The sequence below is a fragment of the Eriocheir sinensis genome, chromosome 16 (assembly GCF_024679095.1).
Source record: "Eriocheir sinensis breed Jianghai 21 chromosome 16, ASM2467909v1, whole genome shotgun sequence".
Lineage (NCBI taxonomy): Eukaryota > Metazoa > Arthropoda > Malacostraca > Decapoda > Varunidae > Eriocheir > Eriocheir sinensis.
The window spans coordinates 8,609,988-8,723,412 of NC_066524.1; the positions used below are offsets into that span (position 1 = coordinate 8,609,988).

Sequence of the window (113,425 nt, forward strand, 5' to 3'; positions counted from 1 at the left end):
TATCTACTGAAGGGCGCGGCGGTGTTGTGGTGATGGGGTCACACACGTGGTATCTACTGAAGGGCGCGGCGATGTTGTGGTGATGGGGTCACACACGTGGTATCTTCTGAAGGGCGCGGCGATGTTGTGGTGATGGGGTCACACACGTGGTATCTTCTGAAGGGCGCGGCGATGTTGTGGTGATGGGGTCACACACGTGGTATCTTCTGAAGGGCGCGGCGATGTTGTGGTGATGGGGTCGCACACGTGTTATCTCCAGAAGGGCGCGGCGATATTGCGGTAATGGGGTCACACATGTTATCTCCTGAAGGGCGCGGCGATGTTGTGGTGATGGGGTCACACACGTGTTAACTCCTGAAGGGCGCGGCGATGTTGTGGTGATGGGGTCGCACACGTGTTATCTCCAGAAGGGCGCGGCGATATTGCGGTAATGGGGTCACACACATGTTATCTCCTGAAGGGCGCGGCGATGTTGTGGTGATGGGGTCACACACGTGTTATCTCCTGAAGGGCGCGGCGATGTTGTGGTGATGGGGTCACACACGTGTTATCTCCTGAAGGGCGCGGCGATGTTGTGGTGATGGGGTCACACACGTGTTATCTTCTGAAGGGCGCGGCGATGTTGCGGTGATGGGGTCACACACGTGTTATCTCCTGAAGGGCGCGGCGATGTTGTGGTGATGGGGTCACACACGTGTTATCTCCTGAAGGGCGCGGCGATGTTGTGGTGATGGGGTCACACACGTGTTATCTCCTGAAGGGCGCGGTGATGTTGCGGTGATGGGATCACACACGTGTTTTCTCCTGAAGGGCGCGGCGTTGTTGTGGTTATGGGTTAACACGTAGTTATCTCCTGAAGGGCGCGGCGATGCTGTGGTGATGGGGTCACACACGTGGTATCTTCTGAAGGGCGCGGCGATGCTGTGGTGATGGGGTCACACGTAGTTATCTTCTGAAGGGCGCGGCGATGCTGTGGTGATGGGGTCACACACGTGGTATCTCCTGAAGGGCGCGGCGATGCTGTGGTGATGGGGTCACACACGTGGTATCTTCTGAAGGGCGCGGCGATGTTGTGGTGATGGGGTCACACACGTGGTATCTCCTGAAGGGCGCGGCGATGCTGTGGTGATGGGGTCACACACGTGGTATCTTCTGAAGGGCGCGGCGATGCTGTGGTGATGGGGTCACACACGTGGTATCTTCTGAAGGGCGCGGCGATGCTGTGGTGATGGGGTCACACACGTGGTATCTTCTGAAGGGCGCGGTGATGCTGTGGTGATGGGGTCACACACGTGTTATCTTCTGAAGGGCGCGGCGATGCTGTGGTGATGGGGTCACACACGTAGTTATCTTCTGAAGGGCGCGGCGATGCTGTGGTGATGGGGTCACACACGTGGTATCTTCTGAAGGGCGCGGCGATGCTGTGGTGATGGGGTCACACACGTAGTTATCTTCTGAAGGGCGCGGCGATGCTGTGGTGATGGGGTCACACACGTGTTATCTCCTGAAGGGCGCGGCGATGTTGCGGTGATGGAGTCACACACGTGGTATCTTCTGAAGGGCGCGGCGATGTTGTGGTGATGGGGTCACACACGTGGTATCTTCTGAAGGGCGCGGCGATGCTGTGGTGATGGGGTCACACACGTAGTTATCTTCTGAAGGGCGCGGCGATGCTGTGGTGATGGGGTCACACACGTGGTATCTTCTGAAGGGCGCGGCGATGCTGTGGTGATGGGGTCACACCTAGTTATCTTCTGAAGGGCGCGGCGATGCTGTGGTGATGGGGTCACACACGTAGTTATCTTCTGAAGGGCGCGGCGATGCTGTGGTGATGGGGTCACACACGTGGTATCTTCTGAAGGGCGCGGCGATGTTGTGGTGATGGGGTCACACACGTAGTTATCTTCTGAAGGGCGCGGCGATGTTGTGGTGATGGGGTCACACACGTGGTATCTTCTGAAGGGCGCGGCGATGTTGTGGTGATGGGGTCACACACGTGGTATCTTCTGAAGGGCGCGGCGATGCTGTGGTGATGGGGTCACACACGTGGTATCTTCTGAAGGGCGCGGCGATGTTGTGGTGATGGGGTCACACACGTGGTATCTTCTGAAGGGCGCGGCGATGTTGTGGTGATGGGGTCACACACGTGGTATCTTCTGAAGGGCGCGGCGATGTTGTGGGTGACGTTGATTTATTGTTTTAGATGAATCTTTTGATTCAGTGCCGTGATATGGGTGGAAAGTTGATGGCTTTATAGGCAGAAACCGATATATGCAATACACTGCAGCAGATCGGGTATAATTAACTAGCTTAATCAATGTTGATTTTTTTCCCAGTTGCATATTATATATTAATAATTAAGTTTTAGATGACTTTTTTGCTTAAATACCGTTATGGGGGGTGACAGCATTTTAGGCAGAAACCGATATATAAGTGCAATATGCCCCGAGTACGACAATCAGGGTTGCCAGATTATCGTATTCACCATATTGTATTCATCCTTTTTAAGCCTCAAACCCTCGTACCTACACGAATGACGATCAAAAATTGAAGTTAGCGTTAAAAATCTTAATTAGTGATGTTTCTTTGTGTTTTTTTGCTATAGTTATCGGTCAGAAACTACGAAAATACAATACGATGAGTACGATAATTTGGCAACACTGCTTCCCACTCGTATGTAATATATTGATAATTAAGATTTAGATGACACTTTTGATTGAATATCGTCATATGTGGGTGTACGTGATAGCTGTTTAGGCAGAAAGCGATTAATGCAATGCCCTGACCCCTGCATGAGTACGACAATCTGGTGGTGGTGGCGCTGGCAACGCTGAAGGGCGGCCTCTTGTTTACATCGCTCCCAGGCCGCAGCCATGAAGTGAGTCCCCGCCTGCTCTATCGTCGTTTATCCGCACCATCCGTCCTCCCGTAGCGGTGGATCATAGTGCAGCATGGCCCCCAACACCCCAACGCCTCTCACGACCTATAATTTTTCCCTTGCAGGCTCCAGCTGTGTAACTTCAGCGGCTACAAAATCCAGCCCGGCCATGGGAAGACTATGGTCAGGACGGACGGGAAGGTACGTGTCCCTGCCTGTCCAATGTTTGCCTGGTGGGCCTCAGACAGCAATCAGTCCTGCTCTCAGTGCCCCGTTGCTTGAATCAATTTTCCTTAAAACAACCTTTTTGGCACGATTTCCATTAATGATTCCGTTGGTGTGAGGTCCACCGTTACCTTGATACTTGATATAAACACACGAATATATTTTCATTTCAAAGCGTGTGTGTGTGTGTGTGTGTGTGTGTGTGTGTGTTTAAAGCTAAAGATGGCCCCTTTGGAGAATATATGGAAAGGAGCATAGCCTCTTTTGAGGCATCTTTTCTGAAGCCATTAGTCCTCGTGCAGTCTCCCTATGTTCTTATGTTTTTTAGCTTACCCCAACAGTGTCGAAAAATACTTCATATATTTTTTTTGGTTGCGGTATTATTCCAGAAGTACGCCTGTCTCACTGCTTCTTTACTAATGTTCATGGCACTGGGTTCAATAAATCGCAGGGTTCAGGGTTGGTGCAAAACATATATATATATATATATATATATATATATATATATATATATATATATATATATATATATATATACCGGTATATGAGTTGACTGATTGTGAGGAGGGGCCAAGTGTGCATGGAGGGCCACGCTTGGCAAGAACTTTTCTGTTGCATGCAGTATTTGGGGATTATTCACAAGAGGGTAGCCTACTAATTTCGAGATGCTGACTGTGGTTAAGATTCGTTTTAGGACCGTGCGAGTATCTCATTACCTACTATATGAAACATCAGTAGCTCTTCATATATCTTTTCTACAAACCTTCAACAGTCATGGAAACACTTTGAAAATCCAATGCAAGGACTTTTTTTTTTAATCTTGAAAATAGGGGATAATATTTACGGAAGCGCGTTGCCTCCTCTGGCGACGGTGCAGTCGTAAAGTTCGGTTGAAGTAGGTAAAATATGCTCCCCGACCCAAAACCCTCTGCGAGCTATTTTCCGGCTGCGGCGGCTGCAGTGTCGCCGCGGCCGCCGCCAGAGGAGGCGACGCGCTTTCGTAAACATTATTCCCTATTTTCAAGGGTAAGAAAAAAGTCCTTGAATTGGATTTTCAAAGCGTTTCCATGACTTGAAGGTTTGTAGAAAAGATATATGAAGAGATAGTGATGTTTCATAAGGTAGATAATGAGATACTGGCACGGTCCTAAAACGAATCTTTACCTTGACTGCTTATTTCTGGACAAAATATGATGCTGTTTATTATGGGGATAGTAATTTTCTCTGGAAACCACTAAATGATTGACTTTTCAATGCCTTTTTTGCACACTGCAGCCGCAAAATAGCTTGCAGAGAGGTTCAACTTGGGAGACACGTGGGAAATCGTGGGTTTTGGGTGGGGGAGCATATTTAAACTACTCCAACCAAACTTTACATAACCTAACCACTAACAGGGGGCTTGGCCCCCCCTCGACCCCCCTCCACATGTATGATGCTCTGGTAAAATTAGAGAAGTACAACAGTATATGAGACTTTGGAATGGTTATTATTCTCATGTGGGCAATATTGGAGGCACGTAGTGAATATGTGACATATTTCTGTGAGGAGGTATTTTTCGCAACACCGGCTGGACCACCGCCAGAGGAGGCTTCCCTTTCTTGAATATTATCCCAGTATTTTAGGCACACGCATCACTGCTGTATTGCCTTGATATCACAAATCACTTTTGAGAAATTGTCCTTAAAATATGGCCTGTGGGTGACATATCAAGGGAATTATTTATGTTTATGTGCCTGAGGTGCAGCGGTTGGTGTGCCTAGTTATATATCTGTGGGCGGGGGCTTGAATTTCAATCTGGGGAGTCAGCATGCAGCTAACCCAGCTGTCCATCCTCCCATTTGGGTATAATACAGTCCAGATATCAAACGAATATTGGACTTGTCAACACCTTGTGTAATATTCACGAAAGGGTAGCCTCCTCTGGCGGCGGTCCAGCCGGTAGTGCAAGAAATAAATCCTTGCAGAAATAAGTCGCATATTCACTACGCGCCTCCAATATTGCCCCCACGAGAATGATAACCTTTCCAAGGTCTCACATACTGTTGTTGTTCTCTAGTTTTACCGGTGCATCATACATATGGGGGGGGGTCAAGGGGGACGAAACCGCTGCGTCCATGTGTGCTCCGTACCATATTCGAAGACGCGTATACTGCGTCCATGCGTGCTCTGTACCATATTCGAAGACGCGTATAATGCGTCCTGGCTCGCTTTAGCCAGCATAAGAGTTGTTTCTTCCCGGATATTGTATGATTGTCTTTAGGATGTAGGTCGGATATGATACGGTGTCTTATTTGACTCAATATTATTATTGTGTAATAACGTAAGCGTGTCTTGCGCTCATTTGTACTTGACAGTAGCAATCAATTCTAACAAAATAACAAAAATAATGAGAAAGAAATTATATATGTGTATGTGTGGAGTTCTCTTCCCTTGAGTTGCCAAGTGGCTGGCTATTAAGTGCATTGTCTCCACCACCCCCTCGGCTCTGGGACGCGGCTAACGCGGGAGCTCTGGTCTCCCCCTCCCTGCCTCTCCCTCACATCCATCCTGCTATCCTATCCTGGACTATTGCCAACTGCAATATTTACAACTATTTGGTCAAAGAATCAGTGAAGCTATGCAAAAATGCCGCTATATTGGGCAAGAACATCCACCAGTTACTCATCCGTAGATTTGCCGTGCTGGGCTGATATGATTTTCCACCAAATTTAGTGATGAACCCACTCAATTGGCAATCCTGTGTTGTAACACTTTCATACACGGGAGATTTGAGTGCGTGTGGAGCTCGCAGCGAGCGTTTAGCAATGAAAGGGTTGAATATGCTCCCCCACCCAAAACCACCGATTTCCCACGGGTCCCCTAAGATGAACCTCTCTGCGAGCTATTTTGCAGCTGCAGTGGCGGGTGCACAAAAGGCATTGAAAAGTCAATCATTTATTGATTTCCGGAGAAAAATACTACGTCCATAATAAACAGCATCATATTTTGTCCAGAAATAGGCAGTCAGCATCTCAAAATTAGTAGGTTACCCTTTCGTGAGTTATCCCCAACACCTAGACTAAATTTAAATCTGCGTCCTGTTTCTCGTCCCTGCTGCTTGACGCTGTAGCTGTCTGATGTGATTTTTTTACTTGAATTTTATTGAGCCACTTGATAAAATTTGGACTTTTGATATTTTCAGATCGTCCATATTTGGATTATTTAATTTACTGTAAAATGGAAATTTGTATTAGAAAAATTAGAAAAGAAATTTAAATATATAGCTATAAGGAATTAGGAAATTCCACCTTATAAATTTAACAGGGAGGCTTCGTACTTTATTTCCTATATTTTGCTTGACTCTTACTGCCTTGTGGTGAATGTTAATTGGTAGTCATCTCCATACAGTACAACTTTCAATAGTGTATCAAGTAGACTTGAGTATGGCACCACACAGTCATTGTCAATGAATCACTCTGTTACAGGTGTATGTGTTCATGAGTGCGAAATGTGAACGTGCTCATATGATGAAGAGGAACCCACGTGAGGTGCGCTGGACCATCCTGTACAGGTAAGCAGTGACAATGTGTGCAGGCACCCCAAGGACACACTCCCACCATTGTATTGCTTATTAGACATCAGCTTCAGTTAGCCTGCCTCCTGCTCATCCTAGAAACTGACCTTTCCAAAGTACAAGTGGTAGTTCTGGTAATGGTGTAACTCATTTCTTTTGTGTATTAGCTTAGAGGTGACTGGCTACTGGCAGGAAGATAACCAATGTTTCTGTCTTATTGGAACTGCGGAAATATACCCAACCTGCTTGTCAGGTTGACTTGAAGATTTGAAGTCGCTTGAAGCTCATATTGAACATGACCAAGTTACATAATGATTTTAAAATGCTCATATATACAGATAAATTAACTAGATAATGCAAGTTATTATAAGTAAAATAGAACTATAAATGTTAATACAGTTTATTTTTTTATTTTTTTATATCATGCAGATTTTCTTACCTTTTATGCATGTTTGTGTTTGCAGGCGCAAGCACAAGAAGGGTATGGAGGAGGAGACGACCAAGAAGAGGACTCGCCGCACCCAGAAGTACCAGCGCGCCATTGTGGGGGCCTCCCTTATAGACATCATGACCAAGAGGTGTGTGTGTGTGTGTTGTATTTATCTTTGGATATGATTTGTGATGTATTTCAATGAATTTCATTTGTATACATACCCATGAAATTTTTATATCCTGTTTATCTGTCAGTGCTGATTCCTTTCTCTAATAAGATTCCTTCCTTCTCTTACAGGAACATGAAGCCTGAGGTGCGCAAGGCTCAGAGGGAGCAGGCAATCAGGTGAGCTTGATGACCAGCCTGACATACTATTGTACTCTAAAATGTAGCAAGCATTTCCCTTAGCTGTGTGGTGGGTTAGTGGTCAACACTGCCCACAGCTGCTGTGTATACACTTACAGCCTGTTTAACCCATACAGCGTCAGATACATACAATGTACATATTATTTTTTAATACCATTGAGTCAGATATGTACGTCGTACGTATTTAATGTATTATTTTTTCCCGTCACTGGAGTGTGTCGAGCGTGATTTCTGTGGTGGTGTCCTAGTAGACTGATCCTTTGGGAATACTGACCACCCAATATATTTCATTTATTGCTATAACTGGGAAGCCTGGCAGCCATTATTCTGGGTACACTTTTTTATTTATTTATTTGTGTGGATGCTGGAGGTGGTTTTTGAGATCGTGATGTGGAAATTGAAGTGGTTTGACAGTGCTGTGGGTGAGGTATAGTGGGTATACTGACATCCAGAACCGGCAATTTTGGTAAGGAGGGGGCCATGTATAAACTGTAATTGCGTGAGCGAACACTCTTGTGGGCGACTGTACATTGAGTTGAACTATCAAAAAGCTCAAAATGAGCTACTCTCTAACAATATATATAAGTCTGTGCCAAATATGTCGAGAGAAAACGATTTACTTGGATACGCACCCTCAAATCCAAGAAAGTCTACGAAAATCAACACAACCATTTCGATTCCCGACTCGATAAAAAATGGCAAAAAACACCGACTTCTAGGCAACGATAAGCTAATAGACATTACATTTCTCCATTTTTCATGGTTTTAAGCTATTTTATGCAAAAAAAAAAAAAAAATTCCTCCGACGCAGGGGTGGGGAGAAAATTACATAATACCAAAACGCTGTACGGGTTAAAGCACAGTACAGTTAAATGAAATACAACCTTAAGTTTTAGGTGGAGGTTAGATAGATGTATAGATGGGGAATTCAGAGAATGAATAATCATTTCTCAGAAGCTGCCAGTACAGGCCAACTAGTCTCTTGTATTCTCTTTATATCTTTGTTTATCTGTGTGCACTTGTACTAAATTTAGGTCATCAGTAACACCCGCAGTTGTCATCTGAAACAGGCTAACTTCATGGTTGCATTCTGGGGAAACTACTTAACCCATCCGCTGTGATTGGCATGGATTTGTCTTTCACTGGTAGCCTGGTAACATACTCCCCAGTCTTTATCTGCCTCTATGGTGGATAGTGGAGTGTTTCCCATGTGGTATTGGTATGCTGGATATCCCCTCCCAAGGTGCATGACTACATTTTTCTTCATTGAATTGTAGCAGCCAATTTTTGTTCTATTCCTGTAGCTTGGTGATGTCTTCCTGTAGGAAATCCACAGTCAAGGGTTTAATTAATTCATTGTGAATATATTAGCATATGAAAGACATTATAGGCCAAGTTCAGTGGATACGGGCAACTGTACAATGAATGGATCACTAACTGAATGTTGAAGAGTTACATTAACAAAGGTTACTACTGTCAAACCTGTGAAAAGCCATTGATTGATGCTTGTTCTTATTTTCTTTCTGCAGAGCTGCCAAGGAGAAGAACAAGGCAGCCAAGGCCAGCAAGAAGGCAAATGCCCCCCAGTCCTCCAAGGTAAAGTACTGCTCACTCGGCCTCTGCTTTACTTCATGAGTTTTGGTGCCATGAAAGAAATATTTAACCCGGTAGCAGTAGGGATCATATTTCTTAATGGTCCCTCTAAGCGAGAAAAATGAGAAAAATCATCACTCACACAAACCATTTCATAATATATATCAACGCATTTGTGATCAGTTTATGTATCATCTATTTTTTGGGGGGTTAAATCATAGCACAAATTTGGCCCGTCGCTGCTACACGGTAAAGCCCCAAATTTGGCCCATCGCTGCTACCGTGTTAATCAAGCAGTCAGTCATTTCAGTTCTTAGATCACCATTTGTCTCTTTTTTATGCTCAGTCTATCATGTGAGTCTGCAGTGCAAGAATTTAGTGGCTACATAAGCTCACTATTTTAATCTGTGTTAGTTAATCCCTGCAACCTGTGTGCCCCGCTTTTTGGTCTTCTCTCGCATCACTCAACTTTTCGTCTTAGTTTATTGGTGTTGGTCTGCAGCTCATGGTAATTGACGCCTGCCTACCCTACTGGAAAAAAAATTGTTGGATATTTTGTAGCTCGTGTCAGGTCACTTCCTTTGATCTTCCACTACTCGGTATCCTGCTGTAGTCCTTGTTAGGGAGGTGAAATATCTGCACATTGTCCTGTTATGGATATGATTTTATGGAAGGAAGGAGTGCATGTCATCTTTATGGGACAAGTTTAGTATGGCAGACAGAGAAGCAAGGATGGAAGGAATGCGTGTAATCTTTATTAGACGACAAGAGTTTAGTGTGGCAGACAGAGAAGGAAGGAAGGAAGGAATGCATGAGTGATCTGTATTAGAAGACAAGAGTTTAGTGTGGCAGACAGAGAAGGAAGGAAGGAAGGAATGCATGAGTGATCTGTATTAGAAGACAAGAGTTTAGTGTGGCAGACAGAGAAGGAAGGAATGCATGAGTGATTGTATTAGAGGACAGAGTTTAGTGTGGCAGACAGAGAAGGAAGGAATGCATGAGTGATTGTATTAGAAGACAAGAGTTTAGTGTGGCAGACAGAGAAGGAAGGAAGGAAGGGATGCATAAGTGATTTGTATTAGAGGACAAGAGTTTAGTGTGGCAGACAGAGAAGGAAGGAAGGAAGGAATGCATGAGTGATTGTATTAGAAGACAAGAGTTTAGTATGGTAGACAGAGAAGGAAGGAAGGAAGGGATGCATAAGTGATTTGTATTAGAGGACAAGAGTTTAGTGTGGAAGACAGTGAAGGAATGCATCAATCAGAGGACAGAGTTTTGTGTGGTAGACAGAGAAGGAAGGAATGCATAAGTGATTTGTATTAGAGGACAAGAGTTTAGTGTGGAAGACAGTGAAGGAATGCATCAATCAGAGGACAGAGTTTTGTGTGGTAGACAGAGAAGGAAGGAAGGAATGCACGAGTTCTCCATATTAGAGGACAGAGTTTAAATGGCAGACAGATAAGTAAGTAAAGAAGTGAGAAATGCATGATGATATTTATGGGACAAGTTTAGTATGGCCGACAGAAGGAAGGAATGACTTATGGCTCAACAAGTTTAGTATGGCAAACAGAGAGAAATGGATGCATGACTGATCATTTTGGCAAGAGTTTAGTATGACTGCATGACTGACCTTTCTCTGTGTTTGTGTTATTCCCACAGTCCAAGAAGGCCACCCAAAAGGCTCCCAAGATGCCCCGCGCAGGAAGGCCCGGGCACGGAGGTCATGGAGGTCGCCGTTAAAGAAAAAAATAAAGATGTACTGTAGGGTCATGAGCCTTTTTTTTCTGACCTGTTTGTGTGTTGTAGCACATACTTTTGTTTAGTACACTCATTCTTCTTGTCCTATATATTCTTTTTTGTATTTTCTTTGTCTTTCTTCCATTTTATTTCCTCTTATATTTATTTTTGAGAGAGAGAGAGAGAGAGAGCAATTCTCCTTTGGGTTATAAGGTTCCTTGTTCAACAGTAAAGGTAAGCAAACCTCACCTTTCCCTTGTCTTGACAACAAACTTGTGTGATAGTCTTGACAGTGTAACATTGTATAAACTTTATCACATTCTCTTTGATGTTGTTTATAGCTGCTGAGTTTGATGCAGAGCCAATGGAGTGGACGACAGAGAAATGGGCTGCAGCACATATGGTGAGTATATGGACTGCTCTGGACCTATATATAGTATATGTTTATAAGATCCAAAGTTACTGCATATATTGTCACTAGCTTGTCCTAAGTGACTTACTTCATTACTTCTATATCTCTGCAATATTAAGGTTATTTTCAAAATTTCTGGCAGCAATTTGTAGCAAAACTCAACACCGAAAGAGGTCACTTTGTTAGATGAAGAGTTTCATAACTGAGGAAGCATATGCGAATTTAATGAGTTAGCAAATTTGATGAGTTATAGTTAGGTTAGGTTAAGGACATCTTAATCACATGGCAGCAGCAACTTAAAATAGGAATCAGCAAAGAGCTCACTTTGTTAGAAAGAAATTCTCATTACTGAGGAAGCATTTATGAATTTCCTTAATTACACAAATACAACTTTTTGTCCACAATCTTTTCCTTGTCTGATATTGGTGGTTATTTTCATGCTGAACCAGTAAGGGCTTGTTCCTCCACAGCACAAGTATCCTGACTTTAGTTCCACTTGAAACTTTCAAATATACTGTATTTGTTTTTAGCTTTCTTGCATACTTTGTTTTGTTTGTTGTTGGTGCCTTGAGCTGAACATGATGAACTTTTCAATAGTCTGTCAATCCCCTGAATCCTGATTGAAGCCTACAACCTGAGGTGAAAAGAAGTGTTGGTATATATATTCCTTGTGTGTGTGACATGATTGACAGATTGTCTCCTCCCATTTTTAGGTTGTGTGCATGGCTGCCTGGATGTGGCTGCCACTGCACAGAAAAAAAATATTCATACAGGTACACTAAAACTTTATCTCTCACATGTGAATAATGAAGATAAAAAGTTAAATAGCATGAAAATACTGTATTGGTATGCCTATGGTTCTAATAGTTGGTGTTGTTGGACTGCCAGCAACATGGATTGCAACATGGATATTTGCAGGACACAGCAGAACTTGGAGACTCTGGCCTACAAGCCTTGAAGACTAGTAAAGTGAAGAAGAAGGAATATGGTTATTGCTCTACATACATTCAGTATATCAGTGTCACTATACTTAAGTGTGAATTTTACATTAAATATTGCCTTAATGCATGTTAAGAGGAGCATTTGGGAAAACATCTATGTGCAGCATCGCCATTAATTATAGTTGGATCACTTAAAGTATTGTCATGAGGTAGTGGCAATATATACATCAACATTGTACCCAAGTCCCCTTATAACTGCCACCCCTGCCCCCATCCCCCCTTTCAAAATTTTGAAATTCATTAGTTTTGGTGCCTACATTTTTCAAGCTGTTCAGCTGTGAGGGACCTTGGCCTTTTTTGAGTTCCTCTCCAATCTTTTGCTAAGTATGATAATTTGGTAACTGACCCCAGCCCACCCACGCTTCCCCCTCAGTTACCTGTGGAGCTCATGATGTAAGCACTGCTCATGCCATAGTTGCTGCTCACCCAGTACATCGTCCTACAGTCTGCTAAACAAGTGTACAAATATGAATTTATGCATGAAGTACTGTCATAAAGGCTTAAATAGCCAATCATCTGGAGGTCAGGAATGGATTAATCCTTTTCACATTAATTTTTATGGATTATTATTGAACAAGTTTTCCGAACAGTCTTTAGGAATTAATTGAGTTCGAGAATGGAGGTTCCAGTGTATGCATACCTGTTGATCCAGAGGAAATATGTGTGGGGGATGTACCTATATCTATGTAATTATGAGAAGTTTTGTGCTAAAACACGGTTATTTAACAGATGAAGGCAGCACCATTACACATGAATTACCTTGAATATTTCAGATATCAGATTTATTAAATATTTTTATGTGGATGCTGCTCTTAAACATCTCTACACACTGCAGGCTGTTTAAAATATAGTGTTAGGTACTGACTTGGTTTTGCCAAGCTAGCAAGTTTGGGTCTTGGTTCTACAATTTGATTACTCCTTTTTGCTATTTTTTAATTTTTTTTATGCTGTGGTAATGTGTTGTATTTGACTTGTAAGGTGAGATAGTGGGGACACCTTTCGAGAATACAGAAGGGTGATTTAATGAAGAGGGTTTATGAGATTCAAATAGAAGGGGAAGGGTGGGGGCTGATAGGGTGACCAGTGGTAAGATGGATTGATAGAACTAAAGAATCTTGCAAAAAAGGGAGTGGTTGAAGAGGTAGGGAGCAGGGTGTCGGAGATTAATGGATAGGTACCTGATTGTATAAGCAGTGAACATGATGAACTTTTAATAATCTGTCAATCCCCTGAATCCTGATTGAAGTTTACATCCTGAGGTAAGCAGTAGTGTTAGTGCACCTTGTGTGTATGTGACATATTTGACAGCAAGCCCTCTACCTTTTTTTCAGGTGGTGTGTGGTTGCCTGGCTGTCATTATATAGCTGGTGGCTGAGTGGTTACTGTGCAGATGTGGTGATCCTGGAGTCTATAGTTCAAGTCCTGCCACTGCTTGCTGATTATTTTCATCAGTTGGTGAGTGGCCAAAGGCTACCCACATTCTGTGTGTGTCCCTAAATCAGCACTAACCTCAGCGACTTCCATCAAGGGCAGCACCGAGGGCAGCATCAGACAAGTTCGAGGTTATCTTACATCACTGTAATGAAGTTCATAATGAACTGGGATCAACCACAAGGGCCCTTCAGGAGAGCCTACACGTGCCATAGGCCAAGGCACGAGGGAAAAGATGATAAAACTTCCGGTAAGCTTAATTTCACCTCTGACATATGTATGCACATGAAGGCACAGTGATGAGTGGAATTACCGATTGATAAAGCTTGAAAATAATTTATGGCTGTATTTTCTGACTATGTGTGTAATAGTTAGTGTTGAGTCACTGCCTACAACTTGGATTAACAAAGTAATCTTTTGCAGGAAACAGTCGGAAGAGAAACTCAAGTACCCAGGCCTGTGTAGAGAATGGTAAGTGAAGAAGACAATGTTGGTTATTGAGCACTTTCATTCAGTATATTATAGCAAATTATAATTCAGATTGCCTCTATAACATCTCTACACACTGCAGGCATGGTTATTATCAGCACAGCTTTAGGTAGTGGTGGTTTTGGCAAGCTAGCAGCTGTGGGTTTTGGTCTCATAGCTAGGCAGTGACATAACTTTATACACATTATATGCTCTAGTGATGTGTAAGATTAACATGGTTCTCTATAAGGCCTCTTAAATACACATGATTTATTGAGATTGTTTAGACATGTTGATAGTGTAAAATTGAGATATTGCAAAGCAGGTTTGTGTGTTGAGTAGGAAGGCAAGAGGGTGGTAGGTAAAGCATCAGTGAGGTGGATTAATGGCATGGATGACTGCATGAGGGAGGGAGTTGAAATGTGTGTAAATGTTGCAAAAAGAGATTGTATGAACAGGGAAGACTAGACTTTTGATTGATGGGGCTGAGGAATTCCTAAAGGAGAGAGGTTGGAGGGGTGAATGAATGCTGCAAAAAGGGGGAGCACTGGAGCCTTGTAATAATTGAGGGAGAGAGGTGAGAGTTGTGTGTTTGTTGCCAAAAGGTAATATGTGAACAGGGAGCACAGGTGGAATTGGGAGGGAGGGTGTGAATATTGCAAAAAGTGAACGTGTAAGCAGGGAGAACTTGAGCCTCTCCTGCCATGACCTCCCCCTCAATGATGTGAATGGAAGGAACAAATTGTCACATATAAACAAATACCTGATTCTATGAACCCTGAACATGATGAACCTTTAATAATCTGTCAATCCCCTGAATCCTGATTGAAGCTTAAAACCTGAGGTAAGCAGTAGTGACAGTGCACCTCATGGATGGTTGACATTTTTGACAGGACGCATCTTCTTTCACTTGCAGGTTGTGAGTGTATGTGCGTGAGTGGCTGCCTGACTTGCTGCCGCTGCCCCTCTGCCGGTAAGTCTGAATTTAGCTGTATTCTTTGGAAAGAAATAAACTGCAAGGGGATTTAATTACTATATTTTGTGGTGTATAACACGCACCCTTTACTTTAAGACAACAATTTTGGAAAAAAATATTCAGTGCTTAAAATGCTCGGAAATATGTACGGTTCAGCAAGACTGATGATGTAGAATTTCCCAAAATTTCTGTTAACCCCTAAAGGCCGAGGGTGTACCACGTGAAATCGATTCTCCCCATATGGCAATGTTTTGACATTCTCCTGAAAATTGGCCCCTTTCCACTATCAATTTCACAGCTTTACCTAAGCCAGTAGCTTTGAATTTATGAGCATTCGCTTAATCCATCCTTCCTCTTCAGTCTGCCTCAAACCCAAAGTCTCTACATCATGTGGTGTTTCCGTGGTGATGTGATGAAGCGCAGTAACTTTTAGGTCGGAGCAAGCCTGTGTTCGAAGCGCTGTGTGGGTAGTGGTTAGCAGCCGCCCTCCCCCTCCACGTACTCGACCCCGTTACAAACCCCCTTCATTACCCTCATGTTCTTAACTTGATAACCCTGAAGGGTGATGGGATGCATCCTCAGGGGAAGTATCATTTCCACCATCACCATAATGAGATTGATCTACAGGATGGCCACCAAAGCCAGGTTGCACAATAACAGGGCTCAGCCTTCCTGATACGATGAGGGGTTGGAGTTGAATGCTGTTGATGTCACTGTCTTCACCACTAACACCACTTTTGAAGTTTGAAAAAGTCAGTTTCAGCTCTCTTCCAATTGCGCTAACACTGAGAGCTCTTTTGGGAGTAAGAGGAGGCTTATAAGGAGTCAAGGCCACTGGCTATGGACACTCGGGTGCAGAATCAGATGCAGAAGATGCAAAAAACTCTCCTGCCACCGTTACAGTCACGGAAACACTGAGAATGGCACGGAGATCTTGTGTGGCAGCCTAGGAGTCATGCTGCCCCATAAAACCCCACGCAAACTTCAAAATTACGGCGGAAAAAGGCAGACCTAAAAGAAAAAAATCAAAATTTGTTCCTTCGGCGTATATTGCGCTGGGGTAACTTTCTGGCATTTTTAAATGATAAAGGTGCGCGTTATATGCCACAAAATATGGTAAGTCTTCAATAGGATGAGGGGATTAATAAGGGCGATTTAGATAACGTAGTAATATTAAAAACTGATGTAAGAACACAGCAACATGTATTATTTGGGTAAATTCAAACTCTGGTAGGAAATAAGCAAGAACTGGTTTACAAACAGGCTTGCGGATTAGTGGAACAAACTGTAGATACGCAGGTGAGGTAAACACAATGGAAAATTTTATATGTAAGTTAGATGTATGTTTGTTTGGGAAGGGAATTAGGAGAATAACCCATCTTCAGGAGCTGCCATGTGTAGGCCATCTGGTCTTTTATCTCCTTGTAAACTTGTGTAACCTATCAGTGCTACCAACCTTCCTGTGGCACACAACAAACCACACTGAAAGAGTAATCCTTTGTTATTGGGGAGATCCTTTTGTCTCTAGATACCTGATTCTGCAAAGCCTTAAACATGATGAACTTTTATATAATCTGTCAATCCACTGAAACCTGACTGAACCTTATATCCTGAGGTGAGAAATGGTGTTGGTGAGTCTTGTGTGTGTGACATGATTAACAGTGGGTGTGTCTCCTCCCACATGCAGGTTGTGTTTGTAGCTGCCTGGTTGTTGCTCCTGCTGTTGCAAAGGTAACTTTAAACTTACCTGGGTGTCACCTATATGTGTACATAATGATGAGTGGAATTAAATGTAATTTAGACATGAGAATAGTTTATGGCTGTTTTCTAACTGTGTAATAGCTAGTTTGACTCAATCTATCTAATAAGGAAACCATCTTTTACAGGACATTGTCAGCAGAGCAACTTTGTGTCCTGACCTGTGTGCAGACTGTGGTAAGTGACAGAGTTAGAATTTTGTGATAGGCAAAATGATTGTGTTTGTAATTCCTCTTTGAAATTAGACTTTCTTAATACAAGGTCTGGTGTTACCTCAGTGTATCTCCAGTCAAAACAATGATGAGTGGAATTACCGGTTGATTAGCATGAAAATAATTTCTGGCTGTAATTTCTGACTTTCTGCTGAACACATGTCTGTTGAGCGACTGCCATCTTGTATTATTGAGGCCATCTTTTGCAGGACACTGTCAGGAGAGCAACTGGGTGTCCTGGCCTGGGTGCAGACAGTGGTAAGTGATGTGGTGAAAGTTTTGTGTGTTCTCCATGGTCCTACACTCTAGTTTGACCTCACTTTATTTCCTGTCAAAACACAGTGATGAGTGGAATTACCGGTTGACAAGCATGAAAATAATTTCTGGCTGTAATATCTGACTTTCTGCTGAACAGATGTCTGTTGAGTGACTGCCAACTTGTATTAATGAAGCCATCTCTATTGCAGGATGCAGTCAAGAGGGAAACTTCAGTGTCCTGGCCTGTGTGCAGCCTGGCAAGTGATGCAGTTAAGATTTTGTGGTAGGCAGGAAGATACTGTTTATTATTTCTCTATGGCATTACTCTTATAACAAGGTCTGGGGCAACATCATTTTATCTCTTGTCCATACACCGTGATGAGTGGAATTACCGGTTGATAAACCATGAAAATAGTTTCTGGCTGTAATTTCTGACTTTCTGTTGAGCAGGTGTCTGTTAAGGAACTGCCAACTTGTATTAATGAAGCTGCCTTTTGCAGGACACTGTCGGGAGAGCAACTGGGTGCCCTGGCCTGGGAGAAGACTGGGGTAAGTCACAAGGTTAAATTTTTGTGATGGACAAAATGATAGTCAAATTCCTCCATGGCATTATACTCAATACATTTCCATCTTCTGTAATTATTTGAGTATGTGTATGTGTTCAGCCGGCCCACCACTGAACTGAACCCCACACTTGCCAAACTTTGGTAAATCTCTAGACTAGTTAGACTAGACAAGACTCAAAAAGTTCATGAAAGCCAAAAATCATTATATTGAGGTCTGTAAAAGCAAGGGTTTACCAGAGGTGGGCAAGTGCGGTACTTAGTGTGGTAGTACCCCATCACAAAAAAAGTACCACACTACTGCAAACTTTCTGAAAATACCGCACTACCGCGGACCGCACTAAAAATTCCTGGCGGAACTTAGGAAACCTTTGAAGACATTTGCAGCACGGCATGCTCACAGAAATGTCTTTTTTTTTTTTTTTTTTTTTTTTTTTTTGTGTGAATCGGACTCAATCAGTCAATCAGTATCAGTCATTAGAATCAGTGAGTCAATCATTCTGCCTTCAGTTATTGTTCAAAATTAAATAATAAATGAATACCTCAGAGTAAAGCTGTTCGTCACTCAACCCAAGGCGGCGCGCCATGACTGCCTGTGACGATGTCACGATGATTGTCAGTGGCAGTGTACAACAGTACAAGCAAGTACTAACATGATCGCCGCTCAGTCTCATGTCCCATACAAATTTTTCTTTGTTGCATAAAAATAAAAAAATAAAAAAAAACAGCCAAAGATATATAGTATTGCCTATGGATATTCACTATTTATTGACCAATTGCAGTGGTTCTGGTTTTAATTTGATCCTCATTGCTTACTCTTCAAAATGAAAGTAACAAATTTTGTCATAGTTCTACCTGGTATGTGCATACCTATGCCTAATCTTTAGGAAACGTTTTCTCAAAAATGATTTAAAAAAAAAAACTATTTTGAATGATAAGTTTTTACTGAAAATTTTATTTTGGGCACATAACATCCTTAACTAAATAATGCTTGGAGGACTTTATGCTATCTTTATTGTATGCTTGCAAAATATTTCCTGAAAATCAAGTTTCCATTTCAGAAAGCTAAAAAATATTCAGAGAATATGTGCTGTCAAAAAATCAGCTAATCAATTTAGAATTAATTTATCCAAGCATATTGTAGGGACAAGACCACAGAACATGTCCTAGAAAGATGAAATCAAATTACATGATAGGTACTGAGAAGATAGGCTTCAAAATATTGCAATTTTTAACATTTTTAGTATAATACTTTTAACAGTCATCATTTTTCAATGTAGGAAGCTGAATTTTGGTCAGAAGTACTGTATTAATTATTATGCCATAAAGTGGACACAATTCAAGATGATTGGATGATTTTCATTGCACCACCAAGAGTAAATCCTGGCTTGCGTCCTTAACCCTTTCATTGCTAAACGCTCGCTGCGAGTTCCACCCGCACTCAAATCTCCTGCGTATAAAAGTGTTCAAACACTAATTCTCACAACACAGGATTACCAATTGAGTGGGTTCTTCACTAAATTTGGTGGAAAATCATATCAGCCCAGCACGGCAAATCTACGGACGAGTAACTGGTGGATGTTCTTGCCCAATATAGTGGCTTTTTTGCATAGCTTCACCTATCAGCTGACTGATTCTTTGACCAAATAGTTGTAAATATTGCAGTTGGCAATACTCCCTTGCCAGAATCTGAAGGAGAGATGTCTGCAGTTCTCTCAATATGGCTGATCATCCAGCAAGCACCAACATTAATGTTAACATTCAACACTCCCTGAACGTGCATGTACGTTCGCAAGAGAGGCATACATAACCGACTCCTATAGATCTGGACCTCCTCTTTCCAATGGTGTTTTGGTTTTTAGTTGTGATGAACATTTTTTGAGATACCGAGGTTCAAAGAGACCCTCCATTGGGCTGTCTGACTGCGCCTGAGGGGATAGTCGCGTCCCTCCCCTCGCGCAAGGAAAGGGTTAAGGGTGATTATTGAAAATCGGTCGAAAATGAAAAACGGAAAAAAATTCCTCAGCTGCGTATGCCCTTTGAGAAACTAATGATTGAACATGAAGACATATCTTTTTATATATTACAAATAAATGAAAGGATAAATGCCATAATATCACTTCACTATGTTTGAATGTTACGCATTCAAAACTTTACCTGGCCGTATCTCAAAATGTAAGTTATGTACATTTGCATTTCAATTTCTCTACCATTTTTCAACCGATTTCGATGAAAGCAACACTTAAACCATGCCTAGACGTGTATGAATCAAACTATAGCGAGTTTTGTCTCGTATATGAAGTGACTGAATTATGGTGTATTTATGTCTGAATTTTTGGGGGGAAATTATGACCATGAAAGTATGAACATTTATTTTCTGCAAACTAATGATTATTGATACAATATCTCACTTTACTTTCATTGGCCTAAACTTGGTTCTTTTACTATAGTAATTGTTCCCATGTAGAGCAATTATTATAGTAGAAATAGCCTTTTCAAAAAAACTTCAAATTTTCCCAAAATTGTCATTGGTAAAAAATGGAAAGGTGATAGATTTTTTTTCTTTTTTTTTACTAAATCTTATGCGTAGGGCATCCCTTACGTCTGGTATATAAATCATGACAATACCTCATTGCATAAAGAAAAAAGGGTAAAAAATGGCCAGCCCCTTAATTATAGTTGGATCACTTAAAATATTGTCATGAGGTAGTGGCAATATATACATCAACATTGTACCCAAGTCCCCTTATAACTGCCACCCCTGCCCCCATCCCCCCTTTCAAAATTTTGAAATTCATTAGTTTTGGTGCCTACATTTTTCATGCTGTTCAGCTGTGAGGGACCTTGGCCTTTTTTGAGTTCCTCTCCAATCTTTTGCTAAGTATGATAATTTGGTAACTGACCCCAGCCCACCCACGCTTCCCCCTCAGTTACCTGTGGAGCTCATGATGTAAGCACTGCTCATGCCATAGTTGCTGCTCACCCAGTACATTGTCCTACAGTCTGCTAAACAAGTGTACAAATATGAATTTATGCATGAAGTACTGTCATAAAGGCTTAAATAGCCAATCATCTGGAGGTCAGGAATGGATTAATCCTTTTCACATTAATTTTTATGGATTATTATTGAACAAGTTTTCCGAACAGTCTTTAGGAATTAATTGAGTTCGAGAATGGAGGTTCCAGTGTATGCATACCTGTTGATCCAGAGGAAATATGTGTGGGGGATGTACCTATATCTATGTAATTATGAGAAGTTTTGTGCTAAAACACGGTTATTTAACAGATGAAGGCAGCACCATTACACATGAATTACCTTGAATATTTCAGATATCAGATTTATTAAATATTTTTATGTGGATGCTGCTCTTAAAAATCTCTGCACACTGCAGGCTGTTTAAAATATAGTGTTAGGTACTGACTTGGTTTTGCCAAGCTAGCAAGTTTGGGTCTTGGTTCTACAATTTGATTACTCCTTTTTGCTATTTTTTTATTTTTTTTATGCTGTGGTAATGTGTTGTATTTGACTTGTAAGGTGAGATAGTGGGGACACCTTTCGAGAATACAGAAGGGTTTATGAGATTCAAATAGAAGGGGAAGGGTGGGGGTTGTTAGGGTGACCAGTGGTAAGATGGATTGATAGAACTAAAGAATCTTGCAAAAAGGAGTGGGTGAAGAGGTAGGGAGCAGGGTGTCGGAGATTAATGGATAGGTACCTGATTGTATAAGCAGTGAACATGATGAACTTTTAATAATCTGTCAATCCCCTGAATCCTGATTGAAGTTTACATCCTGAGGTAAGTAGTAGTGTTAGTGCACCTTGTGTGTATGTGACATATTTGACAGCAAGCCCTCTACCTTTTTTTCAGGTGGTGTGTGGTTGCCTGGCTGTCATTATATAGCTGGTGGCTGAGTGGTTACTGTGCAGATGTGGTGATCCTGGAGTCTATAGTTCAAGTCCTGCCACTGCTTGCTGATTATTTTCATCAGTTGGTGAGTGGCCAAAGGCTACCCACATTCTGTGTGTGTCCCTAAATCAGCACTAACCTCAGCGACTTCCATCAAGGGCAGCACCGAGGGCAACATCAGACAAGTTCGAGGTTATCTTACATCACTGTAATGAAGTTCATAATGAACTGGGATCAACCACAAGGGCCCTTCAGGAGAGCGTACACGTGCCATAGGCCAAGGCACGAGGGAAAAGATGATCAAACTTCCGGTAAGCTTAATTTCACCTCTGACATATGTATGCACATGAAGGCACAGTGATGAGTGGAATTACCGATTGATAAAGCTTGAAAATAATTTATGGCTGTATTTTCTGACTATGTGTGTAATAGTTAGTGTTGAGTCACTGCCTACAACTTGGATTAACAAAGTAATCTTTTGCAGGAAACAGTCGGAAGAGAAACTCAAGTACCCTGGCCTGTGTAGAGACTGGTAAGTGAAGAAGACAATGTTGGTTATTGAGCACTTTCATTCAGTATATTATAGCAAATTATAATTCAGATTGCCTCTATAACATCTCTACACACTGCAGGCATGGTTATTATCAGCACAGCTTTAGGTAGTGGTGGTTTTGGCAAGCTAGCAGCTGTGGGTTTTGGTCTCATAGCTAGGCAGTGACATAACTTTATACACATTATATGCTCTGGTGATGTGTAAGATTAACGTGGTTCTCTATAAGGCCACTTAAATACACATGATTTATTGAGATTGTTTAGACATGTTGATAGTGTAAAATTGAGATATTGCAAAGCAGGTTTGTGTGTTGAGTAGGAAGGCAAGAGGGTGGTAGGTAAAGCATCAGTGAGGTGGATTAATGGCATGGAGGACTGCATGAGGGAGGGAGTTGAAATGTGTGTAAATGTTGCAAAAAGAGATTGTATGAACAGGGAAGACTAGACTTTTGATTGATGGGGCTGAGGAATTCCTAAAGGAGAGAGGTTGGAGGGGTGAATGAATGCTGCAAAAAGGAGGAGCACTGGAGCCTTGTAATAATTGAGGGAGAGAGGTTGGAGGGGTGAATGAATGCTGCAAAAAGGGGGAGCACTGGAGCCTTGTAATAATTGAGGGAGAGAGGTGAGAGTTGTGTGTTTGTTGCCAAAAGGTAATATGTGACCAGGGAGCACAGGTGGAATTGGGAGGGAGGGTGTGAATATTGCAAAAAGTGAACGTGTAAGCAGGGAGAACTTGAGCCTCTCCTGCCATGACCTCCCCCTCCATGATGTGAATGGAAGGAACAAATTGTCACATATAAACAAATACCTGATTCTATGAACCCTGAACATGATGAACCTTTAATAATCTGTCAATCCCCTGAATCCTGATTGAAGCTTAAAACCTGAGGTAAGCAGTAGTGACAGTGCACCTCATGGATGGTTGACATTTTTGACAGGACGCATCTTCTTTCACTTGCAGGTTGTGAGTGTATGTGCGTGAGTGGCTGCCTGACTTGCTGCCGCTGCCCCTCTGCCGGTAAGTCTGAATTTAGCTGTATTCTTTGGAAAGAAATAAACTGCAAGGGGATTTAATTGCTATATTTTGTGGTGTATAACACGCACCCTTTACTTTAAGACAACAATTTTGGAAAAAAATATTCAGTGCTTAAAATGCTCGGAAATATGTACGGTTCAGCAAGACTGATGATGTAGAATTTCCCAAAATTTCTGTTAACCCCTAAAAGCCGAGGGTGTACCGCGTGAAATCGATCATTATGTACCTATCTGTGTACATAATGATGAGTGGAATTAAATGTAATTTAGACATGAGAATAGTTTATGGCTATTTTCTAACTGTGTAATAGTTAGTTTGACTCAATCTATCTAATAAGGAAACCATCTTTTACAGGACATTGTCAGCAGAGCAACTTTGTGTCCTGGCCTGTGTGCAGACTGTGGTAAGTGGCAGAGTTAGAATTTTGTGATAGGCAAAATGATTGTGTTTGTAATTCCTCTTTGAAATTAGAGTTTCTTAATACAAGGTCTGGTCTTACCTCAGTGTATCTCCAGTCAAAATAATGATGAGTGGAATTACCGGTTGATTAGCATGAAAATAATTTCTGGCTGTAATTTCTGACTTTCTGCTGAACACATGTCTGTTGAGTGACTGCCATCTTGTATTATTGAGGCCATCTTTTGCAGGACACTGTCAGGAGAGCAACTGGGTGTCCTGGCCTGGGTGCAGACAGTGGTAAGTGATGTGGTGAAAGTTTTGTGTGTTCTCCATGGTCCTACACTCTAGTTTGACCTCACTTTATTTCCTGTCAAAACACAGTGATGAGTGGAATTACCGGTTGACAAGCATGAAAATAATTTCTGGCTGTAATATCTGACTTTCTGCTGAACAGATGTCTGTTGAGTGACTGCCAACTTGTATTAATGAAGCCATCTCTATTGCAGGATGCAGTCAAGAGGGAAACTTCAGTGTCCTGGCCTGTGTGCAGCCTGGCAAGTGATGCAGTTAAGATTTTGTGGTAGGCAGGAAGATACTGTTTGTTATTTCTCTATGGCATTACTCTTATAACAAGGTCTGGGGCAACATCATTTTATCTCTTGTCCATACACCGTGATGAGTGGAATTACCGGTTGATAAACCATGAAAATAGTTTCTGGCTGTAATTTCTGACTTTCTGTTGAGCAGGTGTCTGTTAAGGAACTGCCAACTTGTATTAATGAAGCTGCCTTTTGCAGGACACTGTCGGGAGAGCAACTGGGTGCCCTGGCCTGGGAGAAGACTGGGGTAAGTCACAAGGTTAAATTTTTGTGATGGACAAAATGATAGCCAAATTCCTCCATGGCATTACACTCAATACATTTCCATCTTCAGTAATTTCAAGTACACTGAAGAACAAAGACCTTTCCCAACATTCTCCACCTATGTGATGTTAGTGTACTCCACTGTTCTCTGACAAATACGATAAACCCTTGCTTTATTGAACCAATTTGGGGGAAGTGGGTCACGTTATATTTGAGGTATCCAAACTTTTCGTATATAATGAACCTTGTTTGTCGTATACACTTAAAGTTCGCTATTTCCAACTATTTCCGTATATAATGAAGTTCGCTATAGTAGATAAAAGGTGAGGCATGGAAGGATGAGAGCGGAGGTGATTACAGTCAGGCAGACAAAGCTAGACTGACTAGATAATCATCACCCGGTTGCCTTTGTGTCCACTGCCAACTGACATGCATGTACACACACTCAAAAAAGTATCGTTACTGTGGGGTCCGACGAGTTTCACACTGAGCAATCCGGTAGTCTCGGCAGGGTTAGTAAGGCTCCACCTGTGTTTCATGAAGCGTTAACTGTGCCAGCTCAAATTCTACTGCTTCATTTACGAGTGCCACTCACATGAGTCAGGCAAGTGAAGCAACACCAAACACACGCAGGGATGCCAACATGAGTTGCCTGTTAGCAATGGATTCGTCCTTGGTGTCAGTTTGTATTGTACTGAATGTGTAATGATACTTATTTGAGTATGTGTATGTGTTCAGCCGGCCCACCACTGAACTGAACCCCACACTTGCCAAACTTTGGTAAATCTCTAGACTAGTTAGACTAGACAAGACTCAAAAAGTTCATGAAAGCCAAAAATCATTATATTGAGGTCTGTAAAAGCAAGGGTTTACTGTACTTTTAATCTTATCCCCTCCTGGTCTTCTGTCTTTCCTGATTTCTACAACTTCTAGATTGCTACTCTGATACTTTGATTTTCCATGAGTTATCAACCCTATGCTTTAGATGACCTGCCCAAGACTATTTCTTATGTCCAAATTCTTAAATGTATTGGGCTCCCATTACGGCTATTTCCCAAGGCCACAGAGAAGATTAACCGGGTTTTCACGGGTTTTTTCTTGTTCATGGTGCAGAAGTCATATAAAACTATCACAAGGTTTACAAAGCACTCCATGAAAGTCCAATCAAATTCTATGAGAGGCTTTTCAAAGGCGAACTGAGGTGCCGATACATTTAACCCTTTCAGTGCTAATCGCTCATAGCGAGACTGTCCCCCCAGGCGCACTCGGGCCGCCAAGCGGGGGGAAGGGGGTCTCTTTTAGCCGCTGTATCTCAGAAACTATTCATCACAGCTAAAAAACAAAAAAAACATTGGAAATAGGAGGCCAAGATCTATAAGATTTGGATATGTAGGCCTCTCCTGTGGACGTACAGGCACGTTCAGGGGGTGTTGCCTGTGAACACTTATGTCAGTGCGTGTGTGACGGTCAGCCATATTGAGGGAACTGCAGAGATCTCTTCATGGGGTGCTGGCAAGGTAGTATTACCAACTGCAAAATTTACAACTATTTGGTCAAAGAATCAGTCAGGTGATAGGTGAAGCCATGCAAAATTGCTGCTATATTGGACAACAACATCCACCAGTTACTTGTCCGCAGATTTTCCGCGCAAGGCTGATATGGTTTTCCACCAAATTTAGTGTAAAACCCACTGAATTTCCAATCCTGTGGGGTGAGAAATATTTTTGAACACTCATACGCGGGAGATTTGAGTGCGGCTGGAGCTCGCAGCGAGCATTTAGCACCACCAACAAATGCGCTACCACTCGCTGCGAGCGTTTAGCAGTTTATGGGTTAAAGATACGGGCTTTAGTCTTAATTGTAATGTAAATATCTTCAGCCTTTGTCTGTTCCCACTATTGTGAAGCTAGTTTCCTGTCTCCATGTCGTACCAGTATTTTTCCGTCCGTTCATCTTTGTGTGCTTCTCAGCTTTTTCTCGAGACCTCTTGTGAGGGGCCAAGTTTCTAAGCTGTATGCATGTTAGGGGTGACAGGATGCACTAATAGTACACCTTTTCTAGGGAAAATGACAGTGCTATTCATGATATTACTGTATTTACCAAAAGTGCTTCATCCCATTTCTATTTTTTTTTTTTTTTCATGGTTTGTTTGCATTAACTGATTGTCCTAGATATGTGTATTTCTTTACTCACATTTTTTCCTGATCCTTATTTTCTGTCCTGCCACTTATTCATTAGACATAACCTTTGTTTACTCTGTTCATCTTACGATTTGCCTTTAGTTTTGTGAAGTTCCTCGATATGCTTTATAAATTTTCCTTGGAATCACTTCGTAAAAATGTCCTTCTTGGCATTACACTTGCATAATACAAGGTCTGGATTTACCTTGTTATGTCCAGTCAAAACACAGTGATGAGTGGAATTACCGGTTGAGAAGCATGAAAATAATTTCTGGCTGTAATATCTGACTTTCTGCTGAACAGGTGTCTGTTGAACAACTGCCAACTTGTATTAATGAAGCCATCTTTTGCATCTTCTGCAGGACTTTGTCAGCAGAGCAACTTTGTGTCCTGGCCTGTGTGCAGACTGTGGTAAGTGACAGAGTTAGAATTTTGTGATAGGCAAAATGATTGTGTTTGTAATTCCTCTTTGAAATTAGACTTTCTTAATACAAGGTCTGGTGTTACCTCAGTGTATCTCCAGTCAAAACAATGATGAGTGGAATTACCGGTTGATTAGCATGAAAATAATTTCTGGCTGTAATTTCTGACTTTCTGCTGAACACATGTCTGTTGAGTGACTGCCATCTTGTATTATTGAGGCCATCTTTTGCAGGACACTGTCAGGAGAGCAACTGGGTGTCCTGGCCTGGGTGCAGACAGTGGTAAGTGATGTGGTGAAAGTTTTGTGTCAGGCAGAACATGATTGTGTTCTCCATGGCACTACACTCTAGTTTGACCTCACTTTATTTCCTGTCAAAACACAGTGATGAGTGGAATTACCGGTTGACAAGCATGAAAATAATTTCTGGCTGTAATATCTGACTTTCTGCTGAACAGATGTCTGTTGAGTGACTGCCAACTTGTATTAATGAAGCCATCTCTATTGCAGGATGCAGTCAAGAGGGAAACTTCAGTGTCCTGGCCTGTGTGCAGCCTGGCAAGTGATGCAGTTAAGATTTTGTGGTAGGCAGGAAGATACTGTTTGTTATTTCTCTATGGCATTACTCTTATAACAAGGTCTGGGGCAACATCATTTTATCTCTTGTCCATACACCGTGATGAGTGGAATTACCGGTTGATAAACCATGAAAATAATTTCTGGCTGTACTTTTCTGATTGTCTGTGTAATAGTTTGTATGCAATTCATTCCAATGTGGATTAATAGAGCCTATGTTTGCAGGACACAGTCAAGAGACCAGCTTGGGTATCCTGGCATGTGTTGAGGCTTTGGTAAGTGAAGAATTGAGAGAGTTCTTTTAAGGGTTGAGTAGGTTGAGAAGTATTGTCAGAGCAGGCACAACAGACAGAGGGGTGAAGAATGGTTGGAATGGCCTTTGTCCTGCTATGATCTAGTAATTGAGATTATGTATTTTTTGTTATTCTGGACAAATGTAGAAGTTAAAATTATGTAGTAGGTAGCACTGTAGAAGAACCTTGTAAAAGTAGATGTATATTCATACAGGAAGATCTTAGAATTATGTAGCAGGTAGTTCTGTATTCACATAGGAAGAAGTATTGTGGCAGATGTAACTAATGTATGTGATTCCTCCATGATAAGTGATAAAGTCATAAGTTTGAGGCTGGTAGCATTAATTAGTGTGCTCCTGTGATAAGTGAAAAAAGTCATAATTTTGAGGCTGGTAGAATGAATTGGTGTGATCCTTCTGTGATAAGTGAAAAAGTCATAATTTTGAGGCAGGCAGTGCATGCATACAGTTCCTTGGGTGAACAAAATAGTTAACTTTGTGCTAGATAGAGAAATAAGGAAAGAGTTTGGCTTCAAAACAAACAAGTGTTAAAAGAAAGGACCTACTTGAGGCATATATATATATATATATATATATATATATATATATATATATATATATATATATATATATATATATATATATATATATATATATATATATATATATATATATTGTGACACATAAAGTGATTATCATTAAACTACTGATAGCTATGCTCTTGACTTTCCCTGACCATGGTTGTGTTAGCAGGGAGAAGTCCTGCAGGCCTGTGAAGATGGTGGTAAGTGAGGGAATGTGTGATTATGTATGCCATCCCCACTGACCCACGTGCCTGCAGACAGTGATGGCCATCATTGATTCAATCAAAGCTGCCACAGTCTGCTCAGCCAGGCATTGTTGATTTAATCAGACTTGTGAGCCACTAATTTTGAATGTTCTGCATCAGTTTTGTAAGTTCCGTGACGTGGCATGCAGCGTATGACCCTCATGGATGTGGGATAATGTCGTTGGTCCTAAGTTAGTTGCTATGAAAGCCACACCAAGCACTTGTTGAGAAAATACAGGAAAACAGTGACAAGGTGGGAAGAAATAATGGGACCAATAGTACAATGACAGCAGTAGTGATTGATGTCAACATCTATACTGCACTCGTTTAGCACCACACTCTTCCTCATCTCCCCACAATCATCTTGATTGTGTTCCAATATTTTGTCTCCACGTCCCGATTTATCTCCCACTCAAACATTGTCCCCTCATCACCATTACCTGGGCCTTTGTCACAATCCCTCTAAAAATTTTCACCATTCCCTTCCAGTTCTGAGGAGGGCTAAAAGTGAGTAAAGTATATATATGTTATCTAAATGATTTCACTGGAAAAAACAATTCATGGAGACATTCAATCATTAGAAGGAAAGAGAAGTGAAGTTATTCGGTACTTGCCCTCCACCCCCTCCCCCCTTCGCCAGCCTTTGTTGACTGCAGCGCATCCCTGGCTGAGTTCCCCTCTACATTGCCCGTAGTAATATTTCGTGCCGGCAGCTCACACCCTAGCTATAGTAACATAATTTGGATTTCACCACAGTTCAGTGAGTTAAGACGTTTCATAAAATATGAATAAGCAAACCAAAAATAGCATTTTTTATGCATGTTGTTTCAAAAACATTCTGAAAACAACACCTGTCGTTTGTGTTGAAAGGATATGTGACCATTCTAATAAGTATTCCAGACAAAATGGTTCTTACATTGTTCATAGTGGACAGGAAGAGATAAACATAAAAGAGAGAGAGAGCGCATCACTGGTTTGGGAGACATGGCAGTGCTGGACCTGGGTGTTGCTCCGTCTTGACCGCACCCCAGCCCTCATTCAAGAGTGATGCTGCCATACTGTAAGAACAGTCGTTCACAGCCACGATGACGTGGATGAATGGACTATTTTGTGTGTTGCAAATATTAGTTCCAGACTATCAAAAGCTTGCTACATGTCTAAGGCAACAGTAAAAGTTTCACTGAAATGGCTAAAAGAAATGATGACCAGGAGTCAGAAAAGCAAGAAAATCACCAGTAGACCACCCCTTGTGAAACCACTACTGGTATTCAGAGTAGGTGAAAAAGTGGTGGCCGAGTGGTTAGCGTGCGGGCCCTGCATTCGCCATGTTCTGGACGACACGGGTTCAAATCCATCGCTACCAGATGCTGTCCTGAAGACCACCTATCAACCCAGACTAAAAGAACCGTCCAGGTCATTTAATAATGAGCTCTGAGGGGGAGCATAAGCCAAGAATACATGGTGCCACTATAAACACTTGCATGCACCATGATGGGCTTGGGCCGACCACCAGGCCCCTGAAGAAAGCCTACCGACACTATAGGCTAGCTGCTAGCACGTAAAAAAGAAAAGAAAAAAAGTCGAGTTCATAATAGATGTTTTAAGAACTTTCCTGTTGAGGATTGAGTAAAGGGCGGTAGTTTAAGGGATTGGAACGTCACCCTTCTCGGGCGCTGGTGGCGAGTAGGCTAATTTCCAGCAGGCTTGCAGTGTCCTTCGCCTTTGGGAGTGGCTTACGCCCGTTTCGGTAGGTCTTTCTCCCTCACCAAGATTTTGACTTCAAGGTTTCATGTCACGATCAAGATAATTTCTGTGTTGCAGATCGATTTTGGCACTCCATTTAGCCAGTCGTTCAAAGTGCCACCAGTTGTGGGGGGATAATGGTTGTTAATGATCTACGTTAAATGGTATAGAGAGGGAGGTGAGGGAGCTGTGTGAGTGGTGGGGTTGGTATTTGTGGATGACTATAGTTGGGTATGTTATCCAACTCTTCTTTCTCTGCTTCCCCCATCAACTGCGTATAGTTGTTACCTATTCATAAAGAAGGGGAAAAGCGGCGACCCAGGAATCTGCAGACTATCGCCGGAGCAGAGACGTGGAGCTAATGCATAAAAAAAAAACGCTTGTCTTGTGCGTTTAACCCTGGAAAAAAACTTTATTTTCATGAAACAAACACAAACCTTTGGTGTCTCAGACACATTTTTAAGAAAATCAAAACAGACAAAACCTTGCAATTTATTCAAATTTATAAAATACAGTGAAACAACAACTCTTCCTCTATTTATCACCACTTCTTACTTAGCTAGATGAACACTTAATACTAATAAATTGAATTTAGTAAATAAACAGAAAATTGAATTTTTAAACACATGATCACGAACTTGTGAAAACCTTGTGAACCTGTGAAAATATTAGGTTTGTATACCTGTAAAGAAAAAACAAAACACCATTATTACACAACGACAAACGTTGGGCGTATTAGACCCGTGAAAAAAAAAGTTTACGTGGGCACAAACGTCAGGCGTGCTGGACCCAAAATAGGCCTAGTCACCAGATAAATAACGAGAGCGGACGCACACTACCTCTTGAGACGACCAACACTGTTGTGACGTGATCAAGTTTCTCGCGGGTGTGATGGACCCAACGTTTGTTTTCTAGGGTTAATTATACTCTTGCACACGTGAAAGCTGATAACGCGAAAGGCTACGGGTGCCTGTGATCAAGCGTGCCTTAATGGACCGTATTGGCTTTCCGTGCAGTGCCGCACTCGGAGACTTGAGGAAACAACGAAAGTACAATTTTGACTTAACTCGGTTCCTCTTTTCTATTTTGGAAAAAAATAATACTGGTTGTCCTTTGGAGCCAAATGTAAAAACGTGGTATCTGCTGGTAAGAAAAAAAATGTACTTACCCTTTGCTGGTAAAGTTTTAAGGTTTGTGTCTGTGTGTGGTGTGTATGACCACTGAGGGGCGAATGTGCCGCGGGCCGCAGCCTCTTCCTGAGCCGCCCAAAACAGGGAAAACACAGTGGGAAGTTTTGCATTTTCCTTATTTTGCTCTTCAGCAGCTTAAGAATGATTTAATTTCCTGTTAAATAATTGTTAGTTTAAGTACCTGTAGCTATTTTCACTTCTGGTCTCAAGATAAGTGATTTAGAGATGCCTTCTCGTTGGAGGCAGCACTGAATACCGAAACCATTGTAAACAAAGTCTCCCCGGCCGGGCGCTGCTCCTCTCTCTCGACCCTCTAGAGTTGCCCTCGGCGCCTTCAGGTCATCTCCCACCCTGGCCCTGCAGACAGAGGCAGGCCTTCCTTCACTAGACCACAGGCGCAACACCAAGACGGTCACCACCTATCACAGTGACAACCTCTCCTCGCTCCTTGCCAGTCCATCCCAAGACGGACGTGACCCGCTCCCTGACACCCCAAACATAGCGCCACTGTCCGTGGTGCCCCACACAACCTGACACACAAACAAATAAGGGAAGCCTGACACCAGAACACTTCATGCTGCACTGTCCGAGATTTCACTCTCTTTACTCCCTGGCCTTCACTCCCTTCCCACCCTTCCCACAAACAAAGTGACTGTGAAAGCAGTCCTCAGTACATATGGTAGCAATATAAATACAATAAAGCTTGTGGTTACACATTGAAGCCCTTACTGTGTCTCACCACTTTTAAACATGTATTGGCTAATCTTGAAGTAACGGCTGCCATCTCGCTTAAGGTTAACACTGACTTTGTGTTGTATTTAATTTCTCTTTGAGTGCACTGGTTTTATTAATGCGTCTGTACTGCAGCGACTTGCCTGATGGGTGAGCCTCCCATACATCACTCGGTGAGTGGGGGTACTTCTTTAAGATGGGCGACTGGTTAAGGAGTGGCTCTCCCACCTTGCTGGTTGCGGTTCGATCCCTGGCGCCGGCAAAACCTTTCCTTGTCTGGATTAATTTCTCGTGTGTTTCGTTACACGCAGAAGTCATGTTGGAGTGTAGTAAAGAGTAAATTCTGGCATTTCAGGTCAATATCTCGTCCCCTACTCAACCGTCATATCTGTATCCTAGTAACCTTCAGACCTCCCAGAAATCAATGGAAAAGATTTTAGAAATTAAAACAAATGTGAAAGACCGGAATATGCTTGGGAACTCGCATTGCCACGGGTGGTGCAAACCCGTGGCTCACCACTGTAGCTTACTCTGCTGCTGGTGAAATTGATGTACTGCATATTTATCATTGAAAATAAACTTGCCAGGTCTAAACTAACCTAACCTGACCTAACGTACCTATGGGCTTTGTCGCCCACGGCCACATGGATTCCCGCTCACATTTTGTGGCTGTTTTCACAGCTGTTTTGATCTCTTCACTCTTTCCCAGTGATTTCTGGGAGGTTTGAAGATACATGTACAATTCATATATATGACAATAAAAATAGTAGTTTATCAAGTAGAAGATGAGATATCAGCACATCAGGTTAGGTTAGGTTAGATCTAGTTGGGTTAGGTTAGTTTAGATTTATTTCGTTAACTTTAATTGATTACCATAGATATGTGCGATTTACTTCACACTGTGCCTTTGTTATCAATGAGGGGAATATGGAGTGCATATATATTTTTCATAAACGAACTTAACAAATCTCTACTAATCTAATTTTACGTTCCCAACTCAATATAACCCTCGAGGTTGGAATATGTTACATAGGTATAAATTATGAGTAGCTCATATTTTAAGTAGTCATTACCCTTATTTGTTTAAATTATATGACTGATTGAGGTTGCATACTTTTTGGAACTAGTACACATTGATTATGTTGCTAGTGGACCACATAAGCTTTATGTAAATGGATATTACGCTCTTTTCCAGTTATTTTACTGCTGCTGGATATGTCATAATAAACTGAAAAATATTGTGTATATTTTATTTAGAACATAGTCTTGATTTATGAAATATTTACACGTATATGACAAATGGCAGCACCAAATTGATGAGCCTTTTTTTTAATATCCATTTAAAAAAAAGGAGGCTGGTGTGGAGATGGGTAAGTATAACTATACCACAAAAACTGCATAAAAGTTTATTTCAAGTCTAACAATAATATAAAATAATAATGTAATGATACTATGTTATGATCAATAATAATAATCCTAATCCTTATAATAGTAACAGTAATAATAATAATAATGTGCATAGCCTATGGTCCATTTCATGTTAATCAGTATAGCGGGAATTTTTATAATTGTTCAACCTGTGCATTTTAGTTTGTGAATACGTGAAGGTCAAATGTTGTGATAGACATTTCAGCTAATTTTTTAATAATATATTGGGGAGGCAGTGGCTGAGTGGTTAGCGTGCCGGCGCTGTGTCTTGAGAGATCCAGGAAGGACGCGGGTTAGAATCCTGGCCGTCGCACAGCTGGGATTTTTCAGTCACCGCCGAGTGGGCCAAGACTACCCACATGCTGCCCTGAAGACCGCCGATCAACCCGGACTCTAGATTACCTCTCCAAAGAGAGCCTTAAAGATGAGCTCTGGGGGGCCGTATGAGCCAGAACAAGATGGTGCCACTTTAAAACACTCGCCTGTGCTACAATGGGCTGGGCCGACCATCAGGCCCCACCAGTGAAAAAGCCTAAAGGCGCAATAGGCCACAACAAAAAAAAATCCTTCAAAATCCCTAACAAACCGCTTGGCATTGATGATAATATACCATAACAAGAACACAAAAGACAAGCTTGTATCAAACAGAGTAGTCAGATCATACCCGAAGGATCTATGGCTCCTCAAATGCCTATAATTCATATCAGTTCAGGTACATTAAACGATCTGGCTGTGTAAGTGCAAATGAAGGGTATTTTAATAATTTCCTGCATGTAAATAACAATTAGTACTCAAAGTAACATGAAATAGTCAATACTGTCTGTTGATTGTGATCATACCTAGGCTGCTTTGAATACGACCCATGTTATAAATAAATCCACTAAACTTGCATACAAACACTGACAGAGCCAGACATTTTATGTACCTACAATGAGATAAATTATAGTTATTTGAAAGGTTGTAAATCGTTCGAGTATGATCCGACTACAGTTTGATACAAGCTTGTCTTTCGTGTGCTTGTATGTATAGTAGCACCATGAAACTAAAAAGATACCATGGTAGGAAGGAATGCACAACAAGGGAGGAGGGCGGTACCTCCCCCGAGACAATAAGAAAATAAAATGTGGGGACGGAGAAGGACTTTGCCCAAGCACTATCTGGATCTGGATACATGATGTGCAGGGCACCTGTACAGGTACATAACACGCATATTTGGACGGGAATAATAATAAAAAAAAAATAAATAAATAAAATAAAAAAAAATAAAGTATTTGGATCATTTTCAGGCCGATATAGAAAACATAGAGCCTATGCCCCCCCCCCCCCCAAAAAAAAACGAACCCTGCATACATTGATCCGTGCCTTGTTGCTCATTAGCTAGTGAATCAGTACCCCAAGCCCAAGGGGTACTGAGTGTAAATAGACAGGGACCCAGCCGCAATCGAGGATCCATGAATGTGGAGTGAATGTGTAGCTCAAAACTCAGACTAGGGGGGTACTTGTGGTCGCGGTGTCCAGCATGTATACAAATCATGATGAATGACACACATACACACACACACGAATAGAGGGGCGGGGCCCAACGTGTTAAGTCACGCCACAGGGCAGGGCGTGGGGGAGCAATGATCCTCCTCCTTCCCACCCACCGCCTCAATTGCACCGTCGCCGGCCACCCCCGCTCACACGCATTCGCACACACAGGTAAGGAGTCCTGTACACCGGCCCTTTTCCCAAACACTTGCATTGATTAATATATAACTTTCTAAAGGCACGTATCCATTAGTTTGAGAATTAAAGCTGATCATCCTTTATCACCCATTTTTGGAACACGATTCAGCTTCCTGATTGTTACATAATGGTTTTGTTGCCTACCGGTACCATTATTTACACGAAAATGTGCCCTCCTCTCAACTAAGAAGTGTGAAGATTTGTATGCAAAGCAATGGAACTTTTCTTTCTTTATGATCAACATCAATGAAATTTTATAATTCTTTTAGTTATGTCCATGTCAAGGAGTGCGGCGCGGGGTACTGTATAGCTTTAGCGGGCGGTCACCGTGCATCTCCTGAGAATGTGAGCCACCTTGATTCTGTTTTGTCACATGGTATAGAAGAATATAGATTCGGCTGAAAAAAAAAAAAAAAAAAAAAAAAAAAAAAAAAAAAAAAATAAAGTCAGCATCAAATCAATGTGTCCTAATGAAATGACCTGTTGAATGCTCCTGTGCAGTGATTTTTTTTTTTCAATGGGTGTGTTAGTGTGATCTTTTTGTTAGCATTCGCACAAAGAAAACCCTTCCTGTTGGATAGCGAGGAAACTGTGGGTAGAAAACTTACTCTAAAAAGATTACCAAAAAAAAGGGTGACACGTGCTGTACGATGTATTAAAATAGTTTGTGTTGAATAAACTAAAACTTGCTCGTCTCAACGGCTTCATAAGCATATAACAAACACTACAGAACAGCTCTCCTCTTCTGATTCAGGAATAACTATAAATGAACGAAGAGATCTGCGTGTGCATCACCTTGGGCGAATAACTTTTTTTTTTTTCGTTGGGGATATACCCCAAGGGTACTATTCAACATCTTTACCGGTAACTCTTATGTAACCCTCTCAGCTGATCAGCACCACGCTACTCCAAGCTAAGAGCAGCCAGGGGATAGTGAAAAAGTGAAGGGCACAGGGTATGTCTTGAAGAGAGATGTTGTTGATTTGTCCTCCCAGAGGAGGGCACGGGCTGGTGAGCCCGTCAGAGGATGTCATCAGTTTTCAGTTTATCAAGGAGGTGGGAATTTTGCCACCACCTCTGCCAGGGTGGAGTCTTGGGTGAGGCTCACTTGCTCTGCTGCTGCCTGGGGAGCCGTGGCGTCGTCCGGGTGGAGCTGTGGGCCAGGTGGGTGCAGTGGGGTGGTGAGGGGGCACTCCAGGATGTAGTGCAGCAGAGGTTTCCGGGTGGCTTGCCAGCAGTGGGGGCAGGGTGGGCTATCCTTGTTTGCCACCTCCTCATAGCAGGCAAACCCGAGTCTGAGGCGGCGGATGGAGGCGAGGATGGTGTTGAGTGTGGTGTGGGGGAGCTGTATAACAGGCTTGTGGTGAGTGGCAGTGCTGTACCACGAGGCAGAGGCAGAGCCCTGAACCAGAACGGCCTTGTGTTCTAGTCGGGTGAGTGAGAGGGCCGCCTGGGATGCCTTGTTCTTAATGTAGGACAGGCTGGGGGCAAGGGGAAAAGTGATCTGTGGAAGGGACCGAGCCATGGCAGCAGCACGGTCAGCCTTCTCGTTTCCTCTCAGACCAATGTGGCTTGGCACCCGGTCCTGGGTGATGTTCTTGCCCAGTGAGACAAGGTTGTTGGCTTCATGGAGGATGGTGGTTATGAGCCGAGTGTTGTCTCTGACGCTCTTCGCCTACAGGACCTTGAGGGCTGACAGAGAGTCGGAGTGGATGATAATGGTGGTGTTCATGTAGGCAGTGGCGTGACGCAGGGCACAGAGGATGGCTGCCAATTCTGCCTGCAGGATGGAGACTTGCGGTGGTAGGCGCCACAGTCCTGTCTGGGTTCCGCACACAAAGGCAGCCCCCACAGACCCATCGGCGCCTAGCGAGCCATCGGTGTAGTAGTGGCTGGCAGTCCCGTCGGCCATGGAAGCCACGCACTGCAAAGCCTCTTGGTGGAGGGTGATGGGGTGAGAGGCCCTAGGAGCTGAGGTGGTAGGGAGGCTCATCTGGAGTGGACCAGGAACCCAGGGTGGAGGGGAGTGGTAGCCAGGGTGTGGCAAGTCTGAGCCACTGCAGACAAGCCTCTCCACTTCCAAGTGACGGACTGTGTTGGCGGCATCATGTATCCAGTCCCCGTCTGGAGTGGCTTGTGGTGGTCTCTGGAAGGCATGAAGCAGCTGTGTGGAGATTGTGCCGTGTGGTTGCTGCTTCATGAACTTCCCAACTACAGTGGATGTTCGGGCCAGGATGCAGTGGTGGAGTGATGGGAAGCCACTTTCCAGGCGAAGGTTTGTCAGGCGAGTCCATGGCGGGGCTCTTAGGATGACCTGGAGAGCGTCATTTTGTGCCACCTCTAGCTTCTTTGTGAGTGCAGGGGAGAGCGAACACAGGCAAGGAGCGCAGTAGTCTATGATGGACTGTATGGCGTATGTGGAAAAGGCGCGTAAGACACGATAGGTTGCCCCCATGTTTTGTTTGGACAGAGCTTGCAGGATGTTGGTGCGAGTTGCGATGCGCTCTCTTAGATAGCGTACGTGAGTGCTGAACCGAAGGTGACTATCCAGCCAGACACCCATGTACTGGTGGGTGGTAGTGTAGGTGAGGTCCTGGGTTGCTATTTGGAGGGGCCTTTCAGGGGGACCTTGGACTTCTCAAAGTTGATCTTGAGCCCTAGTTCTGTGCACTTCCTGTTGAGCTGGTTGAGGGCGTGTGGAACTTGATGGAGACAGGTTCGGTGGTTCAGGACTAGGGTAAGGTCGTCAGCATAGCAGAGGAGTTTAGCCCCCTCTCCATAGTCAACGCTCATCAGCTCCTCCATGAGAACGTTTTACAGGAAGGGGCTGAGGATACTGCCTTGAGGTGTACCATTGACATGGTCGAAGCACCTCGAAACACGCCCCTGGAAGCGGACTTGCCCTCCGTGGCCATGGAGAAACTCTCTCAGCCATGCAAGGAGTTTTCCCCCGATCCCCTTGCAAACAAGGGCAGAGAGGATTGCCAGAGGAGAGGCTAGCTTGAATGCTTTCTCCAAGTCCAGGAAGACAGCAATACCCCGGCCTCTTCGCATGTGGGTGAGGAGGGTGACTACGCAGTCAGTGGCACCTCTTTGTGGAAGGTATGCAAAGAGGGATGGGTGGAGGTCAGCTGTTCGCCACTGTAGGCGATGGAGTGCCATACGTTCTGCTGTCTTCCCTAAACAGCTGAGCAGTGAGATTGGGCGCAAGGAGCCGGGATCTTTGGGTTTTGGGATGGGATGAATCACTGCTGTCTTCCAGGCTTGGGGGATGCGGCTTTCTGACCAGGAGAGGTTGATAAGGTGTCGTATGGTGCTCTTGCCCTCTGAGCCAGCATGTCTCGGCATGGAATAGGAGATTCCATCTGCTCCCGGAGCTGTGTCGCCACCACGTTTGAGGCAGCCCTTCAGTTCCTGCATGGTGAAGGGAACGTCAGCTGCATCAGGAGTTGTGCAGGCTTCCTCCACAAAAGCTGCCCTTCCTGGTGCCAGAAGTTCCTGCATCTCCCTGGTGGTATGTGGGAGTTGGTGGGGCAAAGTGCGGTCTGCAAAGCTGGCTCCTAGTCGCTCGGCTTCTTCTTATGGGTTAGGGTGAGTTGGTGGACAAGGGGGGCGAGGGCGAGGGCGAGAGACAGAGCGTAGTTTGGTCCACATCTCCCCCAGGGTGGAGTGTGCATCCAGACCCAGGCACCACTGGAGCCAGGCCTATTCTCGCAATCGCCGCATGGTGATGCAAGCGTGTTTGGCGACAGCCTGCAAGTAACGCCTATTGGGGGAGGTGGGGCGTTTGCGGTAGGTTTTCCTAGCTGTATTGAGGCGGAGGTTGAGCTCCCGCACTCGTTCACCATAGATCCAGTGATCTCTGTGGAAGGTGCCTGAGAGCCTCATTAGTGGTATGGCCTTGCTGGCAGCCTGTTGGAAGGCGTGCGTTACGTGGCTCTCTAGCACCTCCAGGTCGGTAGTGGCAGGTGGAGTTGCAAGTGCCCTTTCCTAGGCAGAGGTGAAGGCGTTCCAGTCAGCTCGCTTGATGTTGAAGCGTGGAGGAGGCAGCTGGGGTTGGGGCAAGTTGTCTAAGGCTAGGTGAGTGGTGACGCCAAAGTGATCGCTGGTGATGGTGGGGGTGGACAGACCAGGAGGCCACAGGTCGTAAGGGTGTGGAGATGAAGGAGAGGTCGAGTCGCCTGCCCCTGATGTGAGTTGGCTGAGAGGTGTCGTTCAGTAGAGCTACTCCTCGTGCTTCTTCCAGCAGCTCTGCGATGTGTCGGCCTGCTGTGTTGGGTGGAGAGGGAGACTCTAGGTGAGGGTGGTGGCCGTTGAAGTCTCCCCCTATGAAGGTTGGTTCTTCGCTGGCTGCTGTGAAGAGTTCTCCCAATTCAGGTGTAGACTGAGGTGGCGCATAGATGTTGAAGAGGGTTAGTGGAGTCGAGTGCAGCTGAATGACCACCCCTTGGACTTCCACCCGGTCGCCGCAGTGAGGTGGTGTTGCTAGCTCCTGGCATGCTATGTGGTGTCGTACAAGAATGGCACACCCACGAGAGGCCCCATTTATTCTGGGCAGTAGAAAGGATTTGTAGCCTGGAATTTTGAAGGAGGTTTTGGGCAAGAGCAGTGTTTCCTGGAGCATGAAGACATCGATGTTTTCCAGTTTCCATCAGTGTTGGTAGCTTGGAGTAGGCTCCAAGGCAGTTCCATTGAAGGATGGTGATGCCTTGGGTTTTGTTTCTTGGGTTGGGGTCTGGGGTCCTGGTGCAGGCTGGCTGAGTGGGCGGTGAGGTGTCTTGTAGGTGCGTGGAAGGGAGGATGACTCTATGCGGACTCTCATCACCCGGAAGGTGATGGCTTCTGGAGCTGTCGAGAGCGCTTGGAGATTAGCGTCTTCATTGCGTTCGTCACCGTCTTCTCCATGGCCTTTTCCAGGGTGTCCTGATCCACATCTTTCCCTAAGAGTTGGGCAATGCTGGTGGCTACTCCCAGGGCCAGTTGCTTCCCAAACTCTTTGAGGTCTGCTGTTGTGAACAGAGGCTCCTGAGGTGGAAGAGGCAGGGGTGCTGTGGCAGACGGTGTTGCTGGAGTGTATGTCAATGGTGTGGGTTGTGTTGGAGGAGGCAGAGGTGGCGTAGGCATCAGAGTCGTTGCAGTCGGTAGTTGGGGGATGTCGGCCTGGGTTGGAGGTGGTGGTGATGGGCAATGTGAGGACTGCTGTTGTCCCCACACAAAAGTGCCTGGAGGTGCTGGGTAAACTGTAGCTGTCTGCTGCTCCTTTACCCAGTTGACCTGGAGTTCCATGCCGTGGTGGATGTGTGACAGCCTTACTGGACAGGAAGGATTCCAGGCATGGTGGGGGCCTCCACAGTTTGGGCAGTGGTGCGTCACGTCCTCCTTGGCCTTGTAGCGGGTGAGACATCTCTGGGTGTCGTGCTGCCCACTGCATATACCGCATATTGGGTTCCTGCTGCAAGTCGTCTGGTAGTGTCCAAACTTCTGGCAGCGGTGGCATCGTAGGGGTTCTGGCACATAGGGGCGGAGGTAGAACGTTCCCCAGTTGCCTAGGGTGAGAGACGGGATTAGCAGGCCTCTCGGTTACCAGCGCTTGCCTTGTGTCCTCCTTGTGGCGTGAAGTCTGGCAGCGCACCGCTTCCTCTACCTGGGGATGGCGCTGGAGGATGGAGAGAGGGAGACGGAGCGGATATCCCATGACGATACCTTTGGTCACCTGGGTTTGTGGAGTGAGTTTTATCACCCTGATGGAGGCCCCGGGATCATTAGCTGTCTCCTCCAGGTGGCGAAAGCTGGTTTCGTCGAGCAGAATGAGGACTGAGCTTCCGTCTCGACCCATGCGGTTGTGTGTCTTGAGAGAGGGTTCCTTGTCCTCCAGGGCTGCCACGGCGTCGTAGCTGCAGGGGAAGTCGGCCTGTGCTGGTACCCTGAAAGCAGGATAGTTGGAGGTTGTTGGGGCTGAGGGGGCCACTGTCACTGTTGGAAGGGAAGGGGGAGTGGAGCGAGATGCAGGGTGGAAGGCATTTCCCTTCCGCTTGTTTTTGCGTGAGACTAGGGTGAAACCATCATCATCTTCCTTATTTAGGTCATGCTGGGTCTTGGTAGGGTTAGAGGGAAGGGCAGGGGTTGTCATAGGGGCCGAGGCTGTGGTGGCAGGGGTGGATACAGAGGCAGCCTCACAAGCGGTGGAGGTGGATGTGGATGCACGGCTGGCATCACAAGCAGTGGAAGTGGGTGCTAGGGCAGAACCACAAATGGTGGAGGTAGAAGCAGGGTTGGCATCACAAGCGGTGGGAGGGAGTGCAGGTGAGGGATCACTAGCGGTGGAGGTGGACCCGGAGGCAAGGGCGCCGTTACATGCGGCAGGCTTAACAGAGGCAACCTTCTCACCTGTGGTGTCCGTGTTTTCGTGAGTATGTGCAGCCTTGGGTCATCCTGGGGCAGGGGGGGCATCAGGAAGTCCTTTGGAGGGGCTGGAGTGGAAGTAGTAGTTGCTGGAAGCGGCAGACAAGGTGGAGGAACGGCGGAGAGAGAGAGAGAGAGAGAGAGAGAGAAAAAATTTTCACCTGTGAAACAGCAGCAAAAAAAAAAAAAAAAAAAAAAAAATACATGCATGGGGAATACAGAAACAAAACAATAGGCAGAGGTAGCACAAGCAAAATGCGAGGAGGAGCCAGACAGTCGCCTGAAGAGTGCGTTACAGTTCTCAGTGGCATCATATTGCACACCCGAGTTCTGAGCACCAGTGTGTAATGCTCCAAAACCAGCCCCTTCCCCGCCCCCCCCCCCCTCTCTCTCTCTCTCTCTCTCACACACACACACCACTCTGATAGATCAGTGGTAGAGCTCTGTGCTGCCAGGCTTCACGGTCTGGCAGGCGGAAGTTCGAGTCTTGTTCAGCTGCAGACCCTGGATTTTTTCACTGAGGAGCGGTTACTGTTCCTTGTTAAGCAAAGGGGATGGGGTGTGTGAAGGTTCCAGCAGTACCCAGAGATCAACTATGAACTTGCTCTGGTCTAGAAGAAACAGTCCAAGTGAATCAAGAATGAGTTCCCGTGGGCAGCATGAGCCAAGAATAAATGGCGCCACTATAAAAATTGCCTGCTCCATGATGGACTTGGGCCGACCACCATGCCCCTGAAGAAAACATACTGGCGCTATAGGCGAACACAAAAAAAAAAAAAAAAAAAAAAAAAAATATATATATATATATATATATATATATATATATATATATATATATATATATATATATATATATACACATTTTTTACGTCGCTGCCTGTTGCGCCGGTAGGCATATTCCTGGTGGGGCCTGATGGTCGGCCCAAGGCTTCTTTCAGGTGGGGCCTGATGGTCAGCCCAGCCCGTTCTGGCGCAGGCGAGTGTTTATAGTGGCGCCATCTTGCATTGGCTCATGCTGCCCCCCGGAACTCGTTCTTGATTCGCTTGGACGGCTTCCTCTAGAGTCTGGGTTGATGGGTGGTCTTCAGGACAGCATGTGGGTAGTTTTAAGCCACTCGGCGGTGACTGAAAAACCCGAGCGGTAGCGTGAGATTCAACCAGCGTCGTCCATCACGCTGGTGAATGTGGGCCCAGTACGCTACCACTTCCTCCACCGCCGAAATATATATATATATATATATATATAAATATAGATATATATATATATATATATATATATATATATATATATCTAATATCTATATATACAGTACCCTCTCGAGTTTCACGCTATCCAAGTTTCGCGATCCTCGAATTTAGCGCTTAGTCCTAAATTCTTACCATCATGACTTTCGCGCATTACCGCCACGAGTTTCACATTGCTTTGAAAGGCGGTGTAACCATTGGGGCTATGGACAACCGTGGTTGCCCGTATGCCCAACCAGGAGCGAGTTGTTGGTTGTCCTTATGAATGGAAAACGGTTGTGAGTACGAGCGTGGGTACCTGGGTACCAAATGGCTGCATGTAAACAAACAGACGATGACAGTGGCTGAGGAGTGAGGAGCAGTGGAAGATGGCCCATCAAGAGACTTGTAAAATGGACTGGCTGAGCTGCTTTGCTTACTACTTGATTAACAAGATAAGAGAACACCCCGTGCTGTGGAACCACAGTCCAATCTCAAGTCTATGAAAATTGTAGATCTCCCAGTGTTGTTTTCCTTTTCTTCTTCTTTTGACCTGTAATGCATGGCAGTGACGGTGAAAAGTAATAGTGAAAAATTGCAAAAGGGCATAGAAAAGCAAAATCAGGGAAAGAAAAGGATAGAAAAACAACTAAGTTTAAGGTGAAGTGTATAAGTGCGCATTGTTAAGTAACTAAGGGCCGCTTTCACAGTCACTTTGTTTGTTTTGATCGTTACCAATGGCGGTGATCGCCACCTAGTATTTCACGTGAAACTGGTTGATGAGGTCGTGGCGGCTGCAGACGAAGCGAGAGGTGTTGAGAGTAAGTGGTAAGTGCGGGGCTAGGCTAACCCCGCAGCTGCCACTACCCGATCGGCCAGTTTCACGTGGAAATATCATAGCGGCGATCGCTGCCATTGGTAACGATCAAAACAAACAAAATGACTGTGAAAGCGGCCCTAAGTGCATGTTGTGAAGTATAAAAGTGTGGAGAAGGAGGACCTAAGAAGCAATACACAGCGTTACAGGTCAAAAGAAGAAGAAGGTCCACTACACTGGCCGGTGTTGCGAGAAATATCTCCCCGATGAAATTAGTCATTCTGCTGTCCACCATGCATGCGCACTGTGGGAATACACAGCATTAAAAGTACTAATTTGCCTGGTTTTGTTCTAGTCTGTCCGCTTGTGATCTTTGTGAGCACTGAGAGAAATATGGAAACAGTAAACACATTGAACCTCTCTGCGAGCTATTTTGCATTGGCAGCAGCGGTTTACGTTCAATAGGCATTGAAAAGTCGTTATGATATTAGTGATTTCATGACTTTTAACAGAAAGAGTTAGCAGATTATTTCATAACACACAGAAAACTACCAGAAAAATATAGGGTTGTCCAACTGTCGCACAGGTGACTGCAAGCGACCGCCCTTACTTTAGCAGACGACACCACGTGGATCACAATTGTGTATTCATAACTGCCAGCCAATTGTAAGGCAGCCGCCTTCAACTGCAGCTTAAAAACAATCTGTTCTTACTTCCCATTTTCTGCCTATTAACGAGGTACGTATTTTGAGATAACAAGGGAGCAAAGTAAAAAAAATTGTGATAACAAGAGAGTAAAGTCGGAAAAAGTCATTATTTTCCACGGGTCGGAACCAATAAGCGCTTTAACATGGTTTTCAATACCTTGAGTTTCGCGATCCTCGAGTTTAGCGCCATACCTTCGGAATGAAGCAAGCGCAAAACTCGAGAGGGTGCTGTATATATATATATACAGGGGGGTCGCCTGATATGCGAACTTGGGATATGCGAACCACCTCATATGCGACCTCCTTCCTCCCTCCCTCCCCCCCTTGGGGGGTGGAGCACGTGGGAGCGGTGACTTGACTCGGTAGTAAGAGAAAAGTTTTTTTTCATTCATGTTCCCGACTTCGCTAACATCCATTTCCTACCAAATAATGAACTTGCTGTTACTCACTTCCCGAAGGAAGGGAAATAAACAATGGCGCAATCTGGCAACTCTACTCTGTGAGACGGCTCCACGTGTTCTCTTCATCAGTACGTCTAAAGCAGCCATTGCTCTCACAAGCTGTGTCTGTGCTGTGTGCAAGCTAGCCTGTGGGCTATTGTTGTTGCTGTTGTTGTTATTATGGCGCCTCCAAAGAACTCGAAAAAGCAGTTTATTACATTGGAAACTAAGTTAAAAAAATGTGGCTGACCGCCCATATACCATTATTTACATGCTTTTTAAGGTTCCTAATATGCGAATTTGCGATATATATAGGCTTTGAACCGCCCATATTCTCGGATTTTAGACGTCCCCCCTGTATATATATATATATATATATATATATATAGATATATATATATATATATATATATATATATATATATATATATATATATATATATATATATATAATTTGCTGGTGATAACGAGCTCAGCTCGTGATCAAGCCACGAGTGAATTACACACACACTGGGCATTTGATATGGGTGGGAAATTTTCCCCTTAAATACTCGCCCTCCATATAAAATTATATTATCAAATATTTTTTGTATGGTTTACAAGTATAGAATTATATGTATTTCATTTTCTTTTTGTTCATGGTGGCCTGTGCAACCATTATGCAGATGGATGTATCCTCCAGATTTTGTCAACTATATGTAGGTGTGTAGATTTGGCACCCAAAGTATAGTGTAACAGTTTAAAATCTCTCTCTCTCTCTCGACTCGAGATTGGAAAGTGCTCTCTTCTTTAGTCTTATCAGTGGAGGACTAAGGCTGGGGTGGCGTAACACCTTTCTGGTACACATTAAGCAACCAGCTGAGTATTAAGTACTGCCCGCCACATAACGATGGTAACAATTTTTTGAGCATTCATTTATAATCAGATGGCCTATAATTAATTATCTCTCTCTCTCTCTGACGTCCTCCCTCCCTTGCAGCATGTCCGACAAACAGCCCGCCGCCCCACTCAAGGCCGAGGCTCCTGCCTGCCCCGAGACCAACACGGCCCTGCAGCACTGGTGAGACACACACACACACACACACACACACACACACACACACACACACACACACTTTTAGAGTTAATTTATTAGTCTCACTATACAATAAAAAAAACTTTGCTTATTACACACACACACACACACACACACGTTACGAGCAGTGCGATCCAGCCACACAACCAGTCCCACCACCACCACCGCACCCATCTGAGTGACACCCTTTCGTCACCGAACACATGAATCATCAACCTGTGGCCTGGCCAAGGCTTAATTGCCGCCTTCCATTACAGAATCTCCTGACCTGTTTTCTTATTTTGTGCCTCAGTAATGCAACACCGTTATGTGAGAAAATATGTGTTCTTTGCAACTCACATGACGGGGAAAATGCATTAGTAGTAGCAGCAGCAGCAGCAGTAGTAGTAGTAGTAGTAGTAGTAGTAGTAGTAGTAGTAGAAGTAGAAGTAGAAGTAGTAGTAGTAGTAGTAGTAGTAGTAGTAGTATAAAAAAAATTATAGTAGTAGTAGTAGTAGTAACAGTATTAGTAGTAATAATAGTAGTAGTAGTAGTAGTAGTAACAGTATTAGTATGTAGCAAATCTATGGTAGTAGTAACTTAAAACCATGAATGACGGGGTTTCAGTGTTAAGGGGAGAGGGAAGGAGGGCACCCCTCATTACAAGGTGTTTATGGTATGTTGCGTGCCCTTGGTAGCTGTACGCCCAGGGCCGCCGGATGCTACGATCCCTGATTTTCCATCCCTCTTTGGTTAAAACATTTTCAATCACCTGATTTCAATTAGTTTATTTTTGTTCAAAGAACAATATGTCATAAGGAGCTCATCCTAACTAATCCTTTAACAAAAAATTCAGATTCATTAACTTTCTCCTTTCAAACACTCAAGAATTATTTTATTAGAAAATTTCCCCTTGGTATACAGGGAGAAGAGGAGCAAAATTACTACTGATTTGTGTATTCATGAACATGTACTCAGATGTATTTATATTTTAAGCGATACTTTGCCAGAGAATTAGCCCAATAGTTGAGCACAAACAGATTTTCATTTCTGGTCAAATATATTCCGGAAGGACGATTGAGTGGGTAGTCTACATCAATGATGCAAATGACTCTTCTGCAAGAATCAAATACCTGAAAGTAAAAAATATATAAATTAAACTCAAACAAAAGATAACTTGAAATAATTGAATTATTAAGCCAGTATGCAAATCTGTAAAATAAACTAGCATAATTGTGTCCTAAGATTTTACTATGCCAGGCATTATACACCACTAATTACTGGTCTCTGAAGGGACACTGAATAGCTTGTATACTCATACATACACATTTTTCAGGATTAATTTACACCAACAAAACTGAAAACTTCATTAATATTAAGAACTCTGGCAAATTTCAGTGTTTTTAGCTAACCTGGATTCTGTGATTGCGACTGTCAGCAAGATAAATGTTGCCATCAGGGTCACAAGTGATTCCCGAGGGATCTACCATACACCCGGGAGATGTTCCTGTGCTGCCAAATGTATTCAGCAAACATCCGGTGGTGTAGTTCACTTCATACACACAGTTCAACCCTGGAAGTCCAATTACTGATAAAACTATTCCTTTACTGATGCATTATTCGTAAACCTGGAAGGTGCCTAATCAACTCCCCTTTTTATGAGAGGTAAGATATGAAAGTGACCTGTAATCTGTTCAAATATGTGTTTCTTTGGCACTTTGGCAGCATTTGTTAGGACTTTCCTGATTAGCTGGATCCCTCTCTTGCTGTCATGAATGTAGCTGTCAGTTACTCATGCTCCTGTGATACTTGTTTCTATACATATTTATGTAATCTCACCTCATGCAAGATTGACAATTTTGGTTTTCATTAATAGTCTCAGCGGTGATTGTAAAACAGCAACTGTCATTGCCATTACCATTTGCCAGAGCTATTGAATCAGGTAAAATAAACCATTTTACCTTAGAAAGAAAATTCCCAAGCATAAAATGGTGTAACCAAATTATGGATAAATTGCAATATAAGTAAAAATTGATTATCTTTAAGAGCATTGTTCCCTTTAACATTCTTGGCCTTTTCTGGACTTAAAATCTCTCACCTCATGCTAAATCTGATTCCTCAAGGTTAGGCATTATGCATTGTCTTTTCCTTCACATATTCTACCAAAATGCCCTTGTATGAAGGATGCATCTCATGTGTGTGTGTGGAGGGACCATTGGTGTCTCGATAATACAAGGCCTGACAGCTTGCTGGATTCTTTGCCGATGAGTCATCCAAGTAAGGTGGAGTGTGTCCCGCGCTGTCCAACTAAAATGTTATTTTTTGTGTGTTTTAATGCATATTTTTGTGTTAAATATATTTTTTCTGTGATAAATAAAGGTTTTCAAACATCAATATCTTCTAAACATCATCAAATTCCTCCACCCCTATATTATTATAGACAACTCAAGTCACCTGCTATCTGGCAACTACAAGTTACATGGAGGTACTATAGAGCAGTGCTGTCCAAACTTGTTCGCCTGTTGTACCCTTTATTACCTTCTTCTACTGTTACGTACTCCCCATGGCTGATTAAACTCAATAATATTATATTATATTATATTTAGGTACACGTACATTATGCGTCCTTCCTAGGTACCCGTCAGGGGCCGTCCATCCCTCCCTTTCTCTTTTCATTCACAGAACATGGGAAGTTTCTGCTGTGTATGTGTGTGTATATGTGCATGTGTCTGTTCTTCGTCTTTTCACGTCCTTTGATCTATGCTGCATATATCCCCAGGGGTATGTGGAACCCAGTTTGGACAACACTGCAGAGTGGTGAATCTCAGTCTCACATTTTGAAGACATATATAATAAACGTAAACTATTTCATTGCTATTATACGATTATATCTTCTTAAAAAATATAACAACAAAATGTACCATGTTAACACTGAGTTCCATGTGGCCATTATATGAGTAAATAATTTGTCCCAGGGACGAGATGGTAGAAAGAGGACTGTAGCAGCCCCCTCACTTGTAGTTGCCAGATAGCAGGGGACTGAGTTGCCTAGTATCAGGATGGAGGATCGGCTTGTTGAATATAGTAGTAATTGTAACCAGGGGTGTGGAGTCGGATTTTCAAAACTCCGACTCCGACTCCAGTAAATTTAAATGTTGCGACTCCGACTCCGACTCTGACTCCAGTAAATTTAAATGTTGCGACTCCGACTCCGACTCTGACTCCAGTAAATTTGAAGGTTGCGACTCCGACTCCGACTCCGACTCCAGGAAATTTGAAGGTTGCGACTCCGACTCCGACTCCGACTCCAGTAAATTTGAAGGTTGCGACTCCGACTCCAGGAAATTTGAAGGTTGCGACTCCGACTCCGACTCCGACTCCAGTAAATTTGAAGGTTGCGACTCCGACTCCGACTCCGACTCCAGGAAATTTGAAGGTTGCGACTCCGACTCCGACTCCGACTCCAGTAAATTTAAATGTTGCGACTCCGACTCCGACTCCGACTCCAGTAAATTTAAATGTTGCGACTCCGACTCCGACTCCGACTCCAGTAAATTTTAAGGTTGCGACTCCGACTCCGACTCCGACTCCAGTAAATTTAAATGTTGCGACTCCGACTCCGACTCTGACTCCAGTAAATTTAAATGTTGCGACCGACTCGACTCGACTCCAGTAAATTTAAATGTTGCGACTCCGACTCCGACTCCGACTCCAGTAAATTTAAATGTTGCGACTCCGACTCCGACTCCAGTAAATTTAAATGTTGCGACTCCGACTCCGACTCCAGTAAATTTAAATGTTGCGACTCCGACTCCGACTCCAGTAAATTTAAATGTTGCGACTCCGACTCTGACTCCAGTAAATTTAAATGTTGCGACTCCGACTCCGACTCCGACTCCGACTCCAGTAAATTTAAATGTTGCGACTCGACTCAACTCCAGTAAATTTAAATGTTGCGACTCGACTCCGACTCCAGTAAATTTAAATGTTGCGACTCCGACTCGACTCGACTCCAGTAAATTTAAATGTTGCGACTCGACCGACTCTGACTCCAGTAAATTTAAATGTTGCGACGACTCTGACTCCAGTAAATTTAAATGTTGCAACTCCGACTCCGACTCCAGTAAATTTAAATGTTGCGACTCGACTCGACTCGACTCCAGGAAATTTAAATGTTGCGACTCCGACTCTGACTCCAGGAAATTTAAATGTTGTGACTCGACTCCGACTCCAGTAAATTTAAATGTTGCGACTCGACTCGACTCCAGTAAATTTAAATGTTGCGACTCGACTCCGACTCCAGTAAATTTAAATGTTGCGACGACTCCGACTCCAGTAAATTTAAATGTTGCGACTCGACTCCGACTCCAGTAAATTTGAAGGTTGCGACTCGACTCGACTCCAGGAAATTTAAATGTTGCTCGACTCCGACTCCAGGAAATTTGAAGGTTCGACTCCGACTCGACTCCGTTTTTTTTTTTTTACAGTATGATATATATATATATATATATATATATATATATATATATATATATATATATATATATATATATATATTATATATATATATATACACTCAACCCTCGATTTGCCGTACCTCCATGTGGGGGAGTTCGTATTTGCCGGACAAGAGTCCGGGGGGGAAAAAAAAAACAATTAAAAAGTCCGGGACAAGTCGATTTCAAACTACCGCGCCAGACAAAGTTCGCAAATCGGGCACTAGATGGCAGCGCGGGCGGACATACACGTCTAGTACTGGACTGTACACAAGTCTGCCGCGTCACACGAGTGTTGTGCTTACAGTACAGTACCTGTATATAGTATATGTATGTTGTATATGTGCATGTTGTAGAAGGTAATATATTATATTACAGGACAGTATAGGACAGCTATGCGAGGTGTAGTCCGGGGGTAGGTTGTGTTTCACGGACAGAGAGAGGGTAAAGTCCGCAAGGGTAGACCCCGGACATTTTCCATTGCCGGACATTTGCCATTCCGGACAAGCCTTCCCCTTTTAGTCCGGAAAATCGAGGGTTGAGTTTATATACATATATATATATATATATATATATATATATATATATATATATATATATATATATATATATATATATATTTTTACCATCCTTGGATATCACTTAGCAATTATCCTCCATGATAGAATTAAATATACACATTAGCTCATGCAAAACACCATAAAATATGGCAAAAGGGATACCTGTACTATCTGTTGTCAGGGTGGTTGTTGCGGCATGTACCGCCCTCCTTCCTTAAGGTATATCCTCAAGAAAATACAAAATAAAAAGCATGAAAAAATATTAAAAATACCAATATTCCCGCAGACTGTTTGATTGGACATATCTTCCAAAACGTCAATTTCTCCCAATTTGTAAGAATCTCCATGAAGTGAAATCTTTACTAAAAAAATTAGCACGTAAAGGAGTCGGAGTCGCTCATATTTTTACCGACTCCGACTCCGACTCCGACTCCGACTCTGACTCCAATTCCGACTCCGACTCCGACTCCGACTCCGACTCTGACTCCAATTCCGACTCCGACTCCGACTCTGACTCCAATTCCGACTCCGACTCCGACTCTGACTCCAATTCCGACTCCGACTCCGACTCTGACTCCAATTCCGACTCCGACTCCGACTCCGGCCAAAAGTAGCCGACTCCTCGACTCCGACTCCACACCCCTGATTGTAACGACAGCGTTATGTCAAAAAGAGATATTTAGAAACTGTGACAAATCAAACTAATAGGAGTACCCAGTTACGACTGTCAATTTATTTATATATTTTTTTGTGTGAAAATTTCTCCCTCTCCTTATACTATATCTTATTTAATTCCTCTTTTTTATGTCTAATTTGATAATGTTTATAAGATGTTAATGTTGGAAAACCTTCATTTATCACAGATTTTTTTTTCACAGATATGCATAAAAAAAAAAAAAAAAAAAAAAAAAAAAAAATTTGGAGAGTGTGGGACACTCTTGGTCTTACTTGGATGACTCATAATTTGAGCTGCCGGGCCTTGTATTATCAAGACGGCAATGGTGTGCACACAGTCCTTTGAGACAAAGTAGAGTCACAAGCTTTTAGTCTCATCACCTCCACTCTTAGAAAAAGTCTTCTACTCTGCCACAAGGTTGCCTCTCATCCTATCTTCTACAACTTTTCATGCTTACTGTTCTGAACTGTTAACTGCAGCTCTGCTGCACAATACTTTATACTATAGCTCACCTCTTTATTGTTGAAATCTCTTATGCAAGAGTTAACCAGCATTCTTTTATCTTTATTTATTGTTACACTCTGGAACAGCCATCCTTCATCTGTATTTCCTCCTTCCTAATACTTATAATGCTTACAAGGAGTGAGCATCAAGATCTCTGAACAAATCTATGACATTTTCCTCTTTGAGTGAACAGTGCTTAACACTTTCACGCACACCCACCCATCTGATTTTCTCGTCCAAAACGTACACCTAACTGGCTACATTGAGCGTGCAGTATAATTTTTTCAAAACTCGCTTATCGAATCTTTTGCTCAGTTCACTTTAATGAAACTACATACATTCCACTGTAAATTGTGAGCTCTTTCATATGGAAAGAAAAAAAAATAATGTTTGTTTTATATTTTACCGAGATATTGTGAGTTGAAGTGACTCGAACTGATTTCTGAAATAAAAAAACTCACATTTTCACATAGGAGTAAAAATATAACAAATTGTGTTCTATAACAAAAGAAGCGGACATTTATGAGCTAATTAGCGCAACAAACAGAATTTTGATACACCAATTATAACGGTCATAAAAAATAATTTTTTTTTTTTCAAAAAATGTTCACTTTTTCCCACTTATCTCCATAACTGTTATAGTTTTTTATGGTTTCATCTTAAAGAACAGATCATTACCTATATAATGGAAGTTTCAGATTTCTTATATGACGTATAGTTGATGAGTTAGGCTTTAAAGAATAAAAATATTGAGCCCTGCCCCCCACCACACACTAACAAGTCCGCGACCGCTAGAGAGAGTCAACTTTAAAGATTTTCTGTTTTTTCACCCAAGAAAATTTCTCGGCAAGAAGGGTCTATCAGCTTACCTCGAGCCGACATGTGCTAGCCTGTCTACAGACCAAGTATCACTCGTCAATGAGAATTACAGAATTTTTGGTGAATTTTTCTGTCCCCATGACGCGACAGTCGCGTCAATCTTAACCCTTTCATTGCTAAACGCTTGCAGCGGGCGTTAGGCATATTTGCTGGTGGTGCTAAACGCCCGCTGCGACCTCCACCCGCACTCAAATCTCCCGCATATGAGAGTGTTCCAACACTAATTCTCACAACACAGGATTGCCAATTGAGTGGATTCTTCACTAAATTTGGTGGAAAATCATATCAGCCCAGCGCGGCAAATGTACGGACGAGTAACTGGTGGATGTTCTTGCTCAATATAGCGGCATTTTTGCATAGCTTCACCTATCACCTGACTGATTCTTTGACCAAATAGTTGTAAATATTGCAGTTGGCAATACTCCCTTGCCAAAATCTGAAGAAAAGATGTCCGCAGTTCCCTCAATACGGCTGATCATCCCGCACGCACTGACGTAAGTGTTAACATTCAACACTCCCTGAACGTGCATGTATGTTCGCAAGAGAGGCATACATAACCGACTCCTATAGATCTGGGCCTCCTCTTTCCAATGGTGTTTTTGGTTTTTAGCAGGCGCGCTCCCCGAGTGCGCCTGAGGGGATAGTCTCGTTGCGAGCGCTTAGCAATTAAAAGGTTAAGCCGTGCTTTTTGACCAGACAATTATAGTGACACGCATGTCGCATCCACGTGCACGAAAGTGTTAATGAGCCACCCCTTTTTTTTTTGCCTTTATTATAAAAATAAGGAGTAAGACCTGTCAAAAGCTACCAAGGCTCTTGAGGAATACTTAGTTTGAATGGGCTATAGTACTAATAACTCTGAAACAACACATACTGCAAATTAAAATATTATGACATAAGAACTGGAACATAAGAACATAATCAGCAAATGGCTGGTAGTCATGTTTTAATACAAGTCCCTTAACAGTTAAGAGAGGTGGTCTGCTAACAATGACAACATGGTACTCACCTAAATCTCCCACATAAACCTTGTCCTTGTAGCATGCCATGAACCTGGGCTTGCTGAGCTCCGCTTGGAGAGGCTGGAGACCTAGTGATACTCTTACTCTTGACAACTCATACTCCAGCTCAGGGCACAGGGTGACAATGACTAATGTGCCAGGGTAAGCTGTTTCCACTGTCATCAGCTTTCCGTCTTCAGACAAACACAGTCCTACAAAAGAATGATAAATAACAATGTTGCTATTGGCTGGCGCCATTATAATCCCCCTATGCCTGAACAAGATGGAGGAGATTCATATCTTTCAACCACATTTATGGTTCCCTACAATATAATGTGGGCAGCATAAGTAAGGGATGGTGCTACTATACATATTTTCAGCCACATGGCTGCATATCCATCAATAAACTACTACTCATTATTATTGCTGTTGCTGCTGTTTATTATTATTATTATTATTATTATTATTATTATTATTATTATTATTATTGTTATTATTATTATCATCCTCTTTAGATGTGTGTTAGAAAAATTCTTGGCTCAGTATTCTGCACAGTAAATATATGATTAAATAAATTACTAAAAAATCTCATTCTTCACTTACCATAAGGTTTCTGAAGGAGTTCTTTCCCTAATACCTTCAGATAATTTCCTTTAGCATCAAACACTGCTATGAAGTTGAAGCAGATGACAGCAATGGAGCCATCCTTGAGTTCTACCAAGGCGGAGGGCCGGCGGAATGACATGGATGGTCCAGCAAAGTTGATGGGACCTCCATTTTCATCAAGACGCAGCACACGGTCATTAAATGTGTCCGACACTAAGATGACCCCACTGCAATACAGCAAAATTACCATCATCAAACAATCGATCAATGGGGGCATACGCAGGGGGGAGTGTCGCCTCGCACACCCTACGACACCAAGCCAGGGGGTCCCTCCGGGCGAGTCTCCATGCAAGCCCCCTTCCCATCCTGAGTTCCTCCTGGCAGGATCTATTGACTTGTTCAAGCCACAAACTCTGTGGGCATCCCCTTGGCCTCCTCCACTCAGGATTGTCTCTTACAGAGACAGCCCGACGAGCAGGATCAGCTTATAGGTAACGTGCCACGGCCCGTATAGCCGGAGTTGGTGTTGATGGACTATGCAGCTAATATATGTCGAATCAGTCTCACGGAGAAGTCGCCGGTTTGACACAAAGTCATTCCAGTGATATCCCATGATTCTGCATTGACATTTATTACTAGAGGTATCAATCCGCCTCTCGAAGTCCCCATTTAGTGTTCTTGTCTTACAACCATAAAGTAAGACAGGGAGCACAAGGGACTTGAAGATCCGGATCTTTGTCCTTCTGCACAGGTATCGACAATGCCATATAGCCCATATACTCAGAAGGGTACTGTAGTTAGCATAGCATCTTACGTTTCATTTTTCATCTTAGTCATTCAGATCCTATCATTAGTTTGTCGTCTGTCAAGAGTGATAGAGACATTTGTATGGGAACCTATTGAGTCACTGAATTCATGATCCTACTCACTGTCTCTTCTCTGTTACACTGTAAATATGTAATGCGGGGAAACCCAGAACAATTGATCCTCTTAAATAATTAAGGTATTGACTGTGAATTAGGTGATGGTGCGGCAGGGCAGACATTCAGACAGACAGACGAACCAGTGATGGGTCAGCATTGCGTGGGTCTGACTCGTAGTGAAGGTGCCGAGGATGGTTAAGTTAGGTTTTTCTTTTACGGGGAACAACGAGGAGGAATTTTTCACCTAAGTCACGTGGGAGAGAGGAACAGCTGTCTCTGAACTCCTGAGTTAGCGGAACAGGCCAAGTATCTGTAACTACAACCACCATTCGGTATGCTAGTTTAGCCGGGAGCCACACCAGAGGGGGGGGAGTCGAGTTCGGGAAGGCGCTGAGAGCTGCCTATCAGTCAAGCCTCGCCTCTCCTCACGCCAGGTACGTGTGAAGTTAATTCCAACGTGATTATTTAGTGTGTTACAATGTTATTATTATACCTATAACGGTTAACTGGGTCAAGCCTTGCCTCTCCTCATGCCAGGTTCCCTACTAACTGGGCGGTTACCCCCTTGTTGGGCTTCCATGCCCACCCTCTGGTATCTTAGACCCGCACGAATGTCTCATCCCATGATTCACTCGGTAATAGAAAAGGATAATTTTTCTTGTTAGTGTCATTTGTATAATCCAATGCTTGTGGGGAATCATGACCACCTCCTTGGTGTCCTGAACCCCCATGACTACCTTGCTTCCATGATCATCCCTGTGAACACATATCTGTGGTAGGAAACATTTTTCAGTAATAATCAAGTATCACTGAACCCTGATTAGGGTAGCTTGTTATTTAGCAACGGTTAGGTGTTTAGGCTATGGCCAGTGTACCATATCTTTCATGGAGTTGTAATAGTCTGAAGAGATGAGTGAGCCCTTTAAGGTGAATAGGAGTGATGAGTGATAATTATTAATTAGGATTGTTAATTAACTTCAGTAAGCTCGCTACCATGACCAACAGGATGATGAATTGTAAATAATATTGTTAATTAACTTCAGTCAGCTTGCTACCATTACCAACAGAATGATGAATTGTAAATAATATTGTTAATTAACTTCAGTCAGCTTGCTACCATTACCAACAGAATGATGAATTGTAAATAATATTGTTAATTAACTTCAGTAGGCTCGCTACCATTATATACCAACATAATGTGAATAAACCTCATAATTTAACCTTGTGTTGCGTCACCCTAACAACTATGAAACTCACTTGATAGTACATATTAAAAAACTGAGGATCGAAGCTGAAGGCAACACAAATAGTTATAAACACAACGATATCAAAGTTCAAGCATAAAAAAAAGCAGATGAGAAAAAATAACAATTTGTTAGGAATTCGGAAGGGAGGCGTTCTGTAAGTTGTTAACACTGCCTCTCACACACAATAATGAATCACGCGCCGCTCAGTCACTCACAGTCATTCATGGGAGAGGGTGTGGAAAGAAAGTAGCTAGTTATTTTTTATCACTCAAACTATTTCATATGGATGAAAATTATATTGGCTTATCAAGAAAGCATTTTCTTTTATATGGATTAATGTCGTAGGCTAAGCATGAAAAAGGAAAGCATTTTCTTTGATATGGATCAATGCCGTAGGTCAAGCATGAAAGAAGAAAGTACTTTTTTTTATATGGATCAATGCTGTAGGTTAAGCATGTAAGCATGAAAGAGGAAAGCATTTTCTTTTATATGGATCAATTATGCAGGATAAGCATGAAAAGCTACGCTATTTTCTTTCCAACTGATTAGAATAAAGTAACCTAATAAAAGAAAAATAGTCTCAGTGAAGCCCTGTGGCAGTTCAAAATACCTTGTGCGATCTCATGTTTCAGTGGCATGCAGATATTTACCTGGAATGCTCCATAATCCCAATTGGTCGATCCAAGGCATATGGACTTGTGATGGAAGTTGAAAATAGCAAATGGCCTTCCACTGTATTGAACGACATCGTCTTGACCATGAAATTCACAGGTGTGCGTTCTGTGAACAAAAAGGAAAAAAGTTACAATCAGTAAAGAGTAAAGAGTTTACTGGAAAGTCTAAAAGATTTTATATATATCTCAAATGCCCTCTTCATTTGCAGAAACTTCCCACAATCTTTACTCATCTACTGGCCATACTGTCCCTCCACCTTCATTCATCACAAATTCAAAATGCTTCATCCATCACTTCTTTATCAACTCATTCCTTTTCACAAGTAACCCATTACTCCCTTTTACCCTGCAAGTGACTCACCCATTTCTTGTTTCTTTATAAATGAGCACTTAGGTTTGTCTGAATTTGTATCACTGGCCTTGTACTTACAAATATATTTAATAGTACTTCGTACCTTGCTTCCTAACAAGGTTGGGGTTAAATTTTTTGTTTTATGTATGTCATTCATTTCACACTCAAACCATTTATCAGTCCCAATTATACAACCACAGATACAATAACATACAAGCATTCTTTCAATAGCAAGTATTCTTGAAACATTTTCTGGGTACATACTCACCACTCAGACTCTTCTCCTGCTTCAGCTTATCTTTACACGGGAAGGTCTTGTCGTTGGTGATGGTAACTGTCAGATCCTTCATGATTACTGTCTTGTCATCTGAACAGTCTTTGAATTTCTTTGGATGATCCTGCAATGAATTGTTACCTTCATATATTTAGCAAGAGGCTAAGGCTGCGAAGGCTAAGAAGAAACTCCACACAAACACACACACAACCTCAACTTAATCTTCTCTATAAATGTATGTATAGCTTATACTTAAATGCATTTAGCTGGGTACAATAGTGAGATAAGCAAGGAATAAGCCCATACACTGGACGGGTAGATCCCAAATAAGTGTTATTGGGGTGGTGTCCCCAATAAGCAATCTCTATGACTCTGATGCTGCTAAAGATGCAAGTGGATGCTAATCCAACCCTAACAGCAAGGAGACAAGGAACTAAATCCCTTGCTGTTAGGAATTTGAGCAAAGACATACATATATATATATATATATATATATATATATATATATATATATATATATATATATATATATATATATATATATATATATATATATATATATATATATATATATATATATACACTACCCTCTCGAGTTTCGTGCTTGCTTCATTCCGAAGGTATAGCACTAAACTCGAGGATCGCGAAACTCGAGGTATTGTAATATATGAAAAAGCGCTTATTGGTTCCGGCCCGTGGAAAAAAAATACTTTTTTCGACTTGACTCCCTTGTTATCACAATTTTTTTGACTTCACTCCCTTGTTATCTCAAAATATGTATCTTGGTAATAGGCAGAAAATGGGAAGTGAGAACAGGTCGTTCTGAAGCCACAGTTGAAGGCGGCTGCCTTACAATTGTCTGGCAGTTCTGAATACACGCTTGTGATCCACGTGGTGTCGTCTGCTAATGTAAGGCCGGTTGCTCGCGGTCACCCGTGGTACAGTTGGACAAACCTATAGCTTCTGGTAGTTTTCTGTGTGTTATGGTATAATCTGCTAACTCTTTCTGTTATAAATCATTACATCACTAACATCATGATTGACTTGTTAATGCCTATTGAACGTAAACTGCCGCCGCAATCGCAAAATAGCTCGCAGAGAGGTTCAACTTGCTTACTGCTTCCATATTTCCCTCACCGCTCACAGAGACCACAAGCGGACAAAAAAGAACATATCCAGGTAAATTAACACTTTTAATGCTGTGAATTCCCACAGCGCGCATGCGTGGTGGACAGCAGAATGACTAATTTCAGCGGGAGATATTTCTCGCAACACCAGCCAGTGTATAGTGGACCTTCTTCTTTTGACCTGTAATGTTTTGTATCGCTTCTTAGGTCCTCCTTCTCCACACTTATATACTTCACAACATGCACTTAGGGCCGCTTTCAGTCATTTTGTTTGTATTGATCGTTATCAGTCGTGGGGATCGCCGTTCTAGTATTTCCACGTGAAACTGGCCGATGGGTAGTGATGTGATGTGATGGTGTCGGAGGTATTGCCTTTACAATGGCACCTCATGGTGGCTGCGGGGTTAGCCTCGCCCCGCACCTTACCACACACTCTCAACACCTGTCGCTTTCTCTGCAGCCGCTACTACCCCATAGGCCAATTTCACGTGGAAAACTATAGAGTCGATCGCCGCCATTGGTAACAATCAAAACAAACAGTGACTGAAAGCGGCCCTTAGTTACTTCACAGTGCGCACTTATACACTTCACCCTGAACTTAGGTGTTTTTCTGTTCTTTTCTTTCCCTGATTTTGATTTTCTATGCCCTTTTGCAATTTTCCACTGTTACTTTTCACCATCGCTGCCAAGCATTACAGGTCAAAAGAAGAAAAAGAGGAAAAAAACACCCGGAGATCTACAATTTTCACAGACTCGAGAAAAATGTTTTTTGGACTGTGGCTCACCAGCACAGGGTGTTCTGTTATCTTGTTAATCAAGTAGTAAGCAAAGCAGCTCTGCCAGTCCATTTTACGAGTCTGTTGGTGAGCCATCTTCCACTGCTCCTCACTCCTCAGCCACTGCCACTGTTTACATACAGCCGTGAGGTACCCACGTACCCACGCTCGTACTCACAACCGTTTTCCATTCATATGGACAACCAACAACTCGCTCCCAGTTGGGCATGCGGACAACCGCGGTTGCCCATAGCCCCAATGGTTGGACAACGCCTTTTAAGGCAGCACGCATGACGCCGACGGTAGGTAGACGTGACCTGAACATGTCAAAGCAACGTGAAACTCGTGGCGGTAATGCGCGAAAGTCGTGATGGTAAGAATTTCGGACTAAGCGCTAAACTCGAGGATCGCGAAACTCGGATGGCGCGAAACTTGAGAGGGTACTGTATGTGTGTGTGTGTGTGTGTGTGTGTGTGTGTGTGTGTATATATATATATATATATATATATATATATATATTTATTTATATTTATATATATATATATATATATATATATATATATAATTTTTTTTTTTTTTTTTACAACAAAGGAGGCAGCTCAAGGGCACAAAAAAAAAAAACAAAAAAAAAAAGCACGCTACTCGCTTCTCCTAAAACAAAATCAAAAGAGGTGGCCGAAAGAGAGGTCAATTTCGGGAGGAGAGGTGTCCTGATATCCTTCTATTGAAAGAGTTCAAGTCATAGGCAGGAGGAAATACAGATGAAGGAAGATTGTTCCAGAGTTTACCAGCGTGAGGGATGAAAGAGTGAAGATGTTGGTTAACTCTTGCATAAGGGGTTTGGACAGTATAGGGATGAGCATGAGTAGAAAGTTGTGTGCAGCGGGGCCGCGGGAGGGGGGGAGGCATGCAGTTAGCAAGTTCAGAAGAGCAGTCAGCGTGGAAATATCGATAGAAGATAGAAAGAGAGGCAACATCGCGACGGAATTTAAGAGGTAGAAGACTATCAGTAGGAGGAGGAGAGCTGATGAGATGAAGAGCCTTAGACTCCACTCTGTCCAGGAGAGCTGTGTGAGTGGAGCCCCCCCACACGTAAGATGCATACTCCATATGAGGGCGGACAAGGCCCCTGTATATGGATAGCAACTGCGCTGGGGAGAAGAACTGGCGGAGATGATACAGAACACCCAACCTCGAGGAAGCTGATTTAGCGAGAGAGGAGATGTGAAGTTTCCAGTTGAGATTTTGAGTAAAGGATAGACCGAGGATGTTTAGTGTTGAAGATGGTGATAGTTGAGTGTTGTCGAAGAATAGGGGATAGGTGTTTGGAAGATTGTGTTGAGTTGATAGGAGGAGAAATTGAGTTTTTGAGGCATTGAAGGACACAAGGTTCCTTCTGCCCCAATCGGAAATGATAGCAAGGTCTGAGGTTAAGCGTTCTGCAGCCTCCAGTCTGGAGTCGCGTACTTCCTGTTGAGAGGGTTTTCTATTGAAAGAAGTTGAATAATGCAGAGTGGAGTCGTCGGCGTATGAGTGGACAGGACAGTTTGTTATGGAAAGATCAATGATGAATAACAGGAAGAGAGTGGGTGATAGGACAGAGCCCTGTGGAACACCACTGTTGATAGGTTCAGGGGAAGAACAGTGACCGTCTACCACCGCAGAGATATAACGGCCGGAAAGGAAACTGGAGATAAAGGAACAGAGAGAGGGATAGAATCCGAAAGAGGGCAGTTTAGAAAGCAAAGACTTGTGCCAGACTCTATCGAAGGCTTTCGATATGTCTAGCGCAACAGAGAAAGTTTCACCGAAATGGCTAAGAGAGGATGACCAAGAGTCAGTTAAGAGAGCAAGAAGATCGCCAGTAGAACGCCCCTTGCGGAACCCATACTGGCGATCAGATAGAAGGTTAGAAGTGGAAAGGTGCTTTTGAATCTTCCGGTTAAGGATTGATTCAAAAGCTTTAGATAGACAGGAAAGTAAAGCTATAGGGTGGTAGTTTGAGGGATTGGAACGGTCACCCTTCTTAGGCACAGGCTGTACAAAGGCATACTTCCAGCAGGAAGGAAAGATAGATGTTAATAGGCAAAGACGAAAGAGTTTGACCAGGCAGGGTGTCAGCACGGAAGCACAGTTTTTAAGGACAATAGGAGGCACTCCATCAGGTCCATAAGCCTTCTGAGAGTTGAGGCCAGAGAGGGCATAGAAAACATCATTTGGAAGAATCTTAATAACAGGCATAAAGGAGTCAGAGGGGGGATGAGTAGGAGGAATATGCCCAGAATCGTCCAAGGTGGAGTTCTTACAGAAAGTTTGAGCGAAGAGTTCAGCCTTAGAGACAGATGAGACGGCAGTGCTGCCGTCAGGGTTAAGGAGAGGAGGGAAAGAGGAAGAAGTGAAATTGGAGGAGATATTTTTGGCTAGATGCCAGAAGTCACGGGAAGAATTAGAAGAAGCAAGGAGTTGACATTTTCTATTAATGAAAGAAGTTTTGGTAAGTTGGAGAATAGATTTGGCACGATTCCGGGCTGAAATGTAAAGGTCAAAGTTAGCGGGAGTTCGAAGGCTCTGGAACCTTGGACTTGAGTCTTGTCCAAGCGTAGCCTGAACTGCATTATCATGTCTGGGTCGTCATTGCTAAGTTCTCGTGGCATTTGATTAACCCCTTCAACACGAGGACGTGTATGCTGCGTCCTTGCGTGCCCCGTACCATATCCGAGGACACTCATACTGCGGCCTGGCTCACTTTTGCCAATATACGAGTTATTTTATCTCTATATTTATGCTTACATTTCAAAATTATCAATTAATTTATGTTTCTTTATATGCATCATTTAATTCTGCATGTTTTCATATATAATACATGATGATTATGTTGAGTTTATGGCTGAAAATTTGTTATAATCAATAGCGACATTTGAAATTTGGCGCACGCGGCAATCCCGGATACGGCGTGGGGCGCTGTTTTGGCCCGGCTGTAGTGAGTTTCTTTATGTGCACCATTTAATTCTGCATGTTTTCATATATAATACATGATGATTATGTTGAGTTTATGGCTGAAAATTTGTTATAATCAATAGCAACATTTGAAATTTGGCGCGCACAGCGATCCCGGATACGACGCGGGAGTTCGAAGGCTTTGGAACCTTTTGTGAGCTGCCTCTCTATCTTTAATAGCACGAGAACAAGCATGATTAAACAAAGGCTTTTTAGCATGAGGAGTAGAGAAAGAACATGGAATGTATGCCTCCATTCCAGAGCCAATCATCTCTGAGATGCGCTGGGCACACACAGAGGGGTCTCTCTCCTGGAAGCAGTAATCATTCCATGGGAACTCGGAAAAGTACATCCTCAGGTCGTCCCACCGAGCTGAAGCAAAATGCCAGAAGCATCGCCTCTTTGGAGGGTCCAGAGGATGTGCAGGAGCGATAGGACAGGAAACAGAAATAAGGTTATGATCGGAGGAGCCCAATGGAGAGAACAGTTTGACAGAGTAAGCAGAAGGATTAGAGGTAAGGAAGAGGTCTAGAATGTTGGGCCTGTCTCCAAGACGGTCGGGAATGCATGTAGGGTGCTGAACCAACTGCTCTAGGTCATTGAGGAGAGCAAAGTTGTAGGCTTGTTCACCAGGCTGGTCAGTGAAAGAGGATGAAAGCCAAAGCTGGTGGTGAACATTGAAATCTTCCAAGATGGAGATTTCAGCAAAGGGAGAGTGAGTCAAGATGTGCTCCACTTTAGAGTTCAAATAGTCAAAGAATTTTACATAGTTAGTAGAGTTAGGTGAGAGATAAATGTATTTTTTTTTTTTTACACAAAAAAGAACACAAAACAAAAAAAAAGTAAAAAAAAAAAAAAAAAAAGCGCCACTCTAAAAAAAAGAAAAAAGAAAGGAGGCCGGGGGAAAGATAAGTCAGAAGAGGGAGGTGTTCTGATACCTCCTGAAAAAGAAAGAGTTCGTAGGCAGGAGGAAGAGAGATAAACAGCACAGATGTACTTAGTAATAGAATGACAATGAAGTCTTAGCCAGATGGTGGAAAATTCAAAAGAGTCAAGGTCGTGGCACGAGAGCAAGTGATGTCATAGCACGAGGCGCAACATCCAGCTTTAGATTGAAATTTAGGATAGAGATAGTAGGAGGGAACAGAGTAGAGATTGCTGTCAGTAGCCTCAGAAACCTGTGTTTCGGTGAGGAAGAGAAGGTGAGGTTTAGAGGAGGAGAGATGGTGTTCCACAGAATGAAAATTAGAACGAAGACCACGAATGTTGCAGAAATTGATAAGGAGGAGGTTCGAGGAGTTATCAGGACACCTCTCAAATCGGCAGCCAGAAGGGGAGTCCTCCCTGGGGGAATTTATGGTCCTCCCCCCCAGGCGGGGACTCCGAGGCAGTGTTGTTTTTCGCCATTTTGAATTTTGAATTTTGGGAAAAGGTGTGTGACTGTGTGTGTGTTGTGTGAATGTAGTGTGGTGTAGAAAGAGAGAGGAACTGTCTTTAGAGAGCATGCTGAACTGCTCTCTGGTGTTGATGAGACAAAAGGGAAACGGTTAGTGAGGACGTGGGAAGGGTCTTTGAAGGGCTTCAGTACCCTCCTTGCTTCCCATATATCCACACCTGGAGTATCTCACGCCCGTTCAGTAGGTGTCTTCCTACCTCCTCCTCCTATATATATATATATATATATATATATATATATATATATATATATATATATATATATATATATATATATATATATATATATATATATATATATATATATATATATATATATATATATATATATATATATATATATATATATATATATATATATGTATATATATATTTATATATAGATATATATATATATATATATATCTATATATATATATATATATATATAGAGAGAGAGAGAGAGAGATATTGTATATATATATATATATATATATATATATATATATATATATATATATATATATATATATATATATATATAGTAGGCGGTGGCGAACTGGTAGCGTACTGGGCCCACATTCACGCGTGATGGGCGGGTTCGAATCACGCTACCCCACGCTACCACTCGGATTTTCAGTCACCTTAGTGGCCAGTGGCTTAAAACTACCCACATGCTGTCCTGAAGACCACCCATCAACCCGGACTCTAGAGGAAGCCGTCCAAGCGAATCAAGAACGAGTTCCGGGGGGCAGCATGAGCCAACGCAAGATGGCGCCACTATAAACACTCGCCTGCGCCAGAACGGGCTGGGCTGACCATCAGGCCCCACCAGGAAGATGCCTACCGGCGCAACAGACAACGACGTAAAAAAAAAAAAAAAAAAAAAAAAATATATATATATATATATATATATATATATATATATATATATATATATATATCAGCTGGGCACTTCCGATCATCAGTCCGATCGTCCGATCTGATCGGAACAGCAATTGGTGATCGGAATGCAAAGATTGGATCATCTTTGTAAAAGGTAATCGGACTGTGGAGATCGGAACTTCATAAACTAACTACCGATCACCGATCACAGAAAAGAAAGTTGTCAACGTTGTCATGGCAACAAGTGACTGCGGACTTCTTACAATTATTTTTATACACGTTGCTAAATAGTTACTTCAATAAGCGTCTGTATTTATAAAATTAAGCGATAATTATTGATCGTTAATTTATTTAATCCTGGTAAGGTATCGTGAACGAGACGCGCAGGCGCAAAGTCGCTTTATTTGCTTGGTGGGACTTGTTACACGACGCCATGACAGTGTGGTGTGGGCTGCAGTAGTGGGCTTCCGCTCACTCCAGTAACCGAGTGGCCTGCCCCAGTTATCAATTATGCATTTTCTGCTGCAGTGTTACCACCCTCTAATGGCGGCAGTGTCAGTTCCTTTTCGAGAAACCAACAAGACCTAAGCTAAAAGGGGGGGCTTCACCCTCCCTCGACCCCCCACCTTCTTAACCGGGGGGAGGGCTTTCCCTTCCCTCAACCCGCCCCACCCACCAGTCGGGCTCCCCCCGCAACAAGGGGATGAGGAGGAAGGTGGTCTCACGAGACAGCGCAACATGCTGCCCAGACCACGGCACCAACCTAACGCCCCATACCCCTCCCATCCAAGAACTTATCTAACCTCTTCTTGAATGTATCTATCGTGTTGGCGCTCACCACATGATTTCTACGTCTGTTCCACTCATCCACCACTGTTGGTAAACCAATTCTTGCCTATGTCTTTGTTGAACCTGAACTTATCCACTTAAACCCATTGCTACGTGTCCTACCCGGTGTGGTGTCATCTGCCATCCACGTATCCTAAGACATCCCATCCAATCTACGCATGCACAGGATTTGTTTACAAACAAAGGGTGGATGAATTGCGTCACGGTACCGTGTCTTTGTCGACTGCCTATCGCAATATGTCCCACCTGAGTTTGTTTTTTTATCTTTTTAAAAGTAAATATTGACATATGTTTTGAATTTGAAAATTGCTTGAAATATGACCTGCATCCTTTGTATGTCAGTAAATGAGGTATGTCGGTAAATCTGATAAATGGGATAACCTGCTCCCCTTGTATGTCGGTAAATGTGATAAATGAGATAACCTGCACCTCTTGTTTGTCGGTATATGTGATAAATGAGATAACCTACATCCCTTGTATGTCGGTAAATGTGATAAATGAGTTAACCTGCACCACTTCTATGTCAGTATATGTGATAAATGAGATAACCTACACCCCTTGTATGTCGGTAAATGTGATAAATGAGATAACCTACACCCCTTGTATGTAACACACCCTTTGTATGTCGGGTATATGTGATAAATGACCTGCTCCCTTGTATGTCCCCCCCCTTGTATGTCAGTAAATGTGATAAATGAGATAACTTGAACCCCTTGTATGTCGGTAAATGTGATAAATGAGATAACCTACACCCCTTGTATGTCAGTATATGTGATACATGAGATAACTTACTCTCTTCTGATTGATGGTCATGTTTCTCGGATTCTCTCCATTTAATGGTAGGCTAGCTATCTGAATTATGGGATCCATGTCATTCTTGAATTTGGTCATTTTCCCATAAAAGCTGCCATGCTGTCGTGCCGCCATCTTGCCAGGACAAACTACGATATCAACACTGTGTTTGTAAACATCGAGTTCCGTGCATGCGCAGATCAGTCTTAGGATACGTGGATGGCAGATGACACAACACCGGCTCACTTAAAATCAAAACCTTATTGCTTATGTTCTTCTTGTAATTAATTTATTTATGGACCAATATCTTTTATTCAGAAAGCTATTTAATCAGGAAGGATAGGAGATTAATGATCACTATCGCTTGTTTTTATAGAATAGTAAGAAAATATTTCCTAGATATCGATGATAAAATATTAAAAAGTTGAAAAATGTTTGTCAAAAATCTAAATCAACTTCAAACAAAAGTTAAAACAGCGAACATAATTCCTTTGTCATACTTTCAGAAATTGAATAAAAAGAGTAGACTTAAATATATGCCTAAAATAAGAAGTTAAGATAACATTTTTTCTTTACCATGTCCTGTATTTTTTTTTTTTTTTACAACAAAGGAGGCAGCTCAAGGGCACACACACACACACACACACACACACACACAAAAAAAAAAAAAAAAAAAAAAAAGCCCGCTACTCGCTGCTCCTAAAAAAGAAACAAAAGAGGTGGCCGAAAGCAAGAGGAGAGGTGTCCTGATACCCTCCTCTTGAAAGAGTTCAAGTCGTAGGCAGGAGGAAATACAGATGAAGGAAGATTGGTCCAGAGTTTACCAGCGTGAGGGATGAAAGAGTGAAGATGCTGGTTAACTCTTGCATAAGGGGTTTGGACAGTATGGGGATGAGCATGAGTAGAAAGTCGTGTGCAGCGGCTGCTGGAGGGGAGGCATGCAGTTAGCAAGTTCAGAAGAGCAGTCAGCGTGGAAATATCCATAGAAGATAGAAAGAGAGGCAACATTGCGGCGGAATTTAAGAGGTAGAAGACTATCAGTATGAGGAGGAGAGCTGATGAGACGAAGAGCCTTAGTCTCCACTCTGTCCAGAAGAGCTGTGTGAGTGGAGCCCCCCCACACATGAGATGCATACTCCATACGAGGGCAGACAAGGCCCCTGTATATGGACAGCAACTGTGCAGGGGAGAAGAACTGGCGGAGACGGTACAGAACGCCCAGCCTCCAGGAAGCTGATTTAGTAAGAGATGAGATATGAAGTTTCCAGTTGAGATTTTGAGTTAAGGATAGACCGAGGATGTTTAGTGTTGAGAAAGGTGATAGCTGGGTGTTGTCAAAGAATAGGGGATAGTTGTTTGGAAGATTGTGTCGAGTGGATAGGTGGAGAAACTGTGTTTTTGAGGCGTTGAAGGACACCAGGTTCTTCTTGCCCCAATCGGAAATAATAGTAAGGTCTGAGGCTAAGCGTTCTGCAGCCTCCAGCCTTGAGTCGTTAAGTTCCTGTAGGGTGGGTCTTCTATTAAAAGAAGTTGAGTAATGCAGTAATGCAGTATACCAAAAGAAAGAGGAAAAATAAAGATATTTATAAGGAAATAATTAAGTAATTACTTATTTGAAATTATTACTAAAAGAATGCCTAAAATAGGTATTTCTTGTAATTATTATTTTAAAAAAATAATAGTAATTATTATAAGTTTTAATGATCGGATGATCGGAATGGTGATCGGAACAGCAGTAATTAAAAAATGATCGGATGATTGGGGATCGGAACAGCAAAAAAGTGATCGGTGCCCACCACTGATATATATATATATATATATATATATATATATATATATATATATATATATATATATATATATATATATATATATATATTTATTAAAGAGTGGGACATTGAGCAGTCCCCCATGAACTCTCAGAAGGCTTATGGACCTGATGGAGTGCCTCCCATTGTCCTTAAAAACTGTGCCTCCGTGCTGTCACCCTGCCTGGTCAAACTCTTTCGCCTCTGCCTGTCAACATCTACCTTTCCTTCTTGCTGGAAGTATGCCTTCATACAGCCTGTGCCTAAGAAGGGTGACTGCTCCAATCCCTCAAACTACCGCCCTATAGCTTTACTTTCTTGTCTATCTAAAGCTTTTGAATCAATCCTTAACCGGAAGATTCAAAAGCACCTTTCCACTTCTGACCTTCTATCTGATCGCCAGTATGGGCTCCTCAAGGAGCGTTCTGGTGATCTCCTAGCCTTCTTAACTGACTCTTGGTCATCCTCTCTTAGCCGTTTCGGTGAAACTTTTGCTATTGCGCTGGACATATCAAAAGCTTTTGATAGGGTCTGGCACAAATCTTTGCTTTCTAAACTACCCTCCTATGGTTTCTATCCTTCTCTCTGTACCTTTATCTCCAGTTTCCTTTCTGACCGTTCTATTTCTGCCGTGGTAGACGGTCACTGTTCTTCCCCTAAATCTATTAACAGTGGTGTCCCACAGGGTTCTGTCCTATCTCCCATTCTTTTTCTGTTGTTCATTGATGATCTTCTTTCCAAAACGAACTGTCCTATCCATTCCTACGCCGATGATTCCACTCTGCATTACTCAACTTCTTTTAATAGAAGACCCACCCTTCAGGAACTTAACGACTCAAGGCTGGAGGCTGCAGAACGCTTAGCCTCAGACCTTACTATTATTTCCAATTGGGGCAAGAAGAACCTGGTGTCCTTCAACGCCTCAAAAACACAGTTTCTCCACCTATCCACTCGACACAATCTTCCAAACAACTATCCCCTATTCTTTGACAACACCCAGCTATCACCTTCCTCAACACTAAACATCCTCGGTCTATCCTTAACTCAAAATCTCAACTGGAAACTTCATATCTCATCTCTTACTAAATCAGCTTCCTCGAGGCTGGGCGTTCTGTACCGTCTCCGCCAGTTCTTCTCCCCTGCACAGTTGCTGTCCATATACAGGGGCCTTGTCCGCCCTCGTATGGAGTATGCATCTCATGTGTGGGGGGGCTCCACTCACACAGCTCTTCTGGACAGAGTGGAGGCTAAGGCTCTTCGTCTCATCAGCTCTCCTCCTCATACTGATAGTCTTCTACCTCTTAAATTCCGCCGCAATGTTGCCTCTCTTTCTATCTTCTATGGATATTTCCACGCTGACTGCTCTTCTGAACTTGCTAACTGCATGCCTCCCCCCCTCCCGCGGCCCCGCTGCACTCGACTTTCTACTCATGCTCATCCCTATACTGTCCAAACCCCTTATGCAAGAGTTAACCAGCATCTTCACTCTTTCATCCCTCACGCTGGTAAACTCTGGACCAATCTTCCTTCATCTGTATTTCCTCCTGCCTACGACTTGAACTCTTTCAAGAGGAGGGTATCAGGACATCTCTCCTCCCGTATTTGATCCTCCTTTCGGCCTCCTCTTTTGCTTTACTTTAGGAGCAGCGAGTAGCGGGCTTTTTTTTTTATTATTGTTTTCTTTTTTTGTTGCCCTTGAGCTGCCTCCTTTGTTGAAAAAAAAAAAAAAAAAAAAAAAAAAAAAAAAAAAAAAAAAAAAAGGTGACAGCCAATAAGGTTAAGCAAACCCTTTTATCTTTTGGATTTGGGGTTTTGGGGTATGGTGGTGTAAGTGACCTTGTCATGTTGCCTGAACACCTTTGCTACCGACTCTGTGATCCCCACGCTTCCCACCCCCCTCTCCTGCACAGAGTTTTTTGTGTGCTTCTCCTAATTCCATGGAGGTAGTTTATATTTATCCTTACACCCATATTTAGTCCTTCTGTATTTTTTTCACGTGTTCTGATAGATTTTGTTCACGAGATGTATACAAAAGTCCAAAGCACTCATGCCATTCCTTGGTACATTAGGATGAACACCAGAAAAATCCTCCATTAGGGCAGGAACAATGCCAGGATGATGATCAGCAAAGGGATCGCCTCACTGTCATTCTCTGCCAAATAGTCTTCATCCGAGTCACTTATAAAGCCTTCTGATTGAGTTTCATTATCATCTGACCCTTGCAAGTCACCTTCAAGTCATAATGCGCTAAGAATCACTATCGGACAGAGAAAAGGACGCCATGATGCGACACGTGTCAATCACACACTGCCCGCCACCACCCCCAGGCTTCACAGCTTACCCTCCAAGGCAGATGTCCCTAATGTCCTTGAAACACAAGGCGCCAACTAGTCAGTTTGTCACTACTTCATAAAATCCACACAAACCGAAAAAAATGAAGTTCTGTGTATCATCAATGAGCGATGACGTATGCATGTACTTCATCGGTTCCTTAGCCAAAATTTTATATTAAGTACTATGGTACACCATCGGTAATGAAGGAGTTAAGGTGAAACAGGTTATAAAGCAGCAAACTACTTGATCTTTCATGGTCATTTAGAGAATGCTTTAGAAAAGGCTGGTTGTGAAATCTTTTAACAAGACGGTGCGCCAACTCACACCGCCAAGGTCATCAAATCCAGGTTTCAGGACTGTGGAACTGGGTGGATTCCTGATTGGCCTGGGAATGCATTAGATTTGTAACCAATAGAAAACCTCTGGGCAATATTAAAATCCAAGATAAGGGAATCAGACATGTCAACAATCTCAAAATTGGAAGCAGAACTGCAGCGAGCATGGGAGGTGCTCAACTCAGCTACTCTGAGAAACCTTTCAGAAAGCATTCCACAGGGGTTAAATGAGGTGATTAAGAGGAAAGGCTTCCTAACAAAGTATTCGAGAAAGGATTGGTGAGTGTCCAGCATAAATTTGATATTATTTCATGGTGTAGTGTTGTGGTTATATGATTATTCTGCCAGCAAAGTGAGCCTTCAATAACTGTACAGTGCCTGATGGTATGTGCTTGATGCCACTTAGCGCACACATTTTTCAAGCAGACTTTTGAGTAGTCCAGTCTGCTTGTTCACTACTGGATGGATTTGTTAAATACAAAATAACAGATCTGTTTTGACTCTGACTCTGATTATGCTGTGTCCTTTATATTTTGTTTGTTTTCATAGCTGGGTGATGCTTTCTACAAGGAAGGGTGGCAGGCCCCGTCCAACCAATGCAGATCAGGGAGTGGACTGACTGTTATCCACTGGTAAGAACAAAGAACTCCTGAAGATAAACTTAGCAACCAGCCCAAGAGAGATCAACATAACGTTTTTAAATCATAATGAATTACCCAATAGCAGACCCAATGAACTTTCTAATACCAAGTAAAAAATACAGGTCTTTGGGAGTAATTACAGAAATTAGTTAAACATTGTCTTCACCTTAGTAAGACTTGCCAAAATCTTAGGGAAGCCATTTTGGGCAGACTCCTCAAGATCATTTGGATGGCGACAGCAGACATCTGAAAAGAGATTATTTGATTGGGTGAAGTCATAATGTACTTCCCGATGATAGTGATATAAACTACCTTCTATTAACTTACATATCCTTCTGAGTTTATCTGTTTCATTATTTCTTTTCTCCAGGGACTAATTTTTAGTTTCATCGACCCCTTCATTTCAAAAGATATAGGCATTTAATATTCAAGCTGGTAAAACAATAAGTAAGTTTATTGAGTGGTCAATCCTCTATCATCTTATGAATGCCATCCAGCACAATGTCACTTTTTATTGCACATAATTCTATTTGTTTAATTATTTATTTATTTAATTTTTTAGAGCAAGGAAACCAGCTAAAGTGCAACAAACAAATGCAGTCGCAAAAAAGCCCGCTAAGACGCTGCTCTGACAAAAGTTATCTCTTGCAAAAGGGAGATGGATAGTCTTATGCAGGGCTGTGGGAAGGGGAGTAGCATGCAATTAGCATGTTCAGAAGAGCATGAAAATGTCGATAGAGGATAGAAAGAGAAGCAACATATTGTGGCGGAATTTAACCCCTTGACTGTGGATTGCCTACAAGAAGGCATCACCAATGATGGATGGGATGGATGGGATGGAACAAAAAGTGGCTGCTATAATTCAATGACGAAAAATGTAGTCATGCACCTTGGAAGGGGATATCCAGCATACCAGTACCACATATGAAACTATCTACCAGCAAAAGCAAAATCCGTGCCAATCGCAGCGGATGGGTTAAGAGAAAGGAGAATGCTAACAAGAAGAGGTGAGTTGTTGACACAAGAATCTTTGACCCCACTCTATCTACTAGAGCTGCATGTGTGGAGCCCCCCCACACATGAGATGCATACTCCATATAAGGGCAGACAAGGCCCCTTTACATGGACAGCATCTGAGAGGGGGAAAGAATTGATGGAGACGATACAAAACGCCAAGCCTCAAGAAAGCTGATAAAGCGAAAGAGGTAATATGAAGTTTCCAGTAAAGATTTTGAGTCAAGGATAGACTGAGAATGTTTGCTGTAGAAGAAGGTGACAGCTGTGTTATTGACAAATGCGGGATAGGTGTTTGGAAGATTGTGTTGAATTGACAGGTAGAAAAACCGAGTTTTGAGGAATTGAATGACACCTTTCTCCAGCCCCATTTGGAAGTGATAGCAAGATCTGAGGTTCAGCCTAGAATCATTAATTGCTGTAGGGAGGGTCTTCTGTTAAAAAAAGACGTTTAGTAATGCAGAGTCACCAATGTAGGAGTGGTTTGTTTAGGATCATTAATGAACAACAGGAAGAGTGGGAGATATATAACAAAGGGAAGAACAGTGACCATCTACCACAGAAGAAGTAGATCGTCCAGAAAGGAAACTGGAGATAATATTAAACACATGTCAATATAACTTAATTCATTTACGTATTGAGGATTTTGATCTAGTAATATCATAAATCTAGTATCATTATGCCCATATATATACAAATCATCTTACATTACTTGGCCAATCAATGACAATTTTTCTTTGTGAAATGGCATTGAAAACTAGCTAAGTGACCCTTCTTCCCAAGACAGTTAAGAGAAAATTAAAATTCTGGTAGTAATAGGCATTGAAACGCCCTGCTGCAAACAGGCCAATGCATGCACCCAACATCTCCACAAAATGTGGCATCAGTATGTTCCTTGGCCAGTAGGAGGTAATGTAATTATTGTGTTTCGTTAAGAATACCGATAACTCTCGATTTACACGAGTTTGGTTTACGCGTTTTTGAAATAACGCAGGGTCCAAAATCCAAATAAATGTTTAATTTACACGTTTTTTTCACTTATACGCGATATTTTATGGAGTGGCCACCAGATGTCTCATGCAACTGGACTCACACGGCGCCGCGGCCTCACAGCTGAGCTCAGTTCTTCCCACACGCCACTTGAACAACAATACAGTACCCACACTGCCGCACTACTCAACAATAGAGGTGGGCAGGTACTGGTACTAACGGTACCAGCAACAGAATCAGAATATGGTAATACGTTCATATTTTACAAGATAACTGTGTCCAGGCGCCGGAAGCCGGCACCAAAATAACAACACGTGTACTTGCACATATGGTTGAAGGCCTGACTTGCATGACATTCTTCAATCTGGGTGTGGGTGTGTCATGCCCCGAGAGCATATTTTTCTATTTTTCCTACACGTCCTCTGCGTGTATCGAAACACACGAGAAATTAATCAAGACAAGGTGAGGGTATTCGCCAGCTGCCTGCGATTGAACCCGCGACCAACGTGACGGGAGAGCCACTCCTTACCGAGTCGGCCAAAGAGGTACCCCACTGGCTAAGTGGGTTATGGGAGGCTCGTTCATCAAGCATAGTTGCCACACAACACGACTTTCCCCTCTATGTAGATTAATTTCTGTAGAGACATACCTCAACTCTCCCATTTTCTATTACCCTCGGAGAGCATGGGCCATCCCACCTGTTACCACTTCGGGGGAAACTCAAAAGACCCGCAGGATAGGATGCCCACCGCTGTGCCACCACTGTCATGCCCTGGGAGCTTATTTTCTCTTTTTCTATAATTTTCCAACACAACCTCTGCATGTATCGAAACAACACACGAGAAATTAATCAAGACCAGGGGAGGGTATTTGCCGGCTGCCTGGGATTGAACCCGCGACCAACGTGACAGGAGAGCCACTCCTTACCGAGTCGGCTAAAGAGGTACCCCACTGGCTAAGTGGGTTATGGGAGGCTCGTTCATCAGCCATAGTCGCCGCACTACAGGTGCTGATCATTGCAGGCAAAGTATCCTGGGTCTGGGTGTGCTAGGGAAGGGCCATTACTTGAATTGTTTGGAGCAGATGTGTGAAATATTTGTTACTCTATCCCAAACCTCCTTTTACATCTGTTTCACATGATTTTCATCTCCATGGCTGTTTTCTGGGATGGAAGTATTGGCCTGTCCTTCAGCCTATTCATACATGATCTGCCTAGTTTCTCCCATGAATAAAACTTGCAGTCAGCAACAGTACATGTATGTGTAGGCACGTTTTTCGCATTTGCATTTTACATACAAAATCCTCACGATGAGTCACATGATGGTTTCGTGTGTCTGGCAGCACCTTGTACAGGTAACTCTCGATTTATGCGAGTTTGGTTGACGCGTTTTTGAAATAACGCGGGGTCCAAAATCCAAAAAAATGTTTAATTTACACGTTTTTCACTTATACACAATATTTTATGGAGTGGCCACCATATGTCTCACGCAACTGGACTCACACGGCGCCGCGGCCACACAGCTGAGCTCAGTTCTTCCCGCGCGTCACTTGAACAACAATACAGTACCCACACTGCCACGCTACTCAACAATAGGGGTGGGCAGGTACCAGTACCGGTACTAATGGTACCAGCAATACGGTACAGTACCAGTACCAGACTGCTCGGTACCGGTACCAATACTAGCCAGTCGCTCATGGTGTCCCTCATTTCTTCCTCACACGAGTGAGGCTGAGACTGAGTGCCTGAGTGGATTTCTCAGTGATATGGATATTCTCTCTCTCTCTCTCTCTCTCTCTCTCTCTCTCTCTCCACTGAATGAAGTGAATATTTATTTTTCGACAGAAACCTACCTCTTGCTTGATTTGCATTGTTTTTGATTTACGTGACCTCTTCAAGGAAGCAATACTCGCGTAAATCGAGAGTTACCTGTAGCAGGTATCAGATTCATTAACCCGGTAGCAGCGACGGGTGCCTGATACTTTTATGCACTTACTGATATGTGATTACTGATCCCATAAAATTCATATGAAAATGGCATTGACAATATAGTACCTTCACTGGGCCGAAGAACTTTAGCAAAACTTTAATCGCGTTTTTCTCAAAACTAGTAGGGGAGAGCGGTGATGATTCGGACAGTGGGATGGTCCGGCCATAACACTTATTGTAAAGTGTATGGGACTGAGTGCTGCGAGATTTTGTGTGAATGTGCAAAACTTTGTTACCTTGGGCCACAAAGGGACAACCATGCCCTCAGAGCTGTTCTTTTCGATGTAAGTCTGATTTTATGTTTTTTTGCATCTTGTATGTAATATTTTCAGGGTGTATCGTAAGCTCTCACTTCAAAAACATGGCAATTAGAGAGATGTAAATTATTTCGGTGACGCATCGATGCACGGTGAAGATATTGCCATAAAACACAATCACCCAGCTCTTGTGCTGGAAAAGGAGTGTGACCACACATTTGCTTTTTATAGAGTCGTGATTATTTGGACAGTTTATTTTTTCATGATTTTTATTAAATCTATATCAATTTAAACACTATAGGTGTTGCAACGGTTATAAAAAGGTTAATTTGGTTGATTTATATTCAGATATTATGCTTGTGAGAAGAGAAGGAAGCCATAATACCAATTTTTTTTAGATATTTCTTGTAGTTCTCCTTTTATTTTTTCCCCTAAAAATAATGAGAGGATATTTTTGTGGTTAAACAAATGTTATATAAAAGATATAATCTTGTTTATTAGCCAATCAAACTTAAGTTATAAATATTATGGCAAGTATTATGAGTGTCCGTACCATCCCACCTCCCTGGCCTAACCATCACCACGGGTGGGGATGGTTCGGACGATTTAGAAACTTGTCTGTCACCACCTACATCTGAAAACTGGAAATGGCTACGGGTGTCATATTAGCAGCCTAAAGAGCCAAAGGATGAAGGAACATTTTGAGATCAACAAAATTACCCTACTTACTTTTTTTTCTAAAAATATTTTTCTAAAAAGTGGCCGAATCATCACCGCTCTCCCCTACAAAATGAACATAAAATTATTTTTTGCTTTTATTTTCTGCACAATTTTCATGAAACTTTGGGACATACAAGATCATATCGTACTAAAATGTGCCAGGATGGTTTTTTGAAAAGCGGTATAGTTTCGATATATGGGGGAAAAAAAAAAAAAAAAAAAAAAAAAAAAAAAGCTGAGAAAAATTAATTCAAAAGTTTCACAAAAACGAAAAATAATTTTCTTAATTTCTCATTTCATCTGAACAGCTTGAAATTTTCATGATAAAAGGTAGTAATATCTGTAACATAAATTATTCATGACCACTGATGCAATTTTATTCCACTGCGGACTTTCTCCTTAAGAATCATGATCCCCGCAGCTACTGGGTTAAATAAGAATATTTTTACTATGCAAAGCAGGTGATATCACTTATTTTGACTTTAGTGAGCTTTCATATTCATCTATTTATGTATAATTCATGGAGGCATAACATTCTTCCTTTCAATTTCACTGGCGACAGATTGTGAGTGATTATTACACAAGAACTATACTCAATTATGTGAATCAGAAACCAAAGAAATATTGCCAAGTGTGTATGAATTAAAATAAGCATGTACTTTGATTTAACTCAAGAATGTTTCATGGGGCATATTGGAAACAAATAAATAAATAAATAAATAAAAATAGGCTACCCGTTTGTTTGTACCCGTGTGGTGATGTTAGGTGCGTCAATTGCATGAAATGGTAAGTACTTAATTATAATACTGAGCTTTGTATCTAATTATGATTTCCTCCCTCATCATGGCTTATTGTCAAATGGGAATACGGTCATCAATCAAAACTCAGGGAATCTATCCTAATTTGGCTAAGGTAATGTGGAGCAAAATATATGGTTCAAAAAGTCTTCAGGCCAAGTTAATTTTAACCTTATGTTACTAGCAAGCATTATACTAACAAAAGTATTGTAATCCTTGGACAAACCTGGATGGTAAGTGTGCTGCATGTATCTGTTTGGAAAGCAAATCACTTTACTTGAGTTTTCATGATGCTCAAACTCATTGACAACAGTTTGAACTGGCTCCTTCCAGAGCCTAGAAGAGCACTGCTCCTTTTTGGCCCCAAGCTCCTTGTTAACTTGAAAAACTGGGCCAGGACAGGGTTCAGAACCAAGCTTTTTAACTGGTCCAGAACCATTCATTTCCTTGTCATCAGGAACTGGTCTAGTACAAGGTATTTTCTTATTACCTGAAAATAAATGAGTACCTTGTTCTTTCTTGCCCATCTTGGCTGGACCAGTTTCTGGCTGTACCTTGAGACTACTGACTGGTTCATTTAGTTTTCCCTTCATCATTTTGGCTAGTCCAGCACCTTCTTTTTCCATCATAATGTTGGCTATTTGCTGGTAGAAACTGGTTGGTCCAGCAGATTTTCCTTCCTGAGTGCCTGGTCTTCCCTGGGTGGTCTGGGTATTGCATGATGCACCTGACACCACCTTGGTGGCAACTTTTGTCTGTGAAGAATCCTGCTGAGAGATGGGTTTAATGAACGCTGATGTCTGAGGCTTCCAGCACTATACAAAACAATTATCAAAATGTTACACCAAAAGCATAATAGAAACAAGGTTTAATTAGAAAATGAACATGATAAAAGATGTATGAATAATCCTGCAACTACTTAAAAGCTGGCAATCAAATTATGGTCAAATTATAGTGTGGATCAGGGTTTTTCACGATAAATTTTCAGGGGCCACAGGACAAACAGAAAAACAAGGGGCCATGGTACAAATTTTAAAGGTCTGATGGGTATGCTTGAATCTTTCCAAGGGTAAATAATCCTTAAATTCTAAGTTAGATGAAGGGTATACAGAAAATTACTCCTTTATAACAGAAGACATGCTGCTTCCAAATAGATTCCTTGTTGTAAAAAATCACATGCCCATTAATTTATAACTGCAGTAATAGCGTCTTCCATTTAGCGTAACCTATTTCTGGGTCATAATCTGTAGAGTCCCTTGATAGATAAGAGTCCGACAACCTAAGATTTGGATGCCATTATTGGCCCTGTGAGTGTTAGTACTGACACACACCGAGGGATGGGTAGGCGGTGGCCGAACTGGTAGCGTACTGGGCCCACATTCACCGCGTGATGGACGACGCGGGTTCGAATCCCCACGCTACCACTCGGATTTTTCAGTCACCGCCGAGTGGCTTAAAACTACCCACATGCTGTCCTGAAGACCACCCATCAACCCGGACTCTACAGGAAGCCGTCCAAGCGAATCAAGAACAAGTTCCGGGGGGCAGCATGAGCCAATGCAAGATGGCGCCACTATAAACACTCGCCTGCGCCAGAACGGGCTGGGCCGACCATGAGGCCCCACCTGGAAGAGGCCTTGAGCCGACCATGAGGCCCCACCTGGAAGAAGCCTTGGGCCGACCATCATGCCCCACCAGGAAGATGCCTACCGGTGCAACAGGCAACGACGTGTAAAAAAATAAACAAAAAAAAAATGATCCCACACATCCATGTCAGGAGGGTACCTGCTATCGATTACAAATCCAACACGTGATCAGGCCGTGGTGAATTACACACACACACACACACACACACACACACACACACACACACACACAAAAGATGGCGGACTGACACAGCTGATCTCCAGCCGTGCTCCAAATTCACATCACAGCTGCATGGGATTAAATCCTGGACGTGAATTACTAAGGTGGGAGCCGTGCTAGGGTACAATTGTGCTGTCCTGAAGAAACAAAGGCTGTTGACAGTATACAACATCGAGAAATGAGCGAGGAGGCGGCGGGGGCGGCGGAATTGCCGACCCTGCTGGCAGTGTTACACCACCGGGCACAGGGGTCAGGACAAGACAGGCAGCAAAAAGGCAAGATTTTGAGTTTGAGGGCTTCACGGATGACATGGAGAGACCCAGAGACAGAGACGGTATGTTGAGAAGGAGGCTCATAGACTTGGAAAGGGAGATGAAGGATATGAGAGATAGAATGGGGACACTGGAGAGAGAGGTGCATGTTCTGAAGACAGAGAAGGATGTTTGGAAGAATGCGTATAATGACCTGCACAAGCAGGTAATATTGAACGAGAAAAAGGCAGAAGACGCGGAGGTTAAAGTCAAGGAATTAAAGGAAACACATGGAAGGAGGAGCAAGAAAAGGAGAATGTTAGCTTTATGAAAATTGTGGAGGAACAAGTCAAGGCTAAGGATGAAGCTATAACTGAAAAGGTGATTAAGGTGATAAAAGAAAAAACAGAAATAGTGAGGGACTCCGCTGAAAAAAAGAAGTCTGTAGTAGTGGTGGGGATTAATGAAGAGCACATGCCAGTCAGACATACAAGGGAAAAGAAGGAAAGGAAGGCAGTGGAGTAAGTAATTGAAGCAATTCAGGAAGAGGGTCATGAGCTGGTAGGGGAGATCGAAGAAGTATTCAGGCTTGGAAAGTATGAAAAAGGAGCCCAACGACCAGTTAAAATTAGATTTAGGTCTCAAGTGGCTGCAGAAGAAGTGGTGGGAAAGTCAAGGAAGTTAGCAAGAACAGAGACCTACAAAAAAGTCTGGGTAAGAAACGACAGAAGTGTGGAGGAAAGGAACACGATAAGAGAATTGAAGAATCAAGCCAATGAAAAAAATGAAGTAAGATCAGAAGAGGATAAAATGAAGCTTTTCTGGAGAGTGATAGACATGGACCTAAGGAAGTGGTACAGAAGGGAGGAGGAGACAGCTTGAAGGTGGCATACACTAATGTGAACGGGTTAATATCGTCAATGTTAGAAATAGGAGATTACCTGAGTAAGGAAAACCCAGATGTTATGGGGATTATGGAAACCAAATTGACTAGTAGTACAGATGCATTTAACATAGGGGATGGTAAATATAATGTATGGATGAGAAAGAGAAAATAAACAAGGAGGAGGAGTGATGCTATTGTTGAAAAAAGAATGGACAGTGGAGGGTGTCACCTATGGCGAAGGGGAGGCGGAGGTCTTGAGTGTGGGAATAAGACTGCAAAGGAGAGGATGCAGAAATATCGTAGTGGTGTGTGTCCCTCCAAAATACAAATCATGGACAGAAGAATTGTACAAGAAGAAGCTGGAAGACACATTGGATTGCCTAAGGAGATTGCTGGAGAAGGATAAGATTCTAATAATGGGGGATTTTAATTGTAAGGAAGTGTCATGGGAAAACTGGTCAACGGAAGGAAGTGAAGCTTCATGGTGGAACAAGGTTTTGGAATTGGTTATTGAAAACGTCCTCACACAGTGGGTGGAGGAAAATACAAGATTCAGAGGAGAAGACGAGCCATCTAGATTGGACTTGATAATCATCAGAGAGCCAGATATCATAGAGGAGATGAACTATAAGAGCTCTATAGGGAAGAGAGATCACGTACTTATCGAATACATATTACGAGGAGGTAAAATAATCAGGAATGAGGACTACAGGAAAGAATGGTTTAACTTTAACCCGTACAGTGTTTAGTACGTATATGTATGTACCTCTTAGGGAAGTGTTTGGTGCGTATATGTATGTACCTCTTATGGAAGTGTTTAGTACGTATATATACTCATGTTCTTTTGAGGGCTTATACGCTCTTTATTTTTGTTTGTGTATGTAACATTGTTCATTGACAGTAAAGACAAATAATTTGACCAGTCTTCATATTTTTAAATGGATATGGCGATTGTTCTATGTTCAGTACCAATTGTTCGAGCTTGAAGGTCATTCCTTTCTAGGTCCTCATTCTGTGTAATGAGTATTAGTCCGCTCAAAGGGCGGGGTGTCACGTCAATCTCCACTCATTGTCGCAGTTTGGGTCTAGGGAAGGACCTTTGCGCCTCTACAACTTGTAACAGATACTGCTTTTGTCCTTCATCCTTGGTTAGGGCCGTTATATGTCTGCATCATAGCAACTCCGCTCCGCCAAGTCGTTGACAACTCGAAGGGCTCTGATGCGGCGTTGGGCATCCAAGCAGGCCGGATCCTTGTTCTAGGCAGCAGGGTCACTGGCGAGAAAGGTCATATCGATGCTCATGAGCTGCAACAGCTTCATTGATCCTGTTGTCACGAAGTCCGCGATAGTCTTATTGGTGAAGGTGGCTTCTGGTGTCAACTGTGGCTCGAAGTGGAGGGTCCTCTGAACCTTCTTGCTCCTTGGAGGCCTTCACCATATCTCGTTTTGTCGCTAGGCTAACGTTGTCGTCGAAGAACGCCAGAGCTACCAACCGCCACTTAAATACCACAGGTGGCAGATGTGGCTTTCGCCACATCCGTATCCGGTAGGCCAGCAGGCTTTTCAGTAGGGCTAGGTCCTGAGCCGGAGCTGACGTTGGGCATGGAGCCTTGTACCAGGGGGCCACATAGGTGGAGACGCTGAACTCTACGAACCGCTTGATCCTTGAAAGCTCCGGTGTTAGCTGGAATTTATCTTGGTCACGGAACAAGAACACCTTCACCGCATAAATGATTTTTGCCATCCATCGAACGATGTAGAGCACCAGGGCGGGTGATACGGGTGCCTCGCTTCGCTGGCCACCAAGGACGATGATTGAAAGTTCAAGTAACTCACGGTAATCGCGCGGGTGCTGCCCGTCGAGGAGGCGCTGAAACTCCACCAACAGATCATCCACGGAGGTTTTGTGACATTTTGTCCATCTCCATTGCCTTCGGTGTCGTCCTGTCCAAGTATTACCACTTTCCTTTGAACCTTTTGAAAAGTTGAAATTCAGGACAGCTAGAGGGTCCCAAGCAAGTGAAGAACGCCTTCTCTCAGATTAATTGTAAATGTGGTGGCGACAGGCAAGGTGGAGGACATCACGCCCTAGTCGTTGTTTCTACAATGGAACATGCCCCTGCTGCCAAACCAGTGTTAGAAGCGGTGGTGTCAAAGGAGAGAGCAACCACCGATTCTCAACTCCCCAATCTTCGAGTGTTGCTATAATGGCGTGAGCAGCGGCCTGTCCGTTCCATTGGTGAGACTAGGCACGGCGAGGAGTTTTTCCACTAAACCAGTACTGGAAGACGGTCGACGGCTGGCCTCCATCCGCTGTGGGGATGATCTACCATCCCAATGAACAGTGAGCGGAACGGACGGCTTGAAGGATTTCTTGATCTCGCGAATTTTCGCCGATCCCATCGGAAGGACTCACGATTTATCACGAGTTGGTTGGGATCGTGTCCGAGGCTTCGAGCAGCAGCACTGATGAGGTGAACTGCGTCACGGTCGGAAGTCAAGGTCCGATCCAATGCGCAGACAAGTGACTGTCCAGTACCTTCTTCGACGATCGCGGACGCTTAGACGGGGCATCTGGGACGCAGATGGACCAGCGCCTTCATCAAATGGTCGTTTTGGGGAGCACGTTGAACTTGAGCTCGGCGAAAGTTCGCCGTTTCATCCACCTTCTCTTGCTCTTGAAGAGCCTTTGTCACACGGCGTTGCTCCTCTTCTTTCGTTTCTTGCGCCGAGACTTTGCTTTGCCAGGGACATGTCCCTTGAAATCATCGACCCTCGCCTTCCTTCCTCCCTCTGAGCCTTCAAAACTCCTGATCTTCTTCCAGCGTGATCATCGACATCGCATTTGCGTGAGCAATGTCGAAAAGATTTTCGAGCGAACTTTCGCTCATTCGCTTTTGGGTCGCTGTTGCTCTGTTCTTGTTCTTTTCAGTGCCACCCATTTCTCATACAAACGGATGATATTTTCTCTGCTCGCTGCGGCTTCTGCATAGGAATTGAAGCGCTTCCAGAATTCTTCCACCACTGCCATAGTATCCACTGCTGCGTCGTTCTTGGTCTTTCTGTTGCAGATGGTGATATAGGAACACCTGCAGCACCTGCTTCTTTGACGGCAGCTTAGTTCCAGTGATGGAGTGCTCCAACGAGCCAAGTAAATAAACCTCGGTCTTAGATCTTGTAGATGCCATTGCCACGGTGAAAAGAAAACAGTAGGCTAAGGCAGTGGAGCGCACGCCAGCAACAACCGCAGTGACGCTGTAGCTGACTGAACAACAGCTGCACAGCAGGGCACACTTGTCACTCAACACTGCCCCAAAACATACAAGAATTGAACGTGTACCGCACGCGACTTACTACGCGTTTTATACGAGTTATTATGTTCGTGCCAGGTTTGATGTTTGAATTAACAATTATTATAGAAGGTATATTATACAATATGCAATATTATCTGAATACTATCATATTTGAATCTTGCATTAGATTCTCTCAACATCACACACTTTGAACGATATTTGCAAAAATAAGGATTTTGACACAATTATTCCAATCTTTGACCTCCTTGAGCGACCTCTTGATATTAATATTTAAAAAAATATTTACACACGTTGCTTCTGGTCGGAACCTCACAATTGGCCGTCCCAGTAGAAAATCGAAAATTGAATTTAAGTATATATATATATATATATATATATATATATATATATATATATATATATATATATATATATATATATATATATATTTATATATATATATATATATATATATATATATATATATATATATATATATATATATTTTACATTTTAATGGGCAAATAAAAAAAATATGAAAAAAGTGCAACCTGGCATGACCCCTATCTATGACAAAAGACGACACTGTACGGGTTAATAAGGCAAATTTTGAACAACTTGGGAAACATTTTGAGAAAGCACAATGGGATACTTTTTTTGAGGCTGAAAATGTGGAGGAAAAATGGGCAATCTTTCTATGGATTTACAACGAAGGAGTGGAAAAGTGGGTACCAAGGATGAAAGAAGGCCAGAAATCAAGAGAAGAGTGGTATAATAGAAAGTGTGTAGACGCCAAGCAGGAAAAGGAGAAGGCATGGAACAAATGGAGAAAAAATAGGAGGATGGATCTATGGAATGAGTACAAAAGGAAGAGGAATGCTTATGTCAAAGTAAGAAGAGAAGAAAAAAGAAATTTTGAAAAAATATTGTAGATAAGTGCAAAGACCAGCCAAAACTGTTTTATAAGTTCATAAATGGAAAGTTGAAAAATAGAGATGAGATTCAAAAAGTTAAAGTTAATGGTGAAACTTTTGATAGCATAAGTGAAATAGTAGAAGTGATGAATAACTATTTCCAAACAGTGTTCACAAGGGAAAGTGAGTTTGAAGGTGTAGATGCAGTGCTGGAGAATAGAGTGGGTCCAGGGAGAATACAAACATCAGCAGATGAAGTTAGAAAATTATTGGAAGAGTTGGATGCGAGGAAATCAGCAGGACTGGATGGTATATCAAATTGGGTACTAAAAGAGTGTAACCAGCAAATAGCTGAAAAGTTGAGCAACTTGATTAATGTCTCACTAGCACAAGGGAAGGTACCGAGAGACTGGAAGAGGGCTAACATCGTCCCAATACATAAAGGAGGGGACTTGGTGTAGTACATGTCTGATAGTCGTATCGTAACCCAACAGGGGCCCCACTGACAACCTGCCAGCCTCAGTGCCTCGCAGTCCATTGCCAAGTGTGCTGTGCAGCTATACAGATAAAATGCAGACAACATACACAATAAAAAACTAAGTATTTATGTTTACTTGGTTTGTCAGTATTATTATATGTATTTTGAAATTTATGCCCCTTCCAAGGGACTTTTGGCATTAACAGACTAAGTCCCCCCCGCTGTACCAAGGGTTTACTGTACTGAACTAACCAAAAAAGTTTACTAAAGCCGAAATTTGTTTTATCAAGGTCCATAGAGAATAAGGGTTTTCTGTATAATTATCTACTTCCCAAGATACAGTAACTCTGAGAGGCATGAGAAATCAAACTGGGTTGGAGGAGGCTATGGCCATAAAAAGGTTGGGAAACCCTGGTGCAAATGATTTGCACAGAAAAGTGTTGGAAAAAACAAGTACAGACATCACAGCAGCCATTAAACTCAAAAAAGAAAAAAAAAGAATAAATTAAGTGCTGTAAGGCTTAGAAGTACTTTACAGTCTTAGTGGGATAACATATGATTCAATAAACTGAGAAAATGGCAATAAAAAGTGTTGTAAGGCTTAAAAGTATTTAAAGTCTTAATGGGATAACATATGATTCAATATTGTGAATATCTTAACCTTAGATTTGCACATGATATAGTCTAGGTGAAAGGAAATCTTACAAATAATTGGTAATTGGTAATGTGAAAACACAGCCCACATGATAAGAGAAGGGAAAATCAGTCATTCCTTATTTTAGTGTATTTTGTTATAAAATTAGTCACAGATGACGGAGTGCCCATCAACTTTTTGTCTGAAAATGTAAAATTCTCAGATATTGGAAAAAAATATATAAAACTCTTACCACAGTATTAATATTCTTAACTTTTCTCTTTTTTAATATATATATTTTGTGCTTCTTAGGGATGGCATAATTTTTTTTATGGATTATGAGGTTTACAGCTAATGGTAAGATAAATAGCACATTACCTTCAGGAAGTTATTACTGGGAGGGTTAGATGGTATCTTTGTCTTCTTTGAGATCTTGAAGACACCCTCAGCAATAATGCCATTGTTGGAATAGCTGTTTTTGTTTATCTCTCCGAGGGCTGCTTCAACGACTGGGTCTTCTGTTCCAATCCCTGAAAATAAGAACAGAATTACAGAATATAGGACTTAATTTATTGGCCATGGTTGGGGTGGAGGCAGGCAGTTAACAAATCCAGATAAGTAGTTTAAAAATATCATTAGAAGACAGAGGCAATATTGCAGCATTTTTATTACCATATTTTTATGGACAGAAGCATTCATAAGAACATAAGAAAATAGGAGTCTGCAAGAAGCCGGCAGGCCTGTACGAGGCAGCTCCTCTGAACCTAAGCTCCCGTGTATCTAACCCCACCTAATATCGCTGTCCATGAATTTATCTAATCTATTTTTGAATGTGACAATTGTATTGGCACTCACCACATGACTGCTAAGCCTATTCCACTCATCCACCACCCTGTTTGAAAACCAATTTTTGCCTATGTCCCTGCTGAATCTGAATTTATCCAGTTTAAACCCATTACTTCGTGTCCTACCCGGTTCTCTTACCAACAAAACCTTATAAATGTCTCCCTTATTAAAGCCCTTCATCCATTTATAAACCTCGATCATGTCTCCACGCACCCTTCACTTTTCTAGAGAATGCAAGTTTAACTGTTTGAGTCTTTCCTCGTATGGCAAGTTTCTCAACCCCTGAATCATCTTAGTCATCCTCCTCTGCACCGATTCTAACATTTTGATATTCATTCTATAGTAAGGTGACCAGAACTGAACCGCATAGTCAAGATGAGGTCTAACTAATGCTAAATATAGTTTGAGGAAGACTTCGGCGCTTCTGTTGCTTACGCTCCTTGAAATAAATCCCAGTATCCTACTTGCTCGATTTCTAGCTTGAATGCATTGTACCCTTGGACGGAGATCAGAGCTCACTAAGACCCCTAAATCCCTCTCGCACCCAGACCTGCTTATGAGAGTGTCATTTAAGCAATAGTTATGTGAGGGGTTGTTCCTACCTACACTCAGAATACTGCACTTCCCTACATTGAACTCCATCTGCCATTTATCCGCCCAGTCATACAATCTGTTTAGTTCACCCTGGAGAATACTAGCGTCCTGATCCGACTCAATTACTCTACCGATCTTGGTATCATCTGCAAACTTACTGACATCACTACTAATTCCTGTATCTAAGTCATTGATATAAATAATAAACAAAAGTGGACCTAATACCAAACTTTGTGGGACCCCACTTGTAACACATCCCCAGTCAGATCTTTTACCACTGATTTGCACTCTTTGCTTCCTATTGCTAAGCCACGCCTTGACCCAGTTCAAAACTTTACCCTCTACTCCGTGAGCCTGAAATTTAAGCAAATGTCAATAATTTGCATGTGATGATATGCTTAAGCACCTGAAGTTGAAAACAATGGTGGAGACTTTGTAATGAATCCCGAAGTCAAGTGAGATTTTGATAATGAATTTGTAAGAGGTTTAACCCGTACAGTACTAGTGACGCGTATACGCGTCAGCGCCTATGGTTGCAGGAAATACTAGCGACGCGTATACACGTCGGGCTTGCTAAACACTGTTACAGTCGATGTAGCGGGTTTATTTTTGCTACAGAGACTGCTGCAGACAATGGCAACACTAAGCGAGTGCATTTGTAGCATTGGCAACATTACCCAAGCTGGGGGGGAATCACAAGTCACCTGGGATATCAAGATCAAGACAAAGTGTAAACAATGTCGCGGCGGCCCATTCCTTTTGCAATATGGCGATAGACAGCGAGTTTGAAGTTTCCTCATCTGAAGAAGACGTGGGAGCACTCTCTGACTCTGGTTCGGACAAGGATTATGTGCCAGATGAGGAGGATATAGGTTATATTGAGTTGCCTTTGTAACACAAGATTCTACTGTTCTCTGAGTGTGATGTGGGACTGTGTTGACCCCTGCTTCAGAGAATACCACACTCTCATGAAGTATTAGTGTGGTATAGTGTGGACTGCGATATAGACGCATGTGTAAATAGTGGAATGCAATATTGATGCAATTCTAAATAATATTATAGTGAATATTGTAAGTATGTTATATTATAAGAGGGTTGAGAAACAATTACCAATTCATTTATCATTTAGTTTATAGAAAATAGATCAGTAATAAAGTGCACATACCTGTAAAAAAGTTTTTGATTGTAGAAAATACCGTTTGTGTAAGGTATTATATGTGTACAAGTGAGCTAAAATTCTGAAAATCCCACACTTATACCCCATGAAATGGTGCTCTCTGGAGTATTCTACACCTGTGTGCAACAAAAATGGGCTACCTGGCCTCTATCACTTGTCACATCCTCCATAAACCATCGATCATGTACAGGGGCCATTTCCAGCCACACCGTGGTAATATACTTCATGGAGTTCTCCTGTGAAAAGTAGGTCTATGACATGTTTTTTTTCTTATTTTTTCCACTTTTCCCATCACATGGAACATTTTAACCCCCCCCCCCCCCCAAAAAAAAAGTCCGGTACTGGGCAAGCCAAAAATACTTACATTGGCCGGTACTGTACGGGTTAAATAAATTACTGTAGTTTATATTACGTATAGCCGATGAATAATGCTATTTATATTTTATGCTGCTTTATGCATGAATACATCGACCTTTACTTAGGGACGGCCAAATTGTCCACAGGCATCAATGTTTAAAGTGACACTGCAATAATTGCTTTGTGGCTGCTTTTGGGTTGTAAAAAAAAAAAAAAATAATAATAAATAAATAAATAAATAAATAAATAAATAAATAAAAATCTCCATTCATTGCAAGGTTATTGCAATTTAAATTTCCTATTTTATTCAGATTTTTACCAATTCAGAGAGAGAGAGAGAGAGAGAGAGAGAGAGAGAGAGAGAGAGAGAGAGTTTAATACTTACTTCTCTTCGTAGATGTTTTCACCACTTCCATGGCTTGATTATCCTGAAATTCAACAAACTAAGTTACCAACATGAATTTCCATTATTACATCAAACTTTATATAACTTGGCAGTGACATCAAAACTGGGAGGTCATCAAACTCTCAGAGCCAGCTGCATGAGCGCCAAGCAGAACTGTCCTGTTGATGGGGACGTAAACTTTGATATTTATGGAAAACTCAACTCGAGCTGCTGTTGATGGGGACGTAAACTTTGATATTTATGGAAAACTCAACTCGAGCTGCTGTTGATGGGGACATAAACTTTGATATTTATGTAAAACTCAACTCGAGCTGCTGTTGATGGGGACGTAAACTTTGATATTTATGGAAAACTCAACTCGAGCTGCTGTTGATGGGGACGTAAACTTTGATATTTATGGAAAACTCAACTCGAGCTGCTGTTGATGGGGACGTAAACTTTGATATTTATGGAAAACTCAACTCGAGCTGCTGTTGATGGGGACCTAAACTTTGATATTTATGGAAAACTCAACTCGAGCTGCTGTTGATGGGGACCTAAACTTTGATATTTATGTAAAACTCAACTCGAGCTGCTGTTGATGGGGACATAAACTTTGATATTTATGTAAAACTCAACTCGAGCTGCTGTTGATGGGGACGTAAACTTTGATATTTATGAAAAACTCAACTCGAGCTGCTGTTGATGGGGACCTAAACTTTGATATTTATGTAAAACTCAACTCGAGCTGCTGTTGATGGGGACCTAAACTTTGATATTTATGGAAAACTCAACTCGAGCTGCTGTTGATGGGGACGTAAACTTTGATATTTATGGAAAACTCAACTCGAGCCTCACTATTTTGTTCTCTTGAAGTAGTTTAACTTAACCCTCTTGCACACCGTAAGTTTCCAATAAGTTTCTGTTCTACTCATCATGCATTTCTCAGGCCCGACTGGCCTTTTTTTGTCACCGTGATACTCGCCATTCCTGGATGTATTTTAACCTCACAGATATATCGTACCCCAATAAATTTGGAAAATATATATATAAACAATACAAACTTGTTTCAAGTCTCCGTATAGAGTATTGTAGACGATAAATCCAAAATACCAACTCTTCCCCACTCGCCAGGTCGAAATTTTGTGGGCCAACTTTCTTAGCCGAATATATGTTTTGAAGCAGAATTTAGCGAGGATTCTTATTGTATCCTCAAAATCCTCACACGCCTATTAGCTCACGAGTTACACTGAGAAAACTGTATTTTTTCCTCTCCCGTCAGAGTAGGCTAACAACTAAAAATCGCTCAAAGCTTCTCATCTACGCTCCTAAGAAAGGGTGCCATATGTTACCATTAACCCTTTCAGTGCTATGGCCGGGCATGGATTGTACCCTGTACTGCGGGAGCCGGGGAGAAGTGAAGACAAAATTCAAACGTTAGCATCTCAGAAGTAGCAGTGGGATTTGGGAGGGAGGGAGGAAGTAATGAATGAAGAGGGGGAAAAGGCAGGTGTTCTCCCTTGGGGGAGGAGGAGCAGAGATAATTATCTTCCTCTTTCTCTATTTCTTCCTTTCCTACTCTCTTCCTGTCTTCCTCTCTTTCTTTCTTTTTCTCTTTCTCCTTTCTTTCTCTTTCATTCTTCCTCTCTCTTTCTCCTTCATTCTTGTTTCTTTCCTTCTTTCTTTTTTTTCTATTTTTCTTTTTCTCTTTACTTTTTTTCTTTTTCTTTCATTCTTTCTCCCTTTTTTCATTCTTCTTCTTTCGTCGTTCAACCTTTTCTTTCATTTTTTCTTTCTCTTCCTTTTTTTTCTTTCCCTTTCTACTCTGCTCTATTTCTCCTCTATTATTTATTTTTCATTTTTTTCTTTCTTTCTCTCTTTATTTTGCTTTCTTTCTTTCTCAAATATATTCGTGGCGATCGTGGGAATGGGGATGAGGGTGACCTGACCTTCAAGTGAATTTGGTGGCGTCACCGCCCACTCACAAGTAGGAATACTTTTCTCCTTTATTTTTTTCTCTTTCCTTCTTTGTTACATTCTCTTTTTTCTCTTTATTTATTTCTCTCCTTCTTCCTTCTCATTTGATTTCTTTTCTTCTCTTTTTCTCTTCCTTTATTTCTTTTTATTTAGTTCTTTCACACACACACACACACACACACACACACACTACAAGGCTTCAAGGCCAAACAGGCGGCGGTTCGAGCCCCGCTCAGGCCGAATTCTTTCCGTTGACTAGAAGTGGTTACTGTCCTCCCTTGCGCAAGGGGGATGGGGTGTGTGGTGTGTGAGGCAGCATGAAGGCGGTTCAGGATGGAGCTGGTATCGTCGTTTACTTCAAGCCATTCTGCCAAATCAACCTTCGTACATGCGTCTCTCTTATTTCCCATCCATGTGCTACTTGAAAGTGATATTTTATATATTCTGTATATAGTAAAGGAAGCTACATAGTACAGTGAGTGTCGATGTTTAGGATTATAACAATGATTTGTATAAATTCTATGACATATGGCAGAGATTTTTTCCCATGTCGCCACTTTGTGGTGGTGGTGGTAGTGGTGGTGGTCGGCGTGTCCCCCTAGGTCCCTCCCCCGGGTCGAGAGAGAGAGAGAGAGAGAGAGAGAGAGAGAGAGAGAGAGAGAGAGAGAGAGAGAGAGAGAGAGAGAGAGAGAGAGAGAGAGAGAGAGAGATTACAAGTGTCAAATGAGGTGGAGGAGAAGTGAGAAGTGGGCGTAGGTGCGAACTCTCATCAGGCGGGAGGATGGGAGGAGGAGGAGGTGTGTGTGTGTGACAGAGAGAGAGAGAGAGAGAGAGAGAGAGAGACTCACCTGTCCTGGTCATGGTGAATTACACGCATACACAGGATATTTTGAGGAGGAGGGAGTGGAGTGAAAAAAAGGGGAGAGAAGAGGAGGAGGCGAGATGATAATTATTATTGTGGGTGGAGTTACCTCTCTCTCTCTCTCTCTGCATTTTGGTACTTGCAAGTAAGTTGCACACACACACACACACACACACACACGATTTATTTAGAAGGGAAGGAAAGGAAGGAGGGGTATAGCGAGAGATGGGGGAGGAGGAGAAGAGGTAATTATCTTTCTCTCTTACTTTCCTTCTCTTTTCATTTCTTTCTTTCTCCCTTTTTTTCTTTTCTTTCTTTCTCTTTTTCTCTCAGGAAAAGCTGTAGGAATTATAATCAAGTAAAAGACAAATATGCGGCAACGTCTTGAAACATTGACAGCTTACTAAATCTTATTACGCGTCTCTTACTCCCCTTGATGCCAATGAAATGGAAGAATATGTATGTGTGTGTGTATATATATATATATATATATATATATATATATATATATATATATATATACATATATATATATATATATATGTATATATGTATATATATCTACATATATACATATATATATATATATATATATATATATATATATATATATATATATATCGAGTGAGAGAGAGAGAGAGAGAGAGAGAGAGAAATATTCTCTCTTGTTACTTAACATTTTTAGCAATGTAAGACGAGAGAAAAAAATGAAGAAACTAACCGAAGAAATGCGGGCGGCAAACCGTACTCGGCGGAGACTACTGGGTAATTGGGAGATTTGTAGTGCGAGGCAATCGTATTCCATTGCTGCTAGATATGCCGCCTCACAGGCTGCCTCCACCACCCCAGCCCTTCACCCCCCCCCCACAAACCTTCACCCAATCCACCACAACCCTTCGCTCACCCCCCACCACAAACTCCTAAATAATCCCCCTCCCATACTCCTCGCAAGAAACAATTTAGTGAGAACGTCTCTCTCTCTCTCTCTCTGGTGGGAGAGGAAAGAAAGTGGCGAGAAATAATTATCACAAATGTGATGTGTGTGTGGGGGGGTTGGGGGAGTAGCTCTGTGCATTACCATATAAATAATATGAAAGGATGATTGAAAGGCACAGTTTATTAGGACTGCCAATAGTGATTCACACTACTTTGGAACGCACGATTCTGATAATTATTCTGAAGATGTCGAAACTCCTTTCCTGGTCGAAGATTATCTTCCTCTCAGTATTTTTGCAAAAGCTGTGGAGGAGAAAAGAAAAAGGATGAGACACAACATACATGAAAGAAACAGAATATTAGGGAAAAACAAATATGATTTGAAGTACTGATCAATTTTCCTGAGTTACATCATGTTATTATATATATATATATATATATATATTTATATATATATATATATATATATATATATATATATATATATATATATATATATATATATATATATATATATATATATATATATATATATATATATATATATATATATATATATATATATATATATATACTATATATATAAGAGAGAGAGAGAGAGAGAGAGAGAGAGAGAGAGAGAGAGAGAGAGAGAGAGAGAGAGAGAGAGAGAGAAGGAAACAACTGTATATATCTCAATATGTCGTATTACATATAATTCGTTACAGAAAAATATGAACGTTACTTACCCTTTTTTTTCCACTAGCCAAGCAGCAACTTGTGAGGCAGGCACCGCTGTAGCCGTTTCTATCAATACTTTTCTTGTGTGTGGTACTGCACGAAGCATGAGCTGCACAACGGTGTTTGGCACTCCTTACACATTTGTGTAACAAGTTTACAGGCTCTTGGACGGTGGTCTGATGTTGCGCAAACTTTACACTTGCGCTGTCCTTTCTTCCTGTTTCTTTGTGTCTTGCCTTGTTGCATCTGTGGCGGTGGAATGTCCACAAGGTGGTGACGAGAGACATAATCTTTAGCAGCCAGGCGATCAGGCAGATCCGGGCGAGACAGAGCGCGGCCTGACGATGATTTCACATCTCCATAACGTTGCAGCAGTTGATAGACAAGTACGCTGCAGAATTCATTGAGTGATGGTGGTTTGTTGCCTGTTTTGACTAACATCAGGTTATATGAGTTTAGAACGCACATATCAAGTAAGTGGAACAGAACCTTCTTGTACCACTTCTGTGTCTTCCTGATACATTCAACATTTCCGATTTGCATGTCTGCTTTATCCACAAGTCGCATGTTTTCGTTGTAGTCTAAGACGACATATGGCTTCATTTTTTTTTCTCCTGTCTTGTGATGTTTTTTCCCAGAGTACTGCCTTTTTCCCGTGTGGATGGTGGTCAACAAATTTATTTATTTCTTATCATGCCACTGCACTGCAAGCATGCCATCGCGCTGTTGGAGGCGAATGTCAGTTCTTTTTAGGCCTTGTGCAAGTTTTGGCATGTTTTTGCGTCTTGGTGTGACCGTGCCCACGAAACCTGTGTGGTGTTTATGTAAGTACTGACAGAGGTTTGGACTTGAATACCAGCTATCAGTATAGAGCACATGGCCTTTTCCAAGATATGGCTGCATGAGCTGCTTCACTACAGCTCCTGATAGACCCAAAGTATCATTTCTTGGTATTTCAGTTTTCTTTCCAGTATATAAGATAAAATCCAGAATCATGCCAGTCTCACAGTCGCAGAGCATGAATAACTTTATGCCAAATCGGGGCCTTTTGGTCGGAATGTATTGTTTGAAGGACAAACGTCCTCTGAAAAGCAAGAGAGACTCGTTGATTACAAGCTTTTGGAAAGGCTTGAAGAATTGCTGGAATTTCCTTTTCAGCATTGTCAGCACTGGCTGAAGCTTGCGTAATGGGTCCATTTCATTTTCCGTGCGCCTGTCTGACATGTGCAAGAACTGCATCAGCATCTGAAATCTATCGCGACTCATATATTTTCCAAATATGGGAAGAGGAGTAAGCGAGTCTCTTGCCCAGTAGTCGCATATATTATGTAACTTTACGCGTGCCATGAACATTACATGGGCCAAGAAAACATACATTTCGGCGATGCATGTATTTTTCCAATTCAGTTTTCTTGCAAATTCCATATCACTACGATAGCCACCCTTGTACAAAAAGTAGCCGTTAGTGTGGGTGACAAGTGTGTCCATAACACTTTCACTGAAAAACTGCTGAAAATAGTCACAATATGAACTCTCCTCACTAACATCACAGTCACTGCTGATTCCGGCATTTGTCCGCGTAATAGTGTACACTGCAGGTGCAAAACCTCGGCCATCAGACCACTGGCCCTCTGGAGCACCTGCACGTGACCTTATTGGTGTACCTACACGGGGTGCGTCAGCATCAGTACAATTTTCTGAAATGACACTGCTTTCATCACTTCCACTATCACTGTCTTCCTCACTGCTCATATCAAAAGAAGTTTCATCTGAGTCACTGTAGATCCTCCGACGCTTGTGAGCTGCAGGCTGGGTAGACGAAGCGTGCGGGAGGGGGCGAAGTGAGTCGACGCCCTCCCTCAAATCAGGAATGACACGGCTTTCTTCACTACCACTATCACTGTCTTCCTCACTGCTCATATCAAAAGAAGTTTCATCTGAGTCACTGTAGATCCTCCGACGCTTGTGTGCTTCAGGCTGGGTAGACGAAGCGTGCGGGAGGGAGCGAGGTGAGTCGACACCCTCGCTCAAGTCACCCGAAGTCCTCTGGCTGCGGCAGGAGTGGTCACGGTGGGCTGTAGGCTTAGTTGAGGACCGACAGCGAGCGTGACCGTGCTCCATCGTGACCAACAAGCTACTAATTAGTACTTGCCAACTAGGTCATAAAATCTGCCCGAATAAAAAAACGTCCCCGGACGCTCATAGCAGTGAACCAGGAAAACGTCCACAGACGCACATAGCACTAAAAGGGTTAAGAAACTTATCCCAACAAATGACGCTCCCAAATTTGACGCACTCACCGACACTTGATTTTTAATCAATTTTTTAAACCTTTCTGGCGCGTTTCACGTCATCGTGCGCCAGGAGCTTTTACCCTTTGATGACACTAAATGCGTCATTGCGCGTGAGAGGGTTAAGGGAGGTGACTATGGGGTATTTTTTTAAGAATATATTTAAAATCGGACGAGTACATGTTTTTTGCTTAGCGTGGCCGGGAAACCCTAAATTACCATGTGGTGAGGTTTGTTTTCGTAAAATTAAAACCCCTACCCCCTGGGGGGGCTTTTGCATCATAGTCGGACATGCGCGTCATAAGATGCTCATGTCAACATATGCGGTATCATTCGTATATATGTAAAAATTGCATTAGAATATTTTATTTCTTCGTAAATTTTGTCATCCGTCATCCTCTCTTCTTCACGCGGAGAGGCAGGGGAGGAAGAGAGGTGCCACCGCGCCAGTGCCAAGCGAGACACAGACGGGAAGAGTATGTCGTACTTTTCTCTCCTCTCCAGCCAAAAAAACGTCCTTACAAATGATGTACAGTCGGCTATAGAGAGTAGTGACACACTGTCCAGCAAGTTTCGTTCAGAAAGCGACATCTGGCAACCCCTCCACGCGACATGAAAATTATTAAATCCTATCGAAATCGTACTGTTGTGGTGATCGGTGGTCACAGGTGCACTCTACATAATTTTAAGATAGATATTTATCAAAAGTGCCCGTCGCTAACGCTTAATAAATATTTTTTCTTTAGGCTCTGTCGCTACATTTTGACACGAGCTTTTAGTTTCGTTCAAATTTAGTCAAGAGCAACTCTAAGTTGTTTATCAAACTATGATACATTTAAAAATATACTGCACTTATTAGGGGAGATTGCTATGCCTTTTAACTAAAAACAAAAAATTCCTGACAGCCGAGATCTTGTTCTTTATAAAAATATTTATACGTAATAATAGGCTATGAACGTTCACATGATGGCGTCGTCGACCGCGGGCCTTGACGGCTGGAGCAGCGGTATTCTATTAAAGCCCTTATGTCCGCAGGCACTGCAGTTGAGCTGTCACGTCAGTGGCTGTGGAAACGTATAATTTTTAATACCTAAAAAAATAGGAGAGAGAGAGAGAGAGAGAGAGAGAGAGAGAGAGAGAGAGAGAGGGGCTGGGTGGGGACGGGAGACACGTCCATCAGCGACAAGGGGTTAGCTAGTCAGCGACACACACACACACACACACACACACACGTATTTATACTTCGATATTACGTAATCTTCACGGAGAAATAATTTTAGATTTTTGATGATCTGAATTGTCTTTGAGGCTTTATAGTGACGGGAATTAAGGCTGCGAGTTAAAGAGACCCTCAAGCCTATTTGCTGTTTGATGGTAAGGAGCATTAGTCACTGCCTGCCTCTGTGAAGGACAGCATTGCACGCGGTATTTTCAAAGTTTAATAAGAAAAAGTGTTTCAGACTGTTTGTGATGTTTTACCTCGCCATCATCATCATCATCATGTAGAAGACATTCATTATCGCATTTCTAAATTGAAGTCATGTAATCTGGTACAGGTAACTCTCGATTTACGCGAGTATTGCGTTCTTGAAGAGGTCGCGTAAATCAAAAACAATGTAAATCAAACAAGAGGTAGGTTTCTGTCGAAAAATAAATACCATATTTTGCGGCGTATAACACGCACCCCACGCTTTGAAAAAAAAAAAAAAAAAAAAAAAAAAAAGTTCTTCAAATGCTCAGAAATACGTACGGGTTAAAGAACATTGACAATGTACAGTTTTCCGAAATTTATATATTTTAGGTGTAATCTTTACTGCTTGAATTGACAAGTGTCCTTGAGTAAAGCAATGAAAATGGCGGTCGGGCTGGTGCTGTGAGAAATACATCCCCGTACATACTGATGATGCACAGCTTCTGATATCATAATAAGCATATTATTCCCACCATCACTCATAGGTTATGACAGACAACTAGGCAAGACACAATTCACGCGGTTCTGGTGACACGCGGCATGCAGCTGTTTGTTATGTGGTTTCCAAACAATGCAAATGGCGGCCGGGCTGGTGTTGCGAGAATCGTTGAGTAGCGTGGCAGCGTGGGTACTGTATTGTTGTTCAAGTGGCGCGCAGGAAAAACTGAGCTTAGCTGTGTGGCCGCGGCGCCGTGTGAGTCCAGTTGCGTGAGACATATGGTGGCCACTCCATAAAATATCGCGTATAAGTGGAAAAAACTTGTAAATTAAAAATTTATTTAGATTTTGGACCCCGCGTTATTTCAAAAACGAGTAAATCGAGAGTTACCTGTATATTTCTAACTACATATTATAATATAATATTATACAATATTATAATTTCATGGTCACACACACACCGTACACACTGAAACGCATCACTAACATCGCCAGTGAATGTGTCACTGTGGTATAGTTGCCAGATACCGCCACCAGGCTAAACATTCTGAAAACCGTGACACTACTCTCTAGCGTCGACTGTACAAGCGCAAGGCAACCAGAAAAAGAGTCACCAACATCAAGAGGGCTTATGGAGCGGCCAAACCTCAGAAAACAAGCAAGAGAGTAGCGTAGAAGTAAGGCACTCTCGCGAGGCACTCCCGCGGCACTCGCACTACGCGGGAGTGCCGCGAGCCCAGATGCCTGATCATTCTTCAGTAAGTCAACAAGATATACACAATAATATGTGAAAATTTCATGCCAATCAAATAAATGCAAATGGCAAGACAGGAATGAAATGTAAAAAAATCTTTAGGAGCCAATATCTCGAAAATTAGTTATTTAAACTTAAAATAATTTCACAAAATCGGTAAAAAGTCTGATCGACTTTTGTTAGGTATTAGTTGAAACTACAACTAAAGGGCAATTTTTTGTTGGAAATAGATTTTCAATAATGTCAAAAGAAAACAGGACACAGAGAGGAGAAAATAATAATTGACAAAAGATTGTAGTTTTATTTCTTCGAAGACAAAACAAAAAATCAAAAAGTTACTTCCAAAATGTAGATAGGTAAACAAAGTTTCTATGGTATTTTTTTCAAACCGATTAACTGAAAATAAAGCCTGTGAAAAAAAAAAAAAAAAAAAAAAAAAACCCCCCGCTTTGCTTGAGTCTCCTAAACTTCACCCGAATTTGATGAAATTCACAGAATAACATTCCTTTACAGTAACAAACAACATACTAAGATTTCAAAGCTATTGGACGTACCATATGCGCAGGAGGACCCCCCGTAGTCGCCCCCCTCAATAGTAAACTTTCTTAGCAACTTGGTGCAGGACTGGAAGATTAACATACCCAAGTGGTCAAGTCAAAGAAAATCCTCTTTTCAAATAATGGCAAAATCACTATGGAAAGAAAATTGATGAACAGAACAATACTTACAGAAGTTTCTTTGTCAAGTAAGTCCTTTTCAGGATCAATATTTGCAGGGCTGCCAGAAATATGCTGATCTAAGAGGTATACACCAACTGAAAAAGGTGTCTTTTTCGTGAAGCCAAACTTTACCTCTGAAAAGATACAAAATTGTCTGAGAAACCATGTGTGTGTGTGTGTGTGTGTGTGCGTGTGTGCATGCGTGCGTGCATGTGTCTCAAGGATTGAGGTAGGAATAGGTAGAGTCGGTGGGACAAAGCTCAGGTGAAGCAGGAGAACAAAACATATCATAACCCTGACTATCATTATTATTAGTGACCTAATTTCCTACAAAGGCAAGGTAAGGAATAAAGAATGCCATGTGACCATTACAATGAGTATTTTGGGATAAACTAAGCATCCAGTATTGTAGGGCCTACATTCTTATGAAGCAGGGAAATACAGAGGTATGTATTCTAAACTCCCATGAGCATCTCATAAAGCATTGCAAAAGTAGCCCTGAACAAAATAATAGAAACTTACCATAATGATCAGTGACCCATACTGGAGAAAGAAATATTGATGTTCCCGTGTCCTTTTGAAAAACCTCAAACTTGATTCTGGATTTAAGGTCTTTACAATCTGAAGCTTCTTTGGGCACCTGAGACATGGACGAAAGAAAGATACTGTCAATACACATTCTGGTGGCTGAGACAACTTTTCATCATCACCCCACAACTTTCTCATGCAATAGTCAAGGCTTACAATAGAAGAATACCACCTGCTGGAATGAGAACACTACCATTTACATGAAAATCAAAGTAACAAGTACTTGGGGGCTAAAATAAACACTCACATCAATACGAAATGTGTACTCTTGAGTTTCTGAATCAATGTCCCGGTGAAGGTGCAAGTCACTGGCTAATACTTTGTTGTCTATGGTGATGCAGCCAAAGTATGGAAGGAACTTGTTGTTGACCACCCGGAAGAGGAATGCTTCATTGCCCAAAAATCTGATGCTTGGGACAGTTTCCACATGAATCTGCAAACCACAATGATAAAGAAGTACTTATTAATTTTATCAAATTTTCTTACAAAGGACAGACTATCACTGGAATGGGGCATGGAGCATAGCTGGGCATGATAACAGAAAACCTTATTCCCGATACCCGATAACTGATATCGGAAAACCTAATCGGTGATAACCGATATTCGTTAACTGGAGACACAAATATAGGCGATAACCAATAACCGATACCAATCCACAATTCCGATACTAGCTAGCGGTAAGTCCGATAGGTGAAAACGACACTATGTTGATATTTCAAATAAAAAACATATATGAATTCAAATTTTCATTATCTGTATTTTAGAAAACTTACAAAACCTGAAAACCACACGTCGACACGTACATATGGACGGTAATAGTAGAAACGCCTGAACTGGTGTTATGTTATTTGGCTTCCCCACCGTCAGAAGCTAGCGCTTTTGTTTACAAACACTGGTCTCTCGTGCACTGCGCATGCTCAGACCAGCAAGCGTAGACCTGTACAGTCTCACAAAGCTTTTTAACCGTAATTAAGAGTTGCTGGAAGGCTGAATCAGACATACAGTACCACTACCACCATCCTCGCTGTTGCTAGAACGACACTCTGTACGAGTTGTATTTATATTTACAGTGTTGTTTTAGAAACAGCGAGGATGGTGGTACTGTATGTCTGATTCAGCCTTCCAGCAACTCTTAATGTGTTGAAAAGCTTTGTGAGACTGTACAGGTCTGCACTTACTGGTATGAGCATGCGCAGTTCACGAGAGACCAGTGTTTGTAAACAAAAGCGCCAGCTTTTGACGATGGGACACCAAATAACACAACACCGGGTCACCCCACATGATAACACAATTCGCTGGTCTCTGTTTGCGCTCTTTACAACGGTATCACAAATTTCAGGCAGTGAATAATCATTTTTGGGGCAAAGTTAAATGATTTTTCTCTTTGATATAGTGATTTTTGAGTCTAACATAAATTTTTTTAAAAAACCTAGTGTTTTAATGTTGATCTGAGTATGAAATCTCTTCACCGAAGATATTTCATACCCAAAGTTTTTTCATACAACACTGGGTGCCCGGGCCATGCGTGCGAAGTAGGGAGGAGACAAAGTTTTTTTTTCTGAGGCGGAAAAAGTAGCGATTATCGCTAGTTTGGTTACAAAAGTAATGAAGATAGCGATATATACATAAATAAGTAGCGGATGGCCGATAAACCGACTTTATTAGCGATAAAGTATCGCGATAACTTATCGCGATAACGCCCAGCTATGGCATGGAGTATATTTTACCTATACCCAAATTGCTTTAGGTGTACACTAATAACACAAGTAATAACTGCTAATATAATCTAGGAGTGGTACATTGTGTCAATCATTGCAAATGTTCTGAGGAATTTCCAATAAGGTGTTCCCTCGAACAAGATGAACAGTTAGGCGGTGGCTGAGTGGTTAGCTTGCAGGCAATGTATTCACCATGCCATGGACGTCAGTTCAAATCCCCACGCTACCACCTGGGATTTTTCAGTCGCTGCTGAGTGGCCTAAGACTACCCACATGCTGTCCAGAAGACCACCCATCAACCCAGACTCCAGATGAAACCGTCCAATTGAATCAAGAATGAGTTCCGGGGGCAGCATGAGCCAAGCATAACTGGCACCACTATAAAAATTGCCTGCGCCATGACGGGCTTGGGCCGACCATTTGGCCCCTGAAGAAAGCTTACCGGCACTATAGGCAGGGATGTAAAGAAATAAGTAAATAAATAAAAAAAAATAATAAAAAGTTGAAGTCAAAGTCCCCCAAGGAGGTTGGCCGGGTGAAAAACTACGAAAATTGGTCAAAACCAAGAGAAAATTATTCATCAGCTGTGTATGCCCTTTGAGTCTAAATATGGAGATTTCATTAAAATTTGCCTTTTTTTTTCTTAACCCGTGGGCTTCAGCTATGGGAAAGACGAGCAGTGGCCGAGAAACGGCAAAATTACACTGCATTTTGAGACTAAGAAAAGAGCATGGAACGTACATCAGAGTACTCCTCTCATAACCATAAAGCTGTTAAAAATATTTACTTTTACTCACTCAATTCTTTATGGGTGGTGTTTGTTACAAAATAAACAGTCTTGTGACACGTGGGATCTAGCCGAGTCGCTTGTTGTCTGCTTTAAAGAATTTGACAAGTGATTACTGTGTGGATAGCGAATTCAGTCTGCCATGACCTTACAGCACCACCTATGACAAAAAAGCCCATCTCAAGATCACCCACCCACCACTGTGACCCAAGGCATGTATGGTGGGTTGCTCTCTGCCACCACCGCCTACAATCAGCTCGAATTATGGGGTTTATGGTGAGCCCCTTTTAAGGCCCACCAAACCACAGCCACGACTCGTGAAAGCCCAGAAAAGGGTCTGCTAACGTTCTCGGGTTAAGGACTTATATTGGACTCACTTTCACTGGTAACTCTGGAACAGCCTTCCTTCATCTGTATTTCCTCCTGCCTATGACTTGACCTCTTCCAAGAGGGGAGTATCAAGATGCCTTTCCACCTGAAACTTACCTCTTTTGGCCACTTTTCTCTACTCCCTTTTATAGTAGCAGTGATTAACAGTTGTTGTTTTTGTTTTATTTACTCTTTTGACCTTGAGTAGCTTCCTTTACTATAAAAAAATTATAATAATTTTGAATAATTCTTGTGCATGCAAAAAGAGCAACAAACTGAAGATGGCTACAATACTCCACCTCCATGACACTGGAGAGCACATTGTTGTCATTTCTGATGTTGGTCATGGCGTTCTCAGAGTAGGAATCAGCGATCATCTGAAACAGAATAATTTCATTACATTTCAACATTATTATTTCCTTGAGCACTTGATTGCATCTGAGTGATTAATAGCCTACCATCATGCATCACAAAAGGCTCCATAATGCTTGTATTATTGTAATATAACATTAGGTATATGAGTAAGTTGTCCTTAACATGGTAAATTTTTTCACTTACCTTGTTATTTGGAACAGGTGAGAGTGCCTTTTTAAGCTCTTCCATCTTTTCCAGCTGATCCCTTAGTCTCCTTTGGAACTCCAGCATGTAGGCATCCACAGCCTGCACAGGGCATAGGTAGAGAATAATGTTATCATGAAACTATTTTTTCCTACTGGCCGCACGTGGCATGTTCCCGCTGTCCCAACAAGCTAGCATCAGTCTACAGCTATGTTATCGTCCTTCATCCCACTCATCGGCATGGCTCCTAAGCGCCCTTGCGATTTTCCAGGTGAAGAAGAAAGCTAAAAGGCCAAGGTGTGGGTGGAAAGTGACAGTGATGATGATGAGGTGGCCATTACGTGTTGAGCCTGGGCAAGTTGGCAGGGTACCATCACGGACGCCATAGCCAGATGAAACCACGCGTCAACTTTTTTTTTTTCAAACTTATTTATCTAAGAAATATTTCAAGTAAGTTGCTCTGAATATATAAGTGGTTGGTGGAATAGAAATAAAATAAACAGGTTACATGACTTGAAAAAAATCAATATCGACGGTTTTAGGTATTGACCGTTATTTCAGGAACCAAACCCCGTCAATAATGAATAATGAGGGAGCACTGTGCTCCCATTTGGTGTATTATAGACCCAGACAATCACAGATTGTCTAAGAGCTCAAAATCACGCCGAAATCTCCATGACGTACCATTATGTCGCCCAGACACCTAGCCCACCGCTCTCATGACGTTCCGGTACGTCACCCGTCCTTTAAGAACTAACAATGATTTGCCTTATATGTATTGAGGTGGGAATGCAGTCACATCCTTTTGAACATGGAACACAAAGAGTGCAAAATCACTACATACTATTGTACAGCATAAAAACACAAGGAACACACACAATGTGCAACCAACTATATTCATGAAAGTGCAAAGCAAGCAAGCCCACCTTTTCCGCTGCCTCTTTTATTGACGTCAGGGTTGAAGAGGCGTTCATGTAGTGGTTCTGGATATCATCAAGGGCAGTGTCATAAGAATTCGACAGTTTTAGCAGCTCACCTTTAGCCTATTGAAGCAATACAAAAAGAACTCTGCATTAAACATCATACAAATTAAAAAATTCCACAGATCTTTTCATTCAAACCAATACCATGGAAGCTGTTGTCGAATGACTCAGCTTGAATATATTGGCCACACAGAAGCATTAACACATGGAACAGCTTGCAGGAAGAGGTGGTGGAGGCGAGCAGCGTCCATCAAATGAAGGAAAGGCTGGATGAATATAGATATGGAGACGGGACTATTAGAGCTTAGCTCGGGCCCTGTAGACTACAAATAGGTAAATACACAAGCACACACACACAGTTACATTTTTTGACACTTCGTCTATATTTTTTTAACTTCTCGTCTCTTTAGTTTTATGCACAAAACTTGATTCACAACACAAGATGCTATGAAACTTGGTGCACCACCTTACTGGACCTTTTCAATTTTTGTTCCTGGAACATCTGGTAGAAATTATAATGTCATGACCAAACAAGCAGGAGACTCCGCTGTAGCTGTACTGAAAAAATTTCCTGATGGACTCACTCCTTATTAACTAGTTTATGTCAATTGAATTGTAAACAATAAGGAAAGATTGGAGTGGAGAGTGAGTGAGCATCAGCTCAAGCTCAAACCTCAAGACCAACAGAAGTGAGGTTAGAGCACAGACTAGATTCTGTAATCCATTCCTGGATCAGCCAGCTTCTCTCCACATTCTCCTGCTTGTTTGGTCATTACAATAAATTTCAGTCAAATGTTCCAGATGTTCCCATATTTTAGTATTGAATTTGAGAACCTAGTTTACATGTATAGTGGTAGTTCCTCTGTCTTGAGTCTGAAAAAGATCATCCTATGGCTAGCAACAATGACACTGATATGAGGTGATACTCTTCTGTCAGGGGAATCAAGAACATGCATTATGATTCATAGCACATTTAAGTACATACTTTAATATGTGTAACATACAGTTCTCAGGGCTTTATAATAGTTGGTTTGGCATGATTAGCAACACTACTAGAAAAAGTATATCTTCAAATGGGGACTGGACTAGGAGGAGGCTCTTTCTAATACTTACTACTATACAGTGAGAAAATACTAACCTTGTTTAATTTTTCCTCCAGTATTTTCATTGCCTCCTTCCTGTCTCCCTGAGCACTTACTGCAGCTAAGGCCATTCTGTAACTGAAGATATAGAAAAAATGAAAACTTGATTTCATCCCATCAGTGAACTATGGAACTTTTCCTATGGTGCTGTAGGGAGGAATAAAGTCACAGTCCATCCCATCAGTGAAACAAATGTGGAACTTTTCCTATGGTGCTGTATGGAAAAAAACACACACAAAAAAAAACACAATTGCTAAAAGACTTACATGTGCTATGGTCAATGTCATGTAACCTGGCACTGAAAATCTTTTAGGAGGGACTTGCGGACATGGCATAATAGCTTGGGACATGTCTCCCCCTCTTAATGGCCTACTCTTATCTTGTTCCAATGTGCAGTAAATTGACTTTGTATTCTTACCAAAATCTTTGTAAAGCTTTAAGGTACCAGATTATAGTGCTAGGAATAAATTCAATTACATCTTTATTATGTAATGTGTCAAACTATTAAATATATCTGGACATTCACAATGAAACTAAGTAGGTAAGTCGGAACTACACGTAAACGGACAATATGGATCAGCAACAGACGTGGAAGGTTTGATCTGTTGAAGGCCTGTTTAAGACTGGTCTATTTTTCCCTTACTTTTCCTACTATAAAAAGTGCTACGCTACAGTCTACACGCCATTCATTAACTCATTTGTAATAAGATTACACGGTATACTTTAAGGAGTGGCTCTCCCATCTCGCTGGTTGCAGGTTTCACTATAAATCAGTTAATATTTATAATTTGGTTTGCAGGTGTAGCTGTGTAGAAATAACTGAAACTGGGCAACCTATTCTTCGGATATGGCATAGTGACAAACCAAACCACGAGATAAAATACATAAGGTCACAGGCAAGGTTCATACAGTCACAGGGCAGTCAGTATTAATAAATTTAGTATGCCTGTGTACCTGTAAAGAAATAACTGGACCTAAGAAGCAAAATTCCTCAGATATGCCATGGTGACGAACGAAGCCATGAGATGAAATACATAAGGTCAGGTTGGGAAGGTTCTTAAGGATTATGTGAAGGTTCATGTAAGGAGGGTTATGTATACCTTCCCTATGATCGTGTTCTGTTGACTGATTGTTTGTCCATGACCGTATGAACCTTCCCGATGATGAACCTTTGCTCCTTCCTAATTCTGCTCATTCAGTTTGTGGTGTTCATGGGGATAAGAAGGGTTCTTTAATTAGGAGCGGACTCGTGACAAGGCACATTACCTAATTAAATAACCCATTTTCTCCCCATGAACACCACAAGCTGAATGAGCAGAATTAGGAGTAAAAGTTCATACATGGACAAACAATCGGTCAACGGAGCACGATCATAGGGAAGGTATACATATGGTCACAGGGAAGGAACATAAGGTCATTAGCCATAGGGAGGGTTCCTAAGGAGTAAAGGATCACAAGGTTCCTAAGGAGTAAAGGTTCATCACCGGCAAGGTTCATACGGCCATGGATAGTCAGCCAACGGAACACGATCACAGGGAAGGTATACCGTACATATGGTCACAGGGAAGAAATATAAGGTCATAAGTCATAGGGAATGTTCCAAAGTTATACATAAGGTCACAGGGAAGGATCATAACGTCATAAGTCATAGGGAATGTTCCAAAGTTATACATAAGGTCACAGGGAAGGATCATAAGGTCATAAGTCATAGGGAATGTTCCAAAGTTATACATAAGGTCACAGGGAAGGATCATATGGTCATCAGTCATAGGGAAGGTTCCAGTATTTTTTTTTTTTTTTTACAAAGGAGACGGCTCAAGGGGAACAAAAAGTGTAGACCCCCCCCCCTACAGACAAAAGTAAAGAGGCCAACAGAGAGGTCAATTTCGGGTGGAGAGGTCTTCAGTAAAGGGTCACAAGGGTCCTAAGGTTCGTAATAAGGGGTCACGTGGCTCTAAGCTGACCCCTGACGAAGCACATTTTCAGTAACCCATTTTCTCCTCTCACACACCACGGGCTATATGAATGACGAGGGTTCAGAGTTCCTACAAACATTATCCATACCGTACGTACTATGCAAGGCCTTAATTAACAACGTGAGGGTGAACATACTTACTGCTTCTCGTCAACAGGCTCCCTCGGCAGTGGCTCGGCGCTCATGCTGCCCTCTGCGACTGCTACCTGCCTTCTCAACCTTTATTATGCTTATTTTTATTTAGTTTACATATGTTCCAGGCTACTTTTGACGTTTAAATTGTTTCCACTGTATTGTTAACGTGAAAAAACACTCCAAGTAAGGTTTATGGTTTATTGATGGATCTCACTTCCTTTGCTGAACCTTAATTATTTATACATGTCTTCTGAACCTTTAATTATACCTATTTTTATTTAGTTTACATATATTCCGTGCTACTTTTGACGTTTAAACTGTTTCCACTGTATTATTAACGTGAAAAAGCACTTCAACTAATCTTTTACCTATGTTCTCATCCATGGCTTCGTTTGCTGAAGCTTATTTATACATGCCTTCTGAATCTTTAATTATACCTATTTTTTTTTATCTAGTTTACATAAATTCCATGCTACGTTTGACGTATGGACTGTTTCCACTGTATTGTTGACGTGAAAAAGCATGCACTCCAAGCAAGGCTTATTGACGGATCTCACCCATATATTCTCATGGCTTCGTTTGCTGAACCTATATTTAGCTATACCTATTTTTATTTAGTTTACATATATTCCATGCTGCTTTTGACGTTTAAACTGTTTCTACTGCATTATTAACGTGGAAATGCAGTCCACGTAAGGTTTATTGATGGAGCTCACCTGTATTCAATCAATTATTGATTATAATCAATAATTTACTGTATTTCATCTCATGGCTTCATTTGTCACATTACGGCGCTATGCCAAAAATTGCTTGCCTATACGCAATTTTACAGTATAGACTGTCTAAATTGCATAATAAACAGGGAAATCTCTCTGGGGCTGGTCCCGTGGTAGAGTCTCGGCCTTGCGCTTCGGCGGGGTGCCCGGAGCAAGTACAGAGAGGTATCGTCACTCTCATAGAACGTGAAGAACCAAATTTTGAAATGAGCTTTTTTATTAGGACCTCTAGGATGTTTTTTATGTTATAAACTACTACAACAAAATAAAATAAGATGTGGATTTTTTGTTATATACCCTATGAAGCAATTGTCGGTGAGTAAAAAATATAAATAGAAATGTTCACGGCATCTCATCCTGGACGATGATTGGCTGGCATCTCGATAAGCTCCGCCCCTTCCTCGAGCCTAATTAAGCCCCGCCCCATCCTCGTTGTCTGCCCAAACCGACGGCTTCACACACCTCACTCCCACCTTGTTTCCTGACCCCAACATTAATTTTTACGAAAACCTGAGACCAGCATCATCTTCCTGAGAATATTCTGCATCACACTAGCATAAAATTGTAACAATAATGTAAAATTACACATACGAAAATCAGAGTTAAATGAAGTAGGGAATAAATATTTTCTTGCACTTATTTCCCTTAAACCCCTTAGTACTCAGCTGCCTTTCGTCACATCACTTTTATAAGCACAGATTCTAAATCTGCATGTTTTTCTGCTTCTGATGGTGTGTGGTACGTCCCGAGGTAAAAATATACTGTTGTGCTGGAAGCTTCCCCCGGCGACCATAGGCCTCTAGAAGGCTCCAGGAGGAACGAGCAGGGGGGCGGGGAACAAGGGGCGCGGCCAGACGCCAGGCGGGAAGTGTTGCCAACTCGCATATATTTTTGCTACATGTTCTTGTATGATCTAAAATATACTGTAACATTCTAGACTGTACTGTTCTGGATATATATAGGAGAAGAGGGCGAGAGAGGGCAAGTCCCAGTCATAGTAAGCTAGTGGTAAGTGAAGAGTCAAAGTGAAGTGTACTACTGAGGAAGAATATTAAACTACAGAAGCTGTGCGAAGTGTTTACATATCTCCCTCCCACGGAGTCTCCTGACGGCGACACGGAACCCAAGTAATACGTCCGGCATATATATATATATATATATATATATATATATATATATATATATATATATATATATATATATATATATATATATATATATATATATATATATATATATATAACATTGGCGTCAGGAGTGTAGCCATTTGTTTTTTCGCCATGGAGACTCGTTCCCAAGCTGCCCAGAGGGACGACATGTTGACTGAACTTTTGGAAGCCTTGAGACTACAGGGGGAGAAACAAGAAAGAGCACAGCAACAACAAGAAAGAACACTCCAAGAACTCAAAGAACAACAAGAAAGCGCACAACAACAACAAGAAGGAACACTCCAAGAACTCAAAGAACAACAAGAAAGAGCACAGCAACAACAAGAAGGAACACTCCAAGAACTCAAAGAACAACAAGAAAGAGCACAGCAACAACAAGAAGGAACACTCCAAGAACTCAAAGAACAGCTAGAAGATCACTTCACGGGATTACAGCTACAGCTAAAAGCAGTACAAGATGGAAGTGAGTCAGTGCGAAGAGAAATGACTGATGTGACCACGAACTTGGGACAACGCCTGATAGAAGTGGAGAAAGAACTCACAAATCTTCAACAAGAGATGGAGGTGGTACGGGAGACGACACACAAAGAAATATTAAAAGTGACAGAGTGAAGGCCCTTGAAAACTGCTTGGCTGGAAACGGACAGCCAGTGCCTGCAGGGGCTAGTTGTACCCAAGATGCTTCTCCTACGCAAGTCCGGGGTAGTTTGAGCCCTGTTTCGCCTGAGTTTATCCCCGCAAGAAGTTCCGCCAGCCCCATGAGTCTGCTGGGTTCGCCTGTTAGAAAAAAGCCTCAGGAGTTTGATGGCAAGGTCTCCTGGGAGGCTGTTCGCGCTCAGTTTGAGCTGTTGGCAGCTCGGAACGGATGGGATGACCAAGAGTGCGCGGTACAGCTGGCCACTAGCCTGAAAGGGGCGGCGCTGGAGGTCCTTGCTCAGCTCGACAATGCGACAAAGGGCAGCTACAGCGGGCTGGCACAGGCGCTGGAGCAACGATATGGGACCAAGCACCAGAACGAGCTCTTCAGGGTTAGGTTCAGAACCCGCAACAGGAGGCGCGGCGAGTCTCTTCAGGAACTCGCTCAGGACCTTGAGAGCACGGCGCACAAGGCATACCCAGGTGCCACCCCTGACCTGCTGACGGTTTTGCTGCGTGATCAATTCATCGATGCCCTGGACAGCCCTCAGCTGAAGATACAAGTGAACCAAGCTAAGCCAACATCAATGCAGGAAGCTCTGGCACGTGCCATGGAGTTTGAGTCCTTTGTTAGGTCTAGCTTGTCAAGCTTCAGGGACGACTCGACTTCTGGCTTTAGGGCCCGAAAGGGCGCTGTCAGGGACACAGACAGGTTCCAAGGAACGTGCTGGTACTGCGAGAAGGTTGGGCACAAGGAGAACGAATGCTATAAGAGGAAGAAGGAATATGAAGGTGGCGCTAAGAAGAAGCCCAGAGAAGGATCCAAGTGCTGGATCTGTGGAGAAAAGGAGCACTGGAAGAATGAGTGTCGGAAAAATGTGCCCCCAACGAGGGACCATCACTCGGGAAACTAAGAAGGACTGGTTCACGGGGGCAACGACCAGTCTGTCCTGTACATGCCCCGAAGATATCAATGTGCAGGAGAACCACCATGACGAGCTGCCAAGTGGAGGGTAAGGTTGACGGAGTGCTGTGGCCTGTGGTCGTCGACACAGGCTCGGAACGCACATTTGTGCGGCCTGACGTGGTGAGTCATCGTCGGCTTCCTAAGACGTCGCATCGACTGTGCGGAGTCACTGGACACTATGCAGAGCTCAGAGGTCCAGTGGACGTGAAGTTTGAGCTCGGAGGAAAGGAAGAGTCCCTCTCTGTGTACGTGGCTGACATGGACGACCCCTGTATCCTAGGTATGGATTATCTTGTCTCCCACAGGTGCGAGCTGGACTCCCGCGCTAAGCAACTGACTGTAGGAGGAAGGAGGGTGCCACTGACGACTGTGCACAAGGAGGGCCTGCCAGTGACAGTCAAGCGCACCACCATTATTCCTCCGAGGTCAGAGATGCTGTTACCCTGACAAATTACGGGTGCACCCCCGGCTAGTCTGTGTGTGGTAGAGAGTGGAAGTCGATGTCCGGTAGAAAACGGGGTGATTGTAGGCAGTACTTTGGCAGACCCTACTGCAGCGGAAGTGCCTGTCGTCGTGGCCAATGTCTCCTTCAGCCCAAAGAAAATAAAACAAGGGACCATGGTGGGGTTGGGCCAAGAGATCGACCAGAAACCAAGAACCTGTGTCTGCAGGAGAACCCTGACGAAGCCCCAGGAGGAGCTGCCCGACTACCTGCGTGACCTGTTTGACAGGAGCTCCAAGTGTCTAGAGGAGCCCCAAGTGGAACAGCTCAGGGAGCTTCTCGTGAGGAATGCAGATGTGTTTTCCACAGGAGACCTGGACTTGGGGTGTACGGACCTGGTAGAGCACCACATCGACACAGGTAGCCACCGCCCAGTGAAGCAAGCTCCTCGAAGGATGGCACCAGCCCGTCGCAAGGAGATGGATGAGGTGATGGATGATCTCCGGCAACAGGGGTTAATCGAGCGGTCCAGCAGCCCGTGGGCGTCTGCTGTAGTGCTCGTCAGGAAAAAGGACGGTTCCCTCAGGTGCTGCGTGGACTACCGAGCCCTCAACGATCTCACCATCAAGGATTCATACCCACTCCCACGGATCGGCGACACGCTCGACGCCTTGGTGGGCTCCAAGTGGTTTTCAACACTGGATATGAGGTCTGGGTATCACCAAGTCAAAATGTCGGAGCAGGACAAAGAGAAAACAGCCTTCTCCTACGGTCAAGGCCTGTGGCAGTTTAAGGTCATGCCCTTTGGCCTGTGCAACGCGCCGGCCACGTTCGAGCGGCTGATGGAGAGGGTGCTGGAGGGCCTTCACTGGAAGACGGCACTCATCTACCTCGACGACGTGATTGTCTTTGGCCAGACCTTCGAGCAGGAGATGGAAAGGCTATCAGAGGTTTTCGCCCGGCTTAGAGCTGCACACCTTAAGCTCAGCCCGAAGAAATGCTGTCTGTTCC

The 113,425-nt window shown here is 42.5% G+C and overlaps 3 protein-coding genes and 1 long non-coding RNA gene across 46 annotated transcripts; 3 read left to right on the forward strand and 1 right to left on the reverse strand.

The window, feature by feature from the left end:
- The first annotated feature begins 2,791 nt into the window (after positions 1-2,791).
- On the forward strand, positions 2,792-10,816 carry LOC126999229 (60S ribosomal protein L24-like). Its single transcript, XM_050861576.1, has 7 exons — positions 2,792-2,878; positions 3,004-3,079; positions 6,568-6,653; positions 7,121-7,234; positions 7,387-7,434; positions 8,985-9,051; positions 10,708-10,816. The coding sequence occupies exons 1-7, from the start codon at positions 2,874-2,876 to the stop codon at positions 10,786-10,788; spliced, it is 477 nt and encodes a 158-aa protein (XP_050717533.1). The 5' UTR covers positions 2,792-2,873; the 3' UTR covers positions 10,789-10,816.
- A 2,511-nt stretch (positions 10,817-13,327) lies between these two features.
- Positions 13,328-33,824, forward strand: LOC126999230 (tenascin-X-like). 39 transcript variants are annotated; one of them, XM_050861607.1, is made up of 18 exons: positions 13,347-13,879; positions 14,053-14,100; positions 15,014-15,070; positions 16,960-17,008; positions 17,253-17,301; positions 17,511-17,584; positions 17,802-17,850; positions 21,734-22,083; positions 22,257-22,304; positions 23,286-23,342; positions 23,715-23,763; positions 24,008-24,056; positions 24,266-24,339; positions 24,544-24,605; positions 27,165-27,213; positions 27,458-27,506; positions 27,734-27,807; positions 28,025-33,824. In XM_050861607.1, exons 8-18 carry the CDS (start codon positions 21,984-21,986, stop codon positions 28,065-28,067), a joined length of 654 nt encoding a protein of 217 aa, XP_050717564.1. In that variant the 5' UTR covers positions 13,347-13,879; positions 14,053-14,100; positions 15,014-15,070; positions 16,960-17,008; positions 17,253-17,301; positions 17,511-17,584; positions 17,802-17,850; positions 21,734-21,983; the 3' UTR covers positions 28,068-33,824. The 39 variants fall into 39 exon arrangements, 35 of the variants coding, with proteins under 35 accessions (XP_050717536.1, XP_050717556.1, XP_050717558.1 ...); XM_050861605.1 differs by having other exon boundaries at positions 13,373-13,879; positions 17,789-17,850; positions 24,557-24,605; XM_050861602.1 differs by having other exon boundaries at positions 13,373-13,879; positions 24,557-24,605.
- Positions 33,825-45,888: 12,064 nt separating this feature from the next.
- On the forward strand, positions 45,889-50,005 carry LOC126999234 (uncharacterized). Of its 2 annotated transcripts, XR_007753161.1 has the most exons (4): positions 45,889-46,391; positions 47,784-49,581; positions 49,624-49,707; positions 49,738-50,005. It is a non-coding gene; the product is annotated as an uncharacterized LOC126999234 (long non-coding RNA). The 2 variants fall into 2 exon arrangements; XR_007753160.1 differs by having other exon boundaries at positions 47,784-49,707.
- On the reverse strand, positions 47,154-108,508 carry LOC126999233 (uncharacterized). Of its 4 annotated transcripts, none has more exons than XM_050861616.1 (18): positions 108,431-108,508; positions 106,311-106,392; positions 105,116-105,232; positions 104,190-104,291; positions 103,931-104,008; positions 101,005-101,190; positions 100,692-100,809; positions 100,179-100,303; positions 90,002-90,044; positions 87,021-87,172; positions 78,547-79,087; positions 72,722-72,801; positions 58,572-58,701; positions 57,928-58,057; positions 55,105-55,334; positions 54,510-54,713; positions 47,798-47,958; positions 47,154-47,518 (listed from the first exon to the last, which is right to left on the reverse strand). In XM_050861616.1, the coding sequence occupies exons 1-18, from the start codon at positions 108,472-108,474 to the stop codon at positions 47,360-47,362; spliced, it is 2,682 nt and encodes an 893-aa protein (XP_050717573.1). In that variant the 5' UTR covers positions 108,475-108,508; the 3' UTR covers positions 47,154-47,359. The 4 variants fall into 4 exon arrangements, with proteins under 4 accessions (XP_050717573.1, XP_050717575.1, XP_050717574.1 ...); XM_050861618.1 differs by having other exon boundaries at positions 78,829-79,090; XM_050861617.1 differs by having other exon boundaries at positions 78,811-79,090.
- Between the last annotated feature and the right edge of the window lie 4,917 nt (positions 108,509-113,425).

Excerpts from the sequence above, each read along its gene's own strand:
- LOC126999229 (XM_050861576.1), top strand. Across the intron at positions 6,654-7,120 it reads CGCTGGACCATCCTGTACAG|GCGCAAGCACAAGAAGGGTA; the intron begins GTAAGCAGTGAC and ends TTGTGTTTGCAG. Across the intron at positions 9,052-10,707 it reads ATGCCCCCCAGTCCTCCAAG|TCCAAGAAGGCCACCCAAAA; the intron begins GTAAAGTACTGC and ends TTATTCCCACAG.
- LOC126999230 (XM_050861577.1), top strand. The coding sequence starts at position 13,780 with ATGAAGTTCATAATGAACTGGGATCAACCACAAGGGCCCTTCAGGAGA. Across the intron at positions 15,071-16,760 it reads CTGCCGCTGCCCCTCTGCCG|GTTGTGTTTGTAGCTGCCTG; the intron begins GTAAGTCTGAAT and ends TCCCACATGCAG. Across the intron at positions 17,302-17,510 it reads TGGCCTGGGTGCAGACAGTG|GATGCAGTCAAGAGGGAAAC; the intron begins GTAAGTGATGTG and ends TCTCTATTGCAG.
- LOC126999233 (XM_050861615.1), bottom strand. The coding sequence starts at position 108,474 with ATGAGCGCCGAGCCACTGCCGAGGGAGCCTGTTGACGAGAAGCA. Across the intron at positions 100,810-101,004 it reads AGTACACATTTCGTATTGAT|GTGCCCAAAGAAGCTTCAGA; the intron begins GTGAGTGTTTAT and ends TCCATGTCTCAG. Across the intron at positions 55,335-57,927 it reads GGGATTATGGAGCATTCCAG|TGGGGTCATCTTAGTGTCGG; the intron begins GTAAATATCTGC and ends GCTGTATTGCAG.